Raw genomic sequence first — 121896 nt, forward strand, 5'->3', positions numbered from 1 at the left:
ATATTTCCTTACTGTCGTTTACATTATTCCGTACATTCGTCTCATGTTTACTCCCACAAGTGATAAGGATGCAAGTAACAACAATTCTTTACATAATACTGATTTAAATTATGATTTTCATATCGGTGATTTGAAGAATTATTGTGTCTCGCGAAGAAATTAAATCTTACTTCTAACTTCTTACTTACATATTACGAATGTTTAGATGGATGGATTGGTGGATTAAATTATTCAAACTTTCGTGAGACATCATACTAAACTGATATATAAACACGGCTAAACACTCACGTATATACGACCGGTGGCGGCACCGACGACGAGCAGTGAGCGACGGGCCGCGTACGCGAAATAATACCAGTACCACTCATCCTGATGAAGGGCCCCCGATGGGCTTGAAACTAGTCGGTGCCGCCACCGGACGTATATACGTGAGTGTTTAGCCGTGTTTATATATCAGGATTCGTGGATGTTACTTTGAAGGTATTTCTAGAACGGCTGAACGCATCTCGACTAAATTTGGCATATGTAGATTGTAGTTTGGAAGAACAAATTGGCTACTCATTATGTTATTTTTAATTCGGCATGGACGGAGTCGCGGGCGACCGCTAGTACTATATAAATAATCTTTAGATGTGCTCAGATGATTTTATTTATTGTGATTAAGGTTCTACTTTATACGAAATCGTGATCCAATCCTTTTTTGAACTTTTTTTTACTTTTTACATTTTATTTATTGTAACTTATTATTTGTTGGAATACGAGTACATAATACATAACAAATTAGAATATGTTTTTAAAAGTTAAGCGCCTATTAAATAACATAAATAAGAGTTGTAATATTATATAATCTGCTATTTAGACGTTGTTGGCATTTATTTTCGAAGGTGTGACAATTCGTGCTAGAATTATTTCAATCTACAGGGTGTTTTATGATTAAAACTCAAGTTACAACAAATATTTGCAAAGCAAAGACGGACGGAAAAAATTAAGTTAGTCTATGGATATTATTTTGTAGATCATTATTGTGAAATTAAATGTAACTAGTCTTACGAATATCAAACTGACAATCCCATCTTCAGTTAAAAAAAAGTAGGTTAGAATGGTAGCTGATGACAAAGAAGTTGGAACAATCAATTTCTGGGAAGTCTGGTTGAAGTAAATTACTGATGCATTTTATTAAAAACAAAGTCAATAATTCATGCATCGTAGTGATTCGATTCATATACAAAAGTGTCGATTGAGTCGGGAAGAGTATAACTCATATGAAAGAAAAGAGTTGGGACATATATCGTTTGCCATCTGTGCGAAGCCGGGGTGCATCGCTAGTAATAAATAAAACAATTAATTAAAATGATGCGTTGATTGTAAAAGTACAAACATAGGCGCAAATAATCCTCACAAGACAAAACAAATCATTACTGAGTACCCCGTAACGTATGAGTAACGTGTACATTACGAAAAAAAAACAGCATAACTGATAACATAATTTAAGCCTTGCTGTCATAAAATTTGAATACAAATTTGTCTAGCAATGCACTAAGGCCATTGAAACAAACACGGGCCAATGCCGCAACGCACATGTTGCCAAAATTGTCCAAAATGTCCTGACCTCCCTTGCTTCACGTTGTCAATTCGTATTTGCTTATGCAATAAGGGTGATTTTTGTATGTCCAGGGGTCTTGTTATTTTGCCGCGCCGCACAGCCGAGGCTGGGGGCGCAGAAAGGATTCAATGAACTCGCATCTGACCGACAAAAGGACGCTTCGACCTGACAGGTAATTAATTTAATATCAATCTGTTTTTGAGACTTAAATCGAGCACACGTCGATTTGTTTGATGAGGTCATACGCACGAACTTTTCGCAGTTTATTGCCAAAGTAAAGCTTCAATGGGCTTTCAACTCTACTTATCTTTTCTCTTTGAATCTACATAATTTAATATAATTGTTACCTTTTTAAATTCTAGTATAACATTTTAAGATAAAAGGGTTTAAAAGGGCTATCTGATTTAGTGCATAATAGGCAAATGTTTTATAAAAAAAAAACAAAGAAGAAACCTAATAATAATTTTAAAAAAACATTACAATAAGTTCGTATCATGCGAAAATTGTACAGCGAAAAATGCTGTTTTAAAAATACTATTACGACACAATTAAATATTAATTTATAATACATATTGCTGGCTGCAATCTGTGGTTAGTGCAACCCTTTGGTTAATTTTAATTGCATAGGGTTGCTAACACAGGTTCGGGGTTGAACTCGGTTTCCTGTAGGGACCACTTAAGGTCAGAGAGACAATAAACAGTATTTATTACAGCTAAGCATTATTTTTTTTAAATATTATAAGGTGGCAAACGAGCGATCGGCCACCTGAAATCGCTGAAATAGCGAAGTGACCGTTGCCCGTAGACATACGCAATTGCATATGCGTTGCCTACCTTTAATCGACAGAAGAGAGGATACATAGAAAGAAAAAATATTTACCCTTTCCATGCATTCTCTCAACCGGAAAGTCCACTTCCACTTCCCATCGTTTCCTTATAAGAAAAAGTGTGGGAAGGGAAAGAGGACAAAATTTGGACTTCGGGACGCACACTCATCAGACGAAACGCGGAATAGCTTCCACTTCACGCCTGTCTTCTGTATGGTCGTGGTATTTCACCGGGCGAGCCGGGACAGTTCGTGCGAAGATATTAAACCGAGCTCTACCACTGTTAGTGGTAGAGCCCGCGCACTTTAGTTTGAACAAAATGTTAAGTAGTTTTTGTATATTTTGACAAAAAAAAAGAAAAATATTTACCCATAATATGAATAAAGAAATTGTTTTATTAATATAACCATTGAAATAAATATTTGTAGTAATTAAAACTACAAAAAAAACTTTTATATGAATCTTATTAATACGATGCATTTCAGCCAATTTATTTACCTTTTTATGTTAAATTTAATTGGTTTAAAATACAATAAAATAAATACTATTATATCTTAGATAATTTAACTATTATAATACTACTAATTTTGACTAAAAGAATTTTCTTATTGTTAAAACAAAGCGCTAATTCCATTGCTTCCAGCTTTCATTCAGGCTGTTTGCGAACTTAAACACAAACCTTCCAACGCCATCTAGTGACATTTCTGGTAAATTGGCATTTAAAGATTGACTTATTTTAATGTCAAGGATATTTCTTATTTATGTTCCACGAATTAATTATATTAGTAGAATGTATGCTTATATTCTTGAAATAAAACAGTCCTATTTACTTTATTTTTTTGGAAATAAATTTTAAGTTTTGCATGTCTAGGTAAAATTAAATAATTTTACGTGTTTAAAATACCCAAGGATGTAAATACGCTGAAATAAAATATATATGTATTATAACAAAATCATATAGTTAATTTGTCTCTGTAGAAATATTTTTTTAACCATATTTAAAATTAAATTTTTCACCAAACAAATTTCGTAATTAAACAATATTTATTAATTCAATTTTCTCCACAATTTCGGATAAATTGTCAAGAAATATGTCGTTAAAGTTTTAAAAAACATGTCAATCATCTGTAGTCCCTAACTAATGTCTACTTTCGACTTTCATGTCGTCTGAACGCGCCCTTTATTTTGTCTTACAAGAATCCGTGTTTGTACGCGCTCTTAGCCGAGATCTGCGGCAAGTGGATGCAGTGCGGCGGCGGCGAGGGGCACCTCTTCCTCCCCCGCCACGTACCGCGCCCCGCCCTCGCCACAATCGATACACCATGGAGTGCGTGACGAAAGAACATACGAATCAATTATCACTTACTATGTTCTTACTTGTAACTAACAAAAGTAATGGTCAATTCTTACTTACTTTATAGGCATACTAGCTGTCGCACGCGACAACGCCCGCGCGGAATTAGTAGCCTATGTGTTCTACCAGACAATATTCTACAGTTTTGCCAAATTTCATCAAGATCCGTTGAGCCGTTCCGGAGATACCTTCTAACAAACATCCATCCATTCATCCAAACATTCTCATTTATAATAAAATATTAGAAAGCCTAACTTGTATTGCCAAAAAGTAAAAAAAAAAATTGCCAAATTTTTTGCGCCTAACTATAAAGAACTTACTGTTCATTTCATTTCACATTGCTAGAAAATAAGAATCATATACATATTGCATTTATAATTTTTTGGTTTATTACATTTTTTTGCGTACTCAAAACGCTCAAGTATGCTCACTTGGGCAGTTTAAACACGCAAAAAATTCAAACCGCGAAAGGATTACATTAAAGTGGCCCTTGGAGTTAATTTCCCTAAATCTCACTAGTCGACCAGTATATCATGAGCCGCGGGAGTCCAATTTACTTCGTACCTTATGTTTCTTTTTCTAAAGTCGAGAGATTGGCGGGGTCTCATTTTACGTTGGTATTTCTTTTGTCAATATATGCACAAACATAGCAAGGAGTAAATATATTAATTGTTCCTTTCTGACAGACAAAGTATTCAAGGCTTTCTATCCATTTGGTTCCAGGTTGTAGTTAAAGGCAGTAGTATAAATAATTAACTTACTAATTTCTTTTACAGTGCGTACCCACCCTTAGACTGATATTGAGTCAATTGTTTCGCTTAAAATGCACACGTTTAAATGTATAAAATAAAGTAGGTAATTATTTAGACAGTGTTTCTATCACGGAAATAAAACATGTTTTTAAAGGGATTATAGAATGTTATATTTTGTGAATAAATTATTATAATAAAAGTAAAACAAAATAAAAAAAAAACTTTTTGAAGGAAATAATTTAATATACTTTTAACTTTATTTTACCAAAGTTGGGAATATACGCTTACAGTATTAAGAAGTTTATACCATACTTTAATACGTTTAAAAGCCTCTTCGTCTGTTCTATGACGAAAACATTTCGGATATATTTTTAATATCTATATCAACGAAGTATGTCGCGGAATCCTAACATATTTTCAGTTACAAATTTTTATACATTATTAATTATAATCCTCTGGCGTGAATGACGTGCTTTCGATACAAAGTCTAGCGTAAGAAAGAATGGTAGGGGACACATTTTAGTAAGGCTAGTGTTGAGTCAATACACTGGCTAATTTTCGGATTTTGTTTCCAATAATATATAGAAAGAAAGCATCTAAAACCTTACCTCTAACTAGAGGGCATAACACCAAAAATTAGCTAGAAAATATTCGTAAAGTTATCGATAAAATTTGTCAAATTTTGTATTTGTTTTGTCGTTGTACTTTAGGTCAGATAGGGACGCTGTACATACAAATGCAATCAAATATTGTCGATGACGTTACGAATATTTTTTGTCAAATTTACGTGCTTACCCAGTAAGTAGTAACGGCTCTTGGTGTGACAATATGTTTTAAGTTGGAAGAAACACTTCAAACATATTAACTAACAAGAAATTAGAACAATGGGTTTATAAAATCTAGAATATTAGAATATGGAAGAAATAAAGTAAAATACAATTAAGATTTATCCTTATTTTATTAAGATAGTAAAAATCATTGAGCATTCTTTATATTTCTGACCCCCTGCTATTGGTATCGGATTCCACTCCACATCCCACACCGTACCCCGCAAACCCCGGTGACTCCTGTGCCGATTGTTATTGTGTAAGTTTACAATACCAATGTTAACTTCCCACATCCATTCTAATTACTAAACATCGCTGCAATTGTTATAGTATTTTATTTAAAAAAAAAAAACTATGGTTTCGTAAAAACCATCTAAATGTAGTGGAAATAAAATTTTACCTATGAAATTTAAAATTCGAATACTTTTAAGCTCACCAAAAGAAGAAGTTTTTTGGGTTTCTTGGGGATAACCTCAAAAATTAACTAACTTATTTTAAAAATTACTTTACCAATATTTATGTTACAAAAGTCTAAATATTGTCTAAAGGTAACTTGTTGAGAGAAAAAAACTGAGCAAATCAGCAAAGAGTTACTAGGTTATAATTTTAGTATTGCGCAATAAAAATCTCGTTACTAGTGCAATCCAATTTCGGATGAACTAAGATCTAAAAATATAATCATTACCTATAGAGCTGACAACTAGTGGCATCTGAGTACTATCCCTACAGGAAGATACCGTGTGCATTAAAAAAACATATTTTAAAAGAATCAACCTTACCACACAATTTTAAACTTTATCCACATACAAATAAGGTACAGAACTGACAAAGAACAAACGAAGGGCATTGCCACAAATACGGGCAAATGCTCCAACACATGTTGGTGTAACAAAACCAAAATAACTAGACCTCCCAAAACCTAACCACTTGTTTTAAACAGCGAAGTTATAAAATCGGTTTTCGTACAACCAGGGGTCTATGTTATCCGGTTAGTACACAGACGCAGGGAGCGCAGAAAGGAATCAATGAACTCCTATTGGCGACCGACAAAATAAAGTTTCGACTTGACGAGTAATTAACTAAATATCAATCCCTTTTTAAGTTTCGATTTAAGTATTTATCGACGCCGATTTGTTTGATCTTAAACTGTTTCGGAATTCACAATGACGGGTTTTATAAGCTTCACTCAGCACTTCATACAACGGTATTAAAATTCTTGTAATCTTGAAAGTTAAAAGCCTCCAAAGACTACAAGAAAAATAAACTATTTTGTTAGAGTTCTTTGTTTCTGGTCCGATACTATCTTCCTGTTTCCGAGACCAAAATCCCCGTTAAAAACATATTGTTATCTCGGTTTTGTCAAAGATAATGACAAGGATAACGATGTGTTTTTACAGACGTTTTGGTCTCAAACCATATGTAATCAGATAAAGATTTCAATTTCCTAAGAACAAATACTTTACTATTATTAAATTAAAAAAATACTATAACGGCACTATTTAGTACTTCACGAATGACCGTGAGCTTCCACTGAGTCACGCCTTTCTACAGAGTATCAGCAGTGGAAACTTACATGAAGCAAGCTGGCAAGTTGGTGTGACTGCAATCACGTAGCTATTTGAGATGCGTTGTGTTTGTCTAATGTAACATAACAGCTGTCCCATGGAGGGATACGATGCCCGGATTAACCATCTCGTCTGCAATAGATGGTAATTAAAAATGAATCTTCTATTATGTTAAAAGAAAACACAGCTAAGAAAAAGGAACTCTATATACCAACCAATGTAAATCCAATTTTCATAAACAAAGCTTAGTGGATACATCTTTTGAGATCTGAATTTCAAATACTCATAACGCCATCTATCGGTTGTTAAAACAAATTCAATTGGTTTTTTGATTTGTGATTTTTATCAATAAAATTGTTCGTGATCAATGTGTGCATTTAAGAAAGTTTAAAATATGTAATATTAAATAAAATATAAATAATTATAGTTAAATTGTGAACACTGTTATTTAATTAATATATAATACGATTAATCTGCAATTATTGAAATCAAATGCTTTATGCATTTGTAAGATATTACTTTATGTTGTAAATTAATATAGCAAGTGGTTGTGTATATTGTAGGTATAGCAATTATGTTAACATTGTATTGTAACCTTTTTTAGTTCAAAGAGTTAAAAATAGATGGCGCCACTTAATGGAATATATGACAACATTAATTTGAACATTTGGAATAAAAATAATCTGTTGATTTTGATAACCAATGTGTTAAATTTTGATTTTATTTATAAACATACAATTAATTATTCAAAAATGATTGTTATATAATTAAATAGATTTAAAACCGACGCCTTTTCATTTAACTAAATAGGCAAAATTCCTTCGCAAAAGATTAAAACATTTAAGTAATAAGTTACCGTCATGCAATATATTTCGTCCGGATCCGTTGTACAACATGTTGGCTCACCAATCGAGTCAGAAACAGGCGGGAGGCGACAGGCCGCCGGGAAAATTTATTACCCCTCATATTCATTCCCGAAAGGAATTTCACTAACTAGAAAAGGATACTAAAGACTAATTACTATTTAGATAATGTAGTACTTTATCTTATAAATATTAGATTAATGCTAGTATATGTCACTACTTTGACAACGGTAAAGCTGGCTGCACACGTTCAGTTTTACGCATATTTTCAATATTCGGACCACATCACAGCGGCACCCAGCCTCACATCATTCAAGAATAGATTGAAAACAGTGCTTGTCGAAAAATCTCTATATTCGTATATTTTTTTCAGTGATTTTTTTTTTGTAAATAAATATTGTATTGTATTGCATACGCACGTATGATTCAGTTGAACAGTCCCACTGTTCAACTAAAGATGTACAGTTAAATGAAGGTGTGTAGCTGGCTTAAGTGTTGACTTTTTTTAAGACATAGAGATTTGTCCTCCATTCATATTTTTTTTTAATTTAAAATATTAATTCCTTTACCAACCGAAATTAAAAAAGAGGTTATCAATTCGTAGGTTTTATGTTTTCAACAGAGCTTCGTTTTTGGTGCACCGATATAAATGATTATTGTTTTACGAAATATTTATCGTGGATTCGATATTTGCGTTAATTTAAAAACTGAAAAATTATGTTTAATAGTGAGTCATTAATTAAGCGGGAGCGTACTGGATACAGGTAGCACAGGACCGGTCATCGTGGCGATCTTTGGGGGAGGACTATGCCCAGCAGTAGGAGACTTACGGCTGAGAAAAAAGAAGAAAGAAGTGATTCATTTAAGTAAGAATATTTCTTATGTAAATGTTATTCAGAAAATACGCCTATTGTTTTTAAAACAAAATGTTGTAACATTGTGTTAAAAAAAAAATTCCTTAAAAAGTATTACTTGTTGACTTCCGAACTCAATTTAATCCTGCCTAAGTTACGGTAATTGCCTGTGTTGTAACGATTCGATTACGATATCAAATACAATTCTCTTTTTTCGTACTACAGCATTACTGCTTTGAATTATTTCTTTTAATAAGGTCACATTTTTTGCGTTTTCTTTTATTAGCTAAAATGGGTCTATTAAGTAATTGTTTAAGTTTATAGTTAACTAGCTATCGACATCGACTGTCGCACGGAGTTAAAAAAAACTGAATCAGTAGCCTATTTATTCCTACAGACTGCGTTCTATATCTATGCCTAATTTTAGCGATATCCGTTCAGCCGTTCTAGTGATACCTTCAAACAAACATCGAAACATTCGCATTTATAATATTAGTAAGATAAACTTGTAAAAAGATATTGTAACCGTAAAAGGAGAAAGGAATGTAAATAAAATAAGACGAAGCAGAATCCGTTACTTATTTCACGAGACGTAGATGCATGAAATACTTTTTCTTCAAGCCTTGTGTACTTAACTCGGTGATTCTACACATATTAATCTTAATAGTGTAACCTGAACGTAGTTGACCTCTACAATGTAGCCTAAGTTCAAGTGTAGATATAGAGTACTTGCACTTATTGTTTAACAGTGGTAGAGCCCGCTTTAACATCTTCACACGAATTGGCCCGGCTCGCCCGGTGTAATACCATGACCACACAGAAGACAGGCCGTGAAGTGGAAGCAATTCCGCGTTTCGTCTGATGAGTGTGCGTCCCGGAGGCCTAATTTAGTCCTCTTTCCCTTCCCATCATTTTCTTTATAAGGAAAGGATGGGAAGTGGACTTTACGGATGAGAGGTTGCATGGAAAGGGAAGATATTTTCTTTCTGTGCATCCTCTCCTCCGTCGATTAAAGGTAGGCAGCGCATATGCAATTGCGTATGTCTATGGGCAGCAGTCACTTCGCTATTTCAGCGATTTAAGGTGGCTGCTCGCTCGTTTGCCACCTTTTGATATTAAAAAAAATACCAGAATCCTATAGAAGACTTTCAGTGACCCTTAAATAACATTCTACAATTAGATGTACTTTACATGATAAGCTTAATCCTGTCACTATGAGTTCATTGGGCACGTGTTGAAGGGTCCGTACCGTATTGATTGTGCTCCACGCCGAGCCGGGCCCCAGCCCGCGTCGTCGCATTGCATTCAAACATTAAGGATTCCTGATAAAGCCGACATGAGTGATACAGATACAATTACAATTCAAGATCAACTAGCTTTTTCATGCGACTTAGTCCACGCTTTCAGTCACAAAAAAGTTTATTAGTAGGCTATGTGTTCTTCTAGGATATCTACATGTATGGTAAATTTTAGCGAGATCCCATTACCCGTTTAAGAGATTACCTTCTAACACACGTTTATCCATCCATCTTATTTCGCATTTAAAATATTAGTAGCATAGAAGTGCGACAGATTATCATATTTAAGTTTTATTTGTTATTTCTCTCTGTTGCTTTTGGTTACTACAGTAAACTTTCGCATTTCTAATATTAATAAGACTTGAAGGTATAACTATTTACTAATATTTATTATCAAAGTTAATATAAATTTTGGCCTCTTAGCAAATGGATTTATCAAGTAACCGTCACGCACAGAGACATTGTCAAGTAAAAAGGTTGACATAAGTTAATTACCCCCACGTATCAGGGTGAGACGTCCTTTTGTCGCCGATACAAGTTCATTGATTCCTTTCGGCTCCCCCATAGTACACAACCAAAATAACTAGACCCCCGAGTATGTAAACTTTGTACTTTATTACGTTGTTCTAATGAACATTATAGGGGTGACAGAGGTCTGTTTATGTTGGGCAAATAGAGCCAGCATGTGTTATATTTGGCCACGTGTGTGACATTGGCCTTTAGTAAGTTTGCGCACTAACAGTAGCTTCAAAAAGTTATTCACATTAACAAAGCATCGAACTTATATTTATATTACGCAATAAGCATTGTGTTAACAGTTATGCGTTGCAATTCCAGAAGAGAATCAAAATAAAATAGCAAACCATATTTAGGAAATAACATATTAAGGTCCAAAGGGCTTCCTGAGAAAACTCTACCAAATTTTTAGTACAGTCTGATCAATGATTAAAAAGTCCGCTTCCTAAGACAAACAACCAATACTATAAATTTCGGAATTTAAAAGCAATGAACTCCAATTGTTTTAATGTTAGGAAGAATCCGACACTGTGCCGGTATACTGGCGCAACACTAGCCTTACTAAGATGTCGACGTTTATGTCCCCTCACTAATCATTCGGATACTTGACTTTGTAATGAAAGCGCGCCATTCGCGCCAAATAATTCTAATTAATAATGTCTATAACTAGATACATATATATTCCGGAAGATACAGGGTGTATATAAGATACATCGATGATCGAATAAGATTGCGTTAGTCCATTCAATGAGGGTGGCATAGAACATTCTTTGTTACAATCCTTAGGGAAGGTCCAATGCCCTATAGTGGTTTTGTGGAATTATACACTTATCGAAATATTGTTTTCGGTATTGTATAAATTAAACAGCGTTTATTTGTTTTTAGGAAGGAGAAAAAACGCTAGCGTTTTATCACTGAACTAAAGACTGGAGGTTGCCCGGGACTTCGACCGCACCGCGAAGAAAGCTTAGTTACTCTTGGCCACATAAGGTACATTCCAATAAAAGTTCCGTAAGTCCAGCCGTTTCGAAGATTACCCGAAACAAACGCGGACATGCGGAGTGACAGACAAAAATTTAATTTCATATTCTCATTTTGCCTTTAAATATTCACTTGCCAATTTAAAAGCCACGTGACATGTTTAATTATCCAACTCATTACTTTCTTACGGTGCTATAAATGTAAATTGAAGCTCTCTCCCCCTCCTGTCCCCTACATCGCGTAAGGGAGCCACCGCGTTGTTTTGTGAACTTCCCTAACACCGTTCACTATTTAAGTGTGTGCAGAATTTGCAAATGTCACGTACACAAAATGACTTGTAGTCAATTAAAAAACAACTGACTGAATACTAAGCTTAAAAAACAAAAGACTGAATAACTAAGCTTAAGCATCAATAGCCTAATGGTTAAGAGTACGGGTTTCCGATCACGAGGTTGATGGTTCGAATCCCGCCATCCGACTATAAGCATAGAGCGTAGTTGGAATGATACAAGAAATATTAGTGAATTCCCAAAAATCTGCTAATATTTTAATTAAAAAAAAACTGTATGACTCTTGGGGAAGAATATGGACAAACAATATTTTTGTCTTCTGGATCTGGATATTTGTCCCGATGAAAGAGGCGTTGCTATATTACTTTTGTCAGAATATATGTTAAACATGATTCATTCAGAAACTAAAGATTTAAGGGATACGAACAAAAAAATCGATTAACACAAGTATGCCCGCAGTTGTATTCGTGCGTCATTTAAACTTTCAAAAACTAAAATAACCTAATGCGTGATTAATTTTGAGAACTAACTAGCATACTCTATACCATAAAGCTTAGATTACTATAGTTATAGCGCTTTATTTAATCTGTTAGCTAAAACTAGAGCGTGGAAAATTAATGGCAGCTCATAAGCTTATTGCTTTGTTTTGGTGAAAAAAGTTTTAATAATGATTTTTCAAGACAACCTATTTTACAATTGTACATCTTACTAATATTATAAAAGCGTATATTGAGATGGATGGATGTTTGTTTAAAGGTATCTCCAGAACGGCTTAACAGATTTTGATGAAATTTTGCATGTTGACTATGTTCTACATATAGAACATAGTCTGAAAAAGCACATAGGCTACAAATTATGTTTTTCTTTAATTCCGCGCGGACGGAGTCGCGGGCAACCGCTAGTATTGTATTCAAGTACATTTTATGTAAAAGAAAACATCGTACAAATATTTACAATCACAGGATTTAAACCTAACCTTAAAGTGTTTTTTTAGATACAGAATAAAAGATAATTAACATAAGAAATATTTATAAAACAATACTGAGCAAGTAATCTATTTAATATTATATTGTCAGAAACAATTTTGGCGCCAAATATCCCGCCCTTTTATGGGATATCGATTATGTCCCCCTTCCGCCCGCCCGCTGCGTCCCGCGCACCGCGCTCCCCGTAGCACACCCATTGCAGTCTTGTACCAGTACAGAACCTAAATAAATAATGTAAAGATTGATTATTTTCTATTAAATTATAAAGATCAAATAATTTAGATTAATTTTATACCGACTTCAAAAAAATATTTTTATAACAAAGTTAAAAAGTAAATAAGATAAATATAATAAAGTAAAGTATTATAAAAGCGATGAAGCCGTATATATTGGGTATATAACAAAAAATCCCTATTTTTCAGAGGGGATAAAAGAGTAGAAAATATATTCTGCCACGGATACTAAGATTTTTGGCTAAAAAATGATATAAATCGCTCTTTCTACGTTCAAATATGCCGTAAATTGATAAAACGATTTATATGTATTTTATTTTTTTTGTAAACGAGATTTTTAAAACTTTACATTATATGATTTGATCGAAAAATTGAATAACAATCGTCAGCTTATTCATTACTTTAATTGGTCGCTAAAGGTGATCCTTAGTTTAGTTTTATCATACTAAATCTTTGCTAAGGGTAAACTTATTAGTACATATTCAAATTCGAAAGTTCAACATGAAAATAGCGCAAGTATTTTAGTATGAAAGGTAACAAGCTTTCAGGGTGGTCCGTAAAACGATACGGCTTCGCGATTTATACTACGCTTCGAGAACCCCAATACTACGGCTTCCCGATTGAGTTCACGTATGGTGTACGGATTACACACTGTACACATTCTATTTGTACACTCTTTGTGTACTAATTACACATGAAAATGTTTTATAAGATATATGATATAATATATTTAAATTTATCGAAGATGACCTTGATAATGTTGAGTTCCGAATTCGATTCCCAATCGAAGTAAAGCTTTTAATTCCGGTTACTCATTTCTAGAACAATAAAATTACAGATACAGAATAATAAAGTCAAATATGTTTTAAAGTACTCATAAGTTTTCCCTTATCATCGTTGATTAAAATAAATATTTTGATTTTTAAATTAATCTGCTCATTATTGTATAAACAAAGCGCATAGTCTATGTTTGGAGGCTGTATATGGCTCGCTGCGGCTCTGCCCGCTAGGGGATGGGGCGCGGGGTGCGGGGTGCGGGGGTGTAATACGACCCTAATTTATATTTATGAAGTGCCGCAACTGAATCTGTTTACTTTCAATAATTAAAAACATCTCAAGTGTTTATTGAAGCATAATGTGTAGCGTCTTTGCCTCTCGTATGACAGTTTTGTTTGTTTCGTATTACCATGCGTTTCCAATGCCGAAACACTTGTATAAAAACACCTTTTTTTGAAATTAAAGACATGATAACATGTTTAAATATTTTAGCATTATGATTTTAAATACAAAATCTCATTTTACGTTTCATTTTACCTTTTCAAAAAAGGGAAATAAAAAAAAAACAAAAGAATGTAGTTAATTGAATCTAAGCACATTTAAGACAATTAGATGTTTGAAATATTTAAAACCCAAATATAAAATTTAAGTTAACCTAAAAGGTAAAAGCTTAATAAATAATTTACTTCCTACTGACTGAAATAAACATTTCACCACATCTCCATTTGCTTTCACGTAAAGTTGCAATCAACAGGTTATTAATTAATATCAAATAAATGATTAATAAAAATGAATATTTATGCTTCTAGTTTAATGTAAATTAACATCTAAACGTATTGTTATCAATGCAAGTATACAATGTTTTGGTAATAAATAAGATAGTTTAAACGCAAACATGTTACTAAAGACATTAAGGTGCATTTAAGCATTACTTAAATATTCCCTAAGCGTAGATTTTTAACACTAAAAATGCATTTAGGGACCTTAAGGACCACTCATCTAAAACTCAATTTTTTGTCAACTAAGTGCTTACAGGGTGTTACAAAATGCAATATAAGGTACACGGTATAAAAAAATGTTCAGGACATTCCGTATATTTCTACAGATCTTTTAAAATGTTCTTTGTTTTAAAATTGGACGAAATAGTGTTGATAAAACCTTCTTCGTTTACGAACTTTAGTATTTACCCTTAAAATCATTTCTACGTATATGTTATTTTTAAATTAAATCATTTTAGTAAAAAGACGATACGATGAAGATATATTAACTCGATACGAAACCCCGAGCGAACAGTAGACTTAACATTTAGTCGGATAAGTAGAGCGATTTGTTGAGCGTTCTAAGTTTTTTTGTGTATCCGCTTTATGCGTGTTTCGCGATAACTCGATATTTATGTGGAACATATTTATTATCTCCACTTTTCCATTTACCCTGTGTTATTTAATCTGTACTGATATTTTACAACTTTAATATAAAATGTAAACGTTCATGTCAACTAATTTATATAGTTTGTACTATTAAACGTATACAAATATCTATGCTTTTTCAAAGAGATTGTTGCTTCAAAACTCACGAATATTTAATTGTTTATTATTTTGCCGAACGATGTCGATTGGTGTCGACCTTTATGAAACTTCTAGAAGCTATGACGTCATGATAAAACAGCCATCGTTTATCATTGCCCTGTATATGGGTTCCATCAATAATTTTTATGATTCTTTAGCGATATCATACAATTTATTAATTATGTAATAAAAGCATGGAATAAAAATATTTTCCGGCTTCTTTTCAGAGATATGTAGCAATTTAAGATGTAATCTTTTTTAATTACTTCTTAGACCACAGTTAGTTCGTATGTTTATTTATTTGTCTTTAAATATAACAATATTTTATACTAATATCATAAAGAGGAAAAATTTGTTTGTTAGGTTACGAAAGTACTGAAACGTTTTGAATATTTCACTGTTGGGAAGCTACACTATCCCCGTGACATAGGCTTTATTTATTACTAGCCACTGCTAGTTTTAAACATTATGTATTAATTCATATTAAAGAAATTTTAGACTAACTTGTATGAAAAGCATTAAAAAACACATCTACTATCAGCATTACGTCTTCAAACCAATCGGGCGACAAATCGTCGGATCTCGGAGACAGATTTTCAGGCACTGCGTAATCCATACAACGACGTTGGTTACAAGCTGTTAATATTTATAGCGTTGCTCGACTGCGTTCAATATACAACTCGTTACTCAACTAATCTATATTTAACTAATAACTGAATAAAGCAGAGAAAATTAATTAATGTTATACGTTAACTATTTTATACCAGCTGTCGCCCGCGACTTCGTCTGTACGAAATTAAAAAACACTATAATAAGTAAAATCCAGACTATGTTCTACATCTATGCCAAATTTAAGCGAGATCCGTTCAGCCGTTCCGAAGATACATTCCACAAACATCCACTCATCCATCCATCTAAACATTCACATTTATAATACAGTGAAACTTGGTTAAGTGGGACCTGGATAAGTGAGAAACCTCCATAACTGGAACTCATGCTGAGGTCCCAACACTTTGGCACTGAATTACCTCTGTTAGTGGGACGAGGTAATCCTCTATATCTGGGATTTGTTCTTTCGATTTATCATCATAGATAACATTGTTTGTTTACTCATTCTTATTCTAACCACAAATTCCACACGTAATTCCAAGTACGTAAGTACAAATTTTGAGCTTCAATTACCTTCAGTTTTAGTTTCGCTTTACTATCATACAGATGTTTATTTGAAAAATGTCAAAACGAAAGCTACAATCGTTATCATTACGTGTAATACTGAAGTTAATATCCGTTTATGAAAGTGGGAAGACACGCGAAGAAGTTTGTGCCGAATTTAATGTGCCAAAATCTACTCTTTGTAGAAGCCTCTGTAAATGAGACAGATATTTATTTATAGCTGTATATCTGAGACACTGGGTAAGTGGAATACCTCTATAAGTGAAACGACATTGCAGGTCCCTTGATGTCTCACTTAACCAGGTTTCACTGTATTAGTAAGATTTACAATAGGACCTCGATCATTAGGAAATAAAATAAATTCGATATTATTATAATTTTACTGTTGGGTTACGGTTGCTTTAAAATACATAAGAGCTTCAATTTAACCTCGCTTATCAAAATATATAGTATTAAATATACGTCCTATGTAAACAGAAAATATTTTTACTATAGACAACAACCTAAGTAAAATTTAAAAAAAAACGCAGTCCATTGCTTCTAAAAGTAATTAATCGTAGGTTTCGAAATTCAAAATCACTGTATAAAATATATCGTCATTCCTGACAATATATTTAACAATACATATATAACTATATGTTTTAAATAGAGATTTTGGCCTCGGAAACCCAAGGTATAGGCTAAATATTGACAGGCAAACTAATAGTGTTATTTCATTCGATTTCCTCAGAGTTACCTTGCATTAGTTGCAATAAACTGGAACATTTCTCCCACGCCTCAAACAAGGACGTCGGTAAAAGGACTGCTTTACTTGAAGTTTATATTTCTTGAATGAAACCTTGTTACAAAAAAATCTCCTTTTTTCTGACAATTATTTCATTCTATAAATAAATTTCTACATAATTTTAATACAATAATAATTGATTGAATAATTTTACTTACAATTTGAAACAGCTTTTAGCAGTTGATATCTAGATCGATGACTTAGTGAAATTGGCGGGAAATGTTCCAACGTAGAAAACAGAATACGTTTTGTGCTTACTAGTTAGTACGTTTAGAAAATATTCGCCGATAAAATACAATATATTAATGAATTAATATATCGTGTTGCTTATTACTTTTGGACATTGTTATTAGACTTCTTTGGTGCGAATGACGCGCTTTCTTTATAATGTACAGTGTCAAAATCATTAGTTACGGGGACATAAACGTTGACATTTTAGTAAGGCTAGTGTTGTGCCAGTACACCGGCACATTATCGGATTTTTTCCTAACATTACGGAAATCGAATTTTCACATTCTTTTAATTGTCTGTCTGTCCGTAAAACCGAGTTTCTTCTCTGAACCGGTAGACCAGATTTTGTCGGGACTTTTATTGGATAGTTAGTTCATATTTGCAAGAGTAGATTAAGCTACTTTTTTAATATCGCGCTCATTAAGTAAAAGGCAATCGCTACTAAAGTACAGTACACAAATAATGTTAACAGACTCGCCATTATTTGTATACCGCAGCGACGCGGTACGCACGCCACTATCGGTCTGCATCCCCTCGCCTCCCGCTGTGTTCTAGCGGGGGAGGGGATGAGACGAGTGCTAATCGGTGTGCCCCCAATTCACATTTATTCCCTCACAGTTAAATATCCCTTATAGTTAGTTTCGATATTCTTGTTATTACTAAAATTAGAGCAACAAATTATGAAACTGCATATTAGAAGGATAGGAAAAGATTTCTGTTTTCTGTTAAGACGATAATGTTATATCTCTACTCTAAGATTTGGAGCTCTGTATGTACAACGAAAGAAATGTCCGCCACTACCTAATTTTATTTTAAAAATAGAAAATTGCATAATATATAAGTTAAACTATAGGCAAGTTGCCGTTTGCCAAACTTTCTCTATAATTTATGGTTTTTGATGTAGAATTTGGTAAAGGTTACTTGGTACTTACAAGCCATACAATGACCATTTTCTATATAGAATATTTTTTTAGTAAAGGGCAAAGGTGCAATATATCATCGCCCACACGTAACTAAAGCATTACACACTTTTCATAGAACTTTCTCATACCAAATGTCAATAATGGATATATAAAATTATGAAACTATGTTACTAAATTATTACATATAATATGTAATTTATATTATGTATAAATTTATCTGTTACTATAATGAATAAGTATTTAAATTAGTCGAACTATTTCTTACTAGTATTGACATTTTCACAACAATTTTATCCAATTTTAACGTAACGTAAAGTAATAAGCATTTGATTTTTTCCTTTATCTTTAATGCTGGCACACAATAAATATAACCATTCATTTCATTTTATCATAAATAATTCTATATTTAAACAAAACCGCTTCTAAAAAGTATATAAAAATGCCGATGAAAAGTGATGAAGTATTTGTATGTACATATGTGTGTAGGTGTGTTAGCGGCAGGTTGACGTCACTAATTGATGCCAGGAAGCCTCTGACATGCCCCTGACATTTGCTTTGTTGCCCCGACACTAATAAACACTTCCAAACTTTCAAAATTGCATTCAGACATACAGTTGACGAAAACTTAAATAAAGAACCATCCTAAGTGATGTACACAGAGTTAATTCAACGCTAAGGGACAAGGCTACTTTAGTGTTTGATTCTGTAACTAAATGTATTAAACACTGTATGGGGTAGTGACTCCTATATTATACCTATAAGTTCTGTCGAGTAATAAATAACTATATTACCTAATTCATTGTAACTTAAAATTAAGTAAAAACGTAAACATAATTAAATAAACATTTCAAACCATTTTAGTTGGAAGCAAGTTCTTAGACTCATTTCAATTGAAAGTATAAAAATAATCTTACATTACTGAGAAATAATTGTTGTTAAATAACGAATTATTTAAATAATACGAAAACTAAAAAATCTTTTTTTTATAAGTCGTAGCTTGTAGACTCACTGGCTACGCAGCTACGGTATCGATTACGCGTAGCAGCTACGCGCTAACGTATTCTCGGCGGGCCTCACGTTTTACCTCTTAAACAGAATAACATAAAGAATAAAAACATCATAGTGCCTGAACAGAGAATTTATTTATTTATTTCGAGGTGATGTTTTCGAATCCCTTAGGATTTAGCAAATCTCCAAAAGAGTCACACTAAAAATGCTATAGTTATTAATGTTAGTAACTCTCTTATATCTTATGATTTTTTTTTTAATTCAGTAGGTGTGATAATCTACAACGATCTATTTTTCAACCCCGCGCGGGTGGAGTCGCGGGCGACAACTAGTACAGTAAAATCTCCTTAACCCAATTCCTATATTCGCGGCTAAAGATTTCGTTATTCGTCCCAATCAGTATTGTATAGTATGCTTAGTTTAATTACGAAAAATACTGCAATAACATAAAATTCTAACGCCTGTGCAAAAGTATGAGCAATACGCTCATTCGCATTAGTGCGAGGGAGAGGTCCGATAGCAATGATTTGTAGCTGCAGAGAACTGAAGGGATCTGAACATTTATTAAATACTGGTTGTTCGGTTCCTTAGTTTTTAATTTTAGCCAATAGTAATAAAAATATAATATTTATAATTCTGAATAAATTTATAAAATTCAAAAAAATAATTAATGTTGAAGGACTTCTGCTTTGTTCCAACCATTGTCGGTCCTAGTAGACGGAGTACGCGCCATGCTAAAAGCGTTATAAAAATTATACTTAATCGAACTTAAAATTATACGATGATAATTTCATGATATATTTGATGATAATTACATAACTCGTGAGTAGGTTTTTAATTCTTGTTAATACCGAGTCAATCCTATAGATGGCGACTGTGAGTCCTTTCATTTGCGAGCAACATTCTGAGAATTCCTCTGCCGTGAAATGCCTTTAGATATTGGATAGTGGCCACGTTAGCTAGTTTAATTATCATGTACTGAATAATGTGATATTAAATTAATTTTAGTTGACGAGGCTTAACCTCACCTTCGCTATAAAAATAATTAATTAATTGTACATCATTAAATTAAAAGATTTATTTAGCAATATAAAGATAAGCGCTTTGTTATCAAAGATTTAAAATTCATTGTAATATAAAGTTTGATTTTGTCATATATTTTATCAACATTTTTTCAACCTGACACGTTTTTAAAGTAACAGGATGTTTTAAAGAATATTTGAACAATAAGTAAACTATTTGAAATTACTTTTAAAATACTGTAGTTCATATATTTGTGATAGTAAAAGAACTAAGAAGGTGGGACGTGTAAAGTTCAACAACTAGTCCATTACGAGATGAACTCTAGAATTATTCAATATGCGAGCGAACGGATAAATATTTTATTTGGACTGCTAACTCAAGTCCATACTCGCTTGGTGCTTTGCAATAGTTGACTTGTTCATGTATCTATGAACATGTACTAATTTACTTATGTTTATGACAATACTAACCGATATTAAAAATAACTTAATTAGTACTCTATGTGTTCTTGCAGGGTGTGTTCTACATCTATGCCAAATTTCAGCAAGATCCATGAAGCCGTTCTGAAGATTCCTTTAAATAAATATCCATCCATCGATTCATCTTAAGATGTCCGTTGCAGTACAGTCGATCGGGTTTATAGGTTCGAATAATACGGTTTTTATTTCATCTGTATTATTCAAAATTTTAATGTTATCTCGTGTATAAAATCACTTAATACTAATTGAAGTTTGCCCGCACGCAAGTCTTAATAAATCTAGTAGCGGACGACATATTATGGTAACAAGTTGCACGCAGCACAGGGCGGTGCGGCGCCTCAACTCTCCCCGCGACTGATCACTCGACTGGTTGTCAGAATGATCGACCGACGGATAATATGCGGTGTGAAATCATATTCTTTGTGTATCTTAGCTCATGATTCTTAAATATTTGATGTTAATTTGTCTATTACAATAAAAGTGAGTAATAATAAGATTTCTCTAATTTATTTTAAGAATTAAATACTTTTACTTTTAAGAAAATATAATAAAAGTCGATGTTAAATTGAAGAAAACGACACACACATTAGGAATCTTGTAGGCTCTTGTTTATTTTAGCCCAACTTTAGAAGGTTAACTTATTAATTTTATAGCAACTTAATCTTGCGCTCACAGACGTTAAATAGCTAGATAGTATCTTAGTATAGATTGTCAACGATTCTGAGAGCGGCAGTAATTCTGGCACTAGCTTAAATACATAGAACAGACTTTGATAATATTCCTCATGTCGACCTTACTATTTGCGTATGTGGCGAACTCTTTTAAACTTCAGTAAATTGCAGAATAACTCTACCACACCAAGCTAAGCCAATTTGGTCAGGTAAAGATAAAAAAACGTAACAATAGCTACGTTTTTTTACTATCGGCACATTTACTTATTTACCGTAGTTAGAAAAATAACATTTAAAATCTATCTATTCATATCATAGATTAGTGGTAATCATTTTTCAGAATTGGATTAATTGTAGAAGTTAGATAAAATATTAAGAAATTTTTAAAATAATCAAAGAAAAGTGAACTTAAAATTCCCTCGCCGGATCTCATTCGATTAATATTAAATAAGAACCCTCGAGATTACAGTCGAAAAGTTTTTACATAACACCAGTTGTTTAATATTTAGGACCTCATAGGAATTTACATACTTCTTACAAATAAACTTATATAGCGTTATTGGCAAAATTAGTTAGCGTTATATAGCGTATATCTAACATATAAAATGTCTGGTAAAAAGCGAATGGCCAATTACAGTTTTATTCACCTCAATATAATTTCCAAATTATCGGTCTATTCTAGAACAATTTCGAATTCTTAATTCAAATTACTAACTTAAGAAAACCTTTATAAATTAATGTTTATTAAATAGTGAAATATATAAATCAATTAACAAAATAATTGCAGTATACGAAGCAATGTTAACTATGCAATCTGTTCGTATCCAATCATTTACTTTATTTAGCTGTAAGGGAATTCACAGAAGGCCGCAGGGCGGGGTGGAGGCTTGTGGGGGTGAGGGCTAAGGGCGGAGTGCGTACCTCGTAAACGTCAAAGGCTATCACTGTTTAAACAAAGCCGTGGATGGGCTTACAGGATACTTACTAAATAACTTGAATTAAATGCTTACAATATTTAGATTTGACGCTAGATTATCATACATTGCTGTGATATTTAATTGATTTTTAGTAACAAAAGATATAAGCAATATACACAACCAATAAATTATTACAACTCAACTAAAATAACCCAACTAATGCGATCATCAAGGAGTAATAATTAAGTAATAGAAAACAATTTTCATCTTGACCAAGAATTTGGTAAATTGTTTATAAAAAAAATCTTAAAATCAGGTTAAATTATTTTAATTTCTTCTTAACCTATAAAATAGGTTTATACTCGACTTTTAAATTGGAACACGAAATAAAAGATTCATAAACTAGTAGAACATAGATCAAAACAGGGCCGTAGCTTATCCCAGATTCGTGCGACAAAATACGACGAGCTTAGTAAATGAAGTTGCAATAATTCATTCTCGCGGCCGCATGTGAAGAGCTCATCTTATACTGGTTGATACAAGTCGCTCGATATGTTGGATAGACGATCTGTTAGGCAGTCACTCCCATGCGGTTTGAACTTAACGCGTCCTCAAAAAAATATTTCGCTTCTGAAACTTATATTATTGCTTTTCTTTTTGTGTATGTAAGGGAATTGACAATTTAAAGTACTTGGTACTAAATGATAATTTAAACCTATGTACTGTTATTAAGAAAATCCGGAAATGAGCCAGTGTATACTCAACACTAGCCTTACTGAAATGTCGACGTTTGTGTCCCCTCACATTCATTCTTACACTAGACTTTGTAACGAAAGCACGTCGTTCCCGCCAGAGGATTATAATTAATAATGTCTAAAACTAACTTTTTGGTTGTGTTTTATGGAAGATACGCCTTTACTAAATCATATCCTTACAAGTTTAAAAAAAAACAAGATGTATTGAAAATTTGCGCCAATTGTATACTCTTACCTGAAATAAAAAGATAATAAACATCTGATAAACAGTTTGAGGGAAAAAAATTACAAACACACTGGCACATTTTTAAAGATCAAAAGCTTTTACAGTTTTCATAAACCAACATGTATAAAAAAGCTCAAGTCTTGTAAACGTTGCCTTTTAATATCTTAAGTAGCCTTAACTCGTGGCAGCGTATGAAAGTTATTTGGTGCATTTAACAAAACATTTTGCTAAATGATCCCGAGCACTTTGCCGTGTCGCGAAGCATAGCTCAGCGCAGGACAAAGAGTGCTGGGATAATTAAAAAGGAAACTGCAATATATAGCCGCAGATGAAAGAATAGAAAATGCTCGGATATGTTGCTCGACTGATCGACAGATTTTGGAATTACAACGTGCTTGTGTTTAATTTTCATTTAGATGATTTGAAAAAAAAATGTTAATTAATCTAGACGTTTGTAACGATAACTAAGGCGTTTTATTTATTTGAAACCACCAGTGTTTTGTAAAGAAGCATAGGAAAGAATAATAAAAATATTTACATACGTCTGCTTATACGTTTCTTCCGATTAGTTAGGTATGATAAATTCGTCATTGCCTTTTGCTTGTTTACATAAAGGCTTCTATTTTTTAAATTGTCATGAAATCGGTTCAGATACCCTGGATGGTTTGGTAGGGGAAGAATCTTCAATTTTTAGTACTTTGCAAACATAGTTTATAGTGAAGTTTACAGTTTGCTTTAAGTTTACAAGGTAACATTGAGTTACCTTGTAAACTTAAAGTTAAAGTCAAACTTTCAATAAATTGCCGTTTTTATCCTGAAAAATCAACATTCAAACTGATAGAAACAACTGAAAACGGGATATAATATATTTGAGCATGAATTTTAATAATTAAAGCAATATGTTACTAAGCAACATTGATCCTTAACACGATGTTTTTAAGAGTCAATTTCTTTTGATATCGAAAATATGGACCTTCAGTGCCACCCCTTCCTCCCCGTCTCCCTGCTGCCCCCGACATCGTTCTGAGAATTCATTTACAGCGAAATAGGTTCGATTATTGGATAGTACTCAGATTGCGTGTTGGTTCAGAGACCTATTTCATATTAGTATTATACACAGTTAAAAAAAACAATTATAACAATATAACAATTCCTTTTGTTTTATTTTTGCAAATTTTACTAAATTAATTTATTTAAAGGGTCTGTAATTAACGCGGAAATGTAAATTTTGGCGCCAAAAACTTTATGATTTTTTTTAAACTTTTCATTCTTATATTGTCGCGTATATTGTAACAAAAGAATATTTAATGTATATTTTAAAATATTTAATATAATAAGTTATATAATTCTATAGGTATTGATTATTCCCCTACCTTACAATCCCCCTCCCCGTTTCTGTCACACTGCACACTTTCGTTTAGCGTATCTAACCGGAAAATATAACTTAAGTACTTTTCCTTGTTTGAAAATTATTCAATATTACTAAATATTTAGTTACATTATTTAAGTTACTGTATTTTAAACAGCTTTAATTCGGCAACATTTGAAGTAGATTCGAGTAAAAAAAAATATTTTAAGTTTTTCTTATCGTTCAAAGGAATGTTTCTTTGAATTGAATAGGCTCCGAAACTACTGAACCGATTTGAAAAGATGTTTCACCGTTGTGAAGCTATACTATCCCCGGGTGACATTATTTATTGCTAGATTGTTTAATCCCACACGTACTAAGCCATAAAAAACCACAATATCTTAACCCATTAGTGCATAACGTTAGATAACTCGGACGCCAATAAAATTGTTATTTTAGGAGTTATATATATTTTACTAACCGTTTATTTTTTTAAACAGTAGTGTAATATATATTTGAAGTGGTAATACTGTTGGTATGACGTTCCGGGAAGCATAACGTCCGATTTATCGTACGGGCTATAAAATCTAAACTTTTATATTGATTAAATATTTTATACAATTTAATGGTCAAATACACTCGAAATGAAAATATAATACATAAGTGTTCATAATGAAAATGGCGTTAATAAACTTTATGCACTAATGGGTTAATGAAAAGCACAATAACTAAATACGTTGAAACTATATTCACGTAACCATTTAGACAAAAAACGTATTACGTGATCGAACACCATTTGCGATATTCAGTATTTCAATACGGCTTATTTGATTTACATTGATAATAATTCACCTAATAATTACTTGTACTTGTTGATTGCACGAGCTATAACTCGGCAGTAAATGTTCCCTTGACGGATTTATACGTTCCGAGAAGTTATGTTTCAACGCGCACCTACCTCTAACAATGTACCTTTAATAATAGTTTCATTCGTTAATGAAATATTGCTTATAAATTTCTTGTTAACAGTTCTAAAGCGTTCTGTTCATAACGTGCCATTTGTATTGCTATGAAGGTGCAAAATGAGTTTATAAACAAAACCAAAGTGGAATAAATTCACCCCTAACTTAGGGTAGGCTCCAAGCCCTTCACTGGGAACGTACAGTTAGTAGATAATGATATTAGTAATACTAATTAGAATATAAGTACTAAGTATTAGTAATTATTAATTAGTATTACTGATTAGTAACTAGTATATTTATATTTTAGTATATTGTGGTGATCGGTGAACTTTTACTTATATTCCTACAGGTTTGTACGGAACCCTCAGGACGAGAGTCCGACTCGCACTTGGACAATTTTTTTTACGTGCGGGGATGCCAGTATGTAATGTTCACTTAACATCCATTGACTAACGCTAGTAACGTAACAAGTAACGTATTCAATAACTGTAAGAAAAAACAGATTAAATACAAGGAGTCTTTAAAAGAAACTCACATTCACACTCACTCCGCTGGCGCATCGACCCAAAGTGGGTCTTGGCCTCCGACACAAGAGATCGCTCTTCTCTTTTTTCGGTTTCGTAAAAATTTTTTTTTTCCGTGGGCGAGTTGTCAGATCGCCGCATAACCCCCATATTGCTGAAGGACCACACCCTACTTTGGTCAGCGAGCCCATCGGACTTAGCCGGGTAGCGTAGCTATGCTGTACTACCTACCACTCCCACATCCGCCACCCGGAGAACGCACCCCATACGCAGTGAGGGCCAGCGCGGGGAAGAAAAGAAACAACGCTTCAATAATAATAATAATATATTTCGTTTCACAAACTTGTATTTACATGATGCTTACTTAAAATATATTGATCTACAATCAAACAACAATTCAAAAATAAAACATAAATACTATATTGGGTGTACTTTTTATTGGTATTTGTTCCTCAGAACTTATTGGAAGCTGCGATCTTTTGACCCACGGGATCAGCAAGTAATACAAGCGTCAACACTTTATAGAAAGTAGAACATTAATATATTTAAATAACACTTGGGCTTATTAAAAACTAACAAGATTTGTTGGAATGCTTGCAGTGATAAAGGAAAGCCAATCGGTTAACGCATTTCGAACCGTAACCACTACGCAATAAGATGTATTTCAACATGAGTAACTATGTCAACAAATTATGTACAGAGAATTGAACACTGTAATATCATAAAAATTGCTTCAGTCAAAGGGAGTTGGTTGGTAATGTTTGCGATACAAGTAGCCAAAGTATTAATTGCTTCAAACATTTGCACAAACATTGGCTCCAACTTTGACTATGCTTTCATTTGACTTCACTACTACGGTTTACAGTTCTATGTTCGGCTATTATTTAGAAGAGCAAATCTTCATCACCTTCATCAAGCAAGTTAGCGATGTCGCCCACATCCCTTCCTGCGCCCAACATAGCTTGCTTTGCCTGGAAACAGGAATGCACAAGTCAGTCTAGCCAACAAAACATTAACAACTGAAAATACTGTTAGAAAGTCCCTTAAGAACACCCCAAGTCTAGTTTTTTTTATTAATTAATATGATCATTAAAGTATATATCATATAAAGCAATAATTCTAATTCCTTAAAATTACTTCCAGTTAAAAACCTTTTTTTATATTTGGTGGTAAGCGGCTGCCAAATTCGCTGAAATAGCGAAATTTCAATTTCATTTCCATGTTTTTTCGCCCACATTCACGAATATTCTCTATACATTAATTTCTCTATACAAGAAATATCAGATAAAAAATCCATGCCATTATTGAAAGTGAAAAGCATTAATGCATTTATATGAGTTCAAAACTTACAGCTTCCGCTTTGTCTTTGATAATCTTCTTCTTGTCCTGAATCTTCTTCAGCCGGTAAAACTCCTCACGCTCCAGCTCGTCCAGCTCAGAGATGATGTACGCCAGTGTACGCTCCAGGCGTGGGATGATCACTACACAATTTATTCAGTAATTATTAAATATAACTAATGCAATTTTTAACAATAAACTAACAAAGAATCTAATGAATAGTCTTAAATCTATGATATGAAATAAAATATTAAAAAACACAATAAGATTGGCATATCATCAAACAATTTAAAATATACCATTTTACACACAGAAGACGTGCGTCAAATGTAAGCAATTCTGCAGGGTTTGACAAAGTGCATTTGTTTCTAACTTCAAAAACGTATGGAACTGACGGGCGACAATCATGTGACTAATCAAAACTTATTGTCAGTTTTGTACATTTTTGAAGTTAGTTATGAAATTGCTTCAGAGCAAATGCATTTTGTCTAACACCCATGAATTTCATTTGATGAGTATGCATTCCAGAGGGCTAACTTTAATCTACATTTCTTTCTCACCCTTTTCTTATAAGAAAATGATAGGAAATGGATATGGATTTAGCAGGGGAGGGTATATATATATATATATATATATATGAGGGAAGAAATATCCACTTTCCATGTGTTACCTTCTCCATTGATTAAAAGTAGATATTTACTTACCATGCTCAATAGCATTGACACGTCTATTAGTAATCTTGATAACCTCGTCAAGGGTAACAAATGAAGTTTGCAAAGAGGCAAGTTCGACAAGCAACTTGACAGCGCTCTGGAAGTTCTTCTTCAGCTTGGACAGCTGTTGACCACCTCGGGCAAGACCAGCCAACTCATATGTATCTGAGCCATCTTGGTAGGACTCGAAAATCGGAAGAGTCACACCTAAAGTGTAAAGAAAGTTGTTTTGTTGTTCTTTAAATGGTCAGATAACATTTACAATTGCTATTTTGTTTAAGATGCAAGACAATACAATACATTAAATGATGAAAATAAAAACTAAATGTAATATATTCAACAATATTGTTTCCATTTGATATGAATCATCATAATTAGCCTAAATTTGTCCACTGCTGGACGTAGGCCTCTATTTAGTATGTATAACCATGGCATATAATTTTTTTTTATTTACGTTTTTTCCATGTTTCACACATAATTAAACAAATTATAGCTTGAGCTTAAGTAATGTTTTTAAATGTATGTTTATGTGCACAAATATTTACCAGCAACATTATCCTTCTTGGAGCGAATTTTGATCTGAGCTTTAGTGACATTTTGCAGGACAACCTGGTTGAAATCTCCCGTTGTAAACTTGGCTTCAGCAAGAGAAAATGCAGCTTCTTTCATCACCTCACCCATAAGAGTTTTAGTCTGAAAATAAAATTTATAAATTACTATTTGCTTGGATGTTGTTGCAATTTTATATTCAAAGTTTAATATCACTGTTGTATAAAACTTACAAATAAACTACGTAGCTACAAGACATTAGAAATAGATACGTTTGGTTTACATTGACTAAGTTTTTACTTCACTTACCTCAATAATTTTGCTCAAAATCAAACGGAACCTAACTTGTAGAGCATCAGCCTTCTTCTTCAGGAGACCATGGCCTTTCTGTGCTCCAGCCAATCGACTCTTCATTAACATTTGAGCACTGTAATCATAAAATACATGTACGGGTCATTTTTCTAACTGATGAATTGACATTTTTAACATTGAAAGCATATAAAAACTTACCCCCGGGACGGGAAAATAGCTAATCTATCTTTTCCAGACATGGCGATTTAGTTAAATCTTAGCGTAAATCCTTTTTCAGGAATTTTACTCCCAATCCCTATCACCTGATGACAGAAAACGAATGTCGATAAAACTGTTGTCTATGTTTAGTCTTGTGATCAGGCTCAAGTACTGAAAGTCTACTTTGGGCTTCCAAATGTAAAAGATTTTTAAATATTTAATCTGATCACTAAATAATTCTATATCTTTGTGAACTACATATATATATATATTTTCTATATGTTTAGAGTTGTAAAAAAAATCGTGTAAATGTTCGTAAGGAAAGTAAAATGAATAAGAAATTTCCTTTTAGTTACAAAGTATAAAAAAAAAGTCAAATCTCTATGGTTTTCAGTGTCAGTGATGCTATATAACATGATAAATAAGTTGCTATATTTTATTTTTGAAATACAAATTTAAGGTGCAAATTATACTCTTTTACTCTCTTATTTAATATACTGTTTTATATACTCTTTGTTAAGGTGCCCTAAATAAAATTAATATCTGTCACAAATTTAACTGCCATAAATCTACCAAATGTGTAAAATTTACAAGTCTTTTTCAGTAGCTTTCTTCTATATTGAATGGTCAGTGACTCAGTGACAGCGGTATGTCAAATTGGTGTCAAAAAATGTCATTTGTGTCAATGTCAATTGTGGGGAAAACTGGAAGTGTAAAATGTCATGAAAATGTTTTATTAATATTTAATTTCAGTAAACCTAAAAGCAAAAATGAGCCTTTACGACAAAATATGTAGAATTTGTTTGGGACAACATGGAGCCTTTTATCCAATTTTCGAGAAAATTGAGAATTTTGAACATAACATACAATCAAAGATATCAACTTGTTTGTATGTTACCGTAAGTTTTTTTATTTATCAGAGTAGTTGTCAAAAGTTACGTTTTATTCGATATAACATTCGGTTAATTATATATTTTCAGGTTGAAGATGTAAAAGGATATCCGCGTCAAATTTGTAATAATTGTAACGAAACCTTAGACATACTTTTCAATTTCATAAACGTATTTAAGGAGAGTTGTCAGACTTTAGAAAGTAAGTTACTTCTTATGAAAATAGACATCGATGCAAGTAGTAATAATGACTCAGATTTTGATCCAACAATTAACAAGAAAAAGGATTCTACCGTTCAGGATTTAGATGCTAATATAACATCGTCCATAAAACCACGATCTAAGGCAAGAGTTGAAAGTGAAGAAAAACAGGTAGTTAAAAAGGTGTTACAGAAGGAACAACTGCGAACAAACATCAACAGAGACATAAGAAATGCTGTAGCATCTTCTATTCTAGAGGGTGTATTTACATGGAGTGGAGAAGAATGGTGGTAATATTAAAACTCTGCTTATTTATTAAATACAAGCTGTCAACTGCAACTTCGTCGGCGCAGAATTAAAAAATATAATTAGTAGCCTATATGTTCTTTCTGACTATGTTCTATAAGTATGCCAAATTTTATCAAGATCCATTCAGCCGTACTGGAGATACCTACAAACATCCATCCATCTAAACATTCAACAACATTAAAAATATTACTAAGGTATACAAGTCAACCTCATCTAAAAATTTGGAGTGTGCATATTGTAACTTTTGTATATTTAAATATCTTCCATTTCAGTTTAAATAAAAATAAAGCTGATGATACAAACAATCTAATGGAACAAAAAGATGCTATACAAAGTACAACAAAAATTAAGACAATAAAAAAGAAAGAAATACCAACTGAAAGAAAACCACAACCTCCTAGACTCTGTGATCTCTGTGGAGATGTTTTTAATGAGGACCATAAACTAATAGCACATAAGAAAAGAGTCCATTTCAACAATCCCATTAAATGTCCTGTATGCCCAATGACTTGTTCCTCTGAATATTACTTAAATTGTCACATGGAGAGGAGACATAGAAATAATAAAATCTATGAGTGCAAATTTTGTGACTCGAAGTTTGCATTCATTAAGGATATACATAAGCATGTTGAATATGTTCATGAGAAAAAAAGAAAAGGAAATAAAATATTTGCTTGTGATACATGTGACAAAACTTATAAATGTGTGCAATCACTTACAATACATAAGCGATCTGTTCATACAGGTAGTTGTTTATTTAATTTCATAACAAACATATTTAAATTAAAATAAGTATTTTTTAGGGCATTTTTTTATGCGAGACCACAAAATTACTTGAAATTTAAGCTAAATAAGGTAACATACGAGAAGTTGAGAAGTTTACACGCTCAGGCCAGATGGCACCAAAAACCTTAGATAAATATGCCAAAGGCAGCATACAACAATTGTTTTTGACGACTTTAAAGTGATCTTCTATAAAATCTGTGGTTTTCAGGGGAGCGACCAGATATATGTACAGTTTGCGGCGCACGGTTCTTTCACATCATTTATTTAAGAGAGCACATGAGACTCCACACTGGAGAAACTCCATACAAATGTCCTATTTGTAACAGGGGCTATGCACAGCGAGGCAATATGACAAGTCATCTCCGTAATCACCGGAAGTCCGAGTTAGATGTGGCTACATTCAGTAAAATAAAGCCAAGACTTCTTAAATTTCTTAAACCTTAGGCAGAACAATTATTATTAAGTAAATGTTTTATATTGTTAAATATTCATCTAAAAAGTTTCACCATTGCTCCAAGGAATGGATTAATACAAAAACCAATATAGTTATTGATGTAGAGGTTGCCATATACATTTGCTGCACAAAACCCAATTGCAGGGTCTGTTCACACACACTAGGGCGAAGATCACAGTACATTTTTATCGCATATAAATTTAAATGTTACCCGATTGGAACAAGATTAAATTTTATTTTTAGCGTCTTTTTTTCCCTCGCTCTTAATAAGAAAAGAGATGCAAAGTAAAATTCTTTCAGTTGTATAAAGCCAAATGTTATTTTCGGATAAAAATCCGCTCTGGTCAGCGCCCCGACCTCTAGTAAGTGCGTAAACATATTTTATATACTTTTTGTGCGTAAGCCGCAAGCTATACAAAAAATGATTGTTGATGTACTAAAACTGCATAATAAACTTATTATTGTTGTGTTAATAATTTAACATGTCTCAATTTGTTCGATTGTTAAAAAAAAATATTAAAAAGTCATGGAATGTTTTAAATATGAATTTTAAGGCCGGCAACGCATCTCAGTTCCTCTGGTATTGCTGATGTCCATGGGCGTCGTTGAACACCTTGGTGTTCCCGCTGCTCGTTTGCCACTTATGATATAAAAAAATATCATTTTTTAATAACAAATTTATTTAAAAAAGACTACCTATACACTATTAAAATTCAATACTACGCCCAATTGAATCAGTAAAATCAATCCTTATGTTTTTGTAATTTAAATAAAATACATAAAATTAAAGAGAGAACTATTTCAGTATTTATTGAAAAATTTTAACGAAACTAATTTTAGGAAGTTATTTAGATTTCAGATGAAACGGAATGGAAGTACTACGTCATGTCATACATACGTCAGTTTAGTGTCAATCTGGTATAGTAATGGGTCTATTTGTTTTTTTAAAACTAAAATTTTATTAGAAACATACCTTTATATCTGTCTGTATTCTTTATACCTTTATAAAAACTGAAATGAGCTGTATTGATAAAAGGTGTAGAATTTGTCTTCAAGATGGAGCCTCGTATCCTATTTTTGAAAAAATTGAGAATTTCAAACATCATAACATTCAATCAAAGATTTCAACTTGTTTGCATGTCACCGTAAGTTTTTTTATTTATCGTCGTCGTTGACAACAGTTACTTTTTATTCGATAAAACATTCGGTTATTCATAAATTTTCAGGTTGAAGATGTAGAAGGATATCCTCGTCAAATTTGTATCAATTGCAACGAAACCTTAGATATACTTTGCAATTTCATAAACGTATTTAAGGAGAGTTGCAAGGCGTTAGAAAATAAATTACCTCAAATAAAAATAGAGAATGATTCAAGTAGTAATTATGACTCGGATTTTGATCCAGCAATTAACATTAAGGAGGAGTCTCCAGATCTTAAGGATTTGGACGAAAAAACATCAATAACAACAAAAGTTAAGGCCACAAGTACTCAAAGTAAAGAAAAAAATATAGTTAAAAAAGTGTTGCCTAAGAAACAAAATAATGGAAACAAAAGAAATACTGTAGCATCTTCTATTTTAGAGGGTGAATTTTCATGGAGTGGAGAACAATGGTGGTAATATTATTGCTGTATGTTAATTATTGTTGCTTATTACATTCAAGTATTAGATTTTTTTAAATGTTTAGTAGTAATAAAAGTGAAGAAATGCTTTAAAAATAATGCTAACTTTGGTGTACAAGCTATTCTTTATATTAAATCCTAGGTGTTTATAGTCTGGTTATCAACAAAATTTTCAATTTCAGTTTAAATAAAAAAGCTGCCCAAAATGCTATCCAAAAAACTAAAAAGAAATTGCAGCAAGTGAAAAAGAAAAACACACCAAAAGAAAAGAAGCCACCACCTCCTAAACTATGTGATTTGTGTGGTGAAGTGTTTGAACAAGACAAACTAGTTGCACACATGAAAAGGGTCCATTTAAACAGTCCTGCTAAATGTCCCGTATGCTCACGCATTTGTTCCTCTGAATATTACTTAAATCGTCACATGAAGAGAAAACATCTAGATGATAAGAAGTATCAGTGCAAATCTTGTGATAAAACTTTTGCATTCGTCGGTGAATTGCGAAGTCATACTAGATACGTTCATGAGAAAATAAGAAGAACACCTCAAATATTCCCTTGTGATATGTGCGAAAGAACTTTTAAATGTATGCAGTCACTCACAATACATAAGCGATCTGTTCATACAGGTAATTATTAGTAATGTTTGTTGCCTATAACTTTGTGTTGTTGCGTTAAATTGTCCCATGAATTGTCAGGACCATTGCAGATCCAACTAAAAGTTATTTTATATGGTTGATGAAACAAATCTGAAACCAACTTGTTGGAAAGAAGCTTGTTACTTCAATTATCCTGCCACTCAGTTGCCAAACATGTTCCTTCCATATAAAGTGTTATTTGTCAAACATGATTTGTGGTTTTCAGGAGAGCGACCGGAGAAATGTTCAGTTTGCGGTGCCGGTTTCTACCACATTGTGTATTTGAGAGAGCACATGAGGCTTCATACAGGTGAAACTCCATACAAATGTCCCATTTGCGACCGGGGCTATGCTCAAAGAGGAAACATGAGGAGTCATCTTAGGATCCACAGGAAGTCGGAGTTAGATGCTGCTACATTAAGTAAAATAAAGCCGAGACTTCTTAGATTTCTTAAAGCTTAGACATGGGCCATTACAATTATGTAAAATTATTTTTTATATTGTTTTAATTGAAAATGTTTTATATAGCTGTCAGAATCTTATGTAAAAATAATTATATTTATTTTTTTAATGTTAAGGTACTAAAAGTTGCCAGTTGTAAAATTAATAGATTTATTATTGTTAATACTAAATACTCATATCTTGAATTGTTCTATTGATAAAGTTTTATAAGTTAACTTAAAATTACTTTAAAAATGTTATCTTGAATTCCTCTTTCATATTTCAACTTTTCTCATTACAGTAATTAACATAAAATGTAGCACCTGCACTTATACATTTTTAAATGAACTTCTCTTTCTTTTTAATAATCTGGAACAATAGATATAATCAGTATTCAAATAAAAATGTAATTGATAAAAACTAATAATCCCAACAGCAAAAAGTAAAGGAAAAGTTTGAAGTAAACTTTTAATTTTAAGAGATATTTATGTTGCACAAACAAATTAAATTTTTTACAAACTTACTCTTTTAATGAAGCCGATATCTCCTTGAAGCATTTTTATTTCTCCTCTTCCCAATATGTTAATTAATTAACTTTATTTCAATTTCCTTCACTTGTATTTCTCTCTTTTTAGTATAGGTTCTATTGCCCTTAGTCTTAGCTTTTCACTTTTCTGTTGACATCACTTCTTTTCTGATGATAATTCCGATCTTATTCTAAACTCTTCAAAATACCTGATTTGGTAATCAAATTCTTATCTGTGAAATTAATAAAAGTATTATTCAAATAGTAAAATAACATTGTAATTCTGGTACAAAAAATGTAGTAAAATCTCACACTTTCAGTTTTATTTATACTTTCAGATATTACTTTAAATAGTTTTAAGTCAGGTTACTCATCTGAAAATGTAAAAATTAAAATATTTGCAGTTTATAGCAAAATAAAGTACACAATTATTTATGTTATGAACCATTAATATTTTGCATTGTAATAGGAATATATACCAACTAATTCCTCACTATCATCATGATCTCTTGAATACCATTACAAAGTATCTTAAAGTTTTGTTGTCTTCTTCATCTGAAGCCATTTTATCACAGTTCAACTGAGAGTCGTTGGTACCTTCTGCTAGTAATTCCAAGCCACTTTGATTACTCTCATCACTCTCACCTTACACCATTTATAAGCATTTTTACATGATCCAGGTACAGAATTGAGTTACAAAGCAACTTTCTTCCAGAAATTCTGTTTGAATTAGGATACGTTAATACATTTATCATAATCATATCTTCGCTAAGGAAGTCCATATTATATACTCTAGACATATTGATATATAATTAAAAGTTATCCAATTAATAAAAAATGTTATTATTACGATTGTTTGAAAACTAAACCGTACGTTAAACGTCAACATCAATGTCACGAAACGAAGCCAACATAAAATATTTTTGACATTCTGCGATATTTTATAAAGTACTAATAAACTTAAAGAGACGGTTTTCATGCAATTAATCCAAAAATAGTATTTTTATGGAGCTCTATTTAAGAAAATTGAAATATTTAATTAACTGGGTTAAATGAAAATTGGATACTGATTACCGATTTTCTTTCTTAACTATTAACTGTCAGTCACTGTCTTGTCAATTGTCTGTCACATACTCTTTGGTATGTCATGTCAATTATTGAACATACTTGGTGGCGTAAATGATTGTTATTTGTTTATTTTTCTGCAAATATAAATATTTATAATTCAATTCGAATGTGAAGACCATTTATATCTTAGCTATTCCCATATCAAGATGTTACGTACAAAGATTTACATAGCCATTAGCACTATAGGTGCAATCTTAGGTATTGCTGCCTTTATATGTTTCTGCCTAGTTTACGCAAACATAGAGGCTGGAATGTGGGCATTGTTGTCTGGTAAGTGAACTATAAAGTTTTTCTTAGTAATAGAAGTTTAATAATTATAAATATATGTCTAGTTGTGCATTTACGATTAGTGCTGACGGTGTTTTACTAATCGTATGAAATAGATATACCCGACAATAAATGTATATTGCTATATCTAATATAATAAGTACGTCAGATACTGGGACAGACATAAGTTGCCGAGTTATTGCTTAAGAAATATAATATACAAGTAGATGCTAAACATAATTTTGATGTCTTAAAATAATGTAATATCTTATTCATCAAAAAAATTAAGATTAAAACTGATATTGTAATTATAAATTGTTATTTTAGGTATTCATGCAAGCTTAACCCTTGTGCTACACTGTCATTATTTGAAGGAATCCTTGCATGTCAACTTCTCAAGGAAAGCTTTGCAATATCTTGGAGATTTTGGAATTGTCGGCTTTGTGTCGGGATTGGCTCTTACATTGTTTTATACATTTTTGGAATTCTATTATAAAGCTGGTAAGTTTCTTAAAATATCTATAAAAGGAACTGTTTATGTTTTTTCAAGGTTTCTACTGTACAATGTAAATTAATTTACTACATAATTTACTAATTAAGTTTGTTTGCTTTAGCTGAGTGATAAAGAAAATTGCAATGAATTGCAGTTATCTTTAATAATACCAAGTCAATGTCCTTATTAAAATGAATATTATTTATGTTACAGGTATAATTCCGGTTCAGACAAGTATTGTAATACGCTTGATATGGTCATTTGCGATGATGAAATGGGGTTTGACTCTCTATTTATTCACAAAGAAATATCTACGTACATATAATGATCACCAACTTTTCTCTGAAAATCCTAATGTTGAAGAAACATAAATATCAATTTTAAAGTAGTTTTCTTATGCAGTGACACTTGTTTACTATATATTGTCATCTCTTTCATATTCATTGACATAACAAAGACAGCAATATGTGTCAAAACAAGTGTCGGCAGTTTCATGTTTAGCTTAATTGTGATTTATAAACCTGAATTACGTTAAGTTTAATTAGTTTTGTATTTTGTTTAACACTGACTTCTGTACATGGACAGGCTGCAATCTGTGGTATTATGTGCGTATTTGATTTCCGCCATCTTGTTACTGACGGTTGTAGTTGGTAAGAGATTGAACTGTCAGGAACTTCAACATGTTTAAGTCTGAATGAAGCAAAAGATGTCATGACTTATCCATTTATAGAAATCAGTCCATATATTTAGTTAATTAATTCTTAAAAGTCATTAAACTAAATTTTGTCCTCTAAAACTATAGACTTGGTGAATGTTTAGTATTTTACTTTTATAAGCTTAATTAAAAAAATAACTAAGCTATTTTAATGAAGTGTGAAATTATTGAAATGAATTTTAGCTGATGTTAATTAATTTTTAACAATCAGATTTTATAATTTGGTTGCTGTGAAAAATTTTAAGTTAGTTAATTTTTTTTTCACATGACAATTTATCATTGATTTTTTTCTATATAACTGTCACTCAGATGTAGAAGACACACAGAAATTATAAAAAATAATTTTGCATGATTCTGTTATTTTAATGGAAATGTAGAAAATTGTGATAAATTTGCTTTTTTATTATTCATTATTTTTATTCATATTTTAAAGTTTTTTTTTAATATGCAAAGTATACCATACTAAAAAATGTGAATTGGTAACTAGATAAAAGCACTGACTGATCCTGCAAGTATTAAGAATATTAAATATTTAGGAACTTGGTGTTAAATTTAGGTGTGGTCCAATTTAGTATTGCTTGATGCTTGTTAGTTTTACAGGGTTTTTTTTTAATATTTATAGCTTGATCTCCAGCTTTTACTGCATGTCAGATATTTTTATTACAACACAAACAGCATAACTTTAAAAATTTCACTAAAATTCGAACTGTGGACGTGAACTGTCAAAACTACAAAAAAGAAAAAAAAACATCTTGTCAATAGAGTAAAAAGCTGCAACAACAATTTTAGTATTTTATTCAGCCAGTGGAAAATGAAGGTTATAAGTATTACGTGTAGGCATTTTTATACTGTTTTCAAATAAAAGATTTTATTATTCAGGGTCGATGTATTAAAATGATTATGTGTTAGTTATTAGACTTTTCAAATGACATATGCATTCTCTATGGTGTTTTATGTAGACCAAAATATATGTATTGTTTGTAAACAGTTTTTTATTTACTATTCCCAAAAAGATTTACGTAGACCCCTGGAGTCCAGGAAGACCCAAAGCAGATGATGATGCTTAGAAATAAACTTGGGGGACCACATAAAAAGGAGTGAAGAAAAATTTAGGAAATAAAGTTGGGAATCCAATCTAAACGGAAAGAGCTGCGTATTTTTAGGTTTATTTTATGTTATCGAATGTTTTATTACTAAAAGAGACAATATTCAAGGCAGTCAATATTTAACTTCAATGTAATGTTTTTTATTGCGCCACACATAGACAAACATGTTATCTCTGTTTTTGTTGTGAAACTATATTATCGAATTTATAGGTTTTCGTTATCAAAATAACTCAGTTTTTTTTTTATTAAAACATACGTAATTACCCTACACTAATAAATTAACAGATTTGTGTCAATGCTCCTTACATTTAAAAAAATAAAAAAAGAGGAAGAAAAAAATAAGTTTTAATACATGTGCAGATAACAAAATAGTGACGAAGACATATTAACGCCTAGATATTATAGACATAGACTAAAGTTTATTTAGATAGTTACAATAAAAGGCAATGATCATCGAGTCACTTCTTTACTCTAGAAAATTTTTTTCCGCCAAAGCTTTCGAACTATTTATTAACAGGAATAAGTTTTAGTGGGTCAATTTAGAAAGCAACATTTAGGACGACCAAAGTTCGCGAGATATCTAGAAAACTAGAAGCGGTCTTATTATTTAAAACGGGAACACTTATTACATTTTTTATTATAATATTTACTTTTAGCCTAGCAGTCACTTCGTCGACTTCCGCCTTATTGAAGATGGATTATAATCCATCTTCAATAAGGCGGATTTAAAAAATAATATTATAATATTATTTTTTAAAAAGTGTTTTTGTAAATTTTAAAATATCGGTTATTCCGATAAAGGAAAACTATAACACACAAATATCAATTTTCTTCTTTTAAGACTTAAGAGAAAAAGGCATTTAATTATTTGTAGGAATACAAAAGTTTTCATAGTTGTCAAAAAATCCTGCTGCAAGAAAAATATGTTTTCATAGAAACTTTACACGTTTGGAAGATGAATTTAAGTCGTCACACGGTCCTCAGTTTCCAAGCTTAGCAAAGGATTCTTTCTATTTATAAATTTAATAATTTACTTTTCCAGCTATAAAAACATTAAAAGCTTAAAATGAAGGTTAATCTGATTATTAAAAGCGCAATCCCTGTGCGCAAACGCATCCCGTTAATGCGGGCAGGTGGCAGAAATGTTTACGGCTGAGATGGTGGGCTTCGAAGTTTGAATTGTAAGAAAACATTCAGTTGATAGGCGAGTGCGTGCCGCGATACACGGGGCCGCTTTCCCGTAATCTAACGTCAAACTAACGCGGGATTGTCTATGGTTTTTAAAAAATAGTGTTGTTTCAAAAAGTTTTTTTATTATGTTTCGTTTTAAGTTATGTTAACGTGATTTAAATTAACTTTATTTGTTTGTTGGTAGAGGTAAGTTATGGCTTATTTGTTATACTAAGTTACTGAGAAAACGTTCACTTTAAACTCTCACTGTGGAAAATAATGACAGTTCTTAAATGTAATGCTTAAATAGATCTTAATTTTTTGTCTGAAATATTATTCCGTTTATAACGTTGAATTAATATGTTACTTAAAGTATTGTAAATTGACCAAACTTACGAAAAAAATGACAAAACTCAAACTGAAAATCCAATATAAAGATCGGACTATACTGTATACACAACTGCTTTTTGTTAATTGCAGAAAAAAATGTATGTTATTAGACGCAGCTTTACCAACATAAAGATATAAATATTAAAATATAAAACTTAAGTAGTTTGTGGTCTGAAAATAATGAGAATCCTTAATTACATTTAGTGTATGTAGGAATAAAAATAATCAAAGTGTAAAACAAATAACTACATACTTATGCTTGCTTGTTCGAAGCAGAGATGTGTCGCTGTAGAAAGTAGCATAATTTTTTTGCATGTCAACTCACATATAGTTATGTACTGAATGTTAAATTGACGTTACGGTTCATTTTCATTTCGTTTTTTTTTATGTCATCTTCTCATCTTAATGATTATCATAATTGCTCTTTTCTTTTTTTAATATACAGAAATATTACTTTTTTAATTGTCACAAGTTATTAACATTTTCTCATTATGATTTAATTATCAATGTATTAGAGTTACACATGTAACTTAAAATAATTGCGCGAAGAGATTTTTTTTTAAATTTCAAACAAATAAAAAACGCGGTACAGCTTTGATTCTACCGTCTTTAGGATTCAAGATAAAAAATATAATCTTGATAGCAATTACCAGAACGCTGCGGTTAGTACAATTTTATTTATTATTTTTTGCTCTAAAGCCTACCAAACTTGCATTACTTTGATACGCCAAGTTATTGCGTGTCGTGATAACCGACAACAATAATAATCATACTAATAAGTAAATTTTTTCTTAATTTTTTTGGCAGGACATAGATGACAATTATTGTTATGTGTCAGTCACTATGTTTAATGTGTTAAAACTCACCATTCACCATGCAGTCGAAGAATATAAAGTACCTAAAATAATAATTTTTTTAACGGAGAATGTGAACTAACTCAGTGAGCATTGAAAAAATAAAAAAGAGAAATAGCATTGCCTAGACATTTTTACGATTATTGTCTTTTCTCTTCCCTTAACAAACTAATTTTATTAACGCTAGCGTGGACTGACAAAAATAAAGCAAACGTTAGAATTAACAGCTTCACAGATAACCTTAACATATTTAGTAATTCAAATTTTGAATGAACTGTAAAATTTTTATATCTCTCAAAGCAATAGACTTTAATGTTTAGTACACGTAATAGAAGCTCAAGTTTACCCGTTCCGTTCCGGCGGAGAGGCTAATGGCTCATAGTTTATTATTCAGAGACAAGATGCGGGAACAGGAAATATAGTCAATTTTATAACCCATGTTCTAAGCGGCTATTTAAATTTAAGACACTTTTGAGAGACATTTACTTGACTTCCGTGACGGGAATAGTGAAATACGTTTTCTACGTAATAGTACGATGACCGTTGTAGCCAGCGTGACCATGGACAGTCGTTATATTATGCAGCTTTTATAGTAATAACATGGACGCTGTATTACACAAATAAAACGTTTATTTACTTACAAGGTAACTGTTATCTTGCACGGTATTTAATTTCAAGTAAGCTCGCATCAAGTCAAGTATTATATTTGCTTGATTTTTTACATAATGCCTTTATATGTTACCCTTGCCCAATAACACAAGACCTAAACCCGAAGATCGAGTTTCTTCTATAGTGTATGCAACTTCATTGGACGCTTTTGTTTTTAAATTGTTCGATCATTATCTATAACAAATATATTTAGGTTAAAATATTTGATCGTTCACCGCCATTTTTAATAGCTTGTTTTAAATACTGTGCCTAGTTATTAAACCAAGTCTAAAATCTTTACATCTTTCTTTAGATTATCTTAATTTTTACACGGTAATATAAGTCTTGGATTATCTCAATTTCAGAACATTAATTGCTGTAAGTAAATTAGTGAGCGTTGAATTAAGGCTAATGTCTAATGTGTGAGGCAATCTTCGGACTGGCACGAACCGATATCGGCTTGCAACAGATCCGGCGAAGGAGCTCTGTTGCACCGGCCATTGTACCATTCAAACGGCCCTGCCTATTGTAGTGTGGGCTTGTCAGAGTAAACACAAAATAAAAAAGATTAATCAGCTATGGGATGACACACCTATTTAGTGAAGCTAACAAAAGTTGTTTCTGGAGATAAGGTTAGATAGATCTCTTGACTTTTATAACAGAAAGGGACAAACGAGTAACATATTCGTTGCTTCTTGAAATAAACAGAGAATATTTCCATTTCCTATCCAACCAACCTCTTACACGGCATATCCAAGTCCCCATATCCCTCTCTAAAAAGGAAAGGAAGGGAAATTTGTATAGAACCTTGGTCACCACACTCATCAAACGATACACATATTACTCTACATCACGCATGTCTTTTGCGAGGCCGTTGTGATTTAACCAATCAAGTCAAAAAGTATAAAATGGTCCTACGCAAAACATGGACACATAACGCGTTAAAGTATCGTTACAAAATACTCAGGTGACATATTGTATGTTCGTGTTTGCTTAAACAATACATTCAAAATAAAATAAACACGTATAAGGTAGGTCAAGTGAAGACTAATCCTTTCTACGAGTAACTATTACAAGCTTGCCGAAAGTAATTTATGTAAAGTGACGCAAAGAGTGTTTTTAGCATATTTTTGTAAGCGATTTCTGCACAAAAGTAGCTTTGTACGGAATTCTTTAACTCTTGCTTAAAATTTGTTTGTTATTCAACACTACAGAAAATCTAATTTGAATATTTTACATAATTTTTCGTTGCGTAATTATTCATGGACTTATTTTTTAATTTATCTTAATTTTAATAAAAAGTTAGGTGTATCCTGATATCTGTGTTAATATTATGGTAAAGGGTCTTTGGTTAATAATTGTTAGAATTCACAAAAATCAATTTTAAAATAGTGATGTACATTTTACTACAGACCGTCATCATTAGGGCACATAACACAGTATTTGACATATATTACGTATATACGAATTTCAGTATAAAATAAAATTAACGAATGTTTGTACGTAAATACTTTCTCGAAACGCAACGAGGCGGCAACATTTCTTATAAATATTTAACAACTCTTACCGCAATGGTTTCTTTTATTCACAAATTAAGCGCATTACGTACATCTTTGCAATTAGTTGGAGGTCATTCAACCTCTGAATTATTTATTACTTTACTTCTGTTCTTATTCTGCAGATCTTACAAATATGTAATCAGTGAGGTAAGAAATTAAACTCACTCTTAATATTAATATTAAACCGTCAATATCCCAATATCAGCCGTCACGTGGCTGAAAAAGAAAAATGTCATAAATACTTTTGTAGTAAGTGTTGAAAAAATCAAACAGTAGATTATTTTCGAGCAAAATTATTTTGGAATGGCTCAGCGGTTTAAGCACTTGATTTGCAATCTGTAGGTCCTGAGTTCGAACTCCGCCATGTACCAATGTGTTCTTCAATTTACATATGTATATTTATCTGACGTTCTTACGTTTAGTAAAACATAGTGATGCAATCTGCACATATCAGAGAAGAAATTTAAAGATATGTGTGAATTTAACCAACCGCACTGGGCCGGCGTGGTTGACTATGGCCTAATCATCCCTAACATAGAGTAGGTTCCGAGCCCCTCGGTGGGGACATATAGTGAGCTGATAATGATGATTATTTTCTATTTACTTACAAATGTGAAGTTTTCTTATAAATTATTGTTGAAATATATGTTTTAAAATGAGACAAAACACATCCTATAAAATAAATACAACAAAATGCATAATATTCTCACTAATATTAGGTTTTTTTTTCAAGCGTTACGTAATTCCGGTAGTCATTCACGTTGCATAGCGAATTGTGTTAACTTAATATTCGCAAACATCGATTCCTTGCGTCGGTTTTACCGTAACATAGACTATCTTTTACTTTCCAGTCCACATCTTGAATTTAAATCTCAAGTTACGTGATATTTCTGTTATTTGGAAAGCGATGTCACAACAAAAGGTTAAATTATAATATTATAGGTTTTATGCAACTGTTTATGTGCGATTTTTGTTGTAATACAGAATTTAATGTTATATAATATTAATTTTAAACTGATATATAAACACTCACGTATATACGTCCGGTGGCGGCACCGACTAGTTTCGAGCCAATCGGGGACCCTTCATCAGGATGAGTGGTACTGGTATTATTTTGCGGACGCGGCTCGTCTTAATTATGTCTCAAAATTTATAAATGTGAGTATATATTTTTTTAATAAAAAAAAAGTTCGCATAGAATTTTAAAAAAATCTAGCCAATGTTTCTCAGTGGTATTGTTGCTTTCTAATGGCAAAATCATTTTTGAAGTTGATCCATTAGTTTTTGAGTTTATTCCTTACATACAAAAATACAAATATTTTCTCTTTATATTATTCGTAAACTATACTATAAGTATAGATATTACGATATAGTAAAATGCCTTCTTGCGGCACCAAGCTTTGTTTTCGTTCCCTAAGATGTAAAAGAGAAAACATCGTGGGGAGAGCCGCTTAGAATCGCCTATTGTATGGCGCCTTGAGGCACGCGGTGTTACAGAACTCTTACTGATTTATAGCTCGATTACAACATTTTATTAAATTAATTTTAAATGATTTATCAGTAGTTAATTCCTTGTCTTACGAAAAGTTTAAAGTACACTGGAAATTTAAGGAATTGCTCCTTATAAAGTAAAATATATCTTTTTTTATTAATTTTTTTTTAATTAAACATTATCGACGACAAAATACTATTGTCAGGTTAAAAGGACTATAATAATGTAACTTACCCTACGTTTTTTTGTGCCTGAATAAAGTGCCTAAAATAGTGAAAAATATTTTTTAAATCACAGTAAAAACCTTAAAAAGTTCCAATATAAAATTTAATGTAATTCAACTACTAACAAATGTATTCCGAAATCACATCGCGTTTGAATATGGTAAATACTTCCGATTTAACCAATGTATAAATAAAGTTATACAACTTCCTATAATATGTTCGTATAACTTAACTGTATAAAATTAAATAAAGAAACTTGTTCAATGATAAAATAACAGAAGCTTCTTGTACAAATTGGCGAAGCGAAAGGTAATTTCGCTATACTTAAGTTTTCGTGACAAGGTCGTAAGAAAAGAGGTCGACTATCTCATTTGAATTTAATTTCTTTTGTTTTAATAATAGCTATTGATGTATTATTACCGTGGTATGTGCTGACCTCAAAATTTTTGTTTTTTTTCTAGACACGTCTCGTGTCTCCTAAATTAATGTAAATTGTTGCATGTCTGGACACGGCTTCTGAATAAAGATGTCAGTTAACTCATATTTTTATGAAGGTTGTATGAAATTCTGTGAATTTATCAATAATTACCCATTGTTTATCCATACCTAGACATTATCTGAATATTCAGTTTTTTCTTCATTGGTATTGCTTTTTAAAAGTATCATTTTTTTCTTTTATACATGCTATGTTAGCTTAGATAGAAAATGCCCATAAAACATGGGACATCCGTGACAACAATTCATTCTAGAACGAATCAACAATTCGTATTGTATTGAGGGAATTTCGATCGCTTCCCAGTGCCATATCTTCTCGCTCGAAGACGTAACAAAAAGAAGACATTACTGACGCGCTGGTGCATTTCCTAGTAGGAGCAAAACGATGCCGCGGGTACTAACGGTGCTCGATAAAGCACGGCGTTATTATAGTGTTGCACTGTGCTTTATAAAGTATGGCGCGGGCGTACAGTGCATAACAGTGAGGCACCGTGCTGTTGTATATGACTGTACCATAAAAACATCTACGCAAAGCTACATGAATTAAATTGAAGGAATCTCTGTTGATAAATAAATCTATTTCTGATTGAAGGCCTGCGTAATATAAGGTTTTAGGTGCAATTCTTTTGACTATTTTCGTAAACTAATAGGTTAGAAAAACTCAAGGTCATCCTAGTATTGTAAAAAATACGACAATTTTTATAAATTTTTCAAAAAGGATGATTTTTGTTTTTCCGCCTACATCCAGGACTCCCGCAAAATACCATTTATTTCTTGGCCTAGTCTCTACCCACGGTCAACAGGTCCGAAATTAGAAACTTTATAAATCTAACTATTCTTCGTCAATTTTTATATATAACTAGTGTTATAATGTTTAGAAGTTACACTATCTACTCGATAAATAATTGTATAGATTGCCTTTTGTAAGTAATATCGTGTTCGTGAATCGTAGAGCAATGTATACGTTGTAAGATTCCGTGGAATGCGTTGCATGCAGCTTTATCGCTTTATAAAGATTAGTTGCGGGGTTGAATCGCATGCTAAGCTACATCTTTACTAAGGTAACAAGGATTTTACGTAACTTATGGATAATTTATTAACGTTATGATTAACGTATGTAGACAGAGAAGTCTTAATAGCAAAGGTTGAACGTTTATAATTATTTGTTTTTATTTTGTTATTCGTTAATTTAAATGATAGTAAGTAGATAGGATAGGAATTGTATGTTGTTCAAATAATATTTTGAAATGAATTTCTTTGTTATAATGTAGTAATGGACATAAAAAGATACAAAGACAACTTAAGCATTTTTATTCATTACAAAAATACTAAAGTTACTAATTTTTTTCTGTCTTTGTATCGGGAATTAGTTACAATATGGTCACTATAACAACAAGAAGAACAATGAGGGTTCAGGTTGATCGCACTTGACTGTGAATAGGGTCTGCATAGGCCTTGCACTTCCGCGAGCTCCTCACGCGAGTGTCAACGACCTCTTCAATAACATCATAGCATTTCTTGTACTTTAACGCCTGTGAGAAAATCACATATGGACAACTGCTACAATAGAATTACCTTTGTATCTTTATAACCTAAGTCATTCTGCAATTTTATTATACTACTAGCGGACCCGACAGACGTTGTCCTGTCTACACGACTTTAATTTGAATAAATTAATATTAAGTTAATATTTGATGAAAATTGTGAATCTAAACCATTCTCAGATCCCCTTGAACACACACAAAAAATTTCATCAAAATCGGTCCAGTCGTTTGAGAGAAGTTCAGTGACATACACACTCACAGAAGAATTATATATATAAAGACTAGCCATCATAAAAGTACTTCGTAAGTGGCCTATGTCTACTTCCAGACTGTTCTACATCTCTTGCAAACATCAAGATACGTTGGACCCTTCTGGAAATACTTTCCATCCATCCATCCATAAATACATCTTCAACTTTTGCATTTATAATGTTAGTAAGATTACTTGCACCGTGTAAATATTATTTTGTTTCGTATATTTTATATCATATTTTCTTGATGTTACAAATAATTGAAGAAAATTTGTTTTTGTGTGGAAATAATTATTCGTAAGTTAAAAACTTAGGATTTGTTAATGAACAGTTATGTTTTTAAACATTTACGTTAAAGGATCGCTCAGTTTTAATAACAAAATATTTTGTAATACACTTATGAACCTATTTCTTTAACGTACAAAAGACTAATATTCTCAAGAAATGTGTCTAAAATTAAAATTCAAACGAAGCAACAAACAAAATAGTTTAGTTTAAACTAAATGTGTTTGTACACTGGTACAATATGGGGAGCGGTCTCCAAGACCTAACATTAGTTAGGGCTGCCACCCGAAACTAAAAGTTATTAAAAATAATATTAAAGTAACTCTGTTCCTTCTATATAAAACAATATTGGCCAGGGGAATGTTTTTTTTTTTAATGTAAGCTAGAAAAGTTTTTGAAAAAGTAAATATCCAATAGAAATTATACATCTATATAAAAGTAAAATCTTTATTTCGCTTCTTTATTTTTAAATCTTTATTTACATGTCTGATTTACTAGCAAATTGTAAAGATGTAAATTGTATTACGCTATATTCTCATAACTTTCCAAAATATTTCGTTACATAAACGCGTTGGTAATGAAGAACATTATATACGACGACACGAATTTTGTCACGTTTTTAATATACTGTAGAAGTAAATAATTCTAGTTAAAATATAATTGATAGTAATTAATATAATAATCAGAATAATAATAAAGTAAAGAGCGTCGGTGGCTCAGCGGTCAAGCACTTGTCTTGCAATCTACAGGTCCTGGGTTCGAATCCCGCCATGTACTAATGTGATTTTGATTTCCTATTTACATATGTACATTTATCCGAGGTTTGTACGGTGAAGGAAAACATCATGATGCAACCTGCACATATCTAAGAAGAAATTCAAAGATATGTGTGAAGTCAACCAACCCGCACTAGGCCAGCGTTAGCTATGGCCTAATCACCCTTAACTTAGGGCAGGCTCCGAGCCCCTCGGTGGGGACGTATAGTGAGCTGATGATGATGAGGTATCGTCAATAACACTTTCAATGCCACTAAAGTGAACTTGCATGGCGAGTAGCAGTGAAGGTGTTATGCACTACAAATCACTTTTTATTATACTAATTTTAAATGTAGATAAAAATTTTAATCATCTAACATTTTTATCAAGATAAGATATAATGATTAAGAGTAATTTAAAAACTGACCACACTTGAGCCAATGTTCAGAATGTTAATGGCAGTAACATTCAATTTACATGTTACTGGCATGTTGTAACTTATGTTGTACCTATTTGATAATGATCAACGGCTACCATCGCAGCGCTAGTTTTGTACTTTGGCTTGTACTTTACCTCAGACTAGCCAGCGACTTCGTACGCGCTGAATTAAAAAAAAAACTAGTAATGAATATAGCCCATGTCATTCTGGGATAGTGTAATTTCCCAACATTGATTTTTTCAAATCGGTTCGAGTATTTTCGGAGCCTATTCAATCCGAACAATCAAATCTTCCTCTTTATAATATTAGAATTATACTAATAGATTTAGGAAACTGAAATTTTCTTACTCTCTCAACTTGACCTTTGGTTCATGATTAAAGATTTTCTATAAAATTCGGAAACCACGTAACTTAAGTTACATTAAACATCTTGTCCTTTATAATGACGATTAAAGTATAACAACTTTGACATTTAGAGTGTAACAACCCTACCAGTATCAAATTAGTGTCGGCCATGATCTTGCAATAACGGTACCAAGTACCAGGGCCGCCCTACAGTATAGTTCCATTCAAACTTTATGCGTTTAAGACAATCCGCAAAACACGTTATCGGGACGTAGATACACGAGAACGGGCGAAGCACAAACTTTTGCAAGTGCACATACTGTCCACTTGCTGAGGTATTTGTATAGGGTCTTAAGGGCGACGAGTTCTGGGGGATGCCATCCAATGAATGTACTAATTTAGGGGCACCAGACAAATGTTTGCACCCAGGCTCGATATGGTTAAGACAGCGTTGCTGTGCAGTCATATGCTCGTTGTTAACAGCAAAAATTTTGAATCTTACTATAGCAGTTGCAGAAACTATGAGTGCTACAGTTAGCTACAACCGCCCTTCACCCGGGCACTTACAATGCCGTTACAATCGGACATAACCTATACAGTAACGTTAAATTTCTACTTACTACCAAGATAATGATGTGAAGCACTTATGACATCGTGGTAGTGTTGACTTCCTGTTGTAAATAAACGGTAAAGTTGATGTTACTGTTTAACTCCAAAGAACGAATAATTTATAATCGAAATCATTTAAAAAAATACATGTATCTATCAACATTTTAATCGATTCTCAATCGAATGAATTTGAATAATTATGCTATTTAATTGAATTGTGACACTTATTATTTTTAAGTAGCATTTAGTAGTCTCTCATGTGCAGTTTATTTATGTCTGGACGAACAATTGATAATTTTTTCCGAATGTCAACTTTTTGTTCATCTTTATATTTGGATTGTAATATTGGCTTTGTTGGCAACTACAAAAATTTAACAATTATTATCGTATTTTAATGGCAACCTTGAACTAGTCTTCATCAAGCACGGGTATACAACAACTAACCATGTTTGGTACTTGTAGGCGGACAACAACCAGTTAGACCAACTTGGATAACCTGGTACTAGTATTAAACAATTTCCTTACAAACGATACGCGGACAAGCGGTGCTAATTCCAGCCTGGGTTAATGGTGTACAGCTCCACCAAGGTATGTTACCGTTATCTTAGAGAAAGCGACGGGAAAATGATATGCTTTACTTTATACTGTTATGAAAATGACGCAATTTTGATTATTATTTTTAAGGAATACAAATCTGCTTTGGTAAAATTAAATGTATTGAATCTTCAAATCTTCTTACATCATGAAAACATCGTGATGCAACCTGCACATATCTGAGAAGAAATTCAAAGATATGTGTGAAGTCAACCAATCCGCACTGGGCCGGCGTGGTTGACTATGACCTAATCACCCTTAACTTAGGGTAGGCTCCGAGCCCATCGGTGGGGACGTATAGTGAGCTGATGATGATCAAATGGATTGAATATTTAAGGTAAAAAGTATAAAACGTTTCAGTTTCGTCTCTTGCTCATTGTTATTGTACGTCTATTATGTAAACTTTCCTTAAACACCGAAATAATTATGTTCCGAGGCAAATTACTATAGTATTATATAAATTAAGTAGTTATTTATCATCATATTATAAATATGATCTTAGAAACTCAACCATCACTATTACATCTTTCTCACTATCGACAAAGAAGCTGTAAATCTCATTAAATAGCCCTCCATTACGCTCCTATCTTATCTAACGGTACACGCGACCTAATTCAGGGCCTTACATTACATCACGACTTACGTGAGGCTTGACAGGCGTCATAAAAAAAGATACAAGTATACAATCATTACAAATCTTGTAACTCTTATCACGTAACACTAAGGTATATTTTACATTGATTCATGTCAAATTACCTGTATCTTAAGTTTGTTAACAAAGGCCATAGCAAAGTCATCGCTCTTCGCCGCGGTCACGGTCACCTAACGGTTCGAAGTGCCCTAGTTAAAGGGACCATCGATCTTTACTTGATTTTTATCAAATTGATGCTCAAATTTCGTAGGAACTACTAAAATTGTGGCGAAAATGAATACCATTTTTCGTTGAGCGTAGACTTATCATAATTTTGTTCCCACACATAAGTAGTAACAATTTGTCAGGAAAGGGAAGAAGGGTTAAGGTGAATTTCCATGTATATAATTATAATAAAAGCTCATAATTTTAACGGTAGCTAAAACATAGCTAACCAGGAAACAGTTGCAATATACCCTGAGGCAATAAACCAGTTCGATACAAGTTTGAAAGGAAACAGTATCAAATACAACAATTATCTTATATGTGGAAATAAGTAGTTATATCTTTGATAGTATTTAATAAAAAAAAGTATTTTTAACAACAAATTTGTAAGTAGTTAAATATTAAGCAGAATACGTATATACGAATTCACAAAAAAAAACAACAAAAAAATAACTTTTCTCTATTTTTGCTGACATTTAAATCCAAGTCCTGGAAACCATTTTAATTGATGAAGTATTTCTTATTGTTGCCCACAAAATCGTCAATAAATAAAATAATAAAGGCACTAGGTACATTCATATGATCCAGTCTGTTACACTTCCTCGACTTTCACGAAACCAAAAGTCGCGGTTCTGTGGGTCATAGGCGCAAGGGGTCGGCGCGCGGAAATACTGCCAATTGCTCCTGCTCCACATTCCACACCCTCGCACCATGTATTTTGAACTCTATTCCAAAGCATTAAAGGTGGACTTGCTGAGGTATATTGAAGTTGGCACTAGACGTGTTTATTACGTGACAGGACTGCGCTCACAATTATGTTGACTAGCGGGACTCGGGACCGTTTTGCGTCGTGAGAATTGATTTTATTCTGTTTTGAGTAAGAAAATAATGTACCAACGCGCATAAAAAGTAACAACAGACATTACTACTTCTAAAAATGTTTAAAACATCATTAATTTCTAACCTTAACGACAAGTTTTAAGTTTTACAATATGCACACCTGTTTTCGGTTAAAAAAGATTTCGCTGAAAATTTGAGTACAAAATATTAAAATGATTGTATAAGCATTTAATAACCAAGTCTGTCGGAAGATAAGACCACGTAAAATTTTACAAATAATTAATACTAGAACCACTTAATACATGGTCCTGAAATTTAGTCAGTTTTTCCATACTGAAGTCGTTTAAATACTAAACACTGGCTTCTCAGAAGCATTAGACAACAAGCAGAGGAGAGGCGAAGGCGAGAGAGCGAAAGCGTTCAGACTCACATGTCATCCGCAAATTGAATCACTGACGCTAGGGCCGGCCATTACTTACGCAAATGTGATAATATGTAATATGCTTTAGTTTATAAAAGAAATTGCCTTATTAAAGCGTAGTATTAGCCGGATATTAGAATTTTTAGACTACGGTATGAATTACTCTACCTTATTTTATTTATAAGAAGTAAGTTTCTTAAAATATGTTCACTACAACTTTCGTAAATGGAAGAACGTAGAATTTGAGCCCAATTTTTTTTTAATGTTTTGTACAATATATTTTTATTTGAAGACAGAAGCTCTATGTAACTGTAAATACATTTCTTACGTTCTCTCGTCTTACGTTAAGGAACAGAATCCTTTAGTTTTAGATATAAAAATTTAAATGCACTTAGTACTGAATAAACGAAGTAGGTAACAACCCTAGCGACCAGACGATGCAACTTGACACCTAATGAGTTGCACGATCTCTGCATGGTGAAGGGTTTGTATGCACGTATCGAGCTTGAAGATATGATTGAGTAACCGTAATCACACAAATCTCTGTATAAAACATATATCATCATTGACAAAAAAAGAATCGAACAAGGTCTCAGAAACCCAAGTTTACAATTGTCTTTCATTTCATACTATGTTATAACTTTTCCATTTCATTGGTATCTGTTTTTTTAAATCTAAATATGGTCCAGACAACCCTGACGTATGTAAGTTACCAGAGGAATACCACTGCGTCGAGTCCCGTGTGAACACGCCTGCTTGTCAACGACAGCCTCAATGAAATGCATTCACATCACAAAGGCAAGGCGAAAGTGCCATTATGTCGGTCCTCGTAATACCACTCACTATTATGAAAAGGATTTTGTCGAAAGCTTTTGGAAGCTTTGCGAATATCGAACGTGCGTTTTTTGCAGTGGGTAAAGCGTCGAACATGCACTTTTTCACCGTGGTTTTATTAAAGAGCGGTTACACAATTAAACACGTCACTTAAATTTCAAATTACTGTTCAACACATTAAAAATAATAAGGAACTAGTGAGAAACGAAGAAAAGATCAGTACGAACGATTTGACAAATAAAACAGGATAAGTGGAAATAAGCATCGTACCGTCAAAGGTCAAGCCACTAAACTCTTGTCTATGTTTAGATATATTTGTATCTTAAATAAATAAAATAAACACATCTATAATTAATTAACCATACACAGGATATACACACTTATTATATACAGTATATGCGTAAGGGTTATCTTATAGACCTTAGAAAACATTTATATTAATCTTAACAACGATATAATAATTTGTCAACAATCCTATTAGAAGACCTTTGCGCTTTGACTCTGCACAGTTGTACACTTATTAAAGATCAGCTATAGCCCGTGACTTCGTCCGTGCGGATTTAAAAAAAATAATTAGTAGCTTAACTGTTCTTCTAGGCTATGTTCTACATCTATGGGAAATATCAGCGACATCCATGCAGTCGTTCCGGAGATACCTTCTAACAAACATCCATCTATCCAAACATTCGCATTTATAATATTAGTAAGATATTTATGTAATAAATCTTCGTGTTTCCCGGTTGTAAACGTGTACGTTACAAGTGCTAACGGAACCCACGTAACTGTTTAGAGGCTGAGCGACGCGTACTACTTCCTCGGATAATGAGTTCACTACGCTAACGTTTACAGATTTACCAGCCCAAATATGAGGTCACTAGAATTAAATTAATTATTTAATTGCATACCTAATAAACGTAAACTCAAATATGCTATGTTTTACAAGGCTTAGGTGTAAAAAATTACATCTTACTACAATCATTAAATACAATGACACTATCAAATATTTTAATTCTTCGCATAACTAATTTAAAAGGACTCTTGGTTTCTGAGACTAAAATTACTATATAAAACATATCACATCTGTCATTATCTTTGACAAAACAGAGATAATGTAATAAGTTATAAACAGTCAGTTGGGTCTTAGAAATCGACGATAAATGAAGTCTATTCCTCCTTATTCCTGCACATTCCTTATATTGCAAATTGTAATAGACTTAGTAGGCTTAGAAAAGAAGAAAAATTATTTGACGTCTGCATGAAAATATGGTTTAAAATATCATTAGTTAATAGTTTATAATTAAAATTTGACTGACTTAAAGTCCTATGTCCCCGCAGTGGGGCAGAGGGCGTCCACAGTGCGCCGCCAGTTCGCTCTATCCTGGGCTCTGCGCTTGGTCTCGGGCCATGTCAGCCCAATCGCGTTCATTTCGGCAGCTACTGATCGCCGCCAAGTTTGTTTAGGACGGCCACGTCTTCTTGTTCCTAGCGGGATCCACTCCAGGACCTCCCTGGGAATATGACTGGGATCCCTACGAAGCGTATGGCCGATCCATGACCACTTGCGGCGTTTAATTAAAATTTAATAATTCTTAATTGTGTAGAAAATAATCGAATTTATGACTTTAATTAATTTAGTTCGTCGCAAACACAACATGCGAACATTTTTAAAACACAATAGCTATTGTATTGAAGTCGTAGTCTCAGGAATTTCTTCGTACTTTTCCTTGTCATCTCCACAAAAAATCATCACAATTCCTCTTGGATATAAAAAGGTGAAACTATTCGATAAACGATCGCATCGGGGAAGGAAACCAGAGACACATTTTTTTTGTTATTTTTAAGCAAATCTTGTAAGTATTATTGTCATTAAATTATAAAACATTATTATTAATTTACAACAGAGCTTTTAAATTTTAGCCTACAATGCAATATGTTTGCGTCTTATTTCCTTACAATGAAGTTAATTAGTTTTAAAAAAGTAACTAACATAAATCTTAACTCTATAAGCTTTATCCTAGAGTGCAGTGACCTGTAGTTAAAAGCGTTTACACTTCACAATAAAACTTAAAGGATTATAGGTGGTAATTAAATTAAAACTTGACGACCGGTCCGCTATTAAATAATAATAGTCTCACTAGAGTATTATTAAATAGTATAATTGCGGGAGAAATATAATAGTTCTCTAACTAAGCACTTCATATAAATAACATATCCGTTACAGTCAGTATTTATTTTATTTTAATCTCAACGATCATCATCAGCTCAATATAGTCCTCACTGGGGGACTCGCAGCCCATCCTATACTAGGGGTGACAAGGCCATAATCAACCACCAGCTAGCTTAGTGCGGGTTGATTGACTGATGATTAAAAAAAATTACGACTGCGCTTTTTTTAAGAAGTAATCTTTTTGAGCTGTCTTATGTGGTAATGTTTTTTATTAACACGATATTTAAAAAAAAACGCTTAATCATCGAGACAGCCAACTACTTTTTTCACCTTCATTGAATGGTCATAAAAATGTAGTAAAAGTTGCAAAAATGACTGTTAAAAAGTATCCGCCGAAATTAAGCGACACAAATTCTAGTGTAGAAATGTGATGACCCTAATCGTTGTGTCTATTATAATCCACTCTCAGATCGGAACCATCGACTAAAATGATAAATCGTAAAGGGTAAACATGCCTCTAGAACTTTCTCCTTGCGCGAACATTTGAATGTTATAAATGCATTTAATTTATCTTACTGACCTACGGTAAAATTACTCCATATCTTAACAGGATAGATGTCTGACTTTAAGGAATTGTTTGACATGACTAGCTGATTATGACACGCACGCGACTTCTACCGCGCGGTATAAAAAAAAACTTTATTATAAATATGTTCTAGATCTATTCTAAATTTCGGCGTGATCCAGTCAGACGTTCTGGGTATATAACAAACTATCCATCTATCCATCCAAACATTCGAATTTATAATATTAATAAGATATATTATCTTAAATGTCTTTGCCTATGACGAATAACCCCAGTGATATTACATGCAGATAACCTTACGTGATTAATGGTAGGTAGACAATGTTTTTTGATAGAATTTAACTTATAGAGATAAAAGATTATAAGTTACCAAAACAATCATTCAAAATTCATCGAAGTTTATTTGCAAAGACGGATGCGTACAACTCATACAACCTATCTGAATAGCATCTATTGTAGATTTACACTCGATAAAAGTAATGATAATACCATATACACAAACAGAGAATAGTATAAACTTATATAAAAACAGCTAAACACTCACGTATATTCGTCCGGTGGCGGCACCGACCAACCCTGAAGAAGGGCCCCCGATGGGCTCGAACGTAGTCACGAAAGTATGAATAATTTGAGAAAATAGAATTTTGATTTATTTGCATATTAGTTTTATGGAAAACATTCGCAATAAAAGCTATGTCCTGGCTTTCGTGTCCAATGTAACTTTACACTCGATTTTCATCGATTTAGAACTATCACATCCAGAATCCGTTTATTGGTATCAGTATTTCGGTTACTAGTCCATTTATCTATCGTTTTAATCTTATCCGTGCCGTAAAACCGAAACAGATGAGTTTTTTTTTATCGAACAAATTAAAGCACACGCTACAAGATGGACCGGACTTTCACTATTTTTTTTTATTAAACTTTAATTGATTTCAGAACGTTGATAATAAATTAGTTTTGATTGTAATAATTAGACGAAATACAGTTACATTCAATGTGTGTCAATATTATTTTAAGGTCATGATAATTCATTAAAAAAAGCTAAAAGATACGCATCCGCTTAGAGAACATAGAAGATCTATAAATAAGATATTTTGTTAGATTGGCTTTCATTGCCACGACATCTGTCCAAAAACACATCGTCAAATCATCTTTAAAAAAATCGTACATGTGTTTTAACAGTGGGAACCGACGGTTATAAAAGTTTATGTTCGCAATAGTTTACGGTTTTCTCTGTTGCTGAGGCATTCGCGTTATCTCATAACCCGCTGCAGGGCCACATTCTTCGCAATCCATTCGCACGCATCTGGGACTTTAGAATTACAGTATCTACTAATTAAGAGCAATTAGCGATTGCGTAACTCTGTATAACTGTTTATATCATTACATCCGTTGTTACTTGCAACGGGAATAAGTGAATCTTTATTTGAAAACTAGCTGTTGCCCGCGACCACATCCGTGCGGAATTAAAAAAAAACTTAACTAGTGCCCTATTGGTTCTTTTAGACTATGTTCTATATGTATGAAAAATTTCATCAAGATCTGTAAAGTCGTTCTGGAAATATCTTCAAATAAACATCCATCCATCCATCCATATTAGTAAGAAGTAAGATATATAGACAACCTTTTTACAGACTTTTTTTTGATGATTTCTTTAACTACTTTTCAGAGATGTATGTTTTTATATAACATATTTGCTTTTATTAAACTTTAAGAATTAAAACCTTACTCTGGTATTGATTTAATTTAGAGCATCCGATATAGCAGTAGGAGAAATCTGTCGTTAGTTTGAGAATCATAACATGGATTGTCCGCACGTCAGCGGAGGTAATTTTTAATGTAACGTTTATTATGTCAAAGTGTATTTAGGTCAGTTAGTGGGATAACTCTTAAGTTACTTTGGTTAATTATCAATTTAGCTAACCCTAAGCCAATACAACTTAAACAAAAATAATAACATAAACTTTAGAAAATTATAAAATACGTAAATTAAATAGCCCTAATATATATCAGGATCTAAATTATACAAAGGCCTGCTTTATCTGTGCATAAACTGTTTAATTGTGTTACAAAGTAACGCTAATCAAAGTGGAATATCAGAGAACATGAAACGAAGCCACAACGGTAAACGAGAAGTAAAACGGACTTGTTATTGTTACATACTCGACCATTATTTTGCAAAGATTTAAGAACTATACGAAATTAATTATAACCTATATTTTAATTAGAAAGTGACTATATATTCTATATTCTTCAATTACTGTTATTCACATTACATTGAGAGAGAGATTCAAAGATATGTGTGAAGTCAACCAACCCGCACTTGGCCAGCGTGGTTGACTATGGCCTAATCACCCTTAACTTAGGTAGTAACTTAACCCTCGGTGGGGACGTACTGTGATGATGTTGATGACATTACATTGGCCGAAAGAAATATAAATGAAAATGCAAGTGTCAAATCACTGTTAAAAAACTTAAAAATATAGTTTCTAAAGCTAGAGAGGGTTTATTATTTTGTTAAAATGTATAAAATAAAAAAAAATAAAGTGCGCAACATCAAAAAACAATTTTCTATTATTTGCCGCCGTTTCAATCGCGCTGACCGCTAAATTAACCACAACGTCTACGTGAAATAATGTTGTTACCATCATAATGTAACCTGAACATGTGATTCATCGATCTATACCTATCCATATATTTTGCATCAAATAGTTCAGAGCTTTGCAAGTACATACTAAAAAATTTCTTTGACTATCTCAAAACAGAAAGCACGACTTATTTTGAGTCATAAATCCACCTATCCTTTCGTAAAGAGTTATGTTTAATGTTCCTATTTTATTTGTCTTTCAGGGTCCGTGGCTATGTGCTGGGCGGTGGTTATATGGCTCTTAGTGGCCGGGAGTGTGCACGGCATCGCCAACAAAGTCATCGACGTGGCGACCACGTGTGACAAGAGTTCGATCGCCGTTCACATCATCATGGATCAGCCATTTAAAGGACTTGTTTTCAGCAAAGACTTCTCGAGAGAGTGTCGAGTACAAGGTAGAGCATACATGCATTTAACTCTATATTTTTCTCAACTTATAAAGAAAAAGTTAACTTTGTAGTATTGTCAATATACGCTCTTAGACCATAACACGGAAAATATCAAACTCTTTTAGGGAAATTACAAAAGAAAGTGTCATTGAATCTACCGTCAAACGCCTGCGGAGTACGTACATCTACTATCAATTCGACGGTGGAAGAGCCCGATGATAATGAGGACCTGTACTACACGGTGGAGCTGGTTATACAAATGGACCGTCAGCTGCAGCAGTCCTCCGATCAAGAGTTAATGGTGAGGTGGGTGCAGATAAAATCATTTCATTTTTTGCTCTTATATACATTTGCTATTACATTTCAATAGGCGTTTAAAAATTGTGGAATACCTTATTATCTGAAGATGTATTTCAGGTGCAAGCTGAAACCACCTGCCGTCAGGATCCACAGCTCAGCACTCGAGGGCGTCATCAGCACGAAGCTACGAGAGATGACAAGTAAAGAAGCTAAGAAAGTTAGGTAATTAAAATTAACTTTTATGAAGATAGGACATTTCCCTAAAGTGCGAGTACTAATCTCTTTAAGATATGAGTGCGATTTGTAGCATACCCTCATTATTTGTATTTGTTAAGGTTCTAATCTAATGTAACCTTTCTTACGGTCCTACTTACCGACAGAACGGGTCGTAATCGTCAAGGCTTCAACCCAGCGGAGGCGGAACAGCGACAGCAGTTGGTGCAGGCGGCGCGCGCCTGGATGGAGCTGGCGCCCACCGCAGCCGCCGCAGAGCCCGCCTCCGTCGAGGTCGGCCAGCCCACGCGGCTGCTCATACAGTGTACCTTGCCTGGTGAGTACAATATTTCTAGATATAATAGATATCAAATTAGACCAACATTTTAAAAACTCATTCATCGTAACCTTCTTGCCTTAATCTTTGACTTGTCTAGTTTTATGAAATTGTTTGAAAAAAAATGTTTATCTTTGAATTCGCTCAACTTACAGTTGGTGTGGGCCTACGAATAACAAACTGCGTCGCGCACGACGGCTTAGGAGAAGCGTCACAGAAACTTCTAGATGATGCCGGCTGCCCCATCGATGAGGCTATCTTCAGCAGCCCCACCCTTCATGAACATAAGCACCGCGGCCCAGAAGTTGATCTTTCCGACTTAAAACCTGTCGATCCTCAACAAAATATACAAGAATCTACAAAGATAAAGCAGATAAAGAACGACCCAGACTACGCTTTCAAGAATATTATGACATATCAACATGCTGTAGTCACTTTCGCGGCATTCAAATTCCCAGATAGAGCGAAACTACATTTAACCTGTGGGGTGGAACTTTGCAAAGGAAACTGTCCAAAGATAGATTGTAAAGCTTTGAGAAGACCGCAGCAGACCAGAGACGGGCTGCTAAGGAAAGCGAGGCTGGACAAAGATGCCAGAGGATTGGTTATTGATAGGCTAGAGGTGTACAACAGCATAGAAGTTCTTGCGCCGAACATTGAGCTCGAGGACGAAGCATCAATAAGAGGTATGTCTTTTTATTCTAATGAAGACCAAGTGAATAAAAAAAACCATAATGAATATGTAGATAACGATGCTATTAACAAATAAGACGGTTACAAACATGGAGAAAAATACAAATTTCGCTTTTCCATTCTTTTCTTTTTTTTCTTTCCCTCCTTTTTTCTTCTTTTTCATCCTTAGTCCTGCAATGGTATGGTTGACAGTGCATCTATAAATCTGATGATGATTTTACAAAATTAAACGACATGCTTCATAAATTTCTTGTTCCAATAAACACTAAACAATCAAATTTCGTTACAGGGTCGAGAAGAATAGACGGTGACAAAGATGAATTCGTACGAGGCTTCTCTCCAGGAGACAAAACGATATGCTTATCACCTGGCAAAATGGCTCTTGCGTTTTGTGTGTTAGGGATCATTTTTCTATGCGCTATAGCTGTCGCATTTGCATCATTAGTGCGAGCGAGAAGACGAATGGTTCGCGAACCATTGCATACGTCTCTCTCCTTCTACACCGGCAGCAAGAGTTTGTTCTCTTCCAGTGAGAGTTCCAGTTCTGGTCTAAGTGGGAGTAAACTGTTATTAACCGATAGTCCTTACTTAGATCACCATTCATCTTCTAGCAATAACTGGCCTTATGCAAGAGCGTTTTAAACATATTAACGATGTAAAAAATATATCAGAGCAGAGTTTTTAATAAATTTTGTTTTTCATAAATACACCTAGAAATTAGGCAAAATTTTAATTTAAATTGCCTTTAATAATATGTACTAATCAGAGTTTGTGAATATATTTTTTTAATTTGTTATAGACACAGTAATATTGTTAATTCAGTATATTTCAATGGTGCAATTAATTCTTATTTTTTAACGTTATTTTCAAACAGTGAATGATATTAGCGAACTTTTTAATACTCTTATGAAATATTGGTGCTTGTGTTGAAATTATTAATGTACGATTAATTTAAAACAAATGGGATTGTTTTGTGGGAAGACTGTCCGATGAACATTACTCTAATGATTAGTTTGATGTTTAATTTATTTTTATTGTCAAAAACATGCTTGAGGTGGTGCTTTTGATAGAAATACATAGGGATTTGTAGAAAGTCCTATGTATAATTTTTAGAGATTTAAGGTAATTTAGGTTAATTCATCAGGGAATGTTACGGAAAAATATAATTTCGATTACACAATACAAGGCGTAATAGCAATTTTGTAAAACTTTTGTAACGTTTTACATAATACAAGAAGAAACTGGCCACATAGCTATATTCTCAAGATAATAATATATCTTATTAATTTCGTATGTAACATATTAATTATACTTAATTAAAGATATAGAATTGGTAATTAGCTATTGCTATATTGCTACTTCAAAATGGTGGCGGTTGAGATCGAGTTGAATATTAATTTTTATAAAAAGTCATTAGTGCCACCTCGAAACAATATAATTTAAGTTTTTCTTCATAATTTTAAGACTAAGAATAGGATGACATTGTATTTGACGAAATATTTATGTTTAAATGAATCATATATTGTGATAAAAAATAATGTTATAGAAAAATAAGTTTCCTTTTTATAATTTTTTTAATAAAGAGATTACAAAATCGACTTATTTGTTTTATTTCGTTATTCCGTAAACATCATGAACTTACGTAGGTATACATTTTTGTAGAAGTATTTGAAAAGAAAACATATTAGTGTGAAGCATGTACTCCTAAGTTAAAAAAGGACGGTATTTAAAGAATTTCATAAATCTATATTTGAATCACATAACATAGTTATGTATTTTATTTTATCAAACAAAATAAATTGAATTGTAACTGTAACGCTCAACTTACGTTTTATATTAATTTTTCCTTGTATATTTAATGAATGATTTGGTTTTGAAATGTTTATTGAATGGATGACACAACAAAACATTTTTATGTTTCGAACTTCCGAACGTGAACGCACTGCAATCATTCATAGACTAAAAAAAACACTTCTTTATCTATGACACAACATGACATCATGCTTGTCAAAGAATATTTTTCCCGCCGTCAGAATTCTCTTAATACTTAAACTGGTGATTTCTTTCCTTTTCATTTTTTATTTTGTGGAACAAATTTTGATAGAAAATTTCAGTTCACCATCTAAGTATCGCCAATTGCATTAATTTTAATTTTAAAGAGGAAGTACTACAATTTAGCAATACAGTATTTTTGGGTGTGAACCTAAATTCGACAAATTTTCATTTCTCGGATCGTTTTAAAAATAATAAAATTTGCATGGATAGCAAAAACTATTGTTTAAAATCCAGACACAAGACATAAAAAGGTTTTTACTATTTATTATAAAACACGGTAAAAAACTGGTTGTGTGGCTAAGCTGTTCATCACTTAATCTATGACGTGGGTGGTAAGGTGATGCTTTCGCGGCGATCTTTTGCCTCGCCTTCGACGCCCGTTCGTACTCGCAGTCACGGATGATAATTTGGAATTTTCTACATGAATAGTGATTATTACTGAAGCCCTACATTAAAAGTGTACGTGTTATGTTAATAAAACCGCAAATTGGATAAGAAATTGTTTTTCGGTGTGATTGTGCAAGTGAATTCAATTTTGAGGTAAGTAGGTACTTCGGCCTATAAAAAGGTGTTATATTTTGTATGGAATTAAGACGGACGAATTTTAAGTGATATCATATTAATCTAATTAAAATCGAAGTGTGGAAGATTACAATACTTGTTTCGTACCGAAAAGTAAATTCTTAATAGATTTCGGTCTACAGGTTTTAGCCTTGTAATTTCTCATTGAAGCTTTTTGCCGCATCTCAAATGTAACGATTAAATTTATTCTCGGAATCATATTTATTGCTTGGATGAGTTAAAGTTTATTTAAAAACGGCCTAATATATTTAATAATAATTTTTAACAAATACATAAATGTAATTTTAATTTTACCCGACCATGTTCAACAAACAATTTTCAAAGTTGAAAAATTACAAAGCTAAACAAGCAGTACCTAGACATAAATCTAACAGATAAGTATTGTGAGTAATCATAAATTCAATATAAGTCAAGTGGTTGTGCAGTAAATGGGGTGTGACAGGTTGCTATGCATTGAATAGTTTAACATACAACATATTATAGCGAGGAGATTTATTTGATGGCTATAACTTTATACTAATTAAAATTTAGAATATCAGAAATAACTTTTATTACTAAATATGTATGTATGTACCTCATATGATGATGTAATGGTAATTAATATTATCTTGAGTACTTATTAATTACAATACCTATATTTTAGTGCTTGATTTTTGCTTATTGGTTGCTTGTTAAAATATTTGTATAAATTATTATTATTTAATTTTTATTTACATACATGAAATATCAATCCGATATAAAACATTTGATTGTTTCTGATTACATAGGCTATATTTATTACTAGATTTAACTACCTATATCTAGCAATTTATAATATTTTAGGTTAAAAAAGTACCTTCCAAAACCTGCTCAAATTATCTGACTTCAATAAGCAGAGGTTTATAGTCAGATAGACTATCTTTTGAAGTATAGAAATAATAATTTTTAGTCTAAATTTGTGATAAGAGTTTGCCAATTACTAATGTGTGCAAATAAAATATGATTGTGAAAATTATAATACTTACTGATAATTTCTGTACTTATCAAAGATAACACACAAGATGGCTTACTGCCTCGTAATATCTTGTGCAAAGTATATGTTTTAATCCCCATTTCTTTGGGTGGCGGCACCAACTAGTTTCAAGCCCATCGGGGGCCCTTCATCAGGATGAGTGGTACTGGTATTATTTCCGGATGCGGCCCGTTGCTCACTATAATAATATATGTGAGTGTTTAGCCGTGTACATATGTCAGTTTAGTATAATGTCTCACGAAAGTTTGAATAATTTAGTGGGTTATTATTTTTAAAAGCAATGAATGATTAAGACAGTACTTGTTGGAAATATGTTGCTATTTTCTTTATAAAACACATCATAGAGCATTGATTCACTGGATATTAGTTGGCAGATTGTTTGATTATTATGTTATTCGAAAATAATGTGAAATTTAGGCTGTTTTCTTGTCTGCCCCATTATTGAAAACTTATGAAACATACTCAGAATGGCATTTTTTTATAATTCTTTCTGGAATTTATATTATATAATAACACAATATATTATTAAAATTTATGCACTTAATATGCAAGAAAAGGTTTAAATATAAACTGTTATTTTTTCACTGGATTAAATTCACCAAAAGTATAAATGCAATTTTACATTTACAATAAATAATTCATGAATCATTATGCAAGGGGACTCAAAACCTGCCGGTGACTAGTTTGTCATGTAAACTTGCTTCAGTGCATGAATTCATTTAAAAATTCAATCTTACTTTGGTAAAATGTTAATCTATGACTTTGGTATGATTTAATTATTAGTCGCTGTTCACTCTAGACTAATAAATAACTACTATTAACTAATTACTGGGCATTTTTAATCTAATTATGTGGGCACGAGTGCTTGCGTTCAAATACTATGAAGGTTCCTTCAAGAGTAGAATGAACAGGCACACAAAGTATCAAATACTGTCTACCAACTTCATCATCACTTAACACTGGGTGCGTCAAATAAGAGTTTATCTAAAAAAAAAACATTTTGGAATATTTATACGATTGTTGTAAATGTCCGAAATGTTTATGTTACCCATAAACCCGAATTGCCAGCATTTTCCTGTAAATTCAAATACTTTTGACAGATTTCTCAGTCGCCGTCTGGGGCGTGTGTGGGGTCGGGATGTTTCGACGAGCAAGGTCGGGGCGATAGGGGGAAGGGATTGGGGAGATCAAGGCCTCAATTTCTCTAGACTTCCTGCCAGCTGGATTTACCTGGGAAACTTCGATTACGTAATTTGCGGCATTGATTTTATTTTATTTTAAAAATATCCTTTCATTTATCTTTTTTACTAAAATTTTTAAAGTAATTTCTTGTTTATTTGTGATAATTTTACGTAATTTAGAAAATATAAAAAAGTTTTTATGTTCATTTATATAATTCATTAAACATTTTAATACGATTATACATAGAAGCCAAATGGGTTTGGAAATCGCAATTTCTCCGAAACCTTTTCATCAGAACCATACCAAAATATGCTATGGCTTGGCAATAGCCAGATAAATGACCTATACCTGTTATAGATTTAAATGTTGCTATGTTTCAAATGTAATGATTTTTTCTGTTCAATCATCACACCTCAAAAGCGGGATACACCCTACCCTGGGGGGTGGGAAGTAGGAGGGGCGTGCGTGCAATAGGGACATGCGGCTCGCCGGCGCCAGGGGCCCGCGCGATCGATAGCCCGGCTCACTTCGTACAGTTAGTGTCGCGCTGAGCGCTCGTGTCTTAACATCCGTGTTGTAGTGTTGCCATAGAATTTGTACAAGTGCTGTGAGTGTTCGTGTATTGCTTGCGAAGAGATGAGATAGTCCTCGAACTCGGGTATGTTCTAATTCGATTTAGAAACTGAAATATCTTTGAGGTTGAGTTGTGACTCAATTGACATTAAAGTCCTCGAAACCTAACATCTTACGTTAATGGAACGATGATTAAGAAGTTTACTATGTGTTGTGTTACGCAAATAAGTTCATGCTTGTAGAAATCGAGAAATTTTCAACGTTAATGTACGTCCTTTTGCTCATTTCTGTGTCAATATATCCATTAATTCCACGCCCTCTGGTGACCTAGAAAGATTTTCGCTACATTTAGCTCTTGCGGTTATTCGTTGTGACTTACAAGCAAATATTATTACTGAACTTTGGAAGATTTTTAATACCGTTATTATTACATAGAAGTATATTTATAAGGTCTTGGTTTTATTCTTAAGGATTATAACAACTTTCGTAGCTCAAAACATGATTTTGCAACAAAAAAATCTTTTGTTGGAACCTTAAATTCTCAAATATACACTATTTAACCGATAACTTCAAAGTACTACGGCATATAAGTATTACAGAACTGCGGATAGCTTTATTAGCCTCTAGGAAATAGACTTGGCAATCTAATTGTGGATAGACTTTGCCTAACCTACTTGGACGCCAGCTGCTGCCCCCCCAGTATTCACCCTTCCCCGGTCACCCCCACATCGAGGTCAGTTGCGCAGCCGTATCAATGATCTGTCGACAACGGCAAAGGGTAACGTCTGCTATGTATCGAGTTATGTATTTGCACTAAGGAAATTACATTTTCATCGTATATATATATATATATTTTAGTATCTTATTCATAAATGTCCCTGTGATAAACTTAAATTAAACATATAAAAGTAATGACAAAACGTTTTAAAAGATTGTTTTTATTCTGTAACACAACAATTAATTTTTTAAGAAAGACGTCCAATTAGTGTCTTAAATTTAGAAGAATTTTGTCTCTGGTTTGTCTCAATTTCAGTCAGTTATTTACGTGGGATAATGCGTATAGGACTTACAACAGTGCGCATTTTTAAGGACAATATAAGATTTTAACATAAAACTGAATCAAGTATAAAAATGTTGTTCATAACAATTTAGTGGGAAGATAGTGTACCGTGGAGGTCGGTTATCTCATAGTATGATGTCATACATCGCTGCATACCTTTTTGCAGTTTTTGCGCGTTGTTATTGCAGCGTGACGTCATCCAGACGTCTGGGAACCGTCTCTATTAATATTAAGATAATAAACCATTATAAAATTATGATATTTTAATTGATTTATATCAAATCGTGTCAATCGTTATGACTAAGAATATTATTTTCGGATTGTATTTTAATTACAATTAATTAAGACACAGTTATTATATTTTGAGCTATATCTAGTGGTTTAACTTACTTCATTATTCCCAATCTTTCATACATATAGATTGTCGAATCAATGTCATAAACATTCCTTTAGAACATTACATTAATAAAATCCTCGATCGTTATTCGTTCGATTGTCAAAGTAAAATGATATCGAAACACATGGTTTAGTATTAATTTCATGTTATAATGATATCACTGTCTGAATTAGCAAAAAACAAAATCCAGACTCCAATGTTTATGTTTTCATACGTTGCTTATTATTTTGACCACTTTACAGCTCCCCACAAACTATGTATTTTACTGAATTGCTTCGTTTGCAGTAGAATTCAACTGCAAAGGTCTCTACTAATCTACATTGTATCACCTATCGCAGTTCTCAAGAAGTATATTTAATAGGGCAATCATATTGAAAAATTCGCTTTATCTGTTATGTTATCGTATAGATATAGTTGCACCGATATTGCTCGAGTTTTTTTTAAATGATAAACAATACGTTGCTTTGGACACAGAATAATTAAAACAAATTAATTGCAGTCTGATACCTCGACTCGTTCCTGAGAAAAAAGGTCTTGACAGACAGACAGACACATAACAAAGTGATCCTATAAAGGTTCCGTTTTTACCTTTGGAGGTACGGAACCCTTAAAATGGCAATAGAACTGGAAAAAATTAAGAAGTAAGGGTGTTATACTAAAGTCATTAACTGAAGTGACGTCTTCATTAGTCTTTTGATTGTTACATGTCCTAGTTTTTGACGTGAACAATCAATCTAGCAGGAATGTAAGAGTATCATCCGTCAAGGATCTCTTAGCTCAAGAGACAATTTCAGAGAATCTCTAATATGCAATCTTTTAGAATTTAGAAGCAAGGTCTAGTTATTTAAAGATAAAAGGAACTTAATCAGACCAGAGCATAGCAGACTTTAAAATTTTAATCTCAATTAACTGAAAGCTGTTTTTGTTCTCTACAAAGAAATTTTTGGAAAAATCTTCAGTCCTTGAGTGTACAAGATGTAATCTGTAGGCGAATACTTTTAGGAACAGAAAAATATTCTGTGAAATATCTTTCGGCAAGAGAGTGGAAGCGTTGCCGTCTTATCAAGTGAGTCAATTGTTTCGGGCGCGGTTATCTGTCCTGAGGCACTCGTTTGACCCACCAATTGACTTTGGGGCGTTCTTTACTTGTGACATAATTTAGACGTCTGACAAATATACTTTTATGTTATAAATGGGAGTAAAAGAAAAGCTTTCTGAGCTTGTTTGTAGTCTTGACAAAATTTCCTGCTTACCAATAGTCAAAGAAATCTAATGTAGGTTAGTTATTAATATAAATGGTATGAGTTTCTATTAAAAACATACTTTTAATTTATGTTGCTGATATATTTATTGACAGTATTTTATATAATCTATAAAACTGTTATAAATACGATCTTCTTTTTATTAATGATGTTTTTATTGTTTCAGGTAAGCATTTTCAGTTGACGAAGCGTTTATAAAAGTTATTGCTTGTGAGTTTTTTTTTATTTTTACATTTGGTATTTACGCTTGTAAAGAAATATACAGAACGGAAATAAAATTTCATGTGCAAACATGATAATTTCTTTTTTTGACAGTTAGCTTGTGTAATCTAACTGTGGGTTTCTGTAACCAAAATTTTCCGTTTAAAACATATTGCTATCATTATTTTGTCAAAGATAATGACAGGGATGACCATATATTTCATAGAGATTTTGGTCTTAGAAACACACAGTAAATACAATAAGCTAATCCATTTAATGATTGATAGCAGCAGTAAAAGCTGTAAGCATTTTACGCATTGTAGTTTCTACAATGTATACACTACTTTAATCTAATTTGTAGAGTCCATATTACGTAATACAGCGCTGTCGATACGCGTAGTTGTAATTTAATTTGTATCTATGGGCAACGCCTTCTTATTCTTTAGGAATTTACTTTTTTTAAACAATCTATAAACAGAACAGTACACAGCGCGTGAAGTACTAAACCATACGTCTTATCTTATACCCAATCCATTTGAAAGACTGTAGTAAAATTCTGATTAAAAAAAATACAATATTTATGTTGTTTCTCTTGTCCGTTTGATTTAATTTTGTGACTTTACTTCATACTTCTTATAGCGTAATAAAACTATACTACTGTTTTAGCTTCGCCTTATAAGTAGGTGGTCCTTCAAGCAGGATATTTTACGTTTGAGTCGTCAATACTGAATTGTACGTTCTGTCATTTATCTCCACGAAGTTTAATCCTTCGTAACATCGTCTAGTCTCGAGTGTAATCCTGGTTGAGATTTATTCAAGTACGATCTCGAAGCCAGACAATCCTCAGAATACCTGTCACTATTTACAATGGTTACGTTTTTAATCTTTCATGTTATAGACCTAAAAAATCTTTTGCTAAAGTCCTAGATAAAAAATATTGTATCAAAACCAAATTGTTTGTAATTATCCTTAAGTTGTTCTCCTCAGTGTTCTATGACTAATTCATTTCCAGGAACCACGCTACATAAATATCTCCGGTCTAGACATAGGGGAGGTAGTTTGTGATCTGCTGTGGATAATCGTCACACCGACTAATGACGATACGATGAATTACACAAATCTTGTTCGAGATGATAAAAAGGAAAATTATAAGTTCAAAAATTGACGTCAGAACTTTACATTAGCTTGTCCAATTAAAAGCAGTCGAGTCAATGACTCGAAGTATCTTATTTTGAAAATTTATATGGTACGTTTTTGTCACATTGATTCCAACAAAACATATTGTTATCTCTGTTGTTTAAAGAGTATGAGAGAGATGGCAATATGTTTTAATAAATGTTCTGGCAGTGGAAACCCACGTTGAATATCAAATTTAAAGTATGTTCACGATTGGGCTTTGACGTTAATTGATTTAACAATGGGCCTTTGCGTCGCAACAGACTTTCTAAATCCAGTAACAGCGGCCCATTGTGTTGGAACCCTTTCTTATTTATTGCGAACACAACGTTGGTCCGGGCAGATTGGTTTTTCGAGAATTTTCTTATATATAAAACCTTATACGTTATTTGTACATGACATTTTCGTGATAATTTCTTGTGCATACATTGCATCATAATGATGTCATCTCAGAAATACGAATATTGTTAACTTAAGAACCAAATCTTATCATGAAACTAAGTTGGCATTTAATTTTAGCCTAATTTTAAAAATTACATTCATTTGAATGTTCGTTGCCGATACAATAACTGAAATTATCAAAAATACAATGTTTTTAGGCAATTGGGAATAGAGATGTATCATAAAATATCATCCTAACAACTTATATCGATAACGATACTATTTCCGTTAATATCTTTCATTATTTGCGATTTACAATCGAATTTTCTGTAGTATCCATCTGAATCGAAGTAAAATAAGAAATATTGTAGTTTGTATACATTGTGCGTTCAATATTCCGACGGTGGGGTCCTGAATCCTGGTGCTCGGGTCGACGAACTCCAATCCAGTTCACGTCTTGCACTCGCCGCCTCACGTAACACTGCCAGCACAGATCTACATGCACACATTTTATTATGTAATCGAAAGTAATGGAGACAAAGAAAAATCAATCGGTATTGATAAATGTGACGGGTATTTTATTAAACATAAATGCAGTTTTGGATCAAAATTAACGACGCTTTAGATGTGATGCACAGTTAAAACTAAAATAAAATTATTCTTTTCGGAAAGGAAACGCGATTGTAGGTTTTTTCCGTAATAATTAATAAATTATGATGGTAAATATGTTATAACAAATGTCATAAAGTAATAGAAAATAAAATGCTCCAAGTCAGATTAAATTATAGTTGATATTGTAAATATTATAGAAATAGTAAGTAGCAAACGTTGACTAATTGTATTTACGCAATAAATTTAATCAAGGATAATAGTAGTGAGGGCTCTTACGCTGGTTTTTATTATTCTTCTCAAATAAAGTAACCGGTTTCACAATACTTAACCGTCAAAGCAAAGTTACATCGTTTGTGGGCGCGTACTCGTTGGAGTTCATTTGATGTTCTGACTTGTTTATATTCTTGTTCTAGTACAAGTTATTGCTTACTCGACTTCTTGTACTGTCTGACTCGATTTGTGTTAGGAGTAATTAGTAAAGCTTTTTTTATATCATAAGATGGCAAACGAGCGAGCGGCCACCTGAAATCGCTGAAATAGCGAAGTGACCGTTGCACAAACGCAATAGCATATGCGTTGCCTACCTTTAATCGACGGAGGAGAGGATGCACAGAAAGAAAATATCTTCCCTTTTCATGCATCCTCTCATCCGGAGAGTCCACTTCCCATCCTTTCCTTATAAGAAAAAGGGTGGGAAGGGAAAGAAAACTAAATTAGGCCTTCGGGACGCACACTCATCAGACGAAACGCGGAATTGCTTCCACTTCACGCCTTGTCTCCTGAGTGTTGGTATTTCACCGGGCGAGCCGGGCCAATTCGTGCGAAGATGTTAAAGCGGGCTCTACCACTGTTAAGACTGCTTCGAAACAGGTTTGTTTTCAATTCAGTCAATCCACTAATGTTATACCGGAAGTTTAGGCTACAGCTTCCGTTTTGTAAGTTATTCTTAAAAACTTTTATTCTAAGTGCTTTTGGCGCACTGCCATATTGCAAACCGGAACTGTGTCATCTTATTTCGTCACTAACTGACAGTAGACATAATTCAAAGAATATTAGATCCTATTAAAATTGATTAGTAGGTTTTGGATTCTTATTTACGTAATGTTTGACCCTTCTTTACTTTCTATCCACTTTTCTTGATGTAAATCTAAATATTTGTTCCACAAGCACATTAAAGTCATTTGAATCGACTTTATTCACATTCATTTAATCCATAATATAGTATCTATAAATGCACAGTCGTCTGCCAGCCACATGTGTTGTCTCTCGGTACACCATTTGCAGCTTATTTTAATAGCTTTAAAGTTTTTATTTGTAAATACCAACATTTTTAAGTGTAGACCATTTATTAGTTTTGAATAACACATTGTAAGTCCATTGACCTTTGGACTAGTTTTTATAATCATAATTCAAGAATATGATGCTTCTTTGTTTTGCTCTTCTTAGAAAATAATTTAAATAACTGGCCGACAAACTTTTTAAGGATTTAAAAGTACTATGCTATGTCGGAGGTCCATACGTCATGCCTAATACGTCATACGTTGTATATCTTCGCTTAAACATGGTTGTGTTCAATGCATGTAATCAGTGGCACGGTGCATTGAATCACAGTAGTAATTTGCCGGTGGCTGGGCAGCAATTTGCAGCCTCTAACGCACTACTCTGGGCCATCCATTACTCAAGTTACACGTTACATTACATGAATGAACTACGATGTCATTAAACCTTTACCATATAAGTTATTATTATGAAGTAATTAAAAAGTCTGTAGTCAATCGATCCACAATGTCCAAATGTGATTGGCTTGAGCCTAATCACTGCTAACCTATGTGAGCTTGAGGTGTTCGGTGTGGACTTATTTAAGCTGACAATGAATGTAAATTTTACATATTTTGTCCAGTATGTTATCTTATAGATGAATTTTAACAGCATTTGTTGTGACAAAGTGACAAGCCTTCAGCTTTCAACTTTTATGTCACATTGTCTGCTTTTATGATGAACAAATGTTTGGAGTGCGCTCCAGGTCATCTGTTCGCAAAGAGGTCAGGACTGATTCGAATACTGTTTATTTAAACTGAGAGATAAGGAATGTATACGTTTTGATGTATGTATTTTGACTGTTCGTTGTGTATTATGTTGATGCATCCTTCCTCTTTTGTACGAATACTTGTGGAAACCATTTCTATGTACATTTGAATAAAGAATTGCCACATAGTATTTGTATAGGCAAGTATGCAGCCGACTTTCTCCGCTTGCGGTACAAGTTATGGTTATTATTGAAAGTACGCAAGAGTACGATCGCGGCTGCCGAGATATTACTTTTGAATTATTCAATGTTCATTGTGCGAGACTACCAACAATGCTTAAATATTTTCATTTCCATTATTTAAAGCTATAATAGTAAGATAGGCTGGCTTTTATTCCAACCGAAGTTTGTGTTTCTTTTTTTTTGTCAGCGGTCTGTGCTTTTGGAAAATATGAGCAAACTATGTATTAAGTTTATGAGATGAGAATTGGGCATATTACGGCTATTAGCAAAATTATATGACATTTTGTTGACAACTTAGCCTTAGAATAGTTTGAGAATTTTTTCTCTTTACTAAAGAAACTCATGAGTGCCTCAATGAAATGTTCCCTTGTGCTAGCTTAATTTTTTTGTTTGCGTTCACGATTAAGGAAGACATTAGTTAGAACAATACGTAGCGTTGTGGCTTGCGAGCGCTCGAAGTAGTCGTTTTATAATTTTTATGGTCGCCAGTTGTATTGACCTAAATAAACGGATCACGTCATTGCTTCGCGACTGCAAAGGGCGTGGTCGACACAATGCAATGTAGGCTCTTGATTCATTAAATTGTGTTTTATTACAGTACTTAAAGCTTGATTTTTAATTGTGGGATTTAATTGTGATTTGATTGATGGATTTGTAATTTTCTTTTAGGTGAATTGAAAACAAATTATATCACGATTACTATTAACTTAATATCTACAAGAGTTGTGCTATCAACATTGTTAAATTTCAATCTTACTGAAGACATAGCGGGGTGTATGATAAAACGGGTCTGACAGCGTCGGCCTTCGTCGCTGCCCGGTGACGTCATCGCTTATGTCATGCCCACACAGATGATAATCGTGCGATTATTAGCCGCAATGCCGAACGGACTAGCACGCCGGCCGCACCGCGCCCAGCCATATCGATGATGCTACATATTAACCTTGTGTCAGATGTATCAGTTACTTTATATAAATGTTAAGTGCTTCTATTAAAATGTCAGCACACGCCTTTCAGCTAATATAGTCACTATTTACAGCAAACTTCAGCAAACTACTTTTTCTTTGTACTGGCCGTGTTAATATCAGCAAGGGAATATATACGCAAGATTATACCATAGCTGGCTTAGAGTAAATATTCACGGAGAGCGTGTTCAATTGTTTTTGTCGGTAATTAAAGTAGAGATTAATTCTCGTTTACTTATCACTAAGCCAGCGGGATTACCTTGGTCTCAATGAGCATTAAACGTTTGCTCTGAGTTTCTTAAAGTCCAAGTATGTATTCGTATTAAAATGTGCTTTTTTTGGTAATAAAAATGAGATATTATCAATCGACAGCCACTACTTACTTAGGTATGCGTTAAGGAGGAGTAATTTTCCTTTTGATGTCGCATATTTCCATAGGACAGTCTATTAGGTTGTTTGCTTTGTAACTTCATAGGATGAAATTATTGTATGGTATACATTTAAAATCCACTCGATCGTTCAAGGGCATCATCGTAAAACTTATTGAGCAGACGCAGCGGTACAAGGAACCTATTTTGAATATTAAAACATCAGCACGCGCGCCGTGTACGGTCAGCTTGCGTCATTGTATTTGCAATTGTTTACGGTATATCTACTTAATGTAATACACGTATGAAGTAACTTGCATCCCATATGATAGATTATTTTGTTACAGCGTCGACATTATTAACCAGGGGCTTCCGAGACCAAAATGACGATTTATTTTATACAGAGATAAAATAAATCGTCATCCCTGTCATTATCTTCGACAAAACAAGGATAACAATATGTTGGAAATCGAGATTTTTGTCTCAGAAACCCTTGATAACTATATTTGTTACAGTTGATTAATTTGACAGCAATTAAAACAAAAGGCAATAGTGCTAAGTGTCGCTTATAAAGCGCGAGAGTATTCCGTCTTATAAAAGTAGCACTGAGTTTAACCTCTAAAATTATACAACAGAGTTTAAGTCCATATTTTCGGCGTCAGTTTAGAATTACCATAGTACACAGGTTGGCAACGAATTGTCTGCATCCTCCACAGAGTTCAGTGGCGAATGCCGACGCCCACTCGAGCTCACTCATTCATCTCTGACACAATGCTGGCCGAGCGGCTAATCACTCACTATAAGTATAAATGACTGACATTCATTGAATAATTGAATCTATGGTTATAGGAACGGATATGCCCTTAATATGAACCATAGTTTGTTTTAATTTTTTTATTATGCGTATTATTATCGGTAAGGTTTTATTTATTTTTATAATGTAATTGTTGGATTTTATTGAATATTTTTTACATGTAAATGTAAAGTAAATGATGTACAATTGTTGTATAATAACAAGCTGGCGTTTCGTGGGTTGGTAAATGATACGTTGTAAATTAATATGCCAAGGTCAACTCTATAACAGGCCAATTTGTTATTAGTAGTTATTAAGTCGGGAGCACTTATATCGCTTTGGTAAAAATAAAAACACTCTTCGACTCCACACGTTGCTTTGTTCAAAGTCCGATTGCTTTCTAAAGTTTCAAGTAATTGAAATGTTTCTACAGTATGTTAAAACTTGCTATTGAATGTTCCATTCATACGTGTTTCATAGGCTGGTAAATAATAGCCTTGATTGCAACACCAGTATACTTATGTGTGAATTCAACGCGTCATTTTTAGTAGTCTTTTTTTGGTATTGATATTATCGTGTAATTGCGTTGTTGTGTTTGTTTTTAAATAATTCATATCATTACACATATTAATGAATTGGGTACACTATTTTTTAAGTGTCTGTCAATCAGACATTTTGTTTTATTATTTGTCGATAGTTAAAAAGTAAATGTAAGTAAAGTGTCATTGCTAAAGTTTGTCTACAAAGAAAGATGACATCATAATTAATACATCTTATTTGAGAACTCTTTAATATAGAGTGTACGTAATGTTTGAATGTGACGCCACATTGTACTATTAGCGCCGATATAAACAGTGACGGGGATTCGACGGCCTCGTTTCTTGAATTCCCAGCGCCGAGTACAATGTACGAACATTCACTAAAAATAACATCGCTTATACATTCGTGAAAATCATCCACCGAAATAAATTTCCTGGCAATTATAGACGCGTCCGACTGCCGACTATCGGAATAGGGCTGACGCTAAAGTGCCACTTCCTTAGTACTTTCTAAGGGCGTTTTCAGGTGAATTTCTTTGACGTAAAACCTTATGCCAGTCATGTATGACAATCGATCATGTAACATGTAAGAATTTAAAAGTATTAGAACAAAATACCGATGAAGTAAACAGTGACAGATAGACTTTAACGTGACGTCACAAATATCCGCGAAAATGTGTAATTCTTCTCATACGAGTCTTCCAATAAGTAGACACCATAGTAAAAATAAAAAAAAAATACTAAGGTCTTTTAATACTGCATAGTTAAAAATGTAGGATACAAAGCAACCCTAGCGGCCTCCTGTGTGGGTGGAAATCCTGTTAATGCGCGCCGCGGTCGGGACAACGCTGTCCACGTCACAAGGCAACCAAGCAATGAGGTCCAAGTTAAACGGACAAGATTGTTAAGATGACATCATCTTTGTTGATTCATCCGTTTACAGAACGATTACTTCAACATTACTATAATTAAAATTGTAATTAAGTTTCAATAATTTGATTAAACTTAACGATACTTTTGAATTGTAATAACTTGAAATAAATAAGCAGAAAATATTTTTAAATAAAAAATTAATAAGCATGCCTTCTAGATCTCATTTAATATGCAGGTACTGTAAATAAGCCCGGCAATGCCTCTTCCTCCTCTTCTTGCAGATGTCCCTGGTGATTCCATCGTTCGTTTGACTTCTCTTATATAAAATAGGTCAACTTTGTTGACTACTCACATAGACGAGAAGGTCAAAAGTCCCTGTTATTTAAAAGAGTGGTCTTCCTTGTTTGACCTTTGCATCTCTCAAATTAACATTCATAATATTCAAGAGAAACCCAATACTGAACTTGGTTGGATTAAGAAATTTTTGAAAAATTTGATACACCGGAAATCTGTCTTTAAATTTAACTTTCAACTTCAATGTTATGTAAACATTGTTCATAATTTTAAACAATACCTATCTGGTGCAATTAATCGATTCTCATTAAACGACGCAAGCGAAATGCAACGAGCCGTTGTTTACCAAAATGTCCCCCTTTGAACTTGCGTTGACCGGACACGCGTCGCTTCGCTGTACTGTTCAATGTGTGTGTATGTACAGCTTTATATTATTTATAACACGTGGAATTACGGAGAGAGGGGACTGCGACACAGGGGGAATTGCTCGATCATGACAGGGTTGCACCTGGTATACGGTTTCGAAAGAATTCTTTGAAATGAAACCGTAGTAGTGTAACATTCCGTTTTGTAGTTGTATATGGCTGTCCGATACGAATGGTTTGAAAATGGAATACTCGTAACGAACGAAAATCTTATGCGGAAGTTATGTACGGCTTCATCAGCAAAATGAGTAGGGCACAAAAACAAACAAATAGGGACCTCCTTTAGTCCAGTCAAAAAAGTCTTCTACATTTAAGTGCTCCATTTAACACAAAAAAGTCTGTTGCCAATTTATATCTTGACATCGACCTCCAAATGAAGTATGCCACACCCTCCTAAATACTCGTAAAGAACCCCCACAACCCCCGCCCTTGGTACCTCAAAACACATTAGATAATGACCTGATGACAGAGTGAGACGGGAAATAGTTTATAGGCGTCTAGCTCACGCATGTTGTGGCTCGGGCGCGGTTCTAAATTTGGGTTAATGGATTCGTCCGCGCACCGCCATGGGAAGTACCTGTTAGTCCGTCCGCTCTTACCTACCGGCTGTTTCACTTGCGCCTGCTTCTCGTCAATGTTACTCTGTAATTTTTTATTATTTATGTTAAAGGAAAACAGGTGTATTTTAACGTTACATTCCCGTGAATTTAAACGAGTTTCTCTGATGTTTTACAATATTTGCTCTTATACCTTACAAACAGTAATTTGCCATTATATCGGTCTTACTAATATTATAAATGCAAATGTTTGGATGTATGGATGAATTATTTGCATTGATCTATTACTTAATCTGAAAACACATAGGTTACTAATAGAGTTTTTATTTTGCGCGGACGGAGTCACGGTCAGCTAGTTTTATTATTAAAGAGCGATAGTAGTCTGCACATATAAATAAATTGTTGTCTCCGGTCAAATTTTTACTAAATAAAGCACAATAGAATAAAACGATTCATAAATCTTTTAAGTTTATGTATAAAGTAGTTTGAAGATTTATATACGGATACTCGATGAGTCAGTATTATAAATCAAATTAACATAATTTACATATTATGTTTTTACATATACAGTATTCTCGTGTGTGTTTGTAAGCAATAGAAATGCTAGTCAAGAATTTATCTATTACTAGCTGTCGCCCGCGACTCCGTCCGAACAGAAATAAAAAAAAAACTATTGGTCGCAGCGTAATGTTATAAAGCCTTCCTCTATGAATGGACTAGCTAACAAAAAAAGATTTTTTCAAATCCGACCAGTAGTTCCTGAGATTAGCGCGTTTAAACAAGCTTTATAATATAAGTATAGATTCAGCTATAATAAATCATTCCAAAGAAACGAAAGAACTCTCTGAAGCAACAAAACGGCGATAATTTTTACGTATCAGCGAAAACTCGCGACAGTCCAGTCGTCCACTTGTGCTGAGTTAACCACACTAAATATAGCGTCGCGGCCGTGATGTCAACACTCGTCGGAAGCTGGAAATCGTGCTGTTGACTAAAGATAATTCGTTTTATTGCTAAAATCACTGGAGAAAAAGAGTTTGAAGAGCAAACCGTAAGCATACTCTGTCTTCTTGATTAAGAAAAGAGATTTCGTAAGGGTTCATAGATTTTCTATAGAAATGTATTTATACAGCAACTGTTTCTAGTGTCTATGTATTTCGAATCTAATAAACTCTTATCGGAAGTACCTATCCTATTATTTGTCCCTAGCAAAAACATTCATGCAACAGTTAAGTTTAAAAATTGATTCACTTCACGCGTCTGAGCGTTCGTGAGAAAATAATTTGCGCATTAACGATCTCGAGACGAATGCAGTGACGCGCGTGAGCATGTATGTTTATATACTGTATTTTTTTCCAGTGAATTTAAAGTTTAAGCCATGTATTGTCAAACAAATCCCATGGTCACCGTTTAACGATGTTTCTCTTTATTCATGTTCTCTGTTTATGAATACATTATTTAAATTGTATTTTCTATAGACACGTACACAGTAAAAATGTAAGTCATTTTGCTAAAAGCTTGAGTTATGTGAAATGTTCATCGTAAACTTTGATGCCACTATACAAATTTAAAGCGTATATCTATTATTAGTTTTGAATGTAAAAACATAAATATCATAGGTTAATGTGCGCGGAAGTGATAGCATCGAAATTCGAAACGCTGATGTTACTTTCCAGTGAAGGTCAGAATTCCCCTCCTGTTATGCTACAGCGACAGTGGTTCGCGTAACACAATTGAATCGAATGGTATATTATTGAGAATTATAAAAAAAACTGGGCATTGTGTCACAAATTATCCTCTGCTTCGACAAATATTGCGAGCTCAGTTGAATCCTTTATTTTCACTATACAAATGTAGAAGCACATCGGATAGGTAAGTAAACGTCTGATTATAAAAACAAACAACAGCTATGCCGGTTAAAAATGCAACGCAGTCTGCGTTGACTGGGCGGTAACCGTACCGTGACTAGTGATGTGTACTTAGTAGATATCGACATAGCGATATAGATGACTCTGATGATAAGATATCGAATTGATGTTAAATATTACCTTATTTCCTTTCTAAAACATTATTTACATTTACACGTAGTTTTTATTTATTCCTATTATAGGATATTGCTGCTTAACGCTTTTTTACACTTATATAAAAAAGTAGATATTTCATATCAGTAAAATAGACTACAGTAACCAAAAAATTAATAAAATCTTGACTATAACAATAAGAGCATAAGTCATATTCATTATCGACATTTGATCCCTCATGTTATTATCGATAAGTTAATATCGATATTTCCGGAGCCGTATGTTTTTCTCACTAACCGTAGCGTACCGTGAACAACATCCGCGCACAGTTATGCGGTCATACACTGAAATAGACCCTATCCATAGCGAGATAAGACCAACACCTGAATAGTGGTGTAGTGATTAAAATCGCATTGTTTCCTCCCGTTTTCAATGAGGACGTCACTATGCGCATAGTTATGAGTGCGCGTAGTTGTGTTTGCGCTCCGTAAGCTATAGCTTTCTACTGTTAAATAGGTCAGTCTATTGTTTTTGCGCTTCTTGTTTCGTGGATGCAAAAATAATAAAGTTTGATATTTTGTTTAATAGCTATCTACAATACCGGCAAAAACTTATTGCATCTACGATCAAATACAGACTAAATAACTACATGAAAATGTAGCTTGATTCTGGACTGTTGTGTTTCTGATCGTGAAATGTTAAGAATTTAAAGTGAAAGTGTACGAATAATAACGGATTATTCATTCCGAAGTACATCAAAACGGACATGCCTTTGGGGGGAGGCCTCGTCACGCAGTGCGGTCCGGCATATAACGGTCTTTCTACTTTTACATAACACACGCTTGTTTACAACTAGTTATATGTAACCGTATGTAATAGTATAATAGTATGTCACTACTATGTGAAATCGAGAATATCTTTAAGTCTAAAATTCCATTATTACTTTCATTAGCTTTAGTAAATTAAGCCTTTGAAGATTAAGATTAAGTTTGATATTGAAATTATTAACATTTTACTTTTCTCCGTGTAAATCAACATTGGCGCTGGCGTATATGTTATATAAACTATTTTAGTCGTTAGTATACAAATCTATAAATAAATTACAATGCGGTTTGAGCTGGTTTAGGCCACGAACTTTCTGCTTTATGAACATGACCGTGGAATTTTGAATCATGTGTAAATTTGAATTTCGAAGAGCTCTCCTCGTGTATATATTTTTCTTTTAATTCGTATATCGTGTGTAGAAATGGCATGTAAGAGTAAGTGGCAGTGGAACGGTAGCAGGATATCCGTCGCCAAACCGGCGCGACCGCCTCGCCACCGCCTCGTGTCTCCCCCTAATAAGGATGGTGACAGTTCCCTTGTTCGGTGGAAGCCACGTTCGCAATAAATGTCCTGTCTCAAGTCCAGGATAGGATGCCAGGCAAGATTAATTTTTTTTTGGAGCAATCAGTCGATTGCAAGGGAATATGTGATTTTATACTTTTCTAATATCCATAGGTTGCAGTTAAAGACATATTGCTTAAAAACATATATTTCATTTTTTTTTATTTTGTCGCGTTACTAAAGCCAGACTCTTAGGCTTGTTGAAAATCTAAGTTGATAGTATTAATTAGTAAAGTTTTGGAAAAAAATAGTTTCTTGTCGTTTAGAATACGCGTGATGGTGGTACTATGGTGTAACGGCAGCCGATGGTGCGACGCCATGTCTGCCGCGGAGGTCATCGACCCCACCGCCTGCCAACTCAATACGCCCCGCTTTTATATTTCGAACCTTGCTGCCAATAACACTTTGATGCTGTGTTTTATATCAAAGATGTTTTATTGCCAGTAATTTCGGCCGTGAGGCCTCCGGACTCGTAAAATTGTACGGACCTAGTTTCTTCAAGGGCTAATTTTATAAATATAATCTGGAAATGGATTGCCGGAGAGACTTCTTCTTTTATAACAAAACTTTTTATAAATTACTAAATGCGAATAATCAGTCAAGTTGTTCCGGTGAAAACTTTTAATACGTCATGCGTCCGTAGTGAAGATGAAAGTGTATTGAGAAGTATAAATAAATAGTAAATCAACGTTGATACATATGATCACAGATAGCCTTATGTAACACAAGTACGTTATTACATAACGTTACTGTATTGTTATCTTGTAGTGAGTTAATTTGTGAGCAATGACGTTATCTTAAAAAAAATATGAGTGTTTTCGTATGTGCTATTCTTACTTTGTTATGTAATAATACAAATGAGTTTAGTTTTTAATTGTAGGTAACATTTTAAATCAGAAACCAAGCAACATTATACTACTTAGGAAATCTAAACTTTTCAAAAAGTATCTCATTATAAGAAAATTATCATTGGAAGAACATGGAACAAGAACTGCTTTTTAGACAAGCTGATCTGAAATTGCATTCCTGCCTTGTCTGAATTGCTGATTTTTTAGACGTTGGTTCTTTGTTATCTGAAGTAGATCTCGACCTTGGTTTTTGAATGTGTTGATTTCCCATACGATAACAGCACTAATTGTTATTAATCCTTTGTTTCTTGTGTGGAAAATTGTTAATGCGAGCGATTCTATTGTTTAAAGTCTTTTAAAAACTTTTCTTATTGCACCCACTTAACGAGATGTGTCACTTTTGCATTAAAAAAACTTTTTCAATTTCGATATTAATATAAACATTTTTTTAATATTTATTTTTAGTTAATCATTTATTTTACAAGTTTTAATTATAAAATAAAACTTCCAAACTTTTAGACTACACGAGACCATGTGAAAATATTTTTTAATTACACACTCGTTAACCACTTTACGGACGTGGTTTTAATACGAAAATTAAAAACAATTTTAGATAGGTTTGCACGAATAAAATTAAATTTTTACCACAAGGATGTCCCGTTTACAGGGAAACACACGAGTATCCCTTACTACATTTCATTAGACTGGAGAAGTTATTACGTTACTAGCTGCCGCCCGCAACACCGTCCGCGCGTAATTTAAGAAATTAATTAGTAGTCTATGTATTCTTCCAGAGTATGTTCTACATCTATGCTAAATTTCAGCGAGATCCCTGCAGTCGGTCTGGAGATACCTTCAAAGAAACATCCATCTATTCATCCATTCATACATTTGCATTTATAATATTAGTAAGATTAACAAAATCATGTTGTAGATCATCCATAATGTTTGCGGTATTAATACATAATCGTATTCGTCGTATACCTATAATGACAAGGCGTGGTTTAGTGTATCGAATGGATACTAGCTTGATAACGGATCTAGGTCGCAACATCGGTAGTGCGCATGCCCTGTATGTACCATTGCTTCAAAACGCGGCCATTAAATTGATTTGCAAATTAAAACCTCACCCATAGCCTATGGCGAAGTCACATGCATGAAGCCTGTCATACTAAATCTACATTGGGGGACACTTTTAGTTACCATTTAACGACTCCGTGTGGTAGCAAGTCGCTAAAGATTAAATTTTAAACAAGTAATACTATAATCTGCTAAACTATAATCGTGCGTGTATGCGTAAACGTATGAATGTGTGCCAAATGGAGGTCCATGGTGTCTGCCTACCTCTCTGGATTACGGGCGTGAGTTGTTGATGTAATATGCTATAAGATATTAAGGAGCATTTTCTTTATTACGATGCAAATTACAGCCTACAACAAGCTTTCCTTTTAGTAAAATATAGATATGTAGCATTTATATTAATTGTGTGGTCACCGTCGACCTTCTCGCAAGTAAACATTGTGGGCAAGGTCTTACGTTGCCGGCCGGCGACAGTCAGTTATTGCCGTTGCTATTTATATCTATTACAAACGATATGACGGTTGAGCATGAAATTCATTTTATTCATCTTTTGTGCGATCTCTCTTCTAAATTATTTCATGACTGCACTGCGGTGTTAGACGAAATGCATTCGCTTCGAGGCGATTCCATAGCGAACTTCAGAAATGTATAGAACTGTCAACAACTTTCGATAAGTCATGTGATTGTCGCACGTCAATTTCATACATTTTAGAAATTCGTTAAAGAATCGCTCCGAAACGAATGCACTTTGTTGAACCCCAGATTTTATTTGCTCTTCGCTTGAATGCAGCATGGTTCAGAGAAAACATCAGCTATTTGTGAAAACCTTAGTTAAACTTGGTAATGTTTGAGAATGTTAAGTTTCGTGTGTGATGAAAACAACCATTGTGCTAGTATTGTATATTATACTAATTCTATTGGTGAATCCATTTGAATAGATCCATTTATATGGCGTTGGAAACCTTCGACCTTAGCCAATAGTCAAGGTAAAAGAAACGGTGACCACATTTTTATTCTTCTATCCAGTATATGTGTTTTGTGAGTCACGGAACAGTAGCGTGCGTGGCATCACAATTCATAGCAACAATGGTATTGTTTGCACGTAGCAGTGCTAATACGTCCGTAGACTATTTATGAATTGCTTAGCGACCCTCTGCCATTATTATTGTGTTTATACTAATTGATTTCACTGCTGCTCTAAATTAGCTGAAGTTGCATAGCGTTTCCTGCTTTGAAAGTTTATTATTGAATAAATTATCGTTACTTTCTTGCTACAATTTGATCCTATATGTTATTTATGTCTCCAATAATTTCTACTGTCTACATTCTTATATAAGTAATACTTGTAAATAGGTAAACCCGCCATAATTACACCCAGATAAGAGCGAACGGACAGATAAAACTGTTCAAGTATATCCTGATGGCTTACAATTAGTCATTTGTGAGTATTCGAATCGTCGTGTCTTGCGTAACTTTTTAAATTAAAGTAAGTTTTCTTAGAAGGTAAAGGAAATTGATTACCAAACCTTTATAAACGTGCTGAAAGTGTATTGTACATTGTGTAAGAACAAAACAGATATAGGTGTGATATTAACAAAACTAATATCTAATCTTATCAAATATGACGTCACGTTGAAACGATTGTATGTAAAGTGCATGTAACATTTTGGTGCGCGGTGAGGCGTTGCAGTGGGCAGTGTGTGTTGTGTTGAAAACGAGACGTTTGCGTAATATTGTGTTAACCGGTTAAATTGTTTATTATTCAGCGTTGACTTCAAGGTGAATGTGTTATTTTGGGTCAATTCACCATATCCAGTGTCCATAATTCGTGTAAAGGTGACCGGTAAAGTTGTTTATCTAATCGTGTGAATGTAGGTGTAGATTTCTTTGTGACAATAAAGTTCCTAACTATAAAATGTCATTATAAGACAACCGGAAGAACATATTTGATAGTCTGAAAAATTATAAAAGACCCTACCGAATATTTATAAAGTCCAAATTAAATTAGCCAAGTAATCTGGATTTGACCTTGCCACGGCAGGAGCAGTAACATACTCCCGGAAGTTTTTTTATTTTTGTTGATTTGTAAGTTAGCCGGCTATCCATGCAACCTTAGTTGTACGACCCTATCACTGTTACAAGTGTTTTTCTTATCATGTTAAGTGCTTTATATAGATGAAGGTTCATTTTGTACTAACCTCAATTTGTAATTACTTTAAGCTTAAGCAAAGCCTCGATAAATCAACTTTTTACAGTTTGCAAGATGATGATGTATGACATAATTACATCCTACTTTGTTACTCAACTTTGATGTAATATAAACGTAGCTTCATTTCAGTTATTTGCAATCAGGTTATTAAAGCGAAATTGTCTTGTCTTTATGATGATACTTGGTCAATACGGTCTTGATTCCAAAAAGTCAGTCAAAAATTGTCAAAATAAGGAAATATTACGTTCGCGATTACGAAATAAAAGCGTCAATAGTCTAATGGTTAAGGGTACGGATTTCCGACCACGAGGCCGGGGGTTAAAATCTCGCCATTCGACTATTGTCGTAAACCATATCCTAGCACAAGCCTAGAGCTTAGTTGGAATGGTTAAAGAAATATTAGTAAATTTACAAAAAAATCTCCTAATATTTTAATTTAAAAAAAATGTAAATAACGTCTTTTTGTTTAATTTAAATGTTATCTATATGATAAAAATATGTTCTCATTCAAGGAACGTTTTCATAAAAAAAGCTTTCAATCATTATTGATAAAGAATACTGAGATTACAATGTGGTTTTATGTGAATTCTCAAAATATGCAATTCTTTAGTTATACTTAAAAGTGTTTGGAGTAATAGTTGTTAATTTTCTTTTATTTGTTTTGAACAGAGAGTTGAGCGTGGCGAGGCACGGCGTTGTGCGGCAATAGGTCGCGATGACGACCGACATCTCGGTGTCCCGGTGGGACCCGTCCATCGGCCATGGGCAGGAGATAATCGACGAGTTTGAGTACGACGGCGGCAATTCATCATCAAGGCTCTACGAACGATCGCGCATTAAGGCGCTAGCAGGTAAAAAAAAAACTTAATAATTCCTAAACAATTGTGGCAAAGATTACTTACCCACTAATAAAGATATTCAAAGATCACAACCTAACATGTTCTTACATAGTTCGTTGTATGTTGCCTATTATCACTCTCATTGCAGCCGTCGAGAAACAAAATTACGTTTTAATATTATAAAATTGGCCATAAAATATCATTTTTTTATTTGACATTGGAAAAAGTAAATAGAACAAAATTGTCTTTCATAATAACTGTATCTATACATACATGGTATGGATACCGTGCGTGTGATGAAATGGAATGCACAGCCTTTGAGAGCACCCCTTTTTATTGTAGCAACCCTACAACTGTCTGCCTTGACTAGACGACGGTCTCTTTATTTACTTGCTCGGGGCACAGGCCTTACAATAGACTGCTGCAAAATTATGCCATCAAACGTAATCAAATGTACTATGTCTCAACTTATACTTAGGTTATATATACGTACATTTATGTAAATGTTACTTATAAACATATAAGTAACCTTACTTATGTAAGGTTAAGCTTGACATCGAAAAATAGTAGCCAAAACTTCCTTTCAGAAGTTTAAAATCGTATCATACTATTGTTTTGAAATTACCATAACTAAATATTTAGCAGTAAGTGTTAGTCGTGGCTTAATGTTTATTAAACCGACGCTGCAAATTCAAGTGTCAAAGGATTAAAAACGTTATATCAGGCGCAGTACAGTTGTAATTGCAAACAGTGGTCAAAGGACGGTAGCATTAATGTATAAACTTTTTTGGGCCTGATCGACCGTGAACCTGGTCGTTTTGATTAGACCCGACCGAACAAGAGAAATACAGTTCTTCGTATCCGGATGAGAAAACATATTTCGTTTTCAGTGGTGCTCAACTGTGCGATTTTTTTTAATTACTTTAAAATAGTAAAATTTTCGTTCCCTATTTGTTATGATAGACTGAAGTCCATTAGATAAGTGTTCCACTGTGGTAGGTTTTGCCTTAAATATTTTACAATATTGTGCTATTAAAAAAGCAAATAAATTCATTTGTTTGCATTAGTATCTAGTCTTTTCAGTTGTTATCAATAATAACAACGAGTGATTTTATATGTCGACAAATTATTCGAGTAACTTGACCTTTATATCGTGTGTTATATTGGTCGATCTGTTTTGTTATTATGTTACTGTTCTAATAACAATGCTTATTATTAATAGCCTGACTGTATGAACCTCAGACGTTATCAGTATTCGCAACCATAATTTCCGTTTTCCCATCAAAAAGCAGTGGTCACAAACAATTTATTTTATTACAACTAGGCGTAGTTGTAGTACTGATCGTTTATCTATTTATCGGACGCCGAATTTTTTATCTGTACCACTTATCAGATAGTACGAGGCGCTCTCTTGCGTACACGTTACACATCTTTGCGTTAACCGTCATCGCTATGTTCGTTAACAATTTTGACATATATTTTGACGTCTTCATGATTTATATTTTACATTTATATATATATTTATAAATTTGTATCGATTCGTCGATAGGATTACTGTTCGATCGAACCGGTCCTAAAGTTGTCGACATCTGGAGCGCACGTATCGAATATCCTCGTCCAGCGGGCGGTTGAATTTAGTCGCTCTAATTCTTCCCGTTCTTTCGCCTCGAAGCCGAGTGTCAGTCTCGCAGTGCTGGTGATATGACATCGACGGAGTGTTACGACCTTATAAAAAGGGGTGTCGATATTGAAGTGCCAGGCCTAGAGGTCTACTATGACAAAGTTGTGTCGGAGCTGAGAGGTTTGTGTCATCACCTATTTGTTCCTCGTTCAGTGTTGGTGCGTCGTTACAAATGTGATCACTAGATCCTCCTCCTTCTCCTCTTCCTCACTAGAGGAAAATGTGTGCTTTCTGAGTTTTGCTAGTTTTGCTTGTCCATTTTGTTCGAGGAATTTTGGAAGTATCTACGTAAGTTTTGGATATTTTGATCGCAGCGAATATAAACGTTGTAAAAGGTAATATATTTTTGTTATTGCGAATATTGAAGTGAAGGGCTCGCGGGCATCGATAAGGTTGGCATAAGATTGCGTTCCGCTCGATAGCATTTAGGAATTTGATCTACGTCTCGTGTTACCGGTATCGACTGTCTTGTCAAGCGCGATGTTTGCGCTGGGAGTCGCGATGAAGAAGCGGGCGCGGGCGCACGGGGAAGCACCGCCGTGGCTGTGGACCAGGCCACCGCCGCCGCTGTGGTCGCCGCTGCGAGGCCGGCCCCACTGGCGGTTATTGTGTTATCATTCCCTTCTTCTCTATACACTATCATACTTTGCGACGATTTGCTTTTATGTAGATTGTGTCTTGATTTTAGAATTTTTACTAGGTTACCGAATTTAAAACATATTTATGTATATATCCAATATAAATTTAACGAAATTCTTTTAAGAAAAGACATCTCAAAATATTAGGTATTTTGATTTAAACAATTACCAAAAGCAACTATAATTATTTTCATATGTCTTTATTTGTTGTCCAGACGAACGAGAGAACGTGCAGAAGAAGACTTTCCAGAAATGGGTGAACTCTCATTTAGTCCGTGTGGGGTGCCGTATCGGCGACCTCTACGTCGACATGAGAGACGGCAAGATGCTAATCCGACTCCTCGAGGTGCTCTCAGGAGAGAGGCTGGTAAGTACCTATTATCTAGTACACATTTGTAGGTAAATGTAATCTGGCTAGTAACCTACTAGCAACACCTTTAAATACCTCTGCTTTTATTGTTGTCTCCATTTTTTTCAAAGAGAATGAAAGGGATGAGGATATGTATTAATACAAGTCGTTCGATAGTGTTATCCCACAGACATAGATATGTCCAATGTAGGTCTCCGTACCTTTGGCATTCAGAAACGTAAAATAGATAAAAGATGTCGATACTAGAAAGGAAAATATTTCTTCAATAAACAGCTAGTCTTATTAGAATCTTAATATTTATTACATCAATAATTCAACCGGTTTTATTTTCTAAAGATGCCTTTTAGACTTGCTGGCGTTGTCTCTCATTTCCTATATTTTCGAATCCTTTTTACGGGAGATCTCTATCGATATACGTTACGCTGAGATTTGCTAAAGTCCTCATGTTTCATCTTTCTTTAACATCAACTTAAATTATTGATAGTCGGAACAATTATTAGCTTTTATTAAATATACTAAAAGTAGTAAAAAGTAGTTGCTATATTGAATTACATGTTTTTTAATTGAATTTATTGAATATTAGGGGTTTTAACAGCTACGCCATTGAAGTTTAGAAATTGGGTCTAAAGTATTATAATTCTTGATTGTTATAGCCTCGGCCGACTAAAGGCAAGATGCGTATACATTGCCTGGAGAATGTGGACAAAGCGCTGCAGTTCCTGCGCGAACAGCGCGTGCATCTCGAGAACATGGGTTCTCACGACATCGTCGATGGCAACCCTCGACTCAGTCTCGGACTCATATGGACTATTATTCTACGGTTCCAGGTATAAAGACACAACTGAATTAGTTCCCTTATTCTTTGTACTTTTACAGTCAGTTTCATATTATCTCTCTTTACCTTCAGTGGGTTTCTGATGTCAAAATTTCCGTTTAAAACATTGTTATCTCTGTTTTTTCAAAGATGAAAGACAGGGATGACGATATGTTTTAAATAGAGATTTTGACCTCGGAAACTAACGGTTAGTCGGTCTCTTGAAATAATTGGGACAGAACTCTTAAGAGAATTTTTAATCTTTTTATTGACTTATCGTGTTTATTCTTGTATACTTGCTCGGCAGATCCAAGACATAACAATCGAAGAGACGGACAACAAAGAAACAAAGTCAGCAAAGGATGCGCTGTTACTATGGTGCCAGATGAAGACTGCAGGATACAATAACGTGAATGTACGCAACTTCACGACCTCCTGGCGCGACGGGTTGGCTTTCAACGCCATTATACACAAGCACAGGCCCGACCTCGTGCAGTTTGAGAAACTCCACAGGAACAATCCTATGCATAATCTTAATAATGCATTCAACGTGGCTGAAGAGAAACTTGGATTAACCAAGCTGTTGGATGCTGAAGGTAATTTCCTTTGCCTGAGCTTCACTTGTCATCCAAGGACACGAGATTTTCTTTCATAAAACAAAGTTTAAAAAATCCATTGTTTATGTACAGTCGAACCTGGATAATCGAAAGTCCAAGGTTCCTGGATTTTTAAAAGGTTTTTCTCTATGTCTAATTTCTGACTTATGGAGTTCGTCCGTCGCGATAATGACTTGCTTATAACGGTTTCTCGCTTATCCTGGTTGGACTGTACATATTAATCATTAAAGGGATTACGTGTATTTACTTTTAAATTTATACTCGACACACTTGATGTATACACACGTATCAGTAATATGATATTACGTTTCGCTCTATCAGTTAATTAGTATGTTATATGTACGTTTGTAATGCACATGCATTATGTTTTACTAAATATAAAACATATTTATATAATGTTTTACAAGGACAAGGATTACGTTTGCATAAATCATACTCGTATTTAATGTGTTCTGTAAATAACAGATTATTTGTTGTATCAGTATTGATACGTTTCCAATTTTGAAATGTAGTTCATGAATGACTAGCTGTCGCCCGCGACTATGTCCGCGCGGAATGAAAAAAATCTTATAAGTATCGTATGTATTCTTCCAGACTATGTTCTATGTTTTTGCCAAATTTAATCGAGATCCGTTAAGCTGTTCCGGAGATACCTTCTAACAAACATCCAGCCATCTAAACATTCACATTTATAATATTAGTAAGATGACGTTTTAAATGTAACGGTTAATTTTAAACACTGACGTTGGCTAAGGTTTTTTGAGCGTATGAAAATTTTATATGGGTTTATATGTTAGTACCTGTATGTTCACCTAGAACCTAAACGATTTTCATAATAGAGGCGACATTCATATTCAACCCAGGAGTGTCATAAGACTTGGTTTTGAATTCTTAATAAATATTGTTTTTTGTGACTGTAATTAGATATCGCGGTGGACCATCCCGACGAGAAGTCTATAATAACGTACGTGGTGACGTACTATCACTACTTCAGCAAGCTGAAGCAGGAGACGGTGCAGGGCAAGCGTATCGGCAAGGTGGTCGGCATCGCCATGGAGAATGACAAGATGATGATGGAATATGAGTCACTCACCAGGTACTATATTTCATACCTAGTATAATAGTTTTCAGATATCTTGGCCGCTCTTAAATTATGCTAGTCGCTGCGCACAGCTACGGAGGGCACTGAGCAGTGCGCCGGTGATCTTGAGCCGCCAAAACATTTGAAAAGAACTATACTAAAATTTTGTGAATTTCACTAGAGAAAATGCAAAAAAAATATACTGTTATTTTATACATTTATAATTTTGAATCAAAATATTATCCAGTTATATTGAAACATTGAATTAATTAATTTTTAAACATTCTTATAACTAGAAAATGGTGTGTTAACGATCAACATTTAACTTCTTTTTTACAGGAGAAAATATTTTAATTTCTTTACAGTAGTGGAATCCTACACATAAACTGAATTATGACTAATGTTGAGTTGTGTTTGTTCCCAGTGACCTGCTGCAGTGGATAGAGCGGACTATCGAGGCGCTGGGAGACAGGACGTTCGCCAACTCGCTGGAGGGCGTGCGCCAGCAGCTCATACAGTTCGCCAACTACCGCACTGTCGAGAAACCTCCCAAGTAATATTACAATTATACTATGTTATACACATATATGTTAATGACTTCATCGGGCTGGCATTTACTACGCTGAGTTACTGTGAGTTTCTGGAAACAAAATCCCTGTTTAAAACATATTGTTATCTATGTTTTATCAAATATAATGACAGCAATTTTGATCTCAGAAAGCAATAGTTAATCAGGAGGGCTCTAGTTTAAACCAAATAAAAAAATATTTCACGCTTTTGTTCTACTTTCTTAACTGTTAAAGGGTTTAAGATCGACGTCGTGTACCAATATTTTATTGTCTAATAAGATTTTTTTAAATATAATATGTGATATGTCAGGTTCGTGGAGAAGGGCAACCTGGAGGTGCTGCTGTTCACGCTGCAGTCGCGCATGCGCGCCGCCAACCAGCGGCCGTACGCGCCGCGCGAGGGCCGCATGATACACGACATCAACCGCGCCTGGGAGCGTCTCGAGAAGGCCGAGCACGAGCGCGAGCTCGCCCTGCGCGAGGAGCTCATCCGCCAGGAGAAGCTGGAGCAGCTCGCCGCCAGGTACTACTCGCATATCTTATCTTGATATCTTGCTCATATTTGTTTTAATGTATCTCCAGAACGACTTAATGGATCTCCATGAAATTTGGCATACATATAGAACATAATCTGGATGAACACAGAGGCTACTTATTTTTTAACTCCGGCGCAGACACAGTCGTGTAGTATGTAGTAGATAAATAGTATAATTTTTCTTAGCGTGTTTCTTCCATAAATTGGATTCTAAAGAGTAATAATAGTTGATTTACCGTAATTGTAAATTGATAAAAGGAATTACTTTTCAACGAATCTAAGCACAGAATATATTTATAAACAATAATTATATATATTTTTTTCAGATTCAACCGCAAAGCTCAGATGCGTGAGACATGGCTGTCGGAGAACCAGCGGCTGGTGAGCCAGGACAACTTCGGGTTCGACCTGGCGGCGGTGGAGGCGGCCGCCAAGAAGCACGAGGCCATCGAGACCGACATCTTCGCCTACGAGGAGCGCGTGCAGGCTGTCGTCGCTGTCTGCTCAGAGCTGCAGGCGGAGAGGTAACACAAAGTTATATTATGCTATAAGTTTCAGTTTATTTTAAAGATACGAAGTAATGTCTACTTCTCTGTAGCCATTAAATTAAATCCTGTGTTATAAAGACTAACTGTTACTAATAAAATGTATCCATAGAGTTATGGTTCCAGAATAAGATAGAGGTGTTCCATTTGGAAGTGTTTAATTTCTGTCCATATTTTTATGTTACATATGCTTGTTTTACAATATAACACTTGTTGAATATGAAGCTATGAATTTTTAAACAATCACCTAATCTACAATCTTTACGCAAACAGGTTTTGATACTTAGTTTTTTTTAATAATAATTAAGAAGATGTAGTAAGAGTACAAACTTTGTCCAGATACCATGACATGGAGCGTGTATGCGCACGACGTGACAACGTGCTACGTTTGTGGGCGTACCTGCTGGAGCTGCTGCGAGCGCGACGTGCCCGCCTCGAGCTCTCCCTGCAGCTGCAGCAGAACTTCCAGGTGATATAACAATGACACATTCACTCAAACTACGGGAACTACCTTTATATCAAGATTCTGTGCTGCGCCAAATAGAATGTAACAAAATATTTTTTATTACCAATTATTTATATTAAATAAATACACGAGTATATAAAACGTGTCTTCCCTTTTTTCGATTTGAAAAAAAGAGACATGTTTTTCTTCTGTTGGTTTAGCAGTGCGCGACCATTCTCGTAAAAAATAAGACAAATTTTAATTTTTATGTTTTATTGATTTTCAGGAGATGCTCTACATCCTGGACTCAATGGAGGAGATCAAGATGCGTCTGCTGACGGATGACTACGGCAAACATCTGATGGGTGTCGAGGACCTGCTGCAGAAGCACGCCCTCGTAGAGGCAGACATCAACGTGCTCGGGGAACGGGTTAAGGTAACCTTGTCCTTTTTCTTCCTATTCCATCTTAAGTAATCTTCCTCCCTCTTCCAAACTACGATTAAAAATTATACTTATTTAAAAGTAATTAATGATGGTCTAAAACAACAACACATCGTACTTCAAATTAAATATTTGTATGACATAAATAGAGTAAAATGACTTAGCGTAAAATGATGATATAAGTAATAGATGGCATGTTTAAATGTATGTTTGTGTGCAGGTGGTGGTGGGTCAGTCGCAGCGGTTCCTGGAGCAGGAGGAAGGTGGCTACCGGCCGTGTGACCCCGCCATCACGGTGGAACGCATACAGCAGCTCGAGAACGCCTACGCAGAGCTTGTACATCTCGCTGTTGAGCGCAGGTACTTAATATTTACTTGTGGTATAGAAGTTGTCATATGTTTTGGCGACTCGGAACATTACATGCGGCGATGCGGAAAATATAGTGTTGTGAACTACGCAGCGTGCAGATGTCCTTGAGCCGGCAATATATCTGAAATTGCCTATACCAACTGTAAGTGACAAAACATTAATACAAAAACATCTGTTTTATTTACAATAAAATCATAGAGATGAAATATGTGTTTGCTACGTTTTGGCAATAAGAAACTAAGTAAGGAGGTTGCTTAATTTACTAAAGACCTCCGCAACCTCGATAAATGGAGGAAAAATAATATCAAATTCGTAGACCTGTTCTGATCGTTTTGATGTGATTTACTGATAGTCAAAGAATCGTCCGTAAATGGAAATTTTGTATGGCGTTGTGTAGGAAGCGGCTGGAGGACAGTCGCAAGCTGTGGCAGTTCTATTGGGACATGGCTGACGAGGAGAACTGGATCAAGGAGAAGGACCAGATCGTATCCGTTGACGATATTGGTCACGATCTCACTACCGGTAAGTAAATAAATATTTATCTTTATATCCATGCAAGAGTTCACATGATTTTTTCTTTTTAGATAGGATTTTTTTTACTATTTCTTTTATTTCAAATATGTAAATTTTTTATGATTGTTGATTTTGTTATGCTTTTGCGCAGTGTACCTGCTGATCTCGAAGCACAAGGCGCTGCAGGCGGACGTGAGCGCGCACGAGACGCAGCTGATGAGCGTGGCCGCTGTGGGAGACGAGCTCGTCTCCCAGGGACACTTCGGTGCCGACAGGATACAGGTATTTTGTTATAAAAGTTTTGGTAATATACCATTTTTGTATTACAGATATTATTCTTTGAATTTATTCTAATAATTGATATTAATATAAATTTATTTGTATAGGAGCGTCTGCGTGACATCCTGTCTCAATGGAATCACCTGCTGGATGTGGTGGCGCTGCGCAAGAACCGACTGGACGCTGCCGTGCGTTACCACCAGCTCTTCGCCGACGCTGATGACATAGACAACTGGATGCTGGACACGCTCAGGTAAAATCTATTTGTCAGCTTTTTTGTCTGTAACTTCTTCCCTGGTGCTTATTTGTTATCTTTAAAAAGTTAAAAGTTAATAATTATTTTGTGGAGTTCTTTGAAACCCCCAAACTATAAGTTATCTAACCTAGAATGTTAAATAAAATTAATTTATCAACCATCTACCGACAAAAAAAGTCGAGAGCTATAGGATAAAATTAAATTGATGAGTTAATTTTATATATGTTTCGTTTAGACTGGTATCATCGGAGGATACGGGCGTGGACGAGGCGCAGGTGCAGAGCCTGCTCAAGAAGCACAAGGACGTCACCGACGAACTTAAGAACTACGCCAACGTCATACAACAGCTCAAGCAGCAGGTAATTTAACATAAATGGTAATCGTACTACTCTTTTCTTATACTGTGCCATTTTGTCGTGCATGCATATGATGACACGAGGTATCTTCTAACTCTAGTCGATCATAGATATATAATTCGTCAGGAAGCATTTACTATGGGCTTAACAGATATAATAGGAGGAACGGATCATAGTCCCATCACTAAGTTCCTCCTTCATACGATCAACAACGCGTTTTAAGTCAATTTTCACACCACTAATTACGTAAGAAAAAAATGTAAGATAACATTAACTAACTATTGATTTCATAGGCAAGCGAGCTGAGCCCAGAAGACGCGAGCAGCGCGGAGGTGAGCGCGCGCTTGGCAGCGATAGACGCGCGTCACGGGGAGCTGGCGGCGCTGGCGCGGCTCCGCAAGCAGCGGCTACTGGACGCGCTGTCGCTGTTCAAGTTGCTTGCAGAGGCGGACGCAGCCGACCAATGGATAGCGGAGAAGCATCGTATGCTCGACACCGTGCTGCCGCCTAAGGATATCGATGATGTCGAAATTATGAAGCACAGGTACATTATACGAATTTTCTGGCTTATGAAAATTTACCATTTTGGTTGTAGTTTATAAACTGACGGTTCTAAATGATAACGTTGGTGCACAGATACGACGGTTTCGACAAGGAGATGAACGCGAACGCATCTCGCGTGGCTGTGGTGAACCAGCTGGCTCGACAGCTGATCCACGTGGAGCACCCGCAGGCGCCGCGCATACAGGAGCGTCAGGCTGCGCTCAACCACGCCTGGAGCACGCTGCGCGAGAAGGTGACGTCAACACAACATTCTAATGCCATATAACATAGCAAAGCACGGTCGCGTGAACTTCTCATAGAGTAGATTCTGACTATACCATTTTAATTGCCGAACATTACTTAGTCATTTTAAAAGTCTGATTAAACTTTTTTTTCAGTTTAATGCATGAATTTACAAGAATAATGTAAGATTAATTGCTTCAACGTTGTTTTATACATATTCACATATGAATAACGGTTAATAATTATGTGCGTGGAACAGGCGGAGGCAAAGAAGGACGAGCTGAAGGCTGCACAAGGCGTGCAGACGTTCCACATCGAGTGCCGCGAAACCGTCTCCTGGATCGAGGACAAGAAGCGCATCCTGCAACAGACCGACAACCTCGAGATGGACCTCAATGGTAAACATTATAACTGTAGCTTATTTAAACAGTATAAACGCTATGTTGTCTACATTTACAATTACATGCATACATATATTTTTAAAGTAATATATTTTTAATATTAATGAATGAGCCATTGATTATCTCCTCAATATCTGAAACAAAGTTTAAACGATATTCGCTGAGATTAAAACAAACTTTGCTGTAGCATTTATATAGTTGGCTTATAAGATCTCAATAGAAAAGAGTAGCGTACAAATTTTTATTCAGTACCTTTAGCGATGACAAGTACACCTTGAAAGAAAAAACTAATCAACAAATATTCGTTCCAGGTGTGATGACACTGCAGCGACGTCTGTCGGGCATGGAGCGCGACCTGGCGGCGATACAGGCCCGCATTGCATCCCTGGAGGCGGAGGCCAGCGCCATCGAGGGCACGCACCCAGAGGACGCGCAGCTCATACGAGACCGCATCGCGCATATCAACGACAACTGGGAACAACTGACGCACATGGTAATTCATATAAAAAGGAAAATAAAAAAAATCATTATACTGGTTATTAAATACCATATGATAATATTTATTTCGTTTGTGTATAACAGCTGAAGGAGCGCGACTCGAAGCTGGAGGAGGCGGGCGATCTACACCGCTTCCTGCGCTCCGTCGACCACTTCCAAGCCTGGCTCACCAAGACACAGACAGATGTCGCCTCGGAAGGTACGCACAAAACATCAAATCAAAAATGTTACACACAATATCCATCTCCAAAAAAAAAAAATACTATCAAAGCAAACAAAATGCATTTAAATATATTTTTTAGATATACCGTCGTCGTTGTCGGAGGCTGAGAAGCTACTGTCTCAGCACCAGACCATCAAGGAGGAGATCGACAACTACAAGGACGAGTATGCCAAGATGATGGAGTACGGAGAGAAGATCACCGCAGTAAGTCGTTATTACTGACTGAATACAATAAATAATATAATTGCAACACAATGATTTGACTACCTTAACTTGTACTATGTATAGTGTCATAAGCACGTATGTATTGTACTTGTTTCCAGGAGCCATCAACGCAAGACGACCCGCAGTATATGTTCCTGCGTGAGAGGCTGAAGGCGCTGCGTGAGGGTTGGGCCGAGCTGCAACAGATGTGGGAGAACCGCCAGCAGCTGCTGGCCCAGAGCCTGGAGCTGCAGCTGTTGCAGCGTGACGCCCGCCAGGCGGAGGTGCTGCTCGCGCACCAGGAGCACAGGTACACACATATTACTGCGCGTGAAACTAATACTAATACTAACATTCAGTGTCAATGTGAAGTGATCTTAATAATCTTTCAAATGATACAGACTAGCCAAGACTGAGCCGCCGACCAACTTGGAACAGGCCGAGAACATGATCAAAGAACATGAAGCATTCCTCACCACGATGGAAGCCAACGACGACAAGATCAATTCTGTCGTCCAGTTCGCAAACCGCCTCGTCGAGGAGAGACACTTCGATGCGGACAAGATTCAGCGCAAGGCCGAGAACATCGATTCCAGGCGCAGTGCTAATAGGGAGAAGGCTCTGCAGCAGATGGAGAAGCTGCAAGACCAGCTGCAGCTACACCAGTTCCTCCAGGACTGCGACGAGCTCGGAGAATGGGTGCAGGAGAAGAATCTCACGGCGCAGGACGACACCTACCGCTCGGCAAAGACGATCCACTCCAAGTGGACTCGCCATCAAGCCTTCGAGGCGGAGATCGCGGCCAACAAGGAGCGCCTGTTCGCGGTGCAAAACGCGGCCGAAGAACTTATGAAACAGAAGCCCGAGTTCGTTGAAGTTATTTCTCCGAAGATGCACGAGCTGCAAGACCAGTTCGAGAATCTTCAGACGTCGACCAAAGAGAAGGGCGAGCGGCTGTTCGACGCCAACCGCGAGGTGCTCCTGCACCAGACCTGCGACGACATCGACTCCTGGATGAACGAACTGGAGAAGCAGATCGAGAACACCGACACCGGCACTGATCTGACGTCTGTCAACATTCTCATGCAGAAGCAACAGATGATCGAGACTCAGATGGCCGTCAAGGCGAAGCAGGTCACCGAGCTGGAGACCCAGGCAGAGTACCTGCAGAAGACCGTCCCCGACAAGATGGAGGAGATCAAGGAGAAGAAGAAGACCGTGGAACAAAGATTCGAGCAGCTCAAAGCTCCGCTACTGGAGCGTCAAAGACAACTGGCCAAGAAGAAGGAAGCATTCCAGTTCCGTCGCGACGTCGAGGATGAGAAGTTATGGATCCACGAGAAGATGCCTCTGGCTACGAACTCGGACTACGGCAACTCGCTGTTCAACGTACAGATGCTGCAGAAGAAGAACCAGTCTCTCAAGACGGAGACGGACAACCACGAGCCCAGGATACTGACCGTCATTTCCAATGGACAGAAGCTAATTGACGAGGAGCACGAGGCGGCCCCCGAGTTCAAGCAGCTTATTGATGAGTTGACTGCGCGGTGGCAAGAACTTAAAGGTAACAATCACTAATATTCTTTTACTTTAATTTATTATTATCGAATGTATGAAGTAAATTAATATAAAAAAATAATTGTAGATGCCATCGAAAACCGTAAGAACAACTTGTCACAATGGGAGAAGGCACAGCAGTACCTGTTCGATGCGAATGAGGCGGAGGCTTGGATGAGCGAGCAAGAGTTATACATGATGGTGGAGGACCGCGGCAAGGACGAGATCTCGGCACAGAACCTAATGAAGAAGCACGAGATCCTGGAGCAAGCAGTCGACGACTATGCGCAGACCATCCGGCAGCTCGGCGAGACCGTGCGCCAGCTCACAAGCGAAGAACACCCGCTCAGGTATCCCGAGTTAGCCTTTTTGTTATTCAGTAATTACAAGACAAAAAAGTCATTATTTCCTTGTTTCACATTTAAACTTACTTAAAAACATGCTGCATTTAGAAAACATATCCTAATATTCTGAGATATAACCTTATGCGGTTGTTGAGTCTTTTATAAGAAAGATTCACCATTAGTTTATATATTTATTTGTAATATTTGTATGTATGTGTTTGTGTGCAGCGAGCAGATCTCTGTGAAGCAGTCGCAGGTGGACAAGCTGTACGCGGGGCTGAAGGACCTGGCGGGCGAGCGGCGCGCCAAGCTGGACGAGGCGCTGCGCCTGTTCCAGCTGTCGCGCGAGGTGGACGACCTCGAGCAGTGGATCACCGAGCGCGAGCTCGTCGCCAGCTCGCAAGAGCTCGGACAGGACTACGACCACGTTACCGTGAGTCTCACATTGATTTTGATGGCCATTTTCACATATTAAAGTAAATTAATTAATAATGTATAATCTTCTGTAACAGTTACTATGGGAGCGGTTCAAGGAGTTTGCGCGCGAAACGCAAGCTGTGGGTTCAGAACGTGTGGCCACTGCGGAGCGCATCGCCGACCAGATGATAGCCATGGGCCACTCGGACAACGCCACTATCGCGCAGTGGAAGGAGGGCCTCAAGGAGACCTGGCAGGACCTGCTCGAGCTCATCGAGACCAGAACACAGGTCGAACATTTTGACAACCTGTAAAAATCAAACTCATAAAAGTTGAAATTTTCGGCAGCAAGCCATTTTTAATTGATAAACGTAAAATTTGTTAGAAAGCTATTGTCTTACTTGTCGTTGCGGTATGTATTTGCAGATGTTGGCGGCGTCGCGGGAACTACACAAGTACTTCCACGACTGCAAGGACACTCTGCAACGCGTCAGCGAGAAGGCACGCGGCGTCAGCGACGAGCTGGGCCGCGATGCCATCAGCGTGGGCGCGCTGCAGCGCAAGCACCACAACTTCATGCAGGACCTCAGCACGCTGCAGCAACAGGTCACTGCACATATCCTGCAACTCATCATAACTGTGCCTCACCATAATTCTAATATCTAATTCTAGCCTTGAACATTGATCTTATGGGCAAATTGACCATTAGGTATTACGGGTGATTACGGATAGTTTGTGGGTGTACATTTGTGCATAGTGAAGGTGTTTGGTGTTTGTGTGTAGGTGGAGGCGATCAGCAGCGAGTGCTCGCGGCTGGGCGCGTCGTACGCGGGCGACAAGGCGCTGGAGATAACGCGGCGCGAGGCGGAGGTGCGCGAGGCGTGGGCGGCGCTGCAGGCCGCGTGCGCCGCGAGACGCGCCAAGCTGGAGGACGCGGACGACCTCTACCGCTTCCTCAGCCAGGTGCGGACACTCGCGCTCTGGATGGACGACGTCGTGCGACAGATGAACACCGGAGAGAAACCAAGGTCAGCTATTCTAAATAAATATGTTATTACTCTAATTACAAATTAATCTGTTAAGATCCAAGATACAGTTTTGTGGGACATTGTGTTATCGTAAGATTAACGTGTACCTGTAATAAATAAAAAAATAGACACACAACTTAAACTTTTATTTTAACTTTGAGATTGAGATAATTTCGGCATTAGTTGAGATAGATGTACTTAGGATTACGTTAACACTACAAACACAGTTGCTTAGTTGTTTGTATTCTTACAAGCACTAGTCCAATTATTATTCCCTTAAACCTAAAAAAAAACTTGTACTTTAGCAACCTCTTGCATTTTGATTGTATTCCAGAGACGTTAGCGGTGTAGAGCTGCTGATGAACAACCACCAGTCGCTGAAGGCGGAGATCGAGACCCGCGAGGACAACTTCGCGGCGTGCATATCTCTGGGGCGCGAGCTGCTGGGCCGCCAGCACTACGCCGCTGCAGACATCAAGGACAAGCTGCAGCAGCTCAACAACCAGCGCAACGCCCTGCTGCGCCGCTGGGAGGAGCGCTGGGAGAACCTCCAGCTCAGTTAGTACTACTGCTAATACTATTATTCTTATTTACTTTGATAGTACTGGTTATGGTCTATGCCGTTGCTCTTAACGTTGGTTTCTGAGACTTAAATTCTGAGTGAAAAATTTACAGGGATTTTGGTCTCACAAAACCACGATTAATGACGCAAGACTCGTTTAATTTTTTTTTAATATACACAAACGATCTCCCTTAGCGACCAATTACAGACTGAGTGTGGCCGAATAATTCCTTAAGTATATCTTTTAAGATACCAGAGCTTTGGATTGAATTTATTACTAAATTTTCCTGTAGTCATTAGGTTGTAAGCTGCCGAAATAACATTTCAGTATTTTCGGATAGGAACTTTGTATTAATAATATTAAAAAAATAATTTGAATGACGGCATGTTATGTACGTGTGCAGTTCTGGAGGTGTACCAGTTCGCGCGCGACGCGGCGGTGGCGGAGGCATGGCTGATCGCGCAGGAGCCCTACCTGATGTCGCAGGAGCTCGGACACACCATCGACGAGGTGGAGAGCCTCATCAAGAAGCACGAGGCCTTCGAGAAGTCCGCCGCCGCCCAGGAGGACCGCTTCTCTGCCCTCCAGCGCCTCACCACCGTAAGTCGACACAGCTTGTCTGCTTGCCGCTCCACATGGTACAGGGTACAGTCAGCTGCATAAATATGTATACATTCATAAAAACTTGTTTACGCCTTCCGTTACAAGAATATGTACGTACATGTTCGTTAGTATAATTCCGATTATGATATGTTCTAATAACAAATACGAGATTTCGTACTTTTGAAAACGAAGTTTCTAAAGTTTTGTAAATGTATACATATTTATGCAGCTGACTGTACAGTCCGCATGCAATACAAGGGTGTTACAAACATAATTATGAAAAATCGATATTTTGATGCAGTAATTATTTTTACTTGCAACACATTTGCAAGTTTTCACGTAGATTTGTCATTAGTAATAAAAAAAAATGGAATTATTGAATACTCTTTTAATGTTGACTTTACTGCTTCAATATTTCAGTCTAGTACGCTTTGTAGTACAGCACAATTAGATGGATTAGCTATGCACATATTGCTTGGTGGTTATTGTTTGATTTGATATTATCTAATATTTTTTTCTAATTCAACACTCAGCTTGAACTGAAAGAGGCGACACTGTGGCCCAGTGCACGACCTTGGGATAAATGTGACGAATCCACCTTCCTATATCTACCTCCTCCTGTCTCCCACAAGAACACACAGATACAAACCCTCGAGATAGCGCCCAGTAACGAACGGCCAGTAGGCGAGGTGGTCGAAGATATTATCAGAAACACAGGAAAATATCAAATATCTGAAAAATTGAAGCTAAAATTGCAAGTGAACTATCAAAACAACGAGGCGTCTAAGAACGACTCGTTCCTATGGTCAGTTGTTACTAATAATAGTCTATCTACGATATCTGAAATGAGTAGTCCACCGATGACACCACTAAAATCACCTCTATCTCCAGATATATATAGCTCAGTTTTCTTTGAATATCCTACCACACATGAAATACCCGATGTTCGATTATCGTGTATAGATTTTATACTCTGGGAGAGATTATCCTATCAATTAGTATATCCTAATGTGTCTTTGATCAGACATAATAGTACGGCATCTTCTAAATCTGGTAGCATTAAACGTATAATGAGTAAGATATCGAAGAAAATTAGACTTTCTGATGATAGTGATAAGAGTGATATTGCCGTGCTATCATTGCCGGGGCTGAGTTCTCATAGTAAAACTGTAAACGACTTACCGAGGGAAATAAAGCGTATTCCTTTGTCCTCTTCCCTGTTGCTCCTCTTCCAAACGAGGAAACTTCTTTACCCGGAGGGTGCATGGTACTATAACTACTTGGATTGTGTAAGTTTGGTTGTTGGTATTTTGCATGTGATGCATGAAAAGCTTTGAATAGTACGACTAACAATTATTAATATACTGATAGTGGGTTTCTGAGACCGAAATCTCCCCTTTAAAACATATTGTCGTCTCTGTTGTCAAAGACAATAACACGGATGATGATATGTTTTATACAGAGATTATGGCCTCAGAAATCAACGGTGAAAGGCGATGGGTAAAGGAACAGTTGAAATGTAATGATCTATTCCAAATTGTATATTTATTTTCAGCTATTTTCAAGTATACATTTATTTATTATAATAAAGTAACGAATTACTATATTGTGTATTGAAATTTGTTTTTAAATTTAACCTGAGACATACACAGAATGTTCCAGAATCAGCTTCTATGATTTGCTAACCTAATAATAAATACTCCTATAACAATTGCATGAAATTACAAAAACTTCCTGATAATAAGTGTTTTTCTGATATAAATCTAGTACTTGTAAATTAATATGTTTAATGCTATCTAATAAAAGCTTTATGTTTATAATTTTCGATATCTAAATAAATACAAAGGAGTTACAGTTGTACTTGACATAAGTGTTTTTCTCTGTTTTGTTTTCGCGCAACAAACACGTGTTTTTGAAGTACATTCTTCATTTAGAAACACCATTTATTTAAAAATAGGAATTGGATACATTTAAATAAAAAAACGTTATTTAAAATTATAAGAAAGATGTAACACCATATATCAGATGTGTTTTAGGTTGTTTTAACGTTTTAATAGTTGATCAATATTTCATATTTTTGTCATTTAAATTTCAAACGAGAGAACTCGTGGTCATAGACTTCAATGTATACACTAAGTGTAAGGTGTATAGTGCGTTAACATTGGTTTCTGAGACTAAAATCTCCGCATAAAACATCTTGGCATCTCTGTCATTATCTTTGACAAAGGAGAGACAACAGTATTTTTAAACGGGGATATTGGTCTCGGAAATCCACAGTACAACTAATAAACACATTGACATTATGGTCCAAGACAATTTGTAGAATCTCATACAAAAAGTTTACTATGTATATATATGTTGCCTTTGTGAGATGTATGACATATATGTTATGATGCAGTTCGAAGTGAAGGAGATGAAGCGACGTCAGGAGGCGGCGGAGGCGGCGGAGCGCGAGCGGCTGGAGCGCGAAGCTGCCGCCGCGGCTGAGGCTGCTCGTGCTGAGCAGGAGGCGCAGCAGCGCGCTGCAGAAACTGTGGACGCACCACAACCTCATGGTGAGGACATCAGCACCACAACACAACAAACACGACACAACATAACTCACCGGAACAATAGACAAGTTCATTGTCTTTGGATACATGTTTTAAATTACAATTCTCTACAACTTGTTTAAACTAAGCATTCCAAACTTGGCATTAAATTTGTAACTTGTTTACCGTGGGATTCTGAAACCAAGATCTCCGTTTAAAGCATATAGTTATGTCTGTTTTGTCAAAGATAATGACAGGGATGACGATATATTTTATATAAAGATTTTGGTTTCAAAACCATCGGTAAAAGGGTCAAGTTTGATGATCGCAAAGTATTTAATGTACTTAAAAAAATAGTTAATAGTTAAAAAAATTTTTTATTAAAATATTTTGATTGAAACTTGTCTATTGTCCGGTTTGCATTAAACACTAATTTAATGAATTAATCTTAAGTTAATTTTTACCTTTACTCAGAGTCCGTGTCTTAAACATTTGTAATTATCCCCTCCAGTTACAAAGAAAGATTTAGTGTAGTTACTAGTACTAATTTGATTTACATTGTTATGATTGCAATGTTTCGAACCCACATAATTTTTATTTAATAATTAACTTCACTCGTAACTCACAGTTTGTACCTCACTGGCATGTCTTGAATACCTACTTTAGCACTGTAAAACGTTTCTATACAATATTAAGTAATTATAACAAATATTTCTTATTAAAATTTCACCGAAAATTCGGTGTATTGCTTGCGGATTGCGTAACATAAAAAACTAAATATATTTACGTACAACAAAACTGTGAGGACAAATATATGAACAAAGACTTAGCACTTCGCACAGCGATAGAGAGGAAAGGTCTTACGGCATCGCTTGCCGCTTTACATGTTTATTTAAGAAAATATATTTTGCTTACTCAGCCGACAAACGAACGTACGAACTGAAGGAAATAAAAGTAAATTTAAAACCACTGATTTCACTACACAGATAAATGGAATGTGCTAAGTGGATATTGTGTTTTCAAAATTGGGTATTTCCGAGGGTACGTTGGTTGTATTTCGTTTGTTGTGCTCGAGGGCGTGTGATAGAGGGGCGTTACTGACCGATGTGTTGTCCACACATGCACTCGCGTAGTCGTAAGGAGAACGTCCACTAAAGCGGCTGAGAAGGCCCAAGAGCGACCGCATTCCCAGCCAGGTAACCAGAGCGCTTATTATACTGCCGATGTTGAGATACCCGGCTGTGCGCATGAGCTTTCTTACCGTAGTTATTGGGGGTGTCGTCTTCATTTAGTCGGGTAACACCGCGCTCTGACGTAACGCCTACACTTGGCTAATTTTGTTTTTTTTACACACCTCGTAAGCTTTGGAGGATTAGGTTGTTTTTATTTTTGTAGGATTATACGTAGTCGGGGACGTATTGCACTGATTTTATTTATCGTTGCACGATTTCAGTATTACACGATTCACATTTATTTACATTTACATAGGTGAAGGTGTCCCTTACCAACGGATTTATCATTCATTCCATTTTATTTAACGTTTGGGTATAAAATCATATATTTTCTATTCATATTTTATACCCAATCTTGTGAAGAATCACTCGCAGTCATATTCAAATGTCTGGCTATATCACCTATGTAATTTATATATATATTACTTCTTTGTACAAAATATATAAAGCTAATCACGGTGAAGGTTTGATATATTCTTGTCTATACTGTCTGTCTACACTGTCTCTGTCTTTGGGATACTTCGATAAGCACATGCTTAATCTCTTTTAAGTTTGGACTTGGCCAAAGAATTTATAAAAAGTTTAATTAATAAGTGGAAGAAAAAATTCTAAGTCAAGTCTAAACAATAACTGGATCATTCAACTTTAATTCGAAGCTAAAAACTCAACAAAATGTGAGTCAAGCTACAAATCTTCTTTCAACGCTCTCTGCATAAAGGTAGGTTCCTATTTGAGTTTCTTGTCTGTGTATATACGTTTTCTTTGTTGCATGACTATATAATTATGTATTTTTATATGTATGTGTTCATGGCTTCACCGTTTATTTTGCTGACACTTTTAATATCCATGTCATTGACTAACACGGGGCAATGCTTAATATATCAGTGTAGTTCAACTGGGGAATATTAAAGATCTATAATCTAGATAAAATAATTGTCAGTAACATGAAAAATGTAACTCCGAAATCACATTACTAAATCGCAGTTAAAACACTCCCAAGTAACATTTTATCACTTGTTCAAATATTAAGCGACAACCAAAGATTTATAGGATTTTAAAATTTAAAAAAATATCTTTAGTAGACAAGTCAATACTCTAATAATATATTTGTTTAGTACTATCAAGTAATGATAAAACTATCTATGCGTAATAATTTTTTGGATGCAATGAAAATATGCCAAAAATTGTGACATTAGTGTGTTTTGGTAATTTCGAGTTACGCATGGATAGTCGTAGCATGTAGCAAGTAACGTAGCATGTATGCACGTAGTGTTTAGACGTAACCTAGCACGTAGATGTACGCATGCAGACGCCAGTAGCCCCGCCCCCGAACCCGAGGCCCCGCCCTCGCCCACGCCCACGCCTTCGCCTCTGCCCGCCCAGGACCTTCCCCGCCCCTCCACGTCGAAACCGACGCCCGCTAAACCTGCACGACTCTCCAGTAAGTATACCAATACGTAGTTAACTTGATACGGTTTCTTGTTGAGTCGACACGTGAATCAGTTATTGATTATTTATAGAAAGAGGTTTCGTCTCTGATAATGTTCTAGTCATTGGTTAATTTTAAGTACTATGTTTTGAGGTAATTTACTATCTACGTATTCTAGTTTTTAAAAACAACAGATTGAATCACATTTCGACTTAACATTTACACCGTTTCTACTAAACAGGTGTGTTAATAATTTAATCATTAAACATGAGTTGCATGTTAACTCATTAATATCCATGTGTTTACCTGCCATTTTCGTTATTATTATAAAAAAAAATGTAGAGATAAGAATTAGCATGTCGATGCTTTTGTTTTTTACGTGCGCAGTTTGTTTTTATGTTGCTTTGAAGTTTTTTATTTTTTTTTATTCCTACCCCTTACCCCGCCACCTCGCCATATCCGTACCCTATTGAATCTTTTAAAATCATCAACGACCAATTATTTTGCCATCGTGGCGTCATCATTCTATTGTTCATTGGAAAATATCCTTCAATTACATAATTTTCTACCGTTCGTTACACCATTGTCCATCCCTTGCCTCATTACCCCGCCCTCTCCCAATCGCCCCGCCCCCTTGGAGGAGTGTCGGGTGCAGCGGGCGGGTCGAGCTCCACCCCGGCTACGCCGTCGACATCCGGTAAGACGAAGACGCGGTCGCGCAGCAAGTCTCCGTTCCGCAGCTTCCGGTGGCGCACCGCTAAGAAGCTGCTCGCAGGAGCCCATCACAGCGACGACGAAGGTACCCTCCTCCCCCACCCCCTGGTACTATTGATGCCGATGGAACTGTGGCTATTGCATTGAGTGAAAAAAAAAACAAATCTCTTAATTCAGTTCAGTTAAATTCATTGATAGAGAAAAGTAAGTCTTCTTACCATGGGTTTCTGAGATCTGATCACCGTCTAAAATATATTGTTATCTCAGTTTTATCAAAGATAATGACAGGGATGATGATATGTTTTATACTGAGATTTTGATCTCAGAAACCAAAGGTAACAAAAATAGTTTTTTTACTATGATTTCTATTTGAAATTATTTTAAGTATGTTATTCCTTTAAAAGTCAGAAATTGAAGCATCAACAACTATATAACGATTTCTTTAGGAATAAAAAAAATGGGTAATTATAAATCGAATTACTTGCCATTATCTATTTAGTTATAATAATTTTTAACATTCCATCAGCAACAATGATGTAAGTCAGATTTAGCGAATGAAGTGACCAGTGTTTGCTTTCAGTGTGCTATTGTGTTGTCTGCGCATGTACAAGTATCCCAATACTTGAACGAATATTCTACAAAAAGGTTAAGGCCCATACACATTCATATATCATATGGAGAGTAACTAAATATATCAAACCTATCATACGTGACATTCAATCATATCATTTAAATAAGATCGTTTTATTTACATTTATTTTTAATGTAGTTAAGTAAAAAGAGTCCATTTCTTTTTTTTTAAGTGTGTACTTTTCATGCCTTATTCTGAATGTATTAAGAAATGGTCTCTCTATAATTGCACTTTTATCATGTAGCTTTATCACCGGTTATTGGCTTCAAATGTTTGTATATGATGTTACATTGTGAGGGTGATGTACAGAGGGTGCAAGCCCCGCCGGTGAAGATGAAGGCTTCGAGGGCACCCTGATGCGAAAACACGAATGGGAGTCTGGCACCAAGCGCGCTTCTAACAGGTCAGAACACTGAATAATACATAGAATTTGATCAAAATTTCAAGTACCTTATTAAAGGTTTTATTTTTGGTCTGACCTTTATAAAAGTAAAAATTAGTTGATATTACCATGAAAAGTCAGTTTTTTTGTAGTATATATATTTTTGTTCGTTGTCAGATCATGGGACAAGGTGTACGCGGTGGCGAAAGACGGGCGCATGTCGTTCTACAAGGACCAGAAGTCGTTCCGCGCGGCGCCCGAGCAGACGTGGCGCGGGGAGCCGCCGCTCGACCTCACCGGCGCAGTCGTAGAGGTCGCCGCCAACTACACCAAGAAGAAGCACGTCTTCCGGCTCAGGTCAGCTGATACACACACGTACATCCACCTCGTCGAATCTTCAGCAATTTTGTTAAAAAATTGAGATTTTTCGTCATTACAATTGACCTGTTACACTTGTTGTGATTGAAGTGACATGCAAGTAATACATGTACATGTACTCGCAGGCTGGGCAGCGGCGCGGAGTTCCTGCTGCAGGCGCACGACGAGGCGGAGATGGGGGCGTGGCTGGGCGCGCTGGCGGCCCGCCTGGCCGCGCCCGCGCCGCGCTCGCACACGCTGCCCGCGCCCTCCGCCGAGCCCAAGCGCCGCTCCTTCTTCACGCTCAAGAAGAAGTCAGTGCAAACGCTCACATTCTTCTACTCACCCTAGAGCTCTAGACCATTGCATGCGCAAGTCAGTTTATACTCTTACACCCCCACCCCCAACCCCACCCCTTCTTCAAACTATCTGGATTTCTTTTTCTTCTTTCTCTTTTATTTATCTGTCTTTGTCTCTATCTCTTTTTCACCAAATCACTTTTGATGTTATCAGTTTTTCTACTTCTTTTTCATAGTTACGAATGTATATTCTATGGTCCAGGACCATAATTAGGATTATGATCCGTGATTACAGTATCTTTGTAACTATTTAATCATATCCCTTTCTATTCTTTTTTTAATTCAAATTTATAAAGTTAAATTTTATTTGAATGTGTATTTTAGTATTTTTTTATGTCGTTTATTTTGTCTCAAGATGTTCAAATATTTAGTATTAAAGTGTATAAACTTATTCATTCATTTGCTTCATCATTTTACATACAATCATAATAATGCATGAAAGTTGCATGATTGCATGAGATATTGCATGTTTAATATGATCAATGTCAATTTTTAGTGTTGCCATTATGTGACATATAGAATATACTATATAGTTTTTATTTGTACATAAGTTATTTTTACACTTGTATTATATTTTTATCAGTTAAGTCTTCAAATCTGTACGCGACAATTAAATCAAAAATACAATTTTTGATTAATGGATTACAGATTAGATAATTTATTTTTATTTTTGTTTGTATCAAAGTTACATATGTTAAAGTTTTTAACACTTAAGAATTTTATTTATTTTTTTATTAAACGTTACTATTTTAATACAGATAAATATATACTTATTATTCTTATTTATATAAGAAAAATTTTCATTATATTTTCTTTTTATATACTCTTTACACATATCTTTTTGGATTTATGTGTGTTTTACATTTGTTCGATGTTGGTTTTTTTTTTTCGTTAATCCTTTACGTATTTTCGTGTTCTACTTGTTTCGATATGACATTAAAGCTTGCATTTCTTTATCAACTTGCATGACAGTTTGAAGCCTTTTAATCATGCTTAAATTGTTTGTCATGCTAAATTATAGATTTTCATTATTAAGACATGAATAAAAACATATTGTCATCTCTCTCATATTGCTTAAAGAAAAGAGAAACAATATGTTTTGTACTGTTTCTACAAGAAACGCGTTTGGTGACTTGGTTAATTTCTTCTTTTGTTTTTAATATTTGTTGATGCTCAATTTTCTTATTTCAATAAGAAAATATGCAAGCATTATTCAATTGTTGGACTTTTGAAGCGGAAAAGACCTTTTTCTGCCTGTTGCAATTACTGCAATAGTTTTTTTTTATATAAAATACAGAAAATAACCACTGTCTGTCTTTTCTTATTGAAGAATTTAATTTGAAGAAAATAAATCCAAGGCCTATTATGATATTTTACATTCTGATTTTTTATACTTTTTGGTGATTAACAAGTGATTTTTTTTTATATTAATACGTTTGATTAATGAACGTTTTTTTTACTATTGTTAATGTTTACTAACAATATCTGGGCCTATAGTCGGTTATCGGTTAAGGAACATAATCTAGATTTATTACTTTGCTATTTGCATTATTCTAGTAAATTAGGTATTTATCTTAGGACAAAATCGCCAGGAATTTCTACTTTTTACATTTATGAGTCGTTTTAACTTAATCAATGACCGACTGTTTTATCTATGTTGTGTATTTTCAGCACTAGTTGTCGCCTGCGACTTCGTTCGCGCGAACTAAAGTAATTTAGTAGTCTATATGTTCTTCCATGCCATGTCCTATATCGATGCCAAATTTCATCGAGATCCATCAAGCTGTTCTGGAGATACAGGCATATAGAGGCATTGGATAAGGCCTACTTAATGATGATGATGATGATGATGATGATGATGATATGATGATGATGACACGTGTGTGTAACTGCGGCGTGTTTGATGTGTGCAGCTGAGCGGGCGCCGCCACGTTTCGCATTAGGCGCCGTGCCGCGCGCCGCAGCAGCGGGCGCCGGGCGGCGTACATTTCTCACGACGCTTGCCGCAGTAAGCTTTGCTAATGACGAAATTGTGTCCCAGCGGCCGCCTTCACTCGAACACATATTGTTATTATATTATTTTTGTTGCGTACAAATGTAACGTTATTTAAGACTGTTCCACGTTTTGTGTGTCTGATTCCCCCCCGCCCCCCGCCCCCTTGTATTTATTGTGCGTGCGCGTGCGCACAACCACGCCCCCGACCCCGCCCCCCGCCCCCTACGTGTAGTTGTTGTGACTTTGAAAATATTCTTTTCATTATTAAATTAATATTAAATTAAATTTAAAAAATTATAAAGTACATATTTTAACATTTTAAATGCGATGCTATTTATGAATGAGACGAGTTTTAACGTTTAAATTCAGATTGATATTATATACGTATAATTATTTATAAATATATATGTATACATATATATGTATGTAATTGACATAGAATTAAAAAAAAATGTAAATTCATTTGAACTAGAAATGTATGACGTTCAACCTTATAATGTATCCGACTAGATGTTTTAATTAACAATCGACCAAAATATCTGAAAGAGTCGAGTCTTAGCCGAGCATACACGAGATATAACCGCATTTATCCAGTGACCTTATTGACATCGCCTCTGACGGAGTGAAATACTGACATTTGTAATTTGACCTACGTAATTGTATTTAGTATTAATTTCTTATATAATATCTTTCTCGCACTCTGAAGTTGCCTTTCGTTTAAAAATGTCGCATTTAAATAAATTTTTATCATAAAAATTTCTCCTTTAGATTGAACATTATAGTGTGTAGAGTTCGGACGGCGATTTCAGAGTGCTTTTGAATAAAGTAATGCTTCATAGCCTCCTCTACGCTTCGATAACTCTTTATACGATGTATTACAATCCTTTTACTTTTTACTGCCAATATATTTTTCATAGATTTTAATTTTTTTAAGTATTAAATAGCTAATCTGGAACTAAAGTGGTCTATGTAACCTTTTTGGGCTACATCCATCTATCTTTGAACATAAAAAAGATAAATCCATGCTATATCTATCCTATTTTTTTAATACATAACGACTTCGGATGCATTTCGTTTGTTATCTGATTTTTTTTTATTCTGTTCCATAGACCACTTTAGTTCAAGGTTAGCCAAATATCCATTTTTTGACTAAAAGTTCACTTTTATTAGATTTAACGATCACACATTTTTAGTTCGTTTAACGTATTTTTATTGTATAGAACGCGTTTGCGTGCGGTGGCCCCCCCTCCCCCTCTCCCTCTGCCCCTCCCCCTCTGCCGGGACCTAGCGCCTAGTGCTTTCCCGGAGATTTGGATTTACTAAACATCTTTATCCCACCGCATTGCTTTTCATCGCGTATATATGCCTATGTTTAAATATTTTTATTTAAAAAAATACTTTTTTGAGGAAAATATAATAAATGATGTTTTCAAATATGCTTGTGTTTTTATTTTACCCTTAAATGAAAAATCGTAATAGGTCATTTGGGTTCTAGATAAAATCTTGTCATTAGACAAATGTAATAATCCAGTTATAGTAATAAAAATTAGGTATAAACTTCGGCATTTGAGATCAAATCGGAGCTATAATCTCGTATAAATTTGTACTTTGACATCTTAAAAGATGTCTACATCTAGGTGGGACTTATCAAATGTGAAATGTAATATCGTTCTGAACAATCACAATTTTTTTTTTAATAAATTGCTGAACATAGATGTGCAATATAAAATAAATTATAGATAATAAAGTTACAATATTGCATTGATACTGGTTGGTTGCAAAAAATCGATATTTAAAAATAACGAGTCTGAATTGTGATAAATAATTTCACATACCCACTTAATGTTTTTTATCTAAAACTTTATCCATCTACACGGAGAAGACGTACGTTACTTGTACCATTTACCTGTATAGATAATCGATAATATTATCACAAATCAAGATAAAAGAAATTTCTCACACTCTTACCAAACTTTTAGATATTTCATTCACTTACAGTGAACGTGTTCTTTAACTAAACCTGTTGAGTTTATTAAAATGTTTACAAAGTTTGTGTTATTTTCTTTATTAGTAACTTTGTGTGCAACAGACGATTGTGCCGAAGGAAATTGTGTTAGGAACAAAAATGCAAGGATGATTGGCGGCGGTATAAGTGAAGCTAATTCCAGACCCTTTCAGGTAAGTCAAATTGTTACAAGCCCGTGACTTCTTCCGTGCGGTATTATTATAAAAAATCTGAGTAAGAAGGCTATGTTTTCTACGAGACTGTTCTACATCTAGGTCAAATTTCAGCGAGATCCGATTAGCTGTTCTGGATATACGTAATGACAAACATCTATCCATGCATTCGTATATTCAAACTTTCCTTTATAATATTGGTAAGAAATAAGTGACTGAGTAAAAAACGTATGTGGTGTGTGTAGAAAACGAAATAATCATAAGAAATGTAGAGCACGCAAGAGAAGAGTCTTTAAGATTGGGAAAGAATATTCGTAGATAGATAGATAGAAAATTCAGAAACAGTATAATAAGATCTAAACTCTAAAAATAATAAAAAGTGCGAAATTATATTTACATTTTCCCGGAATGACAATGTTTTTGTTTAAATTGATAATACAATCAGGTCTAGTCTTTAGTTAGTCTGTGATTACAGACCTATAAAGTTTAAATCGTTTTAGATATGTTTGTTGGTATGTCTTATATCCATTGAATTCGAGTCTCTATGTATCATACAAGTGGTGATATTAAACAATTGAACGTGGCGTAGGTAGCTCTGTTGTTGCGTGTCGGTGTGAATGGTGAGCAAGGCTTCTGCGGCGGCGCGTTGGTACACGCTGACTGGGTGCTCACCGCCGCGCATTGCTGCTTCCACAACAACCAACAAGTCGACAATGTACAGGTAGATAGCGGATCATATGTCACATTAAATACTAGCTGCGGCGCGCGACTACGTCGACTATGGGTTGGGTTCTTAACTGAGACAATACGTTCAGTAAGTCACAATGAGGATATTTCTAAAAAGCCAAAGGGTTGTTGCTGAGGAAAAACTTGGCGTCCTCAAGTTCTATTTTCAAAATACAAAAAATAAACAAAGTAATACTTCCTACTACATCGTTAACAATATTCAAAATTGATATTTAAGACACAAGTGTTAAGGCTCTCAATCCTACGTACTGCAGGCGGTACTCGGCGCACACTCTCTGTACGACCGCTACGAGAACGGACGTCGCATTGTCAACGTGGCAGAAGTTGTACCTCATCCAGACTTCGAGCCTGACACCTTCACTAACGACATCGCACTTCTGAAGCTCGCCAACACTATACAACTAACTGGTGACTGGTTTTATTATAATGTACTAGCTGTCGCCCGTGACTCCGTTCGCGTGGATTTAACAAAATCGAATAAAAATATTGTGTTTACTATGGTATTTCTTTTCTTCAACATGGCATATTATTGGACATTCATATTATTAATCTTTTTGCTTTTTTACTAAAGAAAAAAATAAGAAAAATATTGAGCATTTTTTTTAAATATTAAGTTTCTCGAGATTCGATATGACTCGAATATTCTAGATTCTTCTTCAAATAAAAACAAAAACAAATCGCCAAAAGTATTTTTAAAATATAATGGATTAACTTTATTTATCAAGAACATCAATAATAATTTAAAATTTCAAAGAATTTTATCTGGTCAACGCGAACGTACGATACCGTATGCGACAATACGGATTAAATTTCGGATTTATTATCACAATTAATTAAATTAATCCACAGATAAATAAGTAAACATGCATTGATTCTAAAAATTACATATCACAATATTAATTTACAATATTTATTATATATAGGTTATCTTTTTTTTATAAAAGAAGGGGGCAAACGAGCGGCGGGAACACCGAGGTGATCAACGACACACAACATCTTTTATTTGTAGCTTGCAATTTTTGACATTTTATAGATACCATAGACACAGTTCGTCTGCCGTACCAGAGGATATCTTCGTACAACTTCGCGGGCATGGGCGCTATCGCCTCCGGCTGGGGGATAGCCGCGGAAGGTGGATTTTTAACTATATTTATAGTATATCAAATCCCTTTCCTTTTGTCACTTATTTAGGGTCCACAACGTGTAAGATAAGCTTACACATATCTCCATCCCATACACATATCATCTTTCGTACATTTTATTCATATTTTGTGACTTCAGACCCAAAAACTAACATATTTGTTTCCATAGGTACCAACTATTAAAGACGCTTAAGCTATATCCAATTTTTTATAATTTGTTCTTAATGTCATAAATTAAAGAAAATACTAATCCAGGTGTGACATTCGTATCACCAACGCTTCGTGAGAAGCTGATGACGGTGATGACGGACCCGCTCTGCAACACGTCATATTTCGGCCAGCTACCGGCCAACACTGTCTGCGGGTACAGCGGATTGGCCGGGACTTGTAAGGTTAGTCTATTGTCTATGATTATCTATATCCCATGGTCTATCACCGTGGGCCCTCTGGCGAATCTGTGCGTATAATAAACATCTATAAATGGACTGGCTATAAGGCACCGTATTTTGTGCCTATTTGATTTTCTCCATCTTGGCGCTGATAGTACGGTTTTTAGCGGTGGTGTGGATTCGATCTTTAATTTTCATTTTTCATTTATTGTTCGTTCTCTTCTTTTCCCTTGGATTTCATCAACGATGATATTCGTTTCTAAGAAGTTTAGATTATTAGAGAATCAATTTAAGGATATTTATAAATTTTAAACATTTTCAGGGCGATAATGGAGGTCCTTTTACAATCGTTTACAACGCAACTGAAGAAACTATTTTGGTAAGTATTGTGTGTAGTTATGCGGGCATATATTTTTATAGACGTAGAACTAAGTAACCAGTTTTAGTTGACCTTTTATATGTATTATTAACTACTAGATCGGCGTAGCTTCGTTCGTTGGTGCGGGCGGCTGCAGTGATGACGTGCCTTCTGTCTTCACACGCGTCCAGCGCTACTTGACGTGGATCAGTGACGTCACAGGAATTGTCATAGACTAAGTCCTAGAGCTGTAACAAATTTAATCTGTGAAAAATTTATTTATCAGCTACGGTATGACCTAAAGGTCTATGTTACCAGGTCATAAAATTAAAAAAAAAAACAGCTACCGTTTATAAGTATGATTAATTAAATATAAAAAATTATAAATAAATACGTATAAGTATCGTAAATATGATTTTTTTTATTAAAAATAGATTTATTTATGTAAACTTTGCAAATAAATTTGACTCATTTTACGACCTAACATTAAATTTGCAAGCAATGACAAATATTAGGTTTTAAACCAGTCTTTCCCAAAGTGGGCGATAACGCCCCCTTGTGGGCGCTGCAGGTCTCAAGTTGCAGGTAATAGTAAAAGTTTCGTTTAGAATTCTCCTTTAATATACATATATAGGTCACAATAATTAATTAATTTAATTTGAAGTTATAGTGGTTTTTAAATATGTGAAAATATGGGGGGCGCTAAAATAATATTTATTCTCAAAGTGGGCACTAGACAAAATAAGTTTGGGAACCACTGTTTTAAACGAAGGTATTTTTAGTGTAGGTAATTTCTTGTTACCTACCGAAAAATAGATAGCTGTTAAAATCATATCAATTTCCGGACAACAAATTGCTAACGCGACGGAAATTGACAGAACGATTGATTTGTTAAACGATAATAAACAAATCGCTATTAAAACTTTATAAATCGTATCTATAATTATTTTGAGTCGAAACTTTGCGTTGTGATAAACAAATCTGAAATTGTATAATGAAATCATACGCTTGTAATTAATCAGATAAGATAAGTTAATCTGGGATTAAATATTTGATTCGAATAATTTTGATTTGTTTTATCATATTGAATCGATATTACATTTGTATATAAGGTTGTGATGGAGTGTTTTGTTGGAAAGTCCAAAGATGGGTCCCCTTCTGTTCGCTCTGTGTTTGTTGGGTGGTGCTGCTGCGAGACAGCCGGTGGCACTCCCCTGGGACAACTACCATGAATCGGTCGGAATTCCTCTTGCATCGAGGATTAAAGAGGCCGAGAATGCTTGGATGTCAGGGGACTCATTTGGAACTAGAATCGTCGGTGGTGCAGCTGCACCTGTTAATGGCTATCCTTATCTGGTAATATATATTTTTTACTTAAATATTAACCATAGAGATATGAATAAATCTTTAGATTGAGTGGTATTTAAGAGACGTTCGATAGTGTATTCTATTTTCGATCTTTGGATACGTGTGAAAGTAATCTATTGAGCTTTAATAGAAAATGAAAAATAGATGTTTTATGTGATTTTTAAATGTAAATATCGTCCCTAACCTATAATATTTTATATGTAAAGTAAATCAATGAAGACACTCCAATAGATTTTTAGGGTACAAATAAAAAGTGTCTTCACTTATGTTCTAACGATTAGGTATATTTTTAAATGTATTAACTTTAATTACTTCGTTAATTTAGTTTGTCTGGTTTCTATCTAATACAATACGAATTGATCGTCTTTCTAGTTACGATATCGCGATAACAATTATTGTTCGTACAATATTAATATCATCACGTGCAAATATATCGTTTAGATAACGACGATTTATTTAATAAACATGTGCTTTTTTATTATTTTTAAATATAATTAAAAAGAACTTAATGACCAGTAGTAAATCTATAAGATTGAGAAATAAATGAAAAAAAACATAGGTTACTTTAAAGTATAGAAACTTTTTTTTAAAAATTAGAATAGGGGAGATAATATTAATACCTACAGTGAAAACTTGGGCTAAATTGAAATTTTATTATAAATCTTTATAGGCTGGATTATTGATCACCTTCTGGGACCACCCTGGCACCTCAGCGTGTGGTTCCTCACTCCTCTCCTCCAACCGGCTGGTGACTGCTGCCCACTGCTGGTTCCACTCGCTGCAAGCCAACCAGTTCGTAGTAGTCCTGGGCTCCCAGTACCTGTTCTACGGAGGCACCAGGGTTGCTACATCTAATGTGATTATGCACCCACAATACGTACCCAGAACTCTTCTCAACGATGTTGCCATGATCTTGCTACCTACTAATGTGTTTTTCTCTAGTAAGTGTTTTATCTATACTTAGTACATAATATACAGGTGATTTTTTTTACAGTCTTGATATACCTATTGTTTTTATAAGTGCAACACAATATATAGACGACAGTGTTTCAGAAATTTCGTAATCAAAATAATTACGAAAATTCTGAAAATCCATAAAAAACTAGGTATTTTGCGCATGGATAAAATGAGAGTTTCCTAGAAAAAAGTTTTTTTTTTACCTCGTTGTAATAAATACGTGATTTTCAGACAGTATCCAGCCGATCGCGCTGCCCAACAGCAACGAACTGTGGAACCAGTTCAACGGACAGTGGGCCGTCGCTGCGGGATACGGCAAGACCAATGACCGTCAGTATACATTGTTTATATTTACAATTGTTATAAAACCTATTTTAAGTAGGCAGGCGTTATTCGATGCGTATTGTTCCTCGAATTGTCATAGGTATTATGTAACCACACACATGTGGTGAACATAGAAAATAAAAATATTAATTAACCAAAAATTACATCAAATCTTACTTTCCATAACTTTTGTTAAGATATTACTCGGTTTTATTCGTACATCATTAACACATTAAATGCCGTAACCATGTGTCTGCCAGTGGGTTTGGATCCATAGGGCATGGGAAACAATTAGAATATGAAAAAACTTTTTTTTTGCTCAATGAGATGTGTGTATATTTTTGCAGAACAAGCTGGTGTATCAGTAAACTCGTTCGTCAGTCACGTGAACCTGCAGGTTATCACAGTGTGGCAATGCCAAGCTGTGTTCGGGACCATCGCTCAGCCGAGCAACATCTGTACCAGCGGCGCCGGCGGTGTCGGCATCTGCGGCGGTGACTCCGGCGGCCCGCTTGTTGTCAACCACAACGGACGTGATATACTGGTCAGTTACTTTGAATCTCTAATACAAGACCTACATTTAGGATATGTCCATTTCCAGTTATTGTACGAATTCCTTAGATTTGCAATGGATTTTAGAAATTTACGATCGATCGATGAAATGTAACGAAAATTTGATCTGCTTAGTCCGCCAACAAAATAAAACTATATTTTACTAATATTATAAATACGAATGTTTGGATGGATGGATGTTTGTTTGAAGGTATCTCCGGAATGGCTAGAGGGATCTTGATGAAATTTGGCATAGATGTAGAACATAATCTGGAAGAACACATAAGCTACTAATTAAGTTTTTTCTCTGACGGAGTCACGGGCGACCGCTAGTACAGATTAATGATACGATTTTTCTCTTTCCAGATCGGCATCAGTTCGTTTGTAGCGAACAACGGATGCCAGCTTGGCTTCCCGTCTGGCTTTGCTCGCGTCACCAGTTTCTACAACTTCATTATGCAGTACATGTAAATAACGATATTAAAACACGTGCTTACGTGACGGCAAACGAACTGTATTTTATTTATTTATCTCATTATATAAGATTTTTTTATAAGTTTATTCTTATTTTTTTTAATATACTACAAAATTAATTTAGCAGTTTTATTTTTCCCTTTAAAAGTTAAATAAATTGTTTTAAGTAAGTTAGATTTAAATAATAAAAATATTTGGATTGTTTTTAATTTTGTATATAAAATACAAGTTATCACATAAAAGATTTCTTTGTCTGCGTTATTTTTGTATGTAAACACGATAACAGCTGATTATATGTTTAATCCTGAATAATGACATTTTGACGACTATTTGATCTACATCAGTTTGTTGTCTCGTTAAGCGTTTTTTTGTTTATATCAATTGATTTGACTTAGGTTTGGTCAAAATAATCTTTCATAATTATTTAAAAATAACAAAATCTAATCTTTTTTATTCCTTATTAACCGCAAATATTGCTTTTAATACTTGTTCAGGAAAATAAAAAACTTTTTATTCAAGCTCTTTTATTTCGACCAGATTCCAATTCCTCGATGTAACAAGGAGTCGGATGTCCACATAGAAGCTTGTCAACTAACGCTAAAGCCACAGCGCAGAGTGCGCGTGCCTTCACAAATACCTACTACTAAATATTTATAAATATCACTTAAAACTAAAATTATACAAACTTGATATTTTCTCGATAAAATACCGAATGATCTGAGAGCCTAGTACAAATATTTGCG

The 121896-nt window shown here is 34.6% G+C and overlaps 6 protein-coding genes and 1 long non-coding RNA gene across 22 annotated transcripts; 5 read left to right on the forward strand and 2 right to left on the reverse strand.

The window, feature by feature from the left end:
• Positions 1-26628: 26628 nt before the first annotated feature.
• Positions 26629-29568, reverse strand: LOC106121593 (V-type proton ATPase subunit D). Its single transcript, XM_013317305.1, has 6 exons — positions 29426-29568; positions 29225-29342; positions 28912-29059; positions 28358-28573; positions 27666-27796; positions 26629-27286 (listed from the first exon to the last, which is right to left on the reverse strand). The coding sequence occupies exons 1-6, from the start codon at positions 29464-29466 to the stop codon at positions 27200-27202; spliced, it is 741 nt and encodes a 246-aa protein (XP_013172759.1). The 5' UTR covers positions 29467-29568; the 3' UTR covers positions 26629-27199.
• A 534-nt stretch (positions 29569-30102) lies between these two features.
• Positions 30103-34859, forward strand: LOC106121579 (zinc finger protein 600). The gene is made up of 8 exons (XM_013317292.1): positions 30103-30324; positions 30406-30806; positions 31098-31570; positions 31820-32043; positions 33031-33210; positions 33292-33680; positions 33869-34314; positions 34550-34859. Exons 1-8 carry the CDS (start codon positions 30196-30198, stop codon positions 34783-34785), a joined length of 2478 nt encoding a protein of 825 aa, XP_013172746.1. The 5' UTR covers positions 30103-30195; the 3' UTR covers positions 34786-34859.
• A 248-nt stretch (positions 34860-35107) lies between these two features.
• On the reverse strand, positions 35108-36153 carry LOC106121723 (uncharacterized). The gene is made up of 3 exons (XR_001228070.1): positions 35785-36153; positions 35289-35523; positions 35108-35133 (listed from the first exon to the last, which is right to left on the reverse strand). It is a non-coding gene; the product is annotated as an uncharacterized LOC106121723 (long non-coding RNA).
• Positions 36154-36487: 334 nt separating this feature from the next.
• On the forward strand, positions 36488-37878 carry LOC106121722 (uncharacterized). Its single transcript, NM_001312845.1, is given in 3 exon segments — positions 36488-36688; positions 37013-37186; positions 37392-37878. Coding segments are annotated over 3 exon segments (456 nt in total). The 5' UTR covers positions 36488-36564; the 3' UTR covers positions 37550-37878.
• A 21338-nt stretch (positions 37879-59216) lies between these two features.
• On the forward strand, positions 59217-62496 carry cyr (cypher). Its single transcript, XM_013317508.1, has 6 exons — positions 59217-59402; positions 59522-59702; positions 59814-59918; positions 60077-60246; positions 60402-60932; positions 61229-62496. Exons 1-6 carry the CDS (start codon positions 59222-59224, stop codon positions 61579-61581), a joined length of 1521 nt encoding a protein of 506 aa, XP_013172962.1. The 5' UTR covers positions 59217-59221; the 3' UTR covers positions 61582-62496.
• Positions 62497-63327: 831 nt separating this feature from the next.
• On the forward strand, positions 63328-113832 carry beta-Spec (spectrin beta chain). 16 transcript variants are annotated; one of them, XM_013317377.1, is made up of 39 exons: positions 63328-63534; positions 86729-86910; positions 89433-89584; positions 90241-90414; positions 90709-90997; positions 91943-92114; positions 92524-92652; positions 92979-93191; positions 93530-93727; positions 94088-94217; positions 94480-94629; positions 94856-94995; positions 95403-95527; positions 95670-95800; positions 95905-96050; positions 96289-96412; positions 96703-96953; positions 97046-97205; positions 97455-97593; positions 97908-98089; positions 98179-98293; positions 98397-98521; positions 98641-98831; positions 98923-100085; positions 100167-100428; positions 100651-100855; positions 100935-101129; positions 101266-101445; positions 101623-101867; positions 102202-102425; positions 102834-103030; positions 105432-105588; positions 106698-106760; positions 108106-108237; positions 108866-109024; positions 109880-109973; positions 110130-110309; positions 110456-110623; positions 112582-113832. In XM_013317377.1, exons 2-39 carry the CDS (start codon positions 86775-86777, stop codon positions 112583-112585), a joined length of 7200 nt encoding a protein of 2399 aa, XP_013172831.1. In that variant the 5' UTR covers positions 63328-63534; positions 86729-86774; the 3' UTR covers positions 112586-113832. The 16 variants fall into 16 exon arrangements, with proteins under 16 accessions (XP_013172831.1, XP_013172837.1, XP_013172842.1 ...); XM_013317383.1 differs by having other exon boundaries at positions 108881-109024; XM_013317378.1 differs by lacking the exon at positions 63328-63534 and adding an exon at positions 66299-66428.
• Positions 113833-114686: 854 nt separating this feature from the next.
• On the forward strand, positions 114687-121191 carry LOC106121580 (transmembrane protease serine 9). Its single transcript, XM_013317293.1, has 13 exons — positions 114687-114842; positions 115432-115563; positions 115844-115997; positions 116623-116721; positions 116987-117123; positions 117443-117499; positions 117598-117705; positions 117765-117769; positions 118603-118834; positions 119517-119787; positions 120035-120133; positions 120475-120671; positions 121046-121191. The coding sequence occupies exons 1-13, from the start codon at positions 114702-114704 to the stop codon at positions 121148-121150; spliced, it is 1737 nt and encodes a 578-aa protein (XP_013172747.1). The 5' UTR covers positions 114687-114701; the 3' UTR covers positions 121151-121191.
• Positions 121192-121896: the final 705 nt, after the last annotated feature.

The sequence above is a fragment of the Papilio xuthus genome, unplaced genomic scaffold, assembly GCF_000836235.2.
Source record: "Papilio xuthus unplaced genomic scaffold, Pxut_1.1 DF826938.1, whole genome shotgun sequence".
Taxonomy (NCBI): Eukaryota; Metazoa; Arthropoda; class Insecta; order Lepidoptera; family Papilionidae; genus Papilio; species Papilio xuthus.

Coding starts and splice junctions, on each gene's coding strand:
- LOC106121593 (XM_013317305.1), bottom strand. CDS start 29,466: ATGTCTGGAAAAGATAGATTAGCTATTTTCCCGTCCCGGGG. Junction 29,060..29,224: donor TTTTGAGCAAAATTATTGAG/GTAAGTGAAGTA, acceptor TTTTATTTTCAG/ACTAAAACTCTTATGGGTGA. Junction 27,797..28,357: donor TGTCAATGCTATTGAGCATG/GTAAGTAAATAT, acceptor TAAATTGTGTAG/TGATCATCCCACGCCTGGAG.
- LOC106121579 (XM_013317292.1), top strand. CDS start 30,196: ATGAGCCTTTACGACAAAATATGTAGAATTTGTTTGGGACAACATGGA. Junction 31,571..31,819: donor TAAGCGATCTGTTCATACAG/GTAGTTGTTTAT, acceptor TGTGGTTTTCAG/GGGAGCGACCAGATATATGT. Junction 32,044..33,030: donor AGCCAAGACTTCTTAAATTT/CTTAAACCTTAG, acceptor AAATTTTATTAG/AAACATACCTTTATATCTGT.
- cyr (XM_013317508.1), top strand. CDS start 59,222: ATGTGCTGGGCGGTGGTTATATGGCTCTTAGTGGCCGGGAGTGTGCAC. Junction 59,403..59,521: donor GAGAGAGTGTCGAGTACAAG/GTAGAGCATACA, acceptor AAACTCTTTTAG/GGAAATTACAAAAGAAAGTG. Junction 59,919..60,076: donor AAAGAAGCTAAGAAAGTTAG/GTAATTAAAATT, acceptor ACTTACCGACAG/AACGGGTCGTAATCGTCAAG.
- beta-Spec (XM_013317377.1), top strand. CDS start 86,775: ATGACGACCGACATCTCGGTGTCCCGGTGGGACCCGTCCATCGGCCAT. Junction 90,998..91,942: donor CAAGCTGTTGGATGCTGAAG/GTAATTTCCTTT, acceptor GACTGTAATTAG/ATATCGCGGTGGACCATCCC. Junction 106,761..108,105: donor GCGACCGCATTCCCAGCCAG/GTAACCAGAGCG, acceptor GTACGCATGCAG/ACGCCAGTAGCCCCGCCCCC.
- LOC106121580 (XM_013317293.1), top strand. CDS start 114,702: ATGTTTACAAAGTTTGTGTTATTTTCTTTATTAGTAACTTTGTGTGCA. Junction 118,835..119,516: donor TTAATGGCTATCCTTATCTG/GTAATATATATT, acceptor AAATCTTTATAG/GCTGGATTATTGATCACCTT. Junction 120,672..121,045: donor ACAACGGACGTGATATACTG/GTCAGTTACTTT, acceptor TTCTCTTTCCAG/ATCGGCATCAGTTCGTTTGT.